The sequence below is a fragment of the Neoarius graeffei genome, chromosome 2 (genome assembly GCF_027579695.1).
Source record: "Neoarius graeffei isolate fNeoGra1 chromosome 2, fNeoGra1.pri, whole genome shotgun sequence".
In the NCBI taxonomy this organism is placed as follows: Eukaryota; Metazoa; Chordata; class Actinopteri; order Siluriformes; family Ariidae; genus Neoarius; species Neoarius graeffei.
The window spans coordinates 116,471,745-116,615,923 of record NC_083570.1 but is presented as its reverse complement, the minus strand read 5'-3'; the positions used below and the strand labels follow the sequence as shown (position 1 = coordinate 116,615,923).

The 144,179-nt window shown below is 41.7% G+C and overlaps 3 protein-coding genes and 1 long non-coding RNA gene across 4 annotated transcripts in view; 2 read left to right on the top strand and 2 right to left on the bottom strand.

Annotated features, from left to right (window-relative positions):
- Positions 1 to 25,634: 25,634 nt before the first annotated feature.
- On the bottom strand, positions 25,635 to 28,092 carry LOC132882141 (uncharacterized). Its single transcript, XR_009654112.1, has 3 exons — positions 28,036 to 28,092; positions 27,507 to 27,857; positions 25,635 to 26,338 (listed from the first exon to the last, which is right to left on the bottom strand). It is a non-coding gene; the product is annotated as an uncharacterized LOC132882141 (long non-coding RNA).
- A 23,138-nt stretch (positions 28,093 to 51,230) lies between these two features.
- LOC132875092 (butyrophilin subfamily 1 member A1-like) lies at positions 51,231 to 79,035 on the top strand. Its single transcript, XM_060911703.1, has 6 exons — positions 51,231 to 51,339; positions 67,237 to 67,320; positions 67,449 to 67,805; positions 68,784 to 69,101; positions 77,436 to 77,477; positions 77,638 to 79,035. The coding sequence occupies exons 2-6, from the start codon at positions 67,257 to 67,259 to the stop codon at positions 77,700 to 77,702; spliced, it is 846 nt and encodes a 281-aa protein (XP_060767686.1). The 5' UTR covers positions 51,231 to 51,339; positions 67,237 to 67,256; the 3' UTR covers positions 77,703 to 79,035.
- Positions 79,036 to 87,163: 8,128 nt separating this feature from the next.
- Positions 87,164 to 120,817, bottom strand: vps52 (VPS52 subunit of GARP complex). Its single transcript, XM_060915405.1, has 20 exons — positions 120,719 to 120,817; positions 110,465 to 110,549; positions 110,320 to 110,372; positions 109,166 to 109,241; positions 103,744 to 103,811; positions 101,971 to 102,146; positions 100,934 to 101,084; positions 100,044 to 100,144; positions 99,706 to 99,838; positions 94,730 to 94,785; positions 94,177 to 94,312; positions 93,791 to 93,946; positions 91,478 to 91,596; positions 91,239 to 91,362; positions 91,037 to 91,132; positions 90,765 to 90,872; positions 90,600 to 90,665; positions 90,393 to 90,504; positions 88,046 to 88,164; positions 87,164 to 87,624 (listed from the first exon to the last, which is right to left on the bottom strand). The coding sequence occupies exons 1-20, from the start codon at positions 120,809 to 120,811 to the stop codon at positions 87,478 to 87,480; spliced, it is 2,175 nt and encodes a 724-aa protein (XP_060771388.1). The 5' UTR covers positions 120,812 to 120,817; the 3' UTR covers positions 87,164 to 87,477.
- A 13,300-nt stretch (positions 120,818 to 134,117) lies between these two features.
- rps18 (ribosomal protein S18) overlaps positions 134,118 to 144,179 on the top strand; it is an 11,437-nt gene continuing 1,375 nt past the window's right edge. Inside the window, exons 1-4 of the mRNA XM_060915404.1 lie at positions 134,118 to 134,195; positions 139,125 to 139,223; positions 139,305 to 139,391; positions 139,472 to 139,573. Of these exons, the coding sequence (XP_060771387.1) occupies positions 134,193 to 134,195; positions 139,125 to 139,223; positions 139,305 to 139,391; positions 139,472 to 139,573 (291 nt within the window). The 5' untranslated portion in view covers positions 134,118 to 134,192. The remainder of the gene's footprint in view (positions 134,196 to 139,124; positions 139,224 to 139,304; positions 139,392 to 139,471; positions 139,574 to 144,179) is intronic.

Sequence of the window (144,179 nt, the reverse complement as noted above, 5' to 3'; positions counted from 1 at the left end):
ACGGGCACCCAGTATGGTTTTCTGGCCTTGACACACAGAGATTCTTCCAGATTCTCTGAATCTTTTGATGATATTATGCACTGTAGATGATATGTTCAAACTCTTTGCAATTTTACACTGTCAAACTCCTTTCTGATATTGCTTCACGATTTGTCGGCGCAGAATGAGGGGGATTGGTGATCCTCTTCCCATTTTTACTTCTGAAAGCCGCTGCCACTCCAAGATGCTCTTTTTATACCCAGTCATGTTAATGACCTATTGCCAATTGACCTAATGAGTTGCAGTTTGGTTTTCCAGCTGTTCCTTTTTTGTACCTTTAACTTTTCCAGCCTCTTATTGCCCCTGTCCCAACATTTTTGAGATGTGTTGCTGTCATGAAATTTCAAATGAGCCAATATTTGGCATGAAATTTCAAAATGTCTCACTTTCGACATTTGATATGTTGTCTATGTTCTATTGTGAATACAATATCAGTTTTTGAGATTTGTAAATGATTACATTCTGTTTTTATTTACAATTTGTACTTTGTCCCAACTTTTTTGGAATCGGGGTTGTACAATAATATTTGGTGTTGGACTAAACTCAGGCTAAACTTCTCGGTATTAAACAGCTAAGTGTGTAGTGTATGTTTTAAAGTACTGGATAATTAATTAAATAAGGGTGTTTTCACACCTGGTCCCCTTTAAAGGAACCAGACTCAGTCCTCTTTAAGTGGACCAAAAAGTGGACCAACAGAAAAAGAACTCAGTTCTTTTTGTGTTCACACTGTGAATTTATTACAAAGAGGACTGGGTTCTCTTTCTGGTCCATTTAAGCTTTGATGGGGCCTCAGTCCTCTTTCTGTTCACACCAGGTCCTCTAGAGCCCTCAGACCCCCAGTGCACAGAATTCTGGGTAATTTTCTCTTGAATCAAAATGTCTGCTGCCATGCTTGCCCTGCTGTATTCTTTGATCAAAATAGTGCGGATTAAGGAAAATAAATTTATTATATTTTATATATATATATATATATAAAATATAGTTATATTATTGTGGCCGATTCATCAGTCAGTAAGTTCAGAGAACTGTAAAGCGGCTGTGGTAAGTTCCAAAAGGAAGTTGAGTTTCCCTGCTACAGTCACGTGACCAACTACAGCAAACAAAGAAGGTTAAACTACAGTGAAAAAGGCGATTTGAACCTGGTGCGCTTTTTGTTCACAATGCGCAGATTAGGTGAACCATACCGTTGATTTTTAGCGAACCGTACTGAGACCACCTCCTGAGGTGGTCTCAGTTTGGTTCGCTTTAAAGGGGTCTGGGTACGGTTGGAGTGTTCACATATGCGCAAAAAATGCTGAATCATCGATCTGAGTTCGGTTAGATGGCTGAAAGGGACCAAGTGTGAAAACACCCTAAAAGGACAGAAAATGTGTTGTAAAATAGTTGCTTAATTGTAGTAACAGGGCGGCACGGTGGTGTAGTGGTTAGCGCTGTCGCCTCACAGCAAGAAGGTCCGGGTTCGAGCTCTGTGGCCGGTGAGGGCTTTTCTGTGCGGAGTTTGCATGTTCTCCCCGTGTCCGCGTGGGTTTCCTCCGGGTGCTCCGGTTTCCCCCACAGTCCAAAGACATGCAGGTTAGGTTAACTGGTGACTCTAAATTGACCGTAGGTGTGAGTGTGAATGGTTGTCTGTGTCTATGTGTCAGCCCTGTGATGACCTGGCGACTTGTCCAGGGTGTACCCCGCCTTTTGCCCGTAGTCAGCTGGGATTGGCTCCAGCTTGCCTGCGACCCTGTAGAAGGATAAAGCGGCTAGAGATAATGATATGAGATGAGAATTGTAGTAACATGGCAGTAAAGAAAAAGCCAACTCATTAAATTTCACAGTAGTACATTGTGTTTCAACTTCTAAAAAGTACATTTTAAAAATTCACATTACAGACAAGGAATTTTAGTGTAAAAGGCAGAACAAAAAAGACATTACGTTGCTATTTCATAAAACATTTCCAGTATATAACATTACCTTCTGCCTATCATTTATTCTTTGGTGCTAGTAACTGCAGAACTTTTCTAGATTTACAGTGTCTTGCAAAAGTATTCATCCCCCTTTGTGATTGTCCTGTTTTGTCGCATTACAAGCTGGAATTAAAATGGATTTTTGGAGAGTTACCACCATTTGATTTACACAACATGCCTACCACTTTAAAAGTGCACATTGTTGTATTGTGACACAAACAATAATGAAGATTTAAAAAAATAGAAATCTGGAGTGTGTATAGGTATTCACACCCTTTCATGTGAAACCCCTAAAAGAGCAACATTGCTCAGAACATCACGCCAAGCACTAAAGTACAGAGCGCTAGCTAGACAACCCCGATGTTAAAATGAGCAACAAGCTCACTGCAGTCCATAGCGAGGAGGAGCACAGGCATCACCCACAGCGAACCAAGGCCTGGAGGGAACCGACGCCCAAAACTGGGTCCAGAGCTACACCACCACCAGCGGACAAAAACACTCAAACAAACATCAGACTATACAAACACACACAAAAAAATTAAATAAAGTAAAAAAGAGAGAGAAAATAAAATAAAAAAGCTCCGGTAAGAAGCGGCAGCCAGAACACCCACAACGTACTCTCAACCGGAAGCGGAAAAAGAATGTCTTCTTTTTTGACTTGCAGCTATAATTGCAGCAAAAGGTGGCTCTACAAAATATTGACTTTGGGGGAGGGGTGAATACATGCACACTCCAAATTTCTGTTTTTTGTTTTTTAAATCTTAATTATTGTTTGTGTCACAATAAAACAACAATTTGTACATTTAAACTGGTAGGCATGTTGTGTAAATCAAATGGTGCTAACCCTCCAAAAATCCATTTTAATTCCAGCTTGTAATGCAACAAAACAGGACAATCACAAAGGGGTGAATCTCATCTCATCTCATTATCTCTAGCCGCTTTATCCTGTTCTACAGGGTCGCAGGCAAGCTGGAGCCTATCCCAGCTGACTACGGGTGAAAGGTGGGGTACACCCTGGACAAGTCGCCAGGTCATCACAGGGCTGACACATAGACACAGACAACCATTCACACTCACATTCAGACCTACAGTCAATTAAGAGTCACCAGTTAACCTAACCTGCATGTCTTTGGACTGTGGGGGAAACCGGAGCACCCGGAGGAAACCCACGCGGACACGGGGAGAACATGCAAGCTCTGCACAGAAAGGCCCTCGCCGGCCACGGGGCTCGAACCTGGACCTTCTTGCTGTGAGGCGACAGCGCTAACCACTACACCACCGTGCTGCCCCAGGGGGTGAATACTTTTGCAAAACACTGATTCTAGAGTTATATGTAATAAAGAGCTGTCTACATTACCATAAACCCAAAATGAACCTGGTCTTGAAAAGAACCTGATCATTCTTACTATGGCTTTGTACCCTTTCCATGTCTTTCAGAAAACTACACTGTAAAAAATGATGGGCTGATTTTACTTAAAAAATTAATGCAACATTTTTGCATCCATAATTTTATGTAGAAAATGCATAAATTTTTGTGTCATCTTTACATATAAAATTAAGCTGACTTTACTAAAAAAACAAACAAACTGAATTTCATTTCATGTCCTTACTTAAAAATATAGGTTTCTCCAGCCAGTAAAATTAAGCTGTTTCATTTAGACTTCCTTAATATTTTAAGCTGTATACAGTGGTGCTTGAAAGTTTGTGAGCCCTTTAAAATTTTCTGTATTTCTGCATAAATATGACCTAAACCATCATCAGATTTTCACACAAGTCCTAAAAGTAGATAAAGAGAACCCAGTTAAACAAATGAGACAAAATATTATACTTGGTCATTTATTTATTGAGGAAAATGATCCAATATTACATATCTGTGAGTGGCAAAAGTATGTGAACCTCTACAATTAGCAGTTAATTTGAAGGTGAAATTAGAATCAGGTGTTTTCAATCAATGGGATGACAATCAGGTGTGAGTGGGCACCCTGTTTTATTTAAAGAACAGGGATCTATCAAAGTCTGATCTTCACAACACATGTTTGTGGAAGTGCATCATGGCACGAACAAAGGAGATTTCTGAGGACCTCAGAAAAAGAATTGTTGATGCTCATCAGGCTGGAAAAGGTTACAAAACGATCTCTAAAGAGTTTGGACTCCACCAATCCACAGTCAGACAGATTGTGTACAAATGGAGGAAATTCAAGACCATTGTTACCCTCCCCAGGAGTGGTCGACCAACAAAGATCACTCCAACAGCAAGGCATGTAATAGTCGGCGAGGCCAAAAAGGACCCCAGGGTAACTTCTAAGCAACTGAAGGCCTCTCTCACATTGACTAATGTTCATTTTCAGGAGTCCACCATCAGGAGAACACTGAACAACAATGATGTGCATGGCAGGGTTGCAAGGAGAAAGCCACTGCTCTCCAAAAAGAACATTGCTGCTCATCTGCAGTTTGCTAAAGATCACGTGGACAAGCCAGAAGGCTATTGGAAAAATGTTTTGTGGACGGATGAGACCAAAATAGAACTTTTTGGTTTAAATGAGAAGCGTTATGTTTGGAGAAAGGAAAGCACTGGATTCCAGCATAAGAACCTCATCCCATCATTGAAACATGTTGGTGGTAGTATCGTGGTTTGGGCCTGTTTTGCTGCATCTGGGCCAGGACGGCTTGCCATCATTGATGGAACAATGAATTATGAATTATACCAGCAAATTCTAAAGGAAAATGTCAGAACATCTGTCCATGAACTGAATCTCAAGAGAAGGTGGGTCATGCAGCAAGACAATGACCCTAAGCATACAAGTTGTTCTACCAAAGAATGGTTAAAGAAGAATAAAGTTAATGTTTTGGAATGGCCAAGTCAAGGTCCTGACCTTAATCCAATCGAAATATTGTGAAAGGACCTGAAGCGAGCAGTTCATGTGAGGAAACCCACCAACATCCCAGAGTTGAAGCTGTTCTGTACGGAGGAATGGGCTAAAATTCCTCCAAGCCGGTGTGCAGGACTGATCAACAGTTACCGGAAACGTTTAGTTGCAGTTATTGCTGCACAAGGGGGTCACACCAGATACTGAAAGCAAAGGTTCACATACTTTTGCCACTCACAGATATGTAATACTGGATCATTTTCCTCAATAAATAAATGACCAACGATAATATTTTTGTCTCATTTGTTTAACTGGGTTCTCTTTATCTACTTTTAGGACTTGTGTGAAAATCCGATGATGTTTTAGGTCCTATTTATGCAGAAATATAGAAAATTCTAAAGGGTTCACAAACTTTCAAGCACCACTGTACATGTAATATCTTGGTTAAACATTACCACTATGAAAACTACTATTACTATTATCGCTACTTCTGCCACAGTGAAAATCTATAGCACACAGATTTTCTTATATGACAAATCAATTAACAATCATTATGTAAATAAGAGAACTTTCAAATCATCGTGTCCAGAAAACTAGATCAACTGTACTGTTAACTAGCAAAAGCACACAGGTGTAAACTTACATCAGTGACCGACTTCACGATATAAACAAATAAAATCTGAGAAGTTCTAACACGGTCGTATTTAAGAACATCTCTGCTAAAAGACTGAATTAACTATTTGAAAAACTGACCCAACTTAGACTTGCTAATTTATCAGTGCTAGCTCCACTTTGCTAGCCTAGGCCGCCTTATGTTCCCTGTCAAGCCAGCCTTGCAGTCAAAACACCTTTAGATGTACATAACACCCCATAAAACATTACATGCCAATTGTTTGAAACAAGTCAACAAAAAAACCCTCATAACTGTAAACACACAAAAATTAACAGTCTGATGTGTTCTTACCTATGCAATTCTTCCTTTCGGTGTTGTGGCAAATGGTCCAAATGCTTCGAAGTTGACAGAGTACAGTCTAATGATATGGTGTCAGAAGATCTCAATATTTAGCTTGGTGTTCCCAAATCTCCTGAACGTAGGTATTGCTAAAAATTATAGACAATGTTTATGCAAAATCTTAAAAGACACAACACCCAAAATAATGAGCTGTATCTATTCTTTTAATTGAGCCAAGTTCAGATATCAGCATTTTAGGTAAAATCTTCTCTTTTTTATGAGCAATTTTTACTGGGCTGAAGAATCATTTTTTAGAGTAAACTATAGTGTTTAGTCACAACTTTAGTGTTAATCAGGTTATGTGGGCAACCTTAGTACTGGAAATACACTGTAACTCACAGTCTACTACCAAAAGCATATAATGCAATGGTGCTATAAAAAGAAGGAACCTTCAGTACCAATGTATTACAACATTGCATGCAGAGTTAGTTACTACCCTCTGCCAATTTTGTTGGAGGAGGTTATGCTTTTGCCTTCATTTGTTTGCTTGCTGGTTTGACTGTTCTCAATATAACTCAAAAAAGCACTGAATGGATTTTGATGAAATTTTGTGGAAAAGTGAGACATGGGCCAAGGAACAATTTGAGATTTTGATGCAAATCCAAACATGTGGCTTGGCGGAGATATGCACTCTACCGAGTAACCTAGTTGGTCCTGGCTTACTAAATGAAAGCTTTTCTGAAAAATAAATCCATGCAGGATTCTACATCAAGAATAGCAAAGTGAAGAACTTGTTCAGTTATGGACCTTTTCTGTAGCAAAGCAAAGAATAAAACTCACCATACCATGCTGTTATAATAAAATAGCCCATAAGAGGGTGTGATGTGATGCAGAGTTAGTTACCACCCTGAAGTTGATTAGTTTCCCAAAACATATCCCCATGTGTATTATTCCTCTTATACTACAGCAGTATTCCAACACTTATAATTTTTATTACCTCTGCCAACTTTATTGGAGAAGGTTATATTTTTGCCTCTGTTTATTTGTCTGTTTCCAGTGTAACTCAAAAAGTAGTGAATGGATTTTGATGAAATTTTGAGGAAAGGTGGGCCGTGGGCCAAGGAAGAATTGATTAGCTTTTGATGCAAATCCAGATCCAGTATTTTTTTTGTCTGTTCCCAACACAGCTCAAAAAGTAGTGAATGGATTTTGATGAAATTTGGTGGACAGTTTGAGCATTATCCTAGGTTCAAGTGATTTAATTTTGATGTTGATATGTGGCTTGGCAGAGGTATGCATTCTACTGAGTGCCCTTCTAGTTAAAAATGTTTTTCTTTTTAGCCTGAATAACTTATTGAGAAGATTTTTTTCTTCTTTTCCTGTTTTAATATGAAAAAAGGTAGGATTTACAGTGTTTCTACTTAGCATCTGAACCAGACTATGTTTCATTTATAAAGCGCTATATGTGAAAACAAAATGAAACTACAGTATATTTTGTCTTACATTATTCAAGACATTGAAAATGTATAATATAATCTAATAATTGATAAACTAATCATATAATATGGTGTGGTTTGTCATGTTCTGCAGAATATTGGTTGCTGTAGTTAAGTAGATTATGCTGTAGTTAGTGTTTTAAAATATTGTTAAGTGCCCATTTTTAATATTTGAGGATGAGCCTCTGCAGCATACCAAGCCGACATGATCAATGATAAGTGTGAGGTTCAAACCCAGAACCTTTTTTCCTGTGAGGTGACAGTGCTATTCACTGCACCACCTTGCCACTTCCATGCTTCAAGTAGTTGCCATTTAAATATTTTACTCCTTGAGCCCACACCCTATTCCCATCCATGTACATGAAACATAGCTCCCAGAACCTATGATGGATCAACTAACTGCTCAAATTATAACACAATAAACACACACAATTTTGCTTTAAATGATTTTTGAAGTTGGTTATGAGTGCTGTTGTCCTTTGCTTCCTTTATAATAAGCTCTGAGCTTTAGGCTGAATTAGATTGTTAGCATCATAAGCTAAATGATAGGCAACTTAGCTTAAAAAGCAAATTACAACATGACAACTTTTTACAACAATTACAACTATGCTCCTGATTATTTATGATGTTCACATGTGCTATCGAAGGGAGATTATGGGGTTTAAATTAAATTTTTAAAAAATGTCCCTGAAATAAATGTGACAAGTGTGAAAACACACGAAAATCCAAGTTGAATGCAGTACAGTAAACGGGATATACAGCAAATTGCACAATAAGGTTCCACAAGAAAGAAAGAAAAAAAAAACCAAGCAGTTTTATGAAGGTTAATCACCTGAATCTCTCTGCAGGATGAAAAAATGAATAATGCCAGCGTTCAGTATAAAAGAAGGTTCAGACCATCTGCTGAGAAAAATACAGCATCAGATTTGGACAGTGTGACCTACGCAACAGTCGACTCACAGCCAGAGAGACAATGACCAGCAAAAGGTTCCATAAATTATTTATTTATTTTGAAAAATGTGTTCTCTTATGAACAATTATTTAACTGACCTTTAGCTAACTCTCTCTCATATACAGTGGTGCTTGAAAGTTTGTGAACCCTTTAGAATTTTCTATATTTCTGCATAAATATGACCTAAAACATCATCAGATTTTCACACAAGTCCTAAAAGTAGATAAAGAGAACCCAGTTAAACAAATGAGACAAAAATATTATACTTGGTTATTTATTTATTGAGGAAAATGATCCAATATTACATATCTGTGCATGGCAAAAGTACGTGAACCTTTGCTTGCAGTATCTGGTGTGACCCCCTTGTGCAGCAATAACTGCAACTAAACGTTTGCGGTAACTGTTGATCAGTCCTGCACACCGGCTTGGTGGAATTTTAGCCCATTCCTCTGTACAGAACAGCTTCAACTCTGGGATGTTTGTGGGTTTCCTCACATGAACTGCTCGCTTCAGGTCCTTCCACAACATTTCGATTGGATTAAGGTCAGGACTTTGACCTGGCCATTCCAAAACATTAACTTTATTCTTCTTTAACCATTCTTTTGTAGAACGACTTGTGTGCTTAGCGTCATTATCTTGCTGCATGACCCACCTTCTCTTGAGATTCAGTTCATGGACAGATGTCTTGACATTTTCCTTTATAATTTGCTGGTATAATTCAGAATTCATTGTTCCATCAATGATGGCAAGCCATCCTGGCCCAGATGCAGCAAAACAGGCCCAAACTATGATACTACCACCACCATGTTTCACAGATGGGATGAGGTTCTTATGCTGGAATGCAGTGTTTTCCTTTCTCCAAACATAATGCTTTTCATTTAAACCAAAAAGTTCTACTTTGGTCTCATCCGTCCACAAAACATTTTTCCAGTAGCCTTCTGGCCTGTCCACATGATCTTTAGCAAACTGGAAATGAACAGCAATGTTCTTTTTGGAGAGCAGTGGCTTTCTCCTTGCAACCCTGCCATGCACACCATTGTTGTTCAGTGTTCTCCTGATGGTGGATCCATGAACATTAACATTAGCCAATATGAGAGAGGCCTTCAATGGACCTTGTGCACCAATGTCAGAGGTCAAGTTTGTTTATCCACCATATTGGGTATCAAGCCACAGCTCACTTCACACACGGGAATTTTTGGAGTGATTAACATTATCAGTCAGAATGGCTTGTTGTGTGGCAGTAGGGTGCTCTAACAGAAAAAGCACGAAGGGTTTATCGTTTTACCGGTTCCCCGCTGATCAAGAGCGGAGGAAGAAGTGTTGCTGCTACGTGTGAGCAGACTTCTCCCAGACCTGCCATACATGTGCAGTGGCCACTCACAATAACACCATCCTGCTCGCATATGATCCACACATTGAGAGCAGGCTGAGAGGCTGCGCGAGAGCGGGCTGAGAGCGAGGCTGGCTGCGCGAGAGCGAGGCTGGCTGCACGAGAGCGGACTGAGAGACTGCGTGAGAGCGGGCTGAGAGCGAGGCTGGCTGCGCGAGAGCGGGCTGCGAGGCTGCGCGAGAGCGGGCTGAGAGCAAAGCTGGCTGTGCGAGAGCGGGCTGTGAGGCTGTGCAAGAGCGGGCTGAGAGCGAGGCTGGCTGCGCGAGAGCGGGCTGTGAGGCTGCGCGAGAGCAGGCTGCGCGAGAGCGGGCTGCGAGGCTGCGCGAGAGCAGGCTGAGAGCGAGGCTGGCTGCGTGAGAGCGGGCTGAGAGGCTGCGCAAGATCGGGCTGAGAGCGAGAGCGAAGCTGGCTACGTGAGAGCGGGCTGAGGGGCTGCAACATCGACTTTCTGTACCTCAACCCTGATGCTGGTATAGCTATAACTCTTCAACAGAAGGTCCCAGGAAGAAATAACGGTGAGTCCGTTCCAATTTAGTTAATACAAGTATACTTTCCATTTTCAATCATGCCCACTCGCGGCCAGAAAAGTCAAGCAGAGTGGTTTGTTGCTTTTCACGCATATGAACTAGCACGTTCCGTACCCATCCTGAGGAGAAATATCTGTAAGCTTCTAGTGACTTGTAGGCTTTTAGTGACTGACCACTGTAACCCCCTGGCATGTTGATTAGATAGTGATATACAGTGGTGCTTGAAAGTTTGTGAACCCTTTAGAATTTTCTATATTTCTGCATAAATATGACCTAAAACATCATCAGATTTTCATACAAGTCTTAAAAGTAGATAAAGAGAACCCAGTTAAACAAATGAGACAAAAATATTATACTTGGCTATTTATTTATTGAGGAAAATGATCCAATATTACATATCTGTGAGTGGCAAAAGTATGTGAACCTCTAGGATTAGCAGTTAATTTGAAGGTGAAATTAGAGTCAGGTGTTTTCAATCAATGGGATGACAATCAGGTGTGAGTGGGCACCGTGTTTTATTTAAAGAACAGGGATCTATCAAAGTCTGATCTTCACAACACCTGTTTGTGGAAGTGTATCATGGCACGAACAAAGGAGATTTCTGAGGACCTCAGAAAAAGCGTTGTTGATGCTCATCAGGCTGGAAAAGGTTACAAAACCATCTCTAAAGAGTTTGGACTCCACCAATCCACAGTCAGACAGATTGTGTACAAATGGAAGAAATGCAAGACCATTGTTACCCTCCCCAGGAGTGGTCAACCAACAAAGATCACTCCAAAAGCAAGGTGTGTAATAGTCAGTGAGGTCACAAAGGACCCCAGGGTAACTTCTAAGCAACTGAAGGCCTCTCTCACATTGGCTAATGTTAATGTTCATGGGTCCACCATCAGGAGAACACTGAACAACAATAGTGTGCATGGCAGGGTTGCAAGGAGAAAGCCACTGCTCTCCAAAAAGAACATTGCTGCTTGTTTGCAGTTTGCTAAAGATCTCATGGACAAGCCAGAAGGCTATTGGAAAAATTTTTTTGTACGGATGAGACCAAAATAGAACTTTTTGGTTTAAATGAGAAGCATTATGTTTGGAGAAAGGAAAACACTGCATTCCAGCATAAGAACCTTATCCCATCTGTGAAACATGGTGGTGGTAGTATCATGGTTTGGGCCTGTTTTGCTGCATATGGGCCAGGACGGCTTGCCATCATTGATGGAACAATGAATTCTGAATTATACCAGCAAATTCTAAAGGAAAATGTCAGGACATCTGTCCATGAACTGAATCTCAAGAGAAGGTGGGTCATGCAGCAAGACAACGACCCTAAGCACACAAGTCGTTCTACCAAAGAATGGTTAAAGAAGAATAAAGTTAATGTTTTGGAATGGCCAAGTCAAAGTCCTGACCTTAATCCAATGGAAATGTTGTGGAAGGACCTGAAGCGAGCAGTTCATCTGAGGAAACCCACCAACATCCCAGAGTTGAAGCTGTTCTGTACGGAGGAATGGGCTAAAATTCCTCCAAGACGGTGTGCAGGACTGATCAACAGTTACCGCAAACGTTTAGATGCAGTTATTGCTGCACAAGGGGGTCACACCAGATACTGAAAGCAGAGGTTCACATACTTTTGCCACTCACAGATAAGAAATTTTGGATCATTTTCCTCAATAAATAAATGACCAAGTGTAATATTTTTGTCTCATTTGTTTAACTGGGTTCTCTTTATCTACTTTTAGGACTTGTGTGAAAATCTGATGATGTTTTAGGTCATATTTATGCAGAAATATAGAAAATTCTAAAGGGTTCACAAACTTTCAAGCACCACTGTACATCGGGGTAACTTACGTCTGGCAGCTCATTACTTGAACAATCAAGCGCAGATTTGGTTTCACTCTTACTAATCATATATGGGTCGACCCCTAAGACAGCAATCTTATCTCTATAGCGATTTTTTTGCTGTGATATCCAGGGATTCAGTATAAGTCGAGAGGCAGACTTGAGAAGAAGACATCGCAACAGCGGGTATCACTTACAAACTTGCGAAAGCGTGATCCCCATTATGGCAGTGCAAACAGGAAATCACATGACCGTGACATCACGCGCACAAGGTCCGTTGCTTAGAAGTTACCTAGGAGTCTTTTGTGACCTAGCTGACTATTACACGCCTTGCTCTTGGAGTGATCTTTGTTGGTCGACCACTCCTGGGGAGGGTAACAATGGTCTTGAATTTCCTCCATTTTTACACACTCTGTCTGACTGTGGATTGGTGGAGTCCAAACTCTTTAGAGATGGTTTTGTAACCTTTTCCAGCCTGATGAGCATCAACAGTGCTTTTTCTGAAGTCCTCAGAAATCTCCTTTGTTTGTGCCATTATACACTTTCACAAACGTGTTGTGAAAATCAGACTTTGATGGATCCCTGTTCTTTAAATAAAACAGGGTGCCCACTCACACCTGATTGTCATCCCATTGATTGAAAACATCTGACTAATTTCACCTTCAAATTAACTGCTAATCCTAGAGGTTCACATAATTTTGCTACTCACAGATATGTAATATTGGATCATTTTCCTCAATAAATAAATGACCAAGTATAATATTTTTGTCTCATTTGTTTAACTGTGTTCTCTTTATCTACTTTTAGGACTTGTGTGAAAATCTGATGATGTTTTAGGTCATATTTATGCAGAAATATAGAAAATTCTAAAGGGTGCACAAACTTTAAAGTACCACTGTACCTTATACACACACACACACACACACACACACACACACACACACACGTATACACGCACATACACACAGTGGATATACCGTAAAACATGTACACACCCTGTTAAAATGATTGGTTTTTCTGATGTAAAAAAAAAATGAGACCACGATAAATAATTTTGAAATATTTCCCACCTTTAATGTGACCTATAACCTCTACAATTCAATTGAAAATCAAACAAATTTGTTAGGGGGGAAAAACATAAAAAATAAAAAACCTACAATAAGCTGGTTGCATAAGTGTGCACACCCTTAAACTAATAATTTGTTTAAGCACCTTTTGATTTAATTACAGCATTCAGACTTTTTGGGTTCACACCTTCCATCAATTAAAATGATAGTGATGAACCCCAAATAAAGTTCAGACATTTATTCAGTTGCATCCTCCAGCAAAAGCCATGGTTTGCAGAGAGCTTACAAAGCATTGAATGGATCTCATTGTTGAAAGGTATCAGTCATGAGAAGGGTACAAAAACATTTCCACGGCATTAGATATACCATGGAGCACAGTGAAGACAGTCATCAAGAAGTGGAGAAAATATGGGACAACAGTGACATTACTGAGAACTGGATGTCCCTCCAAAATTGATGAAAAGACAAAATGAAAACTGGTCAGGGAGGCTGCCGAGAGGCCTACAGCAACACTGAAGGAGCTGCAGGAATTTCTGCCAAGTACTGGCTGTGGATTACATGTGACAACAATCTCCCATTTTCTCCATATGTCTGGACTATGAGGTAGGGTCAAAGAAAAACATCCAGGCCCAGCTAAATTTTGCAAAAAAATACATCAACTTTCCCAAAAGCATGTGGGAAAATGTGTTATGTTCTGATAAAACCAAGATTGAACTTTTTGGCCACAATTCCAAAAGGTATGTTTGGCGCAAAAACAACACTGCGCATCACCAAAAGAACACCATACCCACGGTGAAGCATGGTGGTGGCAGCATCATGTTTTGGGGTTGTTCTTCTTCAGCTGGAACAGGGGCTTTAGTCAAGGTGGAGGAAATTATGAACAGTTCTAAATACCAGTCAGTTTTGGCCCAAAACCTTCAGGTGTCTGCTAGGAAGCTGAAGATGAAGAGTAAGTTCATCTTTCAGCATGACAATGACCCCCAAAAAAGTTTTGGAATGGCCCAGCCAGAACCCAGACCTAAATCCAATTGAAAATCTGTGGGGTGACCTGAAGAGGGCTGTGCACAAGAGATGCCCTCGCAATCTGACAGATTTGGAGTGTTTTTGCAAGGAAAAGTGGGCAAATATTGCCAAGTCTAGATGTGGCAGGCTTATCGACTCCTACCCAGAAAGACTGAATGCTGTAATTAAATCAAAAGGTGCTTCAACAAAGTATTAGTTTAAAGGTGTACACACTTATGCAACCAGCTTATTGTATGTCTTTTTTTATGTTTTTCCCCCTCAGGGATTTGTTTGTTTTTCAATTGAATTGTACAGGTCATAGGTCACATTAAAGGTGCGAAAAGTTTTGAAATTATTTGTCGTGGTCTCTTTTTTTATCAGAAAAACCTATCATTCATAGATAGATAGATTGATGTGTGTGTGTGTGTTTGAGAATTTTTTTTTATCCATATTCACTGATATGAGCAATCACGCACTGTGATTGGCTACTCTACTACTAGGATATCAGCTCATATACTGTGAGTAGACAAAAACAAAATGGCAGAGAGCATCAAGTCAGATATATCATTTTGTTATCAAGTATTTAAAAGAAACAGAAATAGCTAAAAGTATATAGTTCTCTCCCCCCCTCCCCAATGTCTCCTGTTCCACACTCCAGCCCAGTTGGTGGTGCCAAACCACCAAATACCCTAAAGAAGGAGAAAATGGCAGACTGTGTTACTGAACCAACTGCGGATGAAATAAAAACTCTACCTCGAAAACAAAACCTCAAAAAATACTAAAAAGCAACAAAATATGTAATAAAAGTATTTGATGACAAGAACGTATTTTTTATTTTTCAAGAATTATGATAGCATTTTTCACAAAATGCTACTGTTATTTTGCCTGTTTGTTGACATTCTAAGCAAAAGTGATTTTGTCAGACATTTTATATGTGTCATACCTATGCGCTGTGGCACATGTATCAGATGGACCCTCAGGCGCGCCAAGCAGACTCTCGCATTTGCGCAATTAACGATGCAGCACATCTTTGCTCCTCAAAGACTAGGCCTTTCCTGGATACTGATTTTGTACCAAATCATGATTACAGTCACCTGTTTCACATCACATCATTATTTATTTGTTTTACCTCATTACTAGCTCTAAATTGCCCCCATCCCAACATTTTTGGAATGTGTCACAGGTCTGAAATGCAGGAATGGATGTATATTAACAAATGAAATGAAGTTGATGAACAAAACATGAAATATCTTGGGTTCATTCTGTCTGCAATGGAAAACAAGTCAAAGTCAATTTAGAAATCACTGTTTTCTTTTTCTGTCCCAATCATTAGCCTGTGTTGCCAACGATCAGGACGCCTAGGCTCCTGCCTTTGCCTGCCACCCAGCTCACAATACACCCGACCCCGGTGCCTGTTCTTGTGGATGGTGAGCCCACATGGTGGCAGCTACATGTAATTTCTTCGGGCTATGCCCAGCCAGGCCCCTGGGCCAAGGCCCGGCCACTAGATGCTCACTGGTGAGCTCCCCTCCCAGATCTGACTCCAGGAGGAGGCCCCAGTTTCCCACTCCCGGGCGAGGTGCTGCAGCTGCCATTTCATCAGGGTCATGAATTGCTCTTAGTCTGGCCCCTCCCCTGGAACTAATTTGCCTTGGGAGACCCTACCAGGGGCTAACACCCCCGACAACACATCTCCCAGGATCACCGGGACACCCAAACCCCTCCACCATATTAAGGTGGCAATTTTTCAGAGGAGGGAAAACTGTGGCTGTTCTTTGTGCTTATGCACCAAATGGCAATGCAGAATATTCAGACTTCTTGGAGTCACTGGGTGGTGTCCTGGAAAGGGTGTTGACTGTGGACTCCATAGTTCTCCTGGGGGACTTCAATGCTCACATGGGCAATGATGGAGAAACGTGGAGGGGGGTGATTGGGAGGAACAGCCTGCCTGATCTAAACCCGAGTAGTGTTTTTTGTTGGACTTCTGAGCTCATCATGGATTGGCCATAACAAAGCAAAAACCCAGGTGTGGGAGGAGTTTGTGGAGGCCATGGAGAAGGACTTTTGGTTGGCCTCAAGGAATGGCAAAGCATTCAGTGACTCAGGAAAGGGAAGCAGGGCTTGCCTCAGGCTGTGTACAGCTGGAGAGAACTGCTGACCTGAACTGGGGATATTGTCGAGCAGTGGAAGGAGCACTTTGAGGAACTCCTGAACACATCCTATATGTCCTCTATGGAGGAGGTGGAGTCTGAGGACTTGGGGGAAGCTTCACCCATATCTCTGACAGAGGTCACTGAGGCAGTCAAGAAGCTCCTTGGTGGCAAAGCGGCAGGGGTGGATGAGATTTGCCCTAAGATGCTGAAAGCTCTGGACATTGTTGGGCAGTCTTGGCTGACACACCTCTTCAGTGTCACGTGGAGGTCAGGTACAGTGCCTGTGGAGTGGCAGACCAGGGTGGTGGTTCCTCTTTTCAAAAAGGGGAACTGGAGAATGTGCTCCAATTATAGGGGTATCACACTGCTCAGCCTCCCCAGGAAAGTTTATTCCAGGGTGCTGGAAAGGAGGCTCTGAATGATTGTCGAACCTCAGATCCAGGAGGAGCGATGCAGATTCCATTCTGGCTGTGGAACGGTGGACCAGCTCTTTACCTTGGCAGGGTTGTTGGAGGATTCATAGTAGTATGACCAGCCAGTCTACATGTGTTTTGTATGTAGAGGAAAAGGCTTACAACCACGTCCCCAGGGGCTCTTGTGGGGGGCACTGTGGGAGTATGGAGTATCGGGGCCATTGCTATGAGCCATCCTGTCCTTGTACAACCAAAGTGTGAGCTGTGTACAATTTCTCGGCACAAAGTCAAACATGTTTCCGGTGGGTTTTGGACTCCACCAAGGCTGCCCCTTGTCACCGATCCTATTTGTGATCTTCATGGATGGGATCTCAAGGTGCAGCTGGGGTGAGGAGGGTGTCCAGATTGGGAACCTCAGAATTGCATCTCTGCTTATTGCAGATGATGTGGTTCTACTGGTTTCTTCAGAGCATGACCTTCAGCAAGCACTGGGATGGTTTGCAGCCACGAGTGAAATAGCTGAGATGAGAGTCAGCACTTCCAAGTCTGAGGCCAAGGTTGTCTGCTGGAAAATGGTGGAGTTCTCCCTCCGGGTTAGGAGTGAGTTACTGCCCCAAGTGAAGGACTTCAAGTATTTCAGGGTCTTGTTCACAAGTGATGGTAAAATGGAGCGTAAGACGGACAAGTGGATTGGGGCAACGTCAGCAGTAATGCTGGCATTGTACCGATCCATCATGGTGAAGCGGGAGCTGAGCAGGAAGGCAAAGCTTTCAATTTACCAGACAATCTGCGTTCCAACCCTCACCTATGGTCATGAGCTTTGGGTAATGACTGAAAGAATGAGATTGCGAATACAAGTGGCTGAAATGAGCTTTCTCCGTAGAGTGGCTGGGCTCACCCTTCGAGATAGGGTGAGGACCTCAGACATCTGGAGGGATCTCAGAGTAGAGCCACTGCTCCTTCATGTCAAAAGGAGTCAGCTGAGGTGGTTCGGACATCTGAATAGGATGCCTCCTGGGTGCCCTCCTTTGAAGGTTTTCCGGGCACGTCCAACTGGGAAGAGACCTCTAGGTACACCCAGAACATGCTGGAGAGATTATATATCTCATCTGGCCTGGGAGCGCCTTGGGATCCCCCAGGAGGAACTAAAAAGCGTTGCTGGGGAGAGGGATGCCTGGAATACCCTGCTTAGCCTGCTGCCACTGCGACCTGTCCTCAGATAAGCTAAAGAAAATGGATGGATGGATGGATGGATGGATGCTTTCTTTTTTTTTTTGCATTTTCCATACTATCCCAACTTTTTCTGATTTGGGGTTGTGCCTCATTGCTTTGTTTTCTTTTATTTTTGTAACTGTCTCTAAGTCCACAACTTCTACAGCATGCAACAGTAGAGCACGTTATAAGAAAATCACGTGTCATAAAACATCTGCGGTGTGGAACTGTTTCAAAACTAGAAAACAAAAATAGCACAACAGCCACATGCACTGTACGAAATACCAACAGAGCCACTTTAAATACAACCAATATGGTCAAACATTTGAAGAAATACGGCGAGTTCACGCAGGTCACTCAAGAAAATACTTCTCCAAAGCAACAAAGACTGGAGGATATTTTCAAAGAGATGTTTCCTCAGAACAACATGGCAAGAGAAATTACAGAGACCTTAGCTGAACTTATTGCTCTGTATGACCAGCTAGTCCCTGTTGTAGAGAATGGACATTTATGTCAACTTCTGGAGCTTTTGGAGCTGCAGGACATCATCCACTTCACTGCCATACAGGACCTTTACAATAATGTTCATGACCACTTGTAAGATCCATCTTACAGATGGGACTGCAGTCAGTTTTACTGCTGACATTTTGATTTTAGATGTTCACCCAGTGTTGTTGCTTCACCTTACTGCACACTGGATAGACTCCAGATTTAAGTTAAAATGTGCAGCATTAATTTAAAATGTGCAGCCACAGGTATTTATTGGGTATTTAAAATGGCTGCCTGTGTGTGACTAATACGTGATCATTTTCCAGGAAATTCTGTTCCATTTCAGAAAAACATGATAGGAGAAAAATCGTTATGGAGGTTTTGTTTCATTTGTTTGCTTGTTTTTTTTTTTTTGTAAATGAATGATCTGTAAGCTTTTTATGAATAAATTGATTAGCTGTAACCTCACTAAATGTACTACTTATACATTTCTATTTAAATATGCATCCAAAACATAATTGTTATTTTATAATCAAACAATAGTGTTCGATCTTTTAAGTGTTATTTATTATTGTGTTTGAGGTTCACTGTCCTGGACATATTGACTCAGATCGTAAAATAGATTTAAAATGCAGGAGCGGACTGGGAGAAACACTGGACTGTATTATTTATGAGTTTCAGTGTTCTTACAGTTATGAAGTAGAAGTATTTATAACTGTAGAGGAGAGAAGAGTGAACTAGAGACTTGTCTCACATTTTTTTCCTTTTTCCTCTACAGAAAAACCTGAAGAGAGTAAAAAAGACCCACAATCTAACTCAGGTGAGTAAATATCAAGCCAAAGTTAAATAAATATAAATGATGAAGCTTGCCATTATATTTGACATCTTATCAGATCAAAGTTTATCACATTTCTACCAAGGTACCATTAAAGATTTTATTTGATAATGATGTTTAGAATAAAGTATTTCTCTGTCTCCAGGTGAAGCTGGAATAAATTGCCCTCGCCTGCTGATCCTCATCATTTCCCTCCTCGTGTGTTTTCTCTTCTCGCATTGAGGAAACATCAGTGTGATCTCTCTGAGTACAGAGACGTCTCTGAGCCCAACAGAGCCACAGTACAGAATCAACTCAGTTAGGAAAAAGGAAAAAGAAACAAGGAAGATTTCAGTGTATGTTTTCTACATTTTTAACAGCCATACCTCTGTGAGGTCCATGAGGACATTCCTGTTTGATCTCCACATAAAGCTGTGAAGCTGAAACACTACAATATCAGCACATGAGAGAGACTCAGTATGACCAAGAGCTTTATACAAATCAGAGCTCGTAACAGGTGCTGGCTTCTCCTGTCTACTTTATCTATTCTTTAATCCAGTATCTATCTTATGTGTTTTAGTGGAGGTGTCTACATTTGTTGTTGATTTGTTTTGTCTATGGTTGTTTGTCTCTGTGTGCACATGGAACAATCTGCGTGATTGGTCACATGACTTCCGGGTCTCGAGCGGAGCGCCTAAACGGCTGCATACGTTACATTTTTTTAATTTTTTATTTGAATAACTGTTTTTTGTTTGTTTTTATAGTTATTAAGGCTTTAGTAATGGCTTTGGTTTACTCGAAACCGGCTTTACTAGCCATTTTACGATTGCGATGTTCGCCAAGGAAGCCACTTAACCGACAACTATGGAAGTTACTAATTCAACTTGGGATATCGAAATACAGGCCAACGCGCCGGGGGTGCAGAGGAGGATTAAGTAAGTCTTGCAACCTTTCTCCTTGCCGAATATCTACCACGATATCGTCAATATCTACTGAAGATGGATTTTGTGATCAAGAAAATCGTGATGAAGAACGTGATTTGCATATTAGTGTGGCCACTTTATTAAATATTCAAGTTAACACCTATGCAAGCGGAAATACCAACAACTGCATTCCAGCTTCTTACTTGCTTGTGCCACGCGATGGTTCGCGTGGCTTTTTAACATCATGCGTGGCGGTCCCTGGAGGGACGTTATTGTCTGCTTCAACAATCAGTTTTTTACCGTCTGCTGATTTCGGGATCGATCCCACGAGTTTCATGGGTGTCGTAAATAAATCGCCTATATGTCGTCGCTCTAGTCAAAACCACAAGAATCTTGTTCCTCTTAAGCGTGTTCAGTTTTCACGCTTTTCACAGAGGAAAACGTCCATCATTTTTGGGAATGTCAATGCTCGATCTCTGAGAAATAAATCTGAGGTTTTTGTGGACTATGCTATTGATAAGAACATTGACGTTTGTGTTGTCATGGAAACTTGGTTACGCGACGATGATACCGCAGCTCTAGCAAGTCTAGCTCCTCCTCCTGGATATTCTTTTAGGAATGTTCCAAGAGAGAATGGTCGGCTTGGTGTTGGGACTGGAATATTTGTGCGGGACAGTTTGAATACTACTCTGATTTGAGGAAAAACGTACAATCATTTGAATCATCTGAGTGGAATATCAGCGCTTGTGGTCGCGTAACTAAGTTTGTTATTATATATCGTCCGCCGTATTCGGTGACGCACCCCATTGCTACCAGTGTATTTTTGGAAGAATTTAGCATGTTCCTCAAGGATCTAGTTCTTTGTTCTGAAGTCCTGGTTATTGCAGGTGATTTCAATTTTCATATGGATGATTCTTCAGACGCTGATGCAAGGAAATTTGCTGAACTTCTTGAGACCTTTGGTTTGACTCAGCACATTGACTTTGCGATGCACGTTTCTGGCCACTGGCTTGACCTAATTATCACCAGGTCATTCAATGATGTGGTTCTAGTCTCGCCATGCCCATCTTTGTTTCTTTCTGACCATTGTTTTACCATTACCTCACTTGCTATTCCATCAATCTTAGGGTCTGTAAAAGAGATCTCGTTTCGCAAGTGTAGGGACATTGACATTATGGCTTTTCAGAGAGATATTGCCAACTCAGAACTGCCAAATCTTGATGATAGTGAGCTTGCTGATGGTTATGATTGCATTTTGAGCTCAATTCTCGATGTGCATGGTCCTTTTCTTCGTAAGGTCATTGTCAACCACCCTAGGGTACCTTGGTTCAATAATGAGCTTAGGAAACTGAAGTCTAATCGGTGAAAGTTGGAAATTAGAATGAGGAAAAGCAACCTTGATTCTGACATCATGGCTTATCGTTTCGCTTGTAATCAATATTGTTTTCGCTTGAATGAAGCAAAAAGAAAATATTACGCTGCTCTAATCGAAGACTGTGCAGGGGACTCAAAGAAACTTTTTGGTGTAGTGGATTCTCTCTGCAATGTGCGTATTGATGCTCTTCCACCTCATGACGATCCACGCCAACTTACCGATGAATTCATGGAGTTTTTCTATCGGAAAATTGCTCTTACCAGAGAAAGTGTTGCCAGCTGTTTAGCTTCTGAACCCATCTTTTCTATTCCATCTCCTCAAGAGACTTTATCACAATTTTCGCCTGTGTCTGAAGCTGTGGTACGTAATGTAATTTCTTCATCTTCGAACACTTGCTGTGAGCTAGATCCAATTCCCACGTGGCTGTTGAAGAAATGTCTTGATGTGCTCGCCCCTATCATAACAAGGATGATAAACTCATCTCTGGCTAGCGGTCTTGTTCCTGAACGTTGAAAGATCGCACTCATTATACCATTGCTAAAGAAGCTTGGTCTCGAACTTATATATAGTAACTTCCGGCCGGTCAGCAATCTACACTTTGTATCTAAGATTGCTGAGAAGGTTGTGATTCCTCAGGTTCTTGACCATTGCTTCAAATATGCGCCCCTGCCTAGTAACCAGTCGTCTTACCGTGAGCCCACTCCACTGAAACAGCTTTGCTCAAAGTGCAGAACGATATACTTCTCAGCATGGACAGGCAGCAAGTCACTTTACTCATTTTGTTAGATCTAAGTGCAGTGTTTGACACTGTCGACCACAGGCTCTTGTCTGATCTCCTAGAGAGTGACTTTGGTATTAATGACTTTGCCCTTTCTTGGATCAAATCATTTCTTAGCAGGAGGAAGCAACGTGTGACCATCAATAAGGATCAGTCTAGGGACTTTTCTCTCCTTAGTGGAGTTCCTCAGGGAAGCTGTTTGGGTCCTATGTTATTTATTATGTATGCTTCTCGGTTGTTTCATGTTGTGAAAAATCACCTGCCTTCCATTCAAGGATATGCAGACGACACTCAGCTTTATTTTTCGTTTCATCCCACGTCGTCACTTGCCCAAGATCAAGCCATCCGGGCCATGGAGGAATGTATTGCTGACGTTTGCGATTGGATGAGCCATAACATGTTGATGCTCAATGAGGGTAAAACTGAGTTTCTTATTATTGGTTCTCATCAACAACTCGAGAAAGTTAACATAGACTTTGTGCATGTCGGTGCCTCTGAGATTAAGCCAGTCTCTTCTGTATGCAACCTCGGGGTGTGGTTTGACTCACACATGTCCATGGACGTGCACATTGGTAAAGTCTGCAGTAAAGCCTTTTTCGGGCTTTATAAGATAAGGCAGATAAGGAAGTTTCTTTCACAAGACGCCACCAAGACCCTTGTTTATGCTTTCGTGATGTCTCGTCTCAACTACTGCAATTCTCTGCTCTACAGTGTCTCTCAATACCAACTTAACCGCTTACAGCATGTCCTAAATGCTGCAGCGTGGGTGACTTGTCTTCTCCCACGGTACGCCCATATAACTCCGGCGCTCTTCCAACTCCACTGGCTCCCTGTGGTTTCACGGATCAAGTTCAAGATCGCACTGATTGTTTTCAAAGCTCTTCAAGGCTCCGCTCCATCCTACATATGTGGAATGTTGGAAAGGAAGCGCGCTATGAACTGCGGAGTGATGGACAACATCTTCTCACTGTTCCTCGAACAAAGTGTAAAATATTTGGTGATAGATCTTTTGTGCTTGCTGGCCCAAAAGTGTGGAATAGCCTTCCCCTTGATATAAGGAATTCAGGCGACGTGAACATTTGCAAATCTAAATTAAAGACTTTTTTATTGAATGAACATTATTTATTATAAACATGTAAATCGGCAGCCGGTTTCACTAAGTTAGACTATGACTTTAACTTAGACAGCGGGTATAGTCAGGCTTAGCATAGACGTCTAACAAATACTGTTGCCCAAAGCAGTTAAGACTCCGACTATCTTAAGTCGTACTATGCTGCAAAGGATTGTGGGTATTTTAAGACTCTTTTCAAAACAAAAAAAATGGCAGACAGTGGTCGTTCAGTGCCGTTTAGCCACTCGGAAAATCTGGCTATATTAGAGGAATTTAATTCCTACAAAGACATTTTATTAGGCAAATTCAGCGAAGAATGTAGCAATAAGAAAAAACATGAAGTGTGGGAAAAAATAACATCGTCTGTGAATAGCGTTAATCCATCTGCGAGAAGAGATGTTGCTGCCGTGCGTAAAAACACCCCCACTGGAGGAGGGGGTTTGAAGAAACTAAAAGTAACCACCGAAATGGTCATCAACATTTATGGTGACGAGTCGCCCTTATTCTGGGGAGTGAAAGGAGGAAAGGAGAGCAGAGTAACTGGCTTCGCCAGACCCAGCAGCAACTCCCTTAGCAACTTTGCTAGCAACGTTGAAGCTGAGGCTCCTTCACCCTCAGAGTTGTCATCACCCAGTACCTGCGCGGATGTGACACTACACGAAGAGCCTACCAAAAGGAAAGACTGCAACTTAAATTGAAGAGACTCGCGCAGATGGAGGAGTGATGTAGTAATGTGTGTGTGTGTGTGTGTGTGTGTGTGTGTGTGTGTGTGTGTGTGTGAGTGTATGAGAGAGAGAGAGAGAGAGAGAGAGAGAGAAGTGATGAGTGGTGATGTAATTATATGCATAAATGAATTGATATATTTATATTATTTATATTGTCGGCCCTGTGATGACCTGGCGACTTGTCCAGGGTGTACCCCGCCTTTCGCCCGTAGTCAGCTGGGATAGGCTCCAGCTTGCCCGCGACCCTGTAGAACAGGATAAGCAGCTACAGATAATGAGATGAGATGAGATATTATTTATATATATTTATATTATTTATATATATTTATATTATTTATAAGTAATAAAATGAATAAGCTGGCATTACACTGTTTGTTCTTTATTGAATAGTTTATAGTTAGATTATAATAGCCTAAATTTGTGTATTACATACTTGCAATGTACTTCACTGCCTTAACATTTCAAGCTTTCTTGTAGTTATTGACATTGATGGCACTTATGGCTTGACTGTTTGTTTGTTTTTTTATTAAATTTTATAGCCCTTAGACCCATATTAGACTGGGGGGAGGGTGTCTTACTTTTTAAGCCTAAAATTAGACTTAAAAAATTAGTCTTAACTTTTGTGAAACTGTCTCGCTTGCATTAGACTGGTCTATAAAGAAACTTAAGACCAATCTTAACCCATAGACCAGTCTAAACTACTTTAGTGAAACCGGACCCGGATTGTAGTTTTTTTTTTTTTAAATACTTTTATATCTTCTAAAGCACATAAGAATATTTTTATAAATTATGCGCTCTATAAATTTAATCAATTCAAAAAATTCAAAAGTCTATAAGTGTTGTTATTCCATTACTTTTGAACAGGTTGCAACTTCCTGATACCGAGCCAAATACACTCCTGTAATTTATTCCTTCAGTATAAAGAAGCTGGAAAAGTTCAGGAAGTGTGTTCACCCTGAAAGGGGACATATTGGGAAAAACTCACTTTTTCAGAGCTTGTGCTCCGATATCTTGAGCCTGCCAACCCACAATCTCTGAAATAAGACCAAGTCAGTTTCATTTTGGGCTGCATATTTCAGAAAACATGTTTCAACAAGATGTTCAGATTTGGCTCTCATTCTTTGTCACAAATGGGGCTCATTAGAATAATCCCACCCCCACATACGAGTATCTCCACTCATGGTTTGAGAACTGCCATTGTGGATGAATATTTATGAGGAAAGTGCGACCTGATTGGCTGGTGAAAGAGGGAGTGGGGTGAGCAGTGACTCATTATCATTTAAAGGAACAGGTACTCAAATCAGTCCATAGGGGAAGCTACGGGTATGATCTAATGGTTAGAGAAGCAGCTTTGGAACCAAAAGGTTGCTGGTTTGATTCCCTGGACCAGCAAGAATGGCTGAAGTGCCCTTGAGCAAGGCACTAAATCCCCAACTGCTCCCCAGGCTGCTCTGGGTATTTTGTACATAATAATGTAATACAGTAGGAAGTGTAATAAATAAACGAATGAGATCACAGATTTTTGTTTTTATTGCATTTTGAAAAATATGGAAATGGGGTTATTGCTTGCATCAGACATTTATTTCTTATTGTCCTTTACGCACAGTTCAGTTTTACATGTTACAGAGGACTAAACTTCTGCAAATGGTTTCTGGGCTGTCAGGAATCACTTGTGTAGATCACAGAGGTCAAATTAGACAGGTCCACTTCCTGCAGAGAGAAAAACATCTGATAATGTGGTATTTTCAGTCCGCTTTAATAGTGTCATGATCTCAGTGTTGACTTCGATCAACTACATTTCATTATTTTATCACTGAGTGTTTTTCTGCTACCTTCTAATTTGAGTCCCCACTGGAATAACACTGATCCGAAAATTAAGAGAATTAAAAAATATCAACAATGTCAAGCACACAGATGTAACACTGTTTCAGCATTCACACCTTTCACAATAACTAATGTTTTCATTACACACACTCATTCTGCAGTAGTGTATAAGGGCTTCTGCAGGGCCAGGCACAACAGGAAGTGTAATAAATAAAGGAAGGTGTGTGAAGTGTATGAACGTTGATCTGAAAAGCTTTTAGCTCTCACCTTGTAGCGTGGAATAGTACAGAGAGGTGGAGATGATGCTCACTGGAACAGAGTCCCCCCCCCCACACACACACACACACATATACGATAGGATTACAATAATAATCTCACAGAGTACAGGGTGTGCAGACTGCTGTGTGTCTGAAAGATCAGTCTTATGAATCAGATCATCATCATCACCTGAAACACACAGAGGAGCACAGAGACATCATCATCATCTGAAACACACTGAGAAGCACAGAGATATCATTATCATCATCATCTCGATCGTGAATTGGGAAAGTGAGTCGCTATTTGAAACACTTATCAGCCACACTGAGCTGATTTCCCCACAGCTGATTCAGGATCTTCAACACTGAAAACCACAACGATGCGCATTTTGAAATATTCTATTTTTTAAAAGTGTTGAACACACTTTACGGCGGCACGGTGGTGTAGTGGTTAGTGCTGTCGCCTCACAGCAAGAAGGTCCGGGTTCGAGCCCCGTGGCCGGCGAGGGCCTTTCTGTGTGGAGTTTGCATGTTCTCCCCGTGTCCGTGTGGGTTTCCTCCGGGTGCTCCGGTTTCCCCCACAGTCCAAAGACATGCAGGTTAGGTTAACTGGTGACTCTAAATTGACCGTAGGTGTGAATGTGAGTGTGAATGGTTGTCTGTGTCTATGTGTCAGCCCTGTGATGACCTGGCGACTTGTCCAGGGTGAACCCCGCCTTTCGCCCATAGTCAGCTGGGATAGGCTCCAGCTTGCCTGCGACCCTGTAGAACAGGATAAAGCGGCTAGAGATAATGAGATGAGATGAGACACACTTTACCAAATTGATCTGATTATCTGAGGCAATTATCTGATTACAGAACTGCAGCTGTAATAAACTGCTGCACTCTAACGCACTGCTGAGGAGAATAAAGAAACCTGGAAGAAAAAATTAATTCCTGAATTTTTATCAATAATGATATTATAAGAAATAACTGATAACACATATTAAAACAAAACTGAATAGTAAGAATCAGACTGAATAAAAATATTGGCACCCAAATATTGTCATTTAATTACATGCTCAGCTAAAACCTCCAAAATACCTGAGCTGATAAAATGAGTGAAAACAGACCCTCGTGAGCAGATATAATAAAAAGTCCAAACAATTATGACTTCTACTGTTTCATAAAATCTACACTTTTACAAAATCTGAAAAACTTTCACCTCTTTAGAAGGGTTTAAGAGATTTGCCAGATTATCCATGAAAATAGAAGTGAAAATGTTTTTTTTAATGACATAAACTGTGATGCTAAATAAGTACACAAATATCCAGTAAGACACTATTAACATTAATACTGCATAAAGTATTGGCACCCACCTGTAATGTTCAGCCTGATGGGTTTCCCAAACTCAGTGTGCGTCATTCTGTTTTTTCCTCCACAGTAATAAAATCCCAGATCTGTCTCTCTAACACCAGTAATCACTAAACTCACTGAACTGCCACTTCCTGTGAAATCAAAGTGACTCTCGTCCACGTTATAACTGAGATAAAAGTTTTTCTTCAGGTTCCCTTGTTTAGCAGATATCAGCAGCTGTTATTCAGATCTCAGTCGATATCATGATATCTCAGAATGATTAGTGACATTACAGAGCAGGGTGATGTTTTCTCCAGGATGGACAGATAAATGACCACTTGAAGCGATCTCAAAGAGACATGATGTAAAGAAACCTGAAAGAAGAGCAAGAGAGCAGATTCATCATCACTGTCCAAACCTGCCATTGTGCATAAATACATCCAGAGTTCTGAACAATACTCACACTTTCACAGCTACAGTGGCTAATAACAGTCATGCAGAGTATAACTAGTATCACTATCTGTGAATTTGTTGATGTATGTACGAACTCACCAAATAGTAATGTAAACAGGAGTCTGGCCATTTCTCACAAACAACCTCCAGGGCTGTTGCACAGTTTAAAAAAAAAAAAAAAGAGCATGTTTCAGGTCTGGTTTTAGTCACACCATGCGACATCCTGTTTTGTATTTTATCTGTCCAATGATTTTCTCACATCACAGGCACGGCATCTGCCCTGCTGGTGGTTTTAACCACACACTCTGAACAGGACATCACACAGAGCTTATTCTGAGCTAAAACCAAGTCATCTTGACCACAGCAATCTATCTAACGAAACTCATTCAAAATCATTGTACAAATGTGCTCAGATCTAGATCACAGCAGATCATCTGTGATTGTGATGAATCGTGCTGTTCAATATTTTCTGCTCCATCAGGAGATTCTGGTGTAGGTCATACAGGTCAACTCAGCAGTGTGGTGCAGGTTGTCTTCCTGCTGAGAGACAGACAGAGAGATGGCTTTAATCATGAGACAAATGTATGACTCTGTTCATTTGGATTAAGTAGGAGGGACTGTGGTACCTTCTCATGTGAGTCACTGCTGCATGAATGAATGAATGAATGAATGAATTAATTAATTAATTAATTAATTAAAAACACACTCATTAGACACACCCACCCTAGTGTTAGTGTTGCTGTGTGTGGCAGCAGGGGCATGGTCGAGTGCCAGTTTGTGAATGGAGAGGGAAGCCAGGGAAGGTGAGTGGCAAAGTGGAAACACCTGTTGTTAATTAATGTGCTGTATCTGTGTGTTTGTGTGTGTGATGGTGGGCAGATAAAAGGGGGAGAAGAGCAGACAGAAGGTTTTTTTTTACCCTGGCTGGACTTACACCTGTTCATTATGTGTTGGTTGTGCAAATCTGTCAGTTATAGACCACTGGAAAGCGTATTTTTGTTTGGTTTCTTTTGTAAATAAAACCTGAAAGTGAATCTGAACCTATTCTTTTAAGTTCGTTTCTTAAGACACGTATTTTTATGTATGTTACCTCGCTTGTTGACAGTTTTGGCGAACACTTCCGCCTTCTTCAAAACAATCAAAACAGTGAATCCGAACCTGCCTTCCTGTCTGTTCAGCATGCACCCCTGTCAGGGAACTGTTACACTTGTGCTGAAACCCGAGACGCTAAAAGGGAACCATCTCCATGGAGTCCTCCCCATTCAAGGAGATTGTCCATGCCCTTACTGCCACCCAACAAAACCAGCACTAGGTGCTGGTCACTATGTGGACTGAACAGGAGTGGCACTTCAAGGCCCTACTGCAGGCCCAGTAAGAGGACCACCAGGTGATCCTGCACCTCATCACTTCAGCAGGTGCCCTAGCCCCAGAGTCCCCCACATCACCCTTACAAAGATGGGGACACACAACAACCTGGAGGCCTTTTTAGAGCTCTTCAAGTGAGCCACAGAGGCATGGGGATGGCTGGATGAACAGCGAGAGGCCTGCCTTTTACAACTCCTGACCAGTGAAGCATAGCTCGTGGTTCAGCAAATGCATGCAGACATCTGACTGGAATATGCAAATCTAAAGTGCAAAATCCTGCAGCAAGTCGGCCACTCCCCTGAGCAACACCAACAGCATTTTCATGTGCTGACACTGGAGGAGGTCGGCTGGCCCTTCGCCTATGTTCTTGACCTGCATGCAAAACTCCACATCCTCAGTCACCTCACCCAAGAGAATTTGCAGCAGGCACAAGAGTGCCAGTCCCAGCTGTACAACAGGAGGCATGCCTTAGAGAATTCACACCTGGAGATAAGGTTCTCGTATTATTACCCACATCGAGCTCTAAAATCCTTGCTATGTGGCAAGGGCTCTTTGTGGTCACAGAACGAGTTGGGGATGTTGACCGTGAGGTGAAGTGAATGGATGGGGTGGGGCATGGCAGATATACCACCTTAATCTGCTCAAACTATAGAACAAGGTGGTCCTTGTCACATTGACAATGGTAGTTCCAGAGAGGGAGGAGCTGGGGCCAGAAATTAAAACAAAATCCACTGCTCATCCCACCCTAGTCCCCAGGGAGACCACCTCTCACTGTCCCAACTCATAGAGGTTGCCAGGTTGCAAGAGGAGTTTTTCAATGTGTTCTCACCCCTGTCCGGTCAGACCCACCTCATAGAACACCACATCGAGACGCCCCCAGGGGTGGTGGTGCATAGCCGCCCCTACCGCTTACCTGAACACAAAAAACCTGTAGTTCAGGATGAACTTAATGTCAGGCTTGAGATGGGGATAATCCAGGAGTCACATAGTGACTGGAGCAGCCGGTAGTGTTGGTTCCCAAAACTGACCGGTTGGTTCGATTCTGTGTGGACTATCACAAGGTCAATGCGGTGGCTAAATTTGATGCCTACCCAATGCCTTGCATTGATGAACTGCTCAATCGGTTATGTGTGGCTTGCTTTTATTCAACACTGGATTTAACAAAGGGATATTGGCAGATCCGCTTGACTCCCTTATCCCAAGAAAAAAACGGCCTTTTCCACTATGTTTGATTTACACCAGCTTGCCACCCTTCCGTTCGGGTTATTTGGGGCTACCACAACATTTCAGCAGCTCATGGATAAAATCCTTTATCCACACACCACTTACACCACTGCCTACCTTGACAATCTGCCTCACATCAGTTGAGTTCATCTGATACCACGATATCTCTGAATAATGAGTGATGTTACAGAGCAGAGTGATGTTTTATCCAGGGTCCACAGATATGTGATCAGCTGAAATGATCATCACCACTCTGGAAACTGAACACACAGCTGCTTTATTTAGTTCATGGAATAAAATTCAACACAATTTTAACACATGGCACTGTGGTGTAGTGGTTACCACTATCGCCTCACAGCAAGAAGGTCCTGGGTTCGAGCCCAGCGGCCGACAGGGGTCTTTCTGTGTGGAGTTGACATGTTCTCCCCGTGTCCGCGTGGGTTTCCTCCGGGTGCTCCGGTTTCCCCCACAGTCCAATGACATGCAGGTTAGGTTAATTGGTGGCTCTGTATTGACTGTAGGTGTGATTGTGAATGGTTGTTTGTCTCTGTGTGTCAGACTTGTCCAGGGTGTACCCTGCCTCTTGCCCATAGTTAGTTGGGATAGGCTCCAACTTGCCCGCGACCCTGCACAGCAGTTACAAATAATGGATGGATGGGTTGCAATGGAATTCTATGGTAACCTATGTAAGCCTCATGTATGCCTTCACAGCTGTGACAGATAAATTCATCCAGCACTTGACCCACAGCAATTTTCAACACAATGAAACTTTCCAGGGATGGAAGCCACACCCTCCCGGTTGTCAAGGTAGCTCCCTGGCTCTCATGTATTTCAACAAAAGATTGACCCCCAGAAGGTTCAAAATCATCTACTGTGAAGTGATTTTGACTATGTGAGACCTTAGCTCGAGAGTAACCTACTTCCTTTGGAGTCAAAGCTGGACACTGCAGTAAGGTTTGTACAGTTCAACATTTGATCAACCAAAACTTGTATTTTCTACTTCACCTCCTCCTCCATTCTATGATGTAATGTACACTGGAGAATTGGGGATTTGTTAGGAATTAAAGTCTGTGGCCTTGGGTCACCATATACAGGGTTAGTCAAAATTATGTCAACACTAATGGATTCTTTTTCTCCAGTAAAGAGACGTACACCATGGGTGACAGATTAAATGGTGTTGCTAGCTGTTTTTTGTGTGTTGAACACAATGGCAAACAGGTTGAGACCCTCCAATAAATCATCTTGCACATATGCTGTATGTTTTGGTTTTAAGTGTTAACATAATTTTGACTATCCCTGTATAGTACTATTGAATAAATAACACTATGTATGGTAATGCTAGGTTACATACTTCGATACCTTGATTTCGGGGGAAAAACTTTTCAGGATTTTTTAAAAATGTTCAGGTGGGGAGAGTAGGGACAGGTTATCATGTTACAGGTTTTTTCTTGTGGTTTATAAATATTAAATTGTTTTATAATGTTTGTTAAAAATGTGGGCGTGTCCCTGCATGAGGATGAAGCTTATTTCATTCCTTCGTGAGAATGGAACTGTTTTGTCAAGTCAGGTTTTGGGTAAAATGACATTTTTCTATTGCTGTACCAGCATTGTGTGTTCTTACAGTTCATATGGGACAAATTTTGACAATTTTTGCATCTGCGCCAGGATGGCAAGCTGTCCTGGCCCAGATGCAGCAAAACAGGCCCAAACCATAATACTACCAGCCAGGGGGTCAAGGGGGTCACACCAGATACTGAAAGCAAAAGTTCACATACTTTTGCCACTCACAGATATGAAATATTGGATCATTTTTCTCAATAAATAAATGACCAAGGATAATATTTTTGTCTCATTTGGTTAACTGGGTTCTCTTTATCTACTTTTAGGACTTGTGTGAAAAACTGATGATGTTTTAGGTCATATTTATGCAGAAATATAGAAAATTCTAAAGGGTTCACAAACTTTCAAGCACCACTGTAAATATACCCAAGATGTGCACTTTAATAGAATTGAGGAATGTGTGAAGGACATTAGACACTGGATACTTATTAACTTATTAACAACACCGCATCACAGGCCAAAAAAGCCCAACAGCATCTGTACTTCCTCCGCAAACTGGGAAGTGCAAGAGCCCCGGCCCCCCCATCATGCACACATTCTACAGGGACACCATTGAGAACATCCTGACCAGCTGCATCACCGTGTGGTACGGCGCCTGCACCGTGTCCTGCTGTAAGACTCTGCAGCACATCGTGAGAGCAGCTGAGAGGATCATTGGTGTCTCTCTCCCTTCTCTTATGGATATCTATAACTCCCGCCTCACCCGCAAAGCCATCAGGATTGCAGGTGACCCCACCCACCCATCTCACAGCCTCTTCAGCCTGCTGCCATCGGGGAGGAGACTGTGGAGTCTCTGGGCCAAAACCAGCAGGCTCAAGGACACTTTCTTTCACCAGGTGGTCAGGAGGCCAACTCCCACCCTGTTCTGCCCCTCCTCCCCCCTCTGCCCCCTGCCACAGATTCTGCCCACACACCCCCCTGCCCCCCTTCAACATCTGACATTATGTCACCCTCACAGTCCCCCCCAACACACACACACACACACAAACACTCTCAACATTCATTCACAGACTGAACTCAGGGACTGCACATTTCACTTTACCTCGCTCATTTGCACTATTCCACACTACCTCACCTTAACAACTATTAGTTTTTTGTTTATACTGCTTATTTCATGTTTACCTGCTATACCTCAAGTGCATTTGACTGTTTATTTTATGTCCTTTTGCTCCAATTTATATATATATATATATATATATATATATATATATATATATATATATCTGTGTGTGTGTGTGTGTGTGTGTGTGTATCAGTGGAGGCTGGTAGTCTTTCAAACAGGGGAGGCTGGTCGGTTACGATATTTCCAGATTTTAAAAGAAAAAAGAAAAAACACATAAATTTTGCCCATACTCTTGCCTCTGATCTGGCTGATTGTTGGCAGGGTCACAAACTGTGAAATAACAGGTTCTTTTTGCCCATTAGCCTACTGTCCAATATACATGATGGTGGTGTTGGGGGGGGGTATATTTTAACATTTTATATTTTAAAATTGTGGCATGTTGTTTAAAAATTAATCATTATTGAAAGCAGCTCTTTGTCAGGAACCTCAGCAGTAACAGCAGAGTGTTCTGGAATAGGCACAAGCACTGACCTTGGGGAGCCAAACATAGAGCTGGGTGCCACACATTTCATTCAATGACATTTTCCCTATATTTTACTTATTTTGACTGAGAAATGTTTTATTGACAATTTTGATAACCCTTCACTTTTAATCCAGGTCTGTAGTGTGAAATGTTCTCGGCTGTGTTTTTGTTTAAAAATGTTTTCCAAATTGTAGCTGTGTTTAATTCATATCCAGAAACATATATATATATATATATATATTCCAATATAATATGCTCAGCATAAATATTTTAAATAGATTCTATATTTTTGGTCCTTCCATGACATATTACTAAAGTAGCCTATTTACTGTTGTTGATGTGGGTCACTTGCTGTTAGCCAATTCACTTTCTCGTACCAGGAGAGCTGAAAGGAACGAGTATTATTCCCTACCTTTTTCACCAAGTCAATTTGAGGTGTTGGTCTACCCTGCTCTTTAATTTAAATTTTTTCTTCGAAAGGAAGACTGGCAAATGGCTTTGCCAAAATTAAATCAGCAATGCTTGGCATCCGTGCGCAGCTTTCTTGCTAGCTGACTAGCCCCCTCAAGTTCAAGTTCAGTCACTCAAATAAACGAAATTTCTGGAACTAAGATAGCAAACTTGACAACACTATATTTACACTTTATTTACAATGAAAATATATACAAACTAAAAAAGCTGGTAGAAACCGTATGGAATGAATGAAATCGAAATGTAAGCTGTTCTCTTACAATACACCACAGCACTTGCGAATCCACATGGGACTGAACTGAAATTCACCGCTGCCTGTCTATATTTGAAACGAGCTGTCAATCAAAGAAAATATCCGGCCGCTTTCACCAATCACCAGTCTCCTCGCGGAAAGCATTGCCATGTCCCTCCCACTGTGAGGCTGGGAGTCCGTGGGCGGGCGTTTTCGCAGTATTTGTCCAATAATCGTCTTGTATTTTGAGATTGAAAAGCGCATAGCTCCCAAATGCCATTGAAGTCCACCGAGGCTGGGCTGCATCGTGTTGTCACGAGGGGGAAAAACTCACGCACACATTAGGCGAACTGGGGAAAGTTATAACGGAATGATTTCGCACTGTAGTTGGGTTGAGCACATATATTTCTATGAGTCTGGATCTGAAATAGCAATGTTATAAGGTTGGCTATAACATAAGCTTAGCGCAATTCATCCTACACGATGTTCGTCATTTTTAGAGGAGGCTGAGCCCTCATTGTCTTAGAGCAATCGCCCGTGGTGTGTATTAAATTTATATATATATATATATATATATATATATATATATATATATATATATATTAGGGGTGGGCAAACATTAAAAATCTTAATTGGATTAACTCAATGACTTCCTGTGATTAATCATGATTAATCGCATGGTACCTGCGAAACCCAGAAATGAATTCAAAGCCGCTTACAGCACAGTTTTATTTGAAAATATAAATGAATGTTGCATACATTTGTAAATGTAAATTTCAACTGAAACAATCTAATGAAATCAAATACAAAATTGAAATATACCACCACGGGCAGGTCATTAATGTTATCCTGCTTGATACAAAAATGAGAATCTGTCAAAAAAAAAAAAAAAAACAGTAACCAGCAGAGGTGGAAAGTAACGAATTACATTACTCGCGTTACTGTACTTGAGTAGCTTTTTTGTGTACTTATATTTTTTCAAGTAATTTTTAAAGAGTGTACTTTTACTTAAGTATGTTTTCTTTTAAGTAGTGTACTTTGGTACATTTTACATCACAGCCGTTACTGAGTAAAAAAATAAATAAAAAATTTAAAAAAAGGCTAAAACGGAGAAGGGGAAATGCATGGGCGTCGCCACCATTGAAGGTGGCGGGGGCGTGTCCCCCTCACATTTCATAATTCTTTGTTTGGACCCCCCACATTTAACATAAAATATGAGTTCACCCAGCGCCGTTTCTATTGCTTCGTGAAAGAATCCATTCCACTTGATGGATAAGAGAAAACACAGAGCACTGAAAATCCACTCCGGGTTTTCCGGGCGCTCCCTACAACAACTCACCGCGCGCGAGTGAAGCGAATCTCAGCGCGAGCACAGAAATGTTGGTGCAGCTGCTGGAAAGTGGAGGAGGTGACGTCATCCCCATTGCAACCTCACAATGTCTAGCTTTTGCTAAAACCTTATTCTTTTGTTATCTGCCCTCAAAATTAACCCTAGGACACGTTAAATTAATATTCAACTAAACAGTGAAATAAGCTTAGCCTAATGGGGTATTCTTGATTGATGATGAATTGTTTGCAGTATTTGCTCCCAGACACAATGGACATAAGGACATTCTTTACAAAGAAGAGGAAAGTCAGTCAAAATTTCCCCACAGGACAGGGTTTTTTGTCCCAATGGAAATGTTAGTGCAGTTAGCTGGCTAGTCAATGTTAGGAAATGTATCAGCTAGCTTAACGTTAGCTATCATTTAATTCAAACCCAGTAGGCCTGCCTTACTGTAATGCCAAGAATGAGGTCAAGTCTGCTCTGATGATATTTATTGATTCCTTGTTTTGTCTGGTCTTTGGCAGTTTTCTGGAAAGTAAGATGGGAAATCAGTGTATGGGGAAGGAATAGTAGAGAGGAAAGCGATGGAGAGAGATGGATGTTATTCCAGGTGGATTGTGAAGGAAAGGGGGATAAAAGTTATGAAGTGGTAGAAATTGTGGTGGCACCAATATAAGAAGGAGTTATATCTATAAATCTATTTGTTATACTGATCTGTAAATGTTACTGTAGCACCACCATTGCATGTAGGTTGACAAAACTGCACTTGTTCATTGTGTAAAGTTCTCTTTTATGTGTCATTGCTTGACACAGTGTGATTTTGTGTTATGAAGACTGCATGATGCCATGCCATTTTTGTTATGAGTATCGCTAAATCGGAAAAAAGTAAAATGCACCCACTAAAGTCACTGTTGGTGGTGAACAAAATTGCACCTGTTCATTGTGTGAAGTTATTTTTTATGTGTCACCGTTGCTTGACACAGTGTGATTTTGTGTTATGAAGTTTGCATGATGCCATGTCATGCCTGTTCATTGTATGAGATTATGAATATTCTTATTTTTAAACATACAGTTGAGTGTCACTATTGCTTGGCCCAGTGGCATGTTGTGTTACATCTAAAACTAAATAGAAAACACAAAATAAAAAGTAAAATGCACCCATAAAGTCATTGTTGGTGATAAATTGTGTCACATTCATCTCATTATCTTAGGCGTAGCGGTGGGTTTAAAAACAGGCTGATGAATATATGGACTAGTTGAATGAGGACTTATTGTTGAAAATTAATTAAAATTTTTCTGGCGGAGGACCCCCCGCCAGTGTGTCCCCCCCACATTAAAAATGCTTCTGACGCCCCTGGGGAAATGCGTTCTGGAAATGAATCACGGGAAGGACAGTTGTCGCGCGCGCGAGTCTCACACAGACGATGGCGGACATGCACCAGCGCTTTAAGGGGGGGGGCTTCGGGGGCTCAAACCCCTGGGCCACAGCCAATCAGGGGCCTTGTAATATTAATAAAATAAACTGTCGGAATCGTGGGCCTACATTAATGTACGGATAGAAATAAGGTTAGAAATAAATGAGTGCACAGTAGCCTGCTGTAAGAGACATGGTGGATGTGGTTCGCGAAACGAACACCCACAACTGGACCAGAATAAAATGGAACAAAATGTAACGTCACGCACGAAAGCGCGCCAAAGACTGCAGACTACTGAGACACAAATTTAGAGACTTTGAAAGATGAAGCGTTCACATGTTAGCGGGGCACATAAAAGGAAAAAAAGAGAGAGATGCAGGTAATGATAGAATCGTTGCCTAAAGTCACAGACTTTTTTAAGGTAAGGATCACCAATCTGTTCAGAATATCAGCTACTTATCAGTTATCAGCCTACCAGCAGCTAGGCTATGTGCAGCTAGGCTAGATATGCTATGATCTGTCCAACAGTAAAATAAATCAGTTGTGATTTGAATACGTGTCGTGTGATTTGAGTTATAATCCTGTTAGTATAATAGCATATTTCGATGGGGATAATAAAATGTCTAAAACGGCATCTACTGAAGAAATTGATGAAAAGATTGTAGCCTATAATGTTCACAGTTTGGGCAGCAGACAGAGTAAGCATACTGAGGGGAATAGCAATACAAAGCTAGCGCATATCCACATTTCTCGCTAGCTGTGTTGGGTGTGTTGTTAACCCGTGTGGATTTAAGTGAAATACTTGAGAAGTTCTGTGGTCAAGACAACGTTTTAAGGTAAGGACGCTTGATTATTAATGTTTGCCCGCCGTGGCTTGTTGTTGATGAAAGGCCCACACGATTTTGCCTTATGCAGCTACTGCTAGCGTCATGCTTTGAACTAGGTTAAGCTCATTTGCGCTAAAGGATGGGTTTATTGAAGGACTTTGATGTAGCTAGTTTCTTTTTAAAAAATCGTATGCTCAAAACAGTATGCCCGTGTTCATCATGTTTAACTTTTTTCTTGATGGAGTGCGTGAAATATTGTTGCAAGTGGTATTTCGATGCAGTCATGTCAAAAAGGCAGTTGAATGCACGGTCTTATTCAAGGAGAAGGAAGACTTGCATGATGCTTGAACATAGATCGGTAAAATAGACCCTAGTAGGACTTGGTTTTGTGTATTTCGGTCTGTAGAGTTATGAGTTTGACCGCTGTCCATGGTGTTTACATTTCATGTGGCCGCCGAGCCAAGTACCTTCATCATCATCATCATGTTCCCCTGTCAAAAGTTAAACTCTCTAGGGGTGCTTCTGCTGTAGCAGTTGCTCAAAGTTTGATTTGTCCATCATCATACGTCTTATCTGTTGGGTGTCTATGCCCAGCAGATTTTCCCATTTTGTCCATTTGTAACCATTTTTGTCAAACAGGAGCTGCTTTTGCACTTGGTTATTGCCCATCCGGCAAACATGAGCAATATATTTTAGTTGTTGTACGTAGCAGGATAGTTTTATATCCTGGGTTCCTGTCAGTTTCCGGATGTCAGCATTGGACATCTTGTAGCTCCAGTCTATATCTTCATTTGTAGTGTTCTTTTGGTCAGGGGCATTCTTTCGTTTATATCCACCTTTAATCATTTTCCTTAGGAAGCCATGCCACACTACCTCAATTTTGTGAATTTCACTGGATGATAGTTGCCATGCCTGTGTGCTGTACAGGAGACGATATCGAACGCATGCCACTAGGAACTTTATACGGGTTTTTAGTAGTATTCGGTGGTCGGTTAGAACGTGTTTCAGTTCATTCCATTTCATGAATGCAGCACTTATCCTAGCATGCAGGAAGTGTGAGGATTCATCACAGTTGCTGACATTATAACCAAGATATTTAAAGGTGCGGACGTTTTTAATATTAGTGCCACCAAGAGAAATGATACTTGGTTTACATTTGATATCCTCATTGACGTTAAAAGCCATTGTTTCTGTTTTGACATATGATATTTGTAAACCAAAGTGGGTATAGGTCTTATCATACAACTGAAGAATATTCTGAAGCTCCTCGATGGATCCAGCGAGTATGGCCTGATCATCTGCGTATAGAATCTCTGTTATGCAACCCTCTCCTGATGCTCGCGCTTTCGTACGCATTTCTCTTGTGGATACCTCATTTGGAATGCAATATCTGAACTTGAAGCCCATATCTGGGTACAGTTTTGATATCTCATGCTGTGCAATCCTGACAACAAAGTCCATATAGATATTTAAAAACTGATGGCGATTCTAGGGCACCTTGTCTTGCAGGGAATGTTTGTTTTCATGCTGCCGAGCTATTTTTATGTATTTTATTTTTTAAAAGGACTTGTCTGTAGGTGTGTGTGTTTTGGGCAATTTCATGTAAATGTCAACCTCACCATGCAAAAATAAAGCAACATGCAATACATCAAAACCACTCCCAGAGATATCACCTAGGCCTGTACTAAATAAATAAACAAATAAATACCTACATAAATAAATATTTTGATCACCTAATATGTCACTGTCAGTCTTTCTTTCTTATAATGTAAAACCCAAGCTAAAATCAACTTTGATCATGTACAATTCTATATTATTGCCACAAGCCCCAGAAATGTATGCTAAAATCCACAAAACAGCAAAACAATAGCCATCCTAAATATTATTTAAGAACTTTGATAGTTTTAGCTGATATTTAGAGAGTTTTTCAAAGGGTTATGGTCATTAAATTGCTGATTTTCTAAACATATGCCATGTCTATTTCAGACGCGTCACATCCATAACGGAATTTCGTCACATCCATAACGCCGACTTTTCCTTCCGAAACTCTGCATGAAATACAAAATATTTTAAACAAAGATTTTTTAATATTCACCTTGGACCCCTCTATCAAATGGATATCTCCATTTCGACATTAGGTTTACAATTTCACAGAGTTTGATAAAAATGTACAGTCACCCAAGAAAAGTGATACTTTTTCTGTCACATCCATAACGCATCTTTTATTGGCATTTTCTGGCATGCCCTAGATGTACTATGGGAATTGTTCTTGTTCCATCACTTCTCCAGTATGGTACAGCCTTAAAATATGCAACACCTGTTTAAATACCGGGAGACAATAAAACATGCACTGGGTCATTTGTTGCCATTTTGAGTTCAAGTGTCACATCCATAACGCTGGAATTGCTCCCTTATGTTTACAACACATAGGTCTACATTAGCGCACACGCGCTTGTGTGGTTATCTCTGGCCATGCCCCTGCGTGAAAGTTACGCAGTATCACTGTCCTGTCCGTGGTAATAATCAGAACCGGCTCTGTAATGATAATGCACGCGTTCTTCTCTCCCTCTGTGGTCGGATGTGTTGAGCGATGTGAGCGTGGGCCTTGCGCAGCTACGCTGAGCCAAACGTAACCTATCGTAGGCTTCTAGGCTAATTACGCGCTTACACTGTAAATGCTTGACACGTATTGCAAATAAAATAAGAGTGTTTTCCTGGCCAACGGTAAGGGTAGGGTTGACAGGTAGCCTATGAGGGGCCTAGCCCCTGGGCCACGGGTGTTGATAAAGCGCCCCTGCGGACATGGAGGAGACCGAGGAACCTGTGGTGGACAACCCTGCAGAAAACGCAATTTCTTCCAGTAATGAAGTGCACCCCTGGCCCTACATACGTGATCACTTCAGCTTCGTAGAGAAAAGGGGTGACAGTTTCATTATGCAATGCAGATTATGTGTGCCCAAGAAGACAACCATTGCGGCATACAAAAATTCGACGTCTAATCTGCGCAAGCATGTTGAGGTAAGTATTGTCATTGGCATCATAATCACGGGCACAGATAGAGGGTGGGACGGGTGGGATTCATCCCACCCAGATTTAAATTCACCTCGTTCGGTCCCCCCCACTTATAGGGAGGAAAAAACATCTATGCTGTCTTTCTTTGCATAAGGCAAACCTCACGGAAAAATCAAAAGACTAATTACCATTCGGTTTATTGAGGTGCACAGCAGTACATACATAGTTGCAACAACTCACATAAAACAAAACAAAGACTGATATTCGGTTGGTTGAGCTGCGCAGACTGCACAGGTTTCGAGCTCGAGCTTGGTTGCTATGGTTACCCACAACAAGTTTGACAGGCATATCGGGGTTGGGGTTGGTTTGCTGGCAGCTTTGTCCCCCCCAGTTTTTTGTCCCCCCCAGTTCAAAAAACGTATCTGCGCCCCTGATCATAATGTTTCCTTTCCATAGTAAAACCGACAATAGGCTGGTTATATTCCAAAAATTTTGGATGGCATTGCTAATGTTGAAGTAGCAACCTGTTGGTACTGTAACATAACGGTAACTAGTCTGTTATTTGGTTGGCTAATCATGCAAGCAAGTTAGCTCGCCAACCTGACGTGATCAGTCCTCCTACCATTCTACATCCAACAGGCCAGAAAGGAATACTAAGCAAAACAAATAATGTTTGAATTGAATTGTTCAATAACACACAGTGCACACAGGCAAGCTACGAGATTTCGGTGCAACATTTCACTTTCATATTTCGTGTACAGTGCTTTGTGTGTGGTCAGGGCGATGTAAACGACATGACTGTGTGTATTGACCTTTTTTGTTTGTCTCAGTTTTAATGCAGCATTATCCTAAGCATTCAATTTGATACACTTCCTTTAAATAAAACATCTGGGTTGAGATGTACATATATCCTTGTTTCCTCTTCTTTTTCATTTTTGCACAACACAATGGAGGCAGAAAACACCCATTGTTAAAAGTAACGTTTTACTTTTACTCAAAGTACATTTTAAATGATCTACTTTTTACTTTTACTTGAGTAGATTTTTTGTCTGGTAACTTTACTTGTACTTAAGTAAAATTTCATCAGAGTAACAGTACTTGTACTTGAGTATAATATTTTAGTACTCTTTCCACCTCTGAAAATGAGGCAACCATTTACAGTCAATATTATTAATTAAATTTCACAATGTTTGGTATTGAGTAAATACAAATTAATTAAGACCCTTAAAATGCATCCATTTAATATGAGTAGATTCAAATAGGAAAACATAACAGAATTAATTAAAACCTAAACAAAAAAATTGATTGGATTTGAAAACTACTAACTATCCATAATATTTAAAAACTACTCATTAAAATTAATTAAATTCTACCCATAATGTTTAAATACTGCTCATGAAAATTAATTAAATTTTGCCCATCAATGATATATAATTAATAATCAATTATCTACATTAATCTGGGCATTGATTTGAATTCAATTAATGCAATGAATTAAATCCAACTACACTTTTCTTAAGAAAAACTATCCATTGCCACTTACGTCAATCAATGCAATGAATGAAAACCAAATACATTTTTCTAAAGAATACATAAATCTAAATACATTTTTCTAAACAAAAGTACAGAACACAATTGATAGTCAAATTTGTAGATACTTTATTAACCATTAACATAAGATGGACATGTTGCAGCATTGTGACCTTAACATAGGGTGACCAGACGTCCCGGTTTTACCGGGACAGTCCCGATTTGGGGTTGTGTGTCCCGAGTCCCGACAAAAGTCTGTTGGGACACGGATATGTCCCGGTTTTCGCCACTCGCGACTGAGCAGCGTGGGAATCATTAGCGGAGAAATGTCTGCATTTACTATTTTGATTAATTGACCGGTGTGGCAGCGGGGGCGTGGTCAAGCGTCGGTCTGTGACTGGAGGGCGGAGTCAGGGAAGGTAAGTGGCAGAATCACTACACCTGATGTGAATTAATGTGTTTGTGTGTCTCCCCCAGTGACCGCGCCCTATATAAGGAGAGAGAGAGAGAGCTCTCTCCCCAACCAGACGACTGGAGTGTGTGCGTTGGCTGGGAGAGTTAAAAGTTTGCTGAAAAGTGAAAATAAAAAGAGTTTTGTGAACTCAGTTCTGACCTGCCGTCCTTCTGTGCTCCACCCACCCATACAGACTGTCACAGTGGTGCTGAAACCCGGGACCGAGCACAGAAGGACGGCAGGCCAGAACTGAGTTCACAAAACTCTTTTTATTTTCACTTTTCAGCAAACTTTTAACTCTCCCAGCCAACGCACACACTCCAGTCGTCTGGTTGGGGAGAGAGCTCACTCTCTCTCCTTAAATAGGGCGCGGTCACTGGGGGAGACACACAAACACATTAATTCACATCAGGTGTAGTGATTCTGCCACTTACCTTCCCTGACTCCGCCCTCCGGTCACAGACCGATGCTTGACCACGCCCCCGCTGCCACACCGGTCAATTCATCAAAATAGTAAATGCAGACATTTCTCCGCTAATGATTCCCACGCTGCTCAGTCGCAAACGTCGCGAGTGGCGAAAACCGGGACATATCTGTGTCCTGACAGACTTTTGTCGGGACTCAGGACACACAACCCCAAATCGGGACTGTCCCGGTAAAACCGGGACGTCTGGTCACCCTACAGTTAAACAATGAAGTGAAGTGCATTTGACCGGAAGTTCTTTTCTATTCAAATTTGCCTGATTATATTAATTTGGATTCACTTAATATTCTCTCTGTTTGGAATTACATAACCATATTGCTTATGTTTTATTAAATTACAATGTGTTGATTTTATTCTGAACATTTTTATGTGAAATGTAATTATTTTATTGCCTCAAAATCGAAAACACAATTATATTGAATATATTTTACCTTACTCATTAATTAAAATCTACTTGACCACAGAATCATTTTTTACAGTGTGGCCCAAGGGAGGTCATCGGGGGGGAGAACCTCAGGCTGATGCACAAGGGAACTGTGGACACACATGAGAGAAATACAGAGATGAAAGGTGTAGACAGTCCATGTCATGGAGAACATTGGAGAAGTAAGCTATGCAGTTGACAAGTAAATCAATCAGACTACATGACATACTCCTGAGATTGTGTCTATCATAACACAACAGTAGACAGAGACTGAAATATTTTAGACCTGATTGTGGTGTGTAGCTTAGCTGGGCAAATTCACACATTTGGGTGGACCAAAAACATGACATTATAGATGAACAAGATATCCATATACTTACATAATTAAGCTCAAGTCCTGACCAGGACGTCTGTTGTCCATCAAGCAAGGCAACAGGTAGAAAACTGGAACTGATTGTTCGATGTGGACACACACGAGAGAAATACAGAGATAAAGATGTAGACAGTATATGTCATGGAGAACATTGGAGAAGTAAGCTATGCAGTTGACAAGTAAATCAATCAGACTAAAGGACATTCCTGACTTTGTGTCTGTCATAACACAACAGTAGTGAGAGACTCAAAAATGTTGGGCCTATTAGCGCCATGTTTTCTCTGAGTAATGGTAAGTTTGTTAATGTGTTTATTATTATGATTTTGCTCACATAAGTTATTTGTAATTTGGTGATTGTATATTCACCCGGTCCGTCAATAGTCCGCGCTCTCTTTTGGCCCTTTTGAATCCACGCCAACATTCGCGATGTATGGTAGGTTAATTTGCTAAATTAAACTAAATTACCTCAGACCAACCGCAGAACCAGAGACTACCACAATGACCGCCCAGTAACTCAAACTCGCACTAATGTTCAGCAGTACTCAGCGTTCGCGAGACCTAGCGACACTTCAATATCCCTCCTCCTCTCGTCTCCTCCGTCCTCTGTCCTCCTCCGCTGTCAAACACACAGACTGTATACGGTCTATGGCAGCCCTATGGTCAAACACGGTGCCAGAGGGCAGAGGACACAATTGGAGGAGAGATATTGATATGCGTGAGCATACAGGAAGAGTATGATCACAAATTGCAAGGAGAGAAATAGAACTTTCTAGACAGAGTACGATGAGCTCATGAGAAGTGCCGGTACGCCATAAAAAGTCCCGGTACGCTAGGGGCTAAAATTGATAAGTGCCGGTACTCCGTACCGGTGCGTACCGGCCCACTTAAAGCACTGACGCACAACGTATACACGTTGCTCAACGTCAAAAAATATTGGTTTAGGAAATGTTTAAGCAAATGTTTGATTAAATTACAGCATGGGTTGGGTTTAAGTTCGATTTTGTCAACATGTTTTGAGTTGAAAAACACTCGCAGGCCAACATTTTATTTATTTTTTTAATAATTTTCAAAAAGTTACCCGGGCCACGGCCCCCCTGGCCTGGGCGGTTCCGCAATCTATGCAACAGACACATTGCCAACAACATCAGACTTGTCTTAGACATTCTTGATTACTCACACCTTATTTCTGATAACAGTTTCATGCTATTTTTAGACTTTTTTAAAGCCTTTGATACTGTAGAGCATAGTTTTCTATTTCATTCATTAAGAAAATTTGGCTTTGGAGATTTCTTTTGTAATGCCATCAAAACTCTATACAATAATGCCAACTGTTCAATCAAACTCAAATATGGGTCGTCATCTAGGTTTGCCGTGAAACGTGGTGTTCGGCAAGGTTGCCCAATATCTCCATACTTATTTCTATTAGCTGCCCAACTCTTGTGTGATCATATCAAGTGTAGTAATCTGCAAGGTATTTCTATAGCTGATGGAAATGTCCTAATTAGTCAACTGGCAGACGACACGACCCTGTTTTTAAAAAACAGCTCTCAAGTACCTTTAGCTATAGAGATCATAAAACAATTTTCCAAAGCATCTGATCTTCATTTAAATCTAAAAAAATGTGAATTATTAGCTATAAAAGATTGTTGTGTTGATTCAATCTGTAATATCCCAATAAAGAGCACTGTTACTTATTTAGGTATCACTATTGATAAAAATGAATCCCAAAGGTGTCATAATAACTTCACTTTAATAATTGATAAAACCAAAAAGAAATTTAATCAGTGGCTTTTACGTGACTTGTCCTTAAGAGGTCGAATACTCCTTTCAAAGGCTGAAGGTATCTCAAGGTTAACGTATGCTGCTTTATCACTAGGAGTTGAGAGCCATGTGTGTAAAGCAATAGACAAAATTTTATTCGACTTTGTTTGGAAAAACTGTACTCACTATCTTAAAAAATCTGTGTTAATGAATGAATACAGTAAAGGCGGCCTTAATCCCTTGGACTTCACCTCGCTAAATTACACCTTCAAGATTAATTGGATTAAGCGTTACCTTAAGTGTCCCACCTCCATATGGAACTTTATTCCTCATTATGTCTTCTCTTCAGTTGGTGGGCTCCAATTTCTGTTACTATGTACTTATAATGCTGACAAACTTCCCCTTAAACTTTCTTCATTCCACAAACAAATGCTTCTAGCATGGTGTCTAATTTACAAACACAACTTCACTCCCCATAGGTTTTTTATCTGGAACAATAGATATAGCTTGTATAAAAACAAATCTATTTTCTTTCAACAGTGGTTTGATAACAATATTATTCTACTGAGCCAGTTGTTTGACCATCATGGGCGTCTTTATAGTTATGGTGAATTTATGCAACGTTATGGATTTCCTGTTACTCCCAAGGATTTTTCTATTGTTTTTGATGCTGTGCCTTCGGGCATCATCTCACTTTTTAAAAATCCTAATATACACAACAATTTGCCCATATCACTAGCAGTAACTGAAACCGCCGTTGGGAAAGCTTGTCTCACATGTAATAACAAAAATAGGAATAAATTTATTCGTCAACTATTTCAGCAGGACATTGTGAGTACACCTTCTGCCATATCCTATTGGTCTACCTTTGTCGGAGATATAAATTGGAAAAAAGTCTGGTTATTACCTCACAAGTTTTTGTTAACTAACAAGGTCAAAGAGATATCCTTCAAGATGCTCCATAGGTTTTACCCAACTAATCAGTATATGGGCAATTCCAGCGTTATGGACGTGACACTTGAACTCAAAATGGCAACAAATGACCCAGTGCATGTTTTATTGTCTCCCAGTATTTAAACAGGTGTTGCATATTTTAAGGCTGTACCATACTGGAGAAGTGATAGAACAAGAACAATTCCCATAGTACATCTAGGGCATGCCAGAAAACGCCAATAAAAGATGCGTTATGGATGTGACAGAAAAAGTATCACTTTTCTTGGGTGACTGTACGTTTTTATCAAACTCTGTGAAATCGTAAACCTAATGTCAAAATGGAGATATCCATTTGATAGAGGGGTCCAAGGTGAATATTAAAAAATCTTTGTTTAAAATATTTTGTATTTCATGCAGAGTTTCGGAAGGAAAAGTCAGCGTTATGGATGTGACGAAATTCCGTTATGGATGTGACGCGTCTGAAATAGACATGGCATATGTTTAGAAAATCAGCAATTTAACCACCATAACCCTTTGAAAAACTCTCTAAATATCAGCTAAAACTATCAAAGTTCTTAAATAATATTTAGGATGGCTATTGTTTTGCTGTTTTGTGGATTTTAGCATACATTTCTGTGGCTTGTGGCAATAATATAGAATTGTACATGATCAAAGTTGATTTTAGCTTGGGGTTTACATTATAAGAAAGAAAGACTGACAGTGACATATTAGGTTGGTTACAAATTGGTTCAACTTATTCACATCTGTAAAATACAGGCCTAGGTGATATCTCTGGGAGTGGTTTTGATGTATTACATGTTGCTTTATTTTTGCATGGTGAGGTTGACATTTACATGGAATTGCCCATATACAGAGGCTCAAGAAAGACATTGATGTGAACTGTACCCACTGTGACTCTGTTAACGAAACCTTGGTCCATTTATTTTGGCTTTGCCCACACACCAGACAACTTTGGGGCAAACTGACACGCTTCATCAGTGATCGTATTTACCCTCAGTTTAATTTATGTTGGAAAAATGTCTTGTTTGGCTACACTGAATTTGATAAGAAATTAAATTCACAGTTTTATCTGATTAATTTGCTTATTATTTTGACTAAGTTTTACATACACAAATCTAAATTCTCAGGCAAGAAACCAAATTTTCTGGAACTGTCTGCATATGTGAAACAATATGTCTCCTCAATAATATCTGACTGTGAAAATAAAAAAGCTGTTAAAACATATGATCTTTGTAAGCTTTACAATATATTCATTGAATAATTTTTTTCTTTTTTCTTTTCTGTTTTGCTGTGACCCTTGGCGTGTTTATGTTTATGATGAATGTATATTTCTGTATTAATGGTGTATACACTTATAATATGTACTTACTGTACTCATTTGTGTGTATACTCCATTTTACTAATAAAGATTGTTAAAAAAATAGTCACTGAACACGTGACCTTAAAATTGAAGAATTAGATGCAGTTATCAGAAAAATGACATCAAATAAGTCCCCAGGGTAAGACGGGCTCACAGTTAATTTTTTCAAATTCTTTTGGGAGGATGTGAGAGAAATCTTATTTAAAGCATTATTAGATTGTATGGAAAATAGAGAACTAATGACAAGTATGAAACAAGGGATAATCACCTTAATTAGTAAGCCAGGAAAAGATAAACGGCAATTAGATAACTTAAGACCCATAACACTATTAAATACAGACTACAAAATCTTCTCTAGCTCACTTGCAGCAAGAATTAAACATGGGGTGTCAGATATAATCAGTGAGACACAATCAGGTTTTTTAAAAGAAAGGAATATTCATAATAACATTAGACTTGTCTTAGATTTAATTGATTATAGTGATTTAATTGAGAGTGACAGTTTTATTCTTTTCTTAGATTTTTATAAGGCATTTGACTCTGTAGAGCATCCTTTTATTTTAGAAACTCTCACACGATTTGGATTTGGAAAAAAATTTAGAAATACAATTCGTATGCTCTATAACAATATAAATAGCTCAGTGTCTTTAGGCCACGGAACATGCAAAAGATTCAGCATCAAAAGGGGCATTCGTCAAGGTTGTGGAAGCTCACCTTTGCTGGTTATAATGGTTGCAGAGATGCTCGCCATTTTAATTAAAAACAGTAATATTGCTGGTATTGAGGTCATGGGTAAATCATTAATAATTAGTCAGTTAGCTGATGACACAGCCCTTTTTTTAAAGAATAAACATCAAATTCCCTTGGCTCAACAAATTATTGTTAAATTTTCTAAAGCCTCAGCCCTGCAACTAAACTTGAACAAATGTGAACTATTTGCTTTAAAAGACCATCCCTTGCAATTGTTGTACAATATAAAGGTGAAGAAAGAGGTGAAATACTTAGGTATAGTCATTACAAAAGATAGTAATATTCGGGATAAAGCAAATATATCTGATAATGTTGACAAATGTAAACTAATCTTAAATAGATGGTTAAAGCGAGATGTCACTGTCTTTGGCAGGATATTACTGACCAAAATGGAGAGTCTCTCTAGATTAATTCATCCTGCGTATTCCCTCCCTATTTCAAAAAGAATGATAAAAACATTTAATAGATTAAACTTTAACTTCATTTGGAAGAACAAATGTCATTATATAGGTAAAGATGATCTAATCAAACCCTATGGTGAGGGAGGGGGAAATGCAATAGATTTTGACATCATGAACGGTGTACTAAAACTAAAATGGCTAAAGTCTTTTCTAAATAATAGTCACCCTATCTGGTATTACATACCCAACCTCATTTTCAATAAGCTCGGTGGAATCGACTTCCTATTAAAATGTGATTTTGAGTTAAATAAACTTCCTCAGACACTTTCTGACTTTCATCAACAGGTCCTCCTTTATTGGAAAATAATATTTAAGCATAATTTTACCCCTCATAATAGCCCAGTGTGGAATAATAGGTATATATTGGTTAATAGAAAATCTATTTTTATTGAGGAATGGTTTTCCAAAGGTGTGTGGGCTATTGCTCACTTTATGAATGATGGACAGATTTTACAACATGGTCATTTCTGTCAGAAATTTCAGATTCAATGTACAAAAAGAAAATACAACCAAATCGTAAAGGCTATTCCTGTACCAATCCGAACTATGGTGGAACAGGATATGGTGTACTCTGACATCTCTCCTAGACTGAGACAACTTTGGATTGAAGGTGTCGAATTTTGTAATAAAAACTGCGATAAATTTTTAAGACGTTCCTTACAAAATAATTGCTTTCCTAATTCTGTCAAAAGAGATTACATATTAAAAGATTTTGAAACAGTAGAAATTAAAAAGATTAGAACTAAATATCTCTCCTTTCTAATTCCCTTCAAAGCGAAAGAAATACAGTTCAAAATTTTGAATAGAATTTACCCAACCAAAGAATTTCTTAAGAAGAAATTTAAATTTGAAACTGGTATGTGTGTTTTGTGAAACAGAGGAGGAGGATTTGGAACATCTTTTCTTTCTATGTGATTTAATACAAAGATTTTGGATTGATTTTCAGGCTTGGCTATAGTCTAGGGGGATTCAGTTTGCCCCTTTATCTATTAAAGAAATTAAATTTGGAGTGTTTTTAAATAATAATAAAATTGAATATGGTATTAATAATTTACTACTTTTAGGTAAACACTTTATTCACAAATGTCGGGTTTTTTTAAACTAAACCTAATGTTACACACTGGAAGAATGACCTCAAGCTTTTTGCCAAATCTTTAAAGTTAGTTGAAAATAAGGATGTTGGTTATTTTATATCCTTTTTGGATGACTTTGATTTACTCGATTAACATATGTAAAGATAGTTAAGTAGCCCCTTTCTTGTTCATATTTTTTACTTTATTGCTGTGTGTTTTACTACTTTGATGTTTTTGGATCTGTATATATATGGTGCTCTATTTGTTTGTATTTTGAATGTTTTTGGAAATAAAAGAGAAAAAAAAAGTTAAACTAAAAAAAAAAAAAAAAGTCACTGAACACGTGACTCCATGATGACACCTAAAATGGCCAACTTCGTGTTCCAGGTTAAAATGCATGTCACATTAAAAGTCCATGAAATATTTGCTTTTGAATCAAAAACATAAAAATAAACTCTAGGTCGGTATTAGGGGGAATGAGATATTCAGCCGTCTCAAATACACAGTGAAAATTCTCTTCCAAACCCAACAGTATGCAGGACCTGTATGTCCTTCCATAAACACATGAGAAAGAGAAAGCGAAACCTTGGCCTACGGTACAGCCGCTGTTCTGATAACAGCGGCTGACAGCAGAAGCTCCTAAACGCAAACATTTATTTAACTCGTTCTGAATCACAAGAAATCATCTTCCATCACCAGGGTAAGGCTCAGTTTTGAATTCTTATTGATGTTTGTTTATTTAAATCTATGGACTGTCTTTTCGATAGTTTAAATGACCAGTGACTGTCCTTCAGTGTGTGTGTTTTCCCCCCGACAGTAGAATGTGAATCCTACTGGAGGGAACTCCCTCTAAGAGCAGATAATTCATTTCTGAGTCAGAATTACTTTTACAGAGGGAGAAATTCATCATTAAGGTTACAAACATCCACCTAATAGTGAATAAATATCAAGTATTCAAGGAGAAAAATCACCAGTAAACTCTGACTCGTGTATAAAAGCTGACTTCTTCCTGATTCCTCCGTGAATTATTCTTTACAGGGAAAAACCCAGAGTCACGGATCCAGATGTGCACTGAAAGATGTATTTCTGTAGCAGGCCCGGCGCCAGGAACAGTTTACTAAGGGGGCAAATATTTTTTCATATAGTGTGTAGTAGTGATGGCGGTCTGACAACGTGTTTCAAACAATTAACTGCGCCAACCACAAAACCACCACGGCCCCGAAGGTTGCTTTAGTCCGGGAAAATCATGTGGCATATTACCAGGGCAGCTGCGCTTTATCAGCACCCGTGCCCACCTGTTAACCCTCCCCTCCGATTTTCTCACAGACACGCGGTACAACCGGAAAGATGCCAAACATAAAACAACACACACAAACCTACAGGCAAGTCCTTTAAATTTAAAATACATACAAATAGCTCCGCGGCATGAAAACAAAACGCCAATGCAAGTCTAAGGTACTTGGCTCGGCGGCCAAAATCATCTCATCTCATTATCTGTAGCCGCTTTATCCTGTCCTACAGGGTCGCAGGCAAGCTGGAGCCTATCCCAGCTGACTACGGGCGAGAGGCGGGGTACACCCTGGACAAGTCGCCAGGTCATCACAGGGCTGACACATAGACACAGACAACCATTCACACTCACATTCACACCTACGGTCAATTTAGAGTCACCAGTTAACCTAACCTGCATGTCTTTGGACTGTGGGGGAAACCGGAGCACCCGGAGGAAACCCACGCGGACACGGGGAGAACATGCAAACTCCGCACAGAAAGGCCCTCACCAGCCCCGGGGCTCGAACCCAGACCTTCTTGCTGTGAGACGACAGTGATAACCACTACACCACCGTGCCGCCGGCCAAAATCATAATTTTAAAAAAAAATCAACAGACCCCGCGGCTGCACCAGTAATAGCCTTCCTGACTCGCACCGAGTCAACGCTAACCACTTAATCCGCGATCCCAGTTTAGGCGTGTAGGGGACTAAACACTCTGAAGTGATGAATTTTCACCCCCGCTGCATGGGGGGTGACGTCAACGACACATATTCTTACGCTATTTGCGCACAAAGCGGACCATATATGAACACATACACCGACATAAACGGAGATAAACTTAGCCTACAAAGAAAGAAAATGGATTCACAATATTGTGATTGAATTCATTTAATTCGGTGGGGGAAAGACTACTCCCGTAAACATTACAGGATATTGCAGAGACAGTGCACTTGTAAGTGTGCATGTAAAACCCCCGCCCGCCCGCATGACCCCGCCCCTTGTCCTTATCACAGGTCTGTGTGTGCGCGGCTGTGTCAGCATTTCACACACACACCCACAATAACTAGTCCCCAGTAGTTAGGATTGATACATATGTCTAAAACAGGGTTAACATTAAATTAAGGCTTTTTGAAATAATCCTACCTTAATACAGTTGAATTCTACGATTGCAACGTAAGAATCATAACAACCAATCAGATTTGTTCTACCGTGCCAGTTTTAGTAGTGATTTATGTGAAATGTATTTTTGTGCAATGCGCAACCACTTAATATTTCGTATTTGAAAATGCAAATTATTAATACGTCTATAATACATTATATTTTCCTAAGAAAACAATTAAGTGATCTGAGTCTCCGTTGAGGGGGCGGGGCTGTAGCCACGAGGGGGCAACGCCCCCTTTCAGCCCCCCATGGCGCCGGGCCTGTTCTGTAGCCTCTTCTCTTTACTAAAATAATCGAAAATGATGTAATTTAGTGACAGAGCAGGATTTTAGCTCCTGGCATTGTTTCATGAAAGCGAGTTGGATTTTGTTTATTCATGACTTCATGGCCAAACAGTACTGGGGTGGGTTTCCCGATAATCAGTCCCCCCAGGATTTCGCGGGCCTTTTTTGTGATTGTTGTGGGCTAAAATGTCTGATGTTGTGGGGTTTTTTTCCAAAAAATTGCGATGAAAGTTGCGGTGTTTTTTAGGTTTTTGTTGTGATTACATTGCAGGAGGAAGTGAAAGTTGCGAGAAATTGTTGCGATTTTCTCTTTTTGTGATTAAAATTGAGTGATATGTTAAATATTAAGTTATTACTGAAAAACTATTGATTAAAAAAACAAAGACACTGAGAAATGGTCCTATAAACAACTTTACCAATATAAAAGATTACCAGGACTACAAAAATGCAGAAAAATAGGCTTTACTTATCCAAATGCACCTGTTGGTTCAAAAGTTAAAGTGCAGAGAACCTCACAGCACAACATGAAGTTACCTTAAAATATAATATAAATGCCTCAGCTTTCATGTAAGAAAAAAAACTATTAATACTAGTACTGTGTGCAGGCAGTCTCTCCTGAAGACTAAATTAAACAATAATTATAAACTAATAAAATAAATGGCTCAGGCTTCATAGAAGAAAAAAAAACAATTTGAACAGAATCTAATGCTGAAGCTGCCTACCCTGGCGAAAAAAAAGTACTTTATTGTATTTAAAGTATATTCATATTTTCAATAGTATATTGAATATGTACTTACACAAATTGTACTTTTTGTAAATATATAAAAAGTATACTAACATCACGCTTTCACGCTAACACTTTTAACACACTTTAAAATAATTATACTATATTACACTTTATAGAAATATACTATACTAAAATATACTTTAAGTGAAAGTTATGAGCAATTTCTAAAGTGTACTTAGTGTACTAATTTCTAAAGTGTAGTATAATACAAACAAAGTACACTTTAATTTGACTAATTAAGCATATATTAGTACATATAAAGTCATATACTTAAAGTATACAAAATATACTTTAAGTTGTTCCATTTTAGCACATAAAAGTACTAGGGCTGTAACGATACACCCAACTCCCGATTCGAGTCGTATCACGATTTTTGACCCACGATTCGATACACCCACGATTTTTTTTAAATATGTTTTTTTAAAGTAGTAAATTTGACTCATTAACATTTACTTACTTACATGAACTATTTAATAACAAATAATTCAGACCACTGCAGAGAATTAGTATGTATGCAAAAATGAACAAATGTATCTATATCCAAAGATTGTTTTATTTCTCAAAATAATACTGTTGAGCCGGAAGCTCTGGTTTTTTCGGTTCAAAAAGTCATTTTTCCAAATCGTGTAAATCCATTAAGATTTTTTTTTTTTTGGGGGGGGGTATAGGGGTGGCTCTCTCACTGTCTCACTCTCATAGGGCCAATGAGTTTCTGTGATCATGGAAAACAGATGGAAATTACAGAATTTTTATAGTGAAACATTGCTCGCGTGTCAAAGTGTAACTGCCGCAGAAGGCTTCTGCGTAACTGCCGCTAACGCCCAAGCAGACATGCCTTCAGTGTTGCCAGATACTGCTGATGTTTTTCACCCCAAAATATGTTCAAAACCCGCCAAAAAGCACCTAAAACCGCCCAATCTGGCAACACTGCATGCCTTTCCGGTCAAGGCAGCTTTGTCGATGATTGTGATTGGCTTGTGGCACACCTAGCCAGCCAGTGAGCTGCTTGTTTACAGATTCACTCCCCGCGTCGCAACCAGAATGGCGACCGCTTAAAAGAAATGAATGCTCTGGTGGCCAAGGACGTCATATGGTTGCCAGTGGCGAGTGTGGACGTTGCGTGACTCACAGAAGATTGTCGCAGGTCGGCGAAAAAACGACTTACTAATAGATATAAAAAATAAAAGTAATTTAAGTAAGTTTAAAATGTAATTTAAATAAAAAGTAAAGTATTCATAAATTGAAGTTTGGAAGCACCTCTGTTTTTGGGCTGAGGAGAAGTTTGAAAGGGTGTACCGTGATTCTGCCTTCTTGTATCTCGACACGGATCGTGGCTCTGCGTATCGCGATTTCGATACGCATATTGTTACAGCCCTAAAAAGTACACTAAATACACTTCAAGTTGCACTTTTCTACAATTTAATTACAATTAAAATATATTTAGTACAAAATTAGTTATTCCAAAATAGCATGCCTCAAGTTAACTAATCATAAACACACTTGAAGTATATTGATGATTAGTGTGGCTTCAAGTACACAAAAGTATGCTAAATTTTAGTACACTTAGCACATTTATTTTTCACCAGGGTAAACAATGGAAAATAAAATACCAATGTCACCAACGATTGGTCAAATTTGCGGGAAAGTTGTGGTGATTGGATATAATTGCAACACCGCCCTGAATTCGCGGGGATTGGTTGAATTTGCGTTGAAGTTGCAAATCGTGAAATCCTGGAGGGTCTGGATAATGTTACACTTTCGGGCTAAAAGAACAAGTTTAAAGATGCTCTTAAGCAACAAACTTTGTCTCTGTACTTGGTTTTTCCAAACACACTTGGAGGAAGGACTCTTCGTAAGAGCTCTGCAACATGCGTGCTCATGAAAAGCATTCGTAATGTAGTTTCTAATCGCATTAGTAGTGGCTAAATCCAGTCGATGATGTCACATGGACTTCCTATTACGCACTTCCTGTTTCCTGAGTTGTTCGCGCCGAGTCTTTTTTCCCGCGAGTGCCGGCGTTAATTACTAATCCTTTTTTAACTTTTTTTCTATAAATAAATTTCCAGTATCGTCTTCATTTTTATCATACTGTCGCTTTCATTTTTGTACTTTTCACTTTCGCTTTCCTTTTTCCGTTTTTTTTCCCCGGTTTTTTCTCTTTCTTTTTTCGGAAGAACCCCGAGACCGGAAGCTTTCTTTTTTTCTCCTCCACAAGCGGAGGCCATCTGATCTGCTTTAATATCAACAGATCTTCATTTAAGGTACGTGAATCTTTTCATCATGGCACACCTTCAGCCTGTTCAGTGTGCTGAGTGCAGGATGTTTAGTCATTCTTCCTCCGTCACTAGCGATAGCTCTATTAGCTTTACTTGTGATAAGTGCAGATTAGTTAGCTCTCTGACGGAGAAGATTTCAGTGCTAGAAGCGCGTGTCCAGGCTTTAGAGCAGGTTAGTGAGCGTCAGAACAGTGTAGTTTCTGTTAGGGAAAGTCTGGACGCCCTAGGTGGAGTTAGCAATCCCCCAACTCCGGCATTAGAGCCCTTACAGCGGGGCGAATGGGTGACGGCTCGGCGGCATAAGCGTAGAGCCAAAGCTACCGCAGAGGCTCGCCCACGGGAGCACCACTCCTCTCCGCGTCACGTGCCGAACAGGTTTGCTCTCCTTAGTGATGCACCCACTGAGAAACCTGAAAGAGCTCTGGTTATAGGGGACTCTATCATACGGCACGTGAAATTAGCTCAGCCTTTAGGGGCACCAGCAGCTTTAGTCAGGTGTATACCGGGAGCCAGGGCGCTGGACATAGCAGGTAATCTTAGGGTCCTAGGCAAGCACAGGTTCTCAAAGATAGTTATCCATGCAGGAGCTAATGATATACGCCTTCGTCAGTCTGAGGTTACTAAGAGTAACTTTGTAGAGGTGTTTAAATTAGCGAAGGCGATGTCCGATGCTGTAGTATGCTCTGGCCCCATCCCAATGCGGCGTGGCGATGTAGCTTACAGCAGGTTATGGTCGCTGAACTGCTGGCTGTCCAGGTGGTGCTCTGAAAACAGTGTGGGCTTTATAGATAATTGGGCTAATTTTGAGGGCACTGCTGGCCTGTTAGGGCGGGACGGTATCCATCCCACTCGGGAAGGTGCTGCTCTCATTTCCTGCAGCATAGGTCATAGTCTCAGAACAGGCCTAGTTAATTTCTGACAATCCAGAGCCAAGGCCAGGGAGCAGACGAACAGGCTAAACCGACTGTCTGCTAGCTGCACAGAGTCGTCACTCAGGGCCCACTACATCGAGACTGTGTCTGTTCCCCGAGCTCAACAAAAAGGTAGAAATTTTCAGAGAGTTTGTTCCAGTAACCTAATCAATATAAAATTAGATCAGACTGACTGTACAGCTGCTGCCAGCACCTTTGATCTAAAGGTGGGGCTATTAAATATTAGATCTCTTACATCTAAAGCGCTAATGGTTAATGAACTCATTACTGATCAGGAGTTTAATGTACTGTGTTTAACAGAAACATGGATTAAGCCAAATGAATATATAGCATTAAATGAAGCGAGTCCTCCTGGATACAGTTATATACACCAGCCTCGTCTAACTGGCAGAGGAGGAGGCGTCGCGGTTATTTATAACGATTATCTAGGTGTAACACACATACCTGGTTATAAATTTAATACATTTGAAGTTCTTCATACTCATATAATGTATGTAGCCTCAAAAAATAAGTCTACCCAGTTAATTCCATTGCTTATTATTTACAGGCCCCCGGGGCCATATTCTGAGTTTCTTTCTGAATTTGCAGATTTTATCTCAGATTTGGTTATTTCCTTAGACAAAGCTTTAGTTGTCGGAGATTTTAATATTCACTTTGATAACCCAGAAGACCCTTTAAAAACAGCGTTTGTGTCCATCTTAGATTCAGTCGGGATTAAGCAGAATGTCATAGGACCGACCCATAATGGTGGTCACACCCTTGATCTAATACTAACATTCAGATTAAACGTAGACAATATAGTCATACTTCCACAGTCTGAAGTTATCTCAGATCATTGTCTCATCTCATTCAAAATATGTCTGAGTAATAATATATGCACCTCACCACGCTACTGTATTAAACGTACTTTCACGTCAACTACTGCACAGAGCTTTATAAATGATCTCCCAGAGCTGTCAACTTTGCTTGGGTCACTGTCAGCCCCTGCAGAACTCGATCAGGCAACTGAATGCTTAGAGTCAACATTCCGCCATACTTTAGATAATGTAGCTCCTCTAAAAAGGAAAATGGTCAGAGACAAAAAATTAGCACCCTGGTATAATGATGACACTCGCACATTAAAACAGACCACTCGAAAATTGGAACGTAAATGGCGTCAAACAAAATTGGTAGTGTTCAAATTAGCTTGGAAGGAGAGCTTCCTGAAGTATAGAAAAGCTCTTAGTGCTGCGAGATCAACATATCTCTCCTCCCTAATAGAAGATAACAAAAATAATCCTAGATTCCTATTTAATACTGTAGCAAAATTAACCAGGAATAAGTCCACTATCAACACATGCACACCTGCAGTATGTAGTAGCAACGACTTCATGAATTTTTTTAATGACAAAATTGAGAATATCCGACAAAAAATTCAAACTACTAATTTAAGGTTAGACAATGAAAGTGACCTTGTAGTTAACAATATAACTGTATCAGATCATCAGTTAGAATGTTTTACTCCCCTAAAAGAAACTGAATTACTCTCATTAATCTCTACATCAAAAGCCTCAACTTGCGTACTAGATCCCTTACCGACACATCCATTCAAACAGATAATGCCTGGAGTAATTGAACCGCTTCTAAAAATAATAAATTCTTCTCTTATGATTGGCTATGTACCCAAATCCTTTAAACTAGCAGTTATCAAACCCCTGATTAAAAAACCTGACCTTGATCCCTGTCGGCTGTCCAATTATCGGCCAATATCAAACCTCCCCTTTATCTCCAAGATCCTTGAAAAAGCTGTGGCACAGCAGTTATGCTCATATTTACATAGGAATAACATCCATGAAATGTATCAGTCAGGATTTAGACCTCATCATAGCACAGAGACAGCACTGGTTAAAGTAGTAAACGACCTACTGTTGGCGTCTGATCAGGGCTGTGTCTCGCTACTTGTGTTGCTTGACCTTAGTGCAGCATTTGATACCATTGATCATTCCATTCTTCTGGATAGACTAGAAAATGTTGTGGGAGTTAAGGGAATGGCCCTCTCCTGGCTCAGGTCTTATCTAACTGATCGTTATCAGTATGTCGATATAAATGGTGATATTTCTAGACGTACCGAGGTAAAGTTTGGTGTTCCACAAGGTTCTGTCTTGGGTCCACTGCTTTTTTCTCTATATATGTTACCTCTGGGCGATATTATTCGTAAACATTGTATTAGTTTCCACTGTTATGCTGATGACACACAGTTGTATGTCTCTGCAAAACCTGATGAGAGACACCAGCTTAATAGAATTGAGGAATGTGTTAAGGACATTAGACACTGGATGCTCGTTAATTTCCTTCTGCTTAACTCTGACAAGACTGAAGTACTTGTGCTAGGACCACATACAGCTAGAAGTAAGTTTTCTGATTACACAGTAACTCTGGATGGCCTTTCTGTTTCTTCACGTGCAGCAGTAAAAGACCTCGGAGTGATTATTGACCCCAGTCTTTCATTCGAAACTCACATTGATAACATCACCCGGATAGCTTTCTTTCATCTCAGAAATATTGCAAAGATAAGAAATTTAATGTCATTGCATGATGCAGAAAAACTAGTTCATGCTTTCGTTACCTCCAGGTTGGATTATTGTAATGCCTTACTGTCTGGATGTTCCAATAAGTGCATACCGTAAATCCTCTAATATAGGCCGGGGCCTTTATTTCACTCAAGTGCATCTTGGTCCAGGCCATTATTGGAAGGAGGCCAGAATTAGAGGCAGGCCTCTATTTCTATTTGAAGTCTCACGTTCGAGTCAAGTTGATGCTTGGTTGCCTGGTTACCACCAGACCTACCGGTAATCACAATCAGGGGCGCCTGCAGGGTTGAACTGTAAGGTACGCACTAGCGGTGTAATCCCCCCCCCCAAAAAAAAAAAAACGCTTGCGTGCTGCAGTTTCTATGAAGAGTCGATCTATAGGCTTATACACAAAACAACGATAGAACTTTAACTTGAAATTGAACAATAGCCTTCCATGAACACAGGCTGATATTTGAACAACATATGTGAACTACACACGACAATAAACAATAAACTCTTTATAGCCTCGATTAGAATCTAGTGAACTTGCTCAGCACTACCGCACGCACGACTCTGACACACACTGTAGCGCAACGTGGGGTACAGAGACTCGCTGAAAAACTCCTCGGGTATTTTTCTGAGTTTACCGAAAATCAGAGTAGAAGGAGCCACCCACCCTCTGTCTGGTTTGAAGCGGTTCTGTAGGACATTGAGCTTTACAGAGTCCGGTGCACATTTTAAGGCATCTGGTTGAAGTTTACCTATGTCTGATAAATCTGATGTCAGTGATAGCGGGCTGACTCGTGGCTCATTAGTAAAGCTATCTGATGGCTCATTTGTCAGCAAGGTGGAGCAACCATCTACTTCTGATCGTAAGGGACATGGGGGAGATGTAGGTGTTCTTATATGAAATTCACTGGATGTATGGCTAGTTTCAAACTCAGAGGTAGATGAAGGCAGTTCCCTCAAAGGAACTGAGCTAGCATCCAGCTGCAGCGTACTGCCGCTCGGTTGCGGAGGAGTGGAAGCTGCCGGTGCCGTGTTACTAGCTGATACTGGAGAGGACTGGCAAGCAGATGACACCCCTGGATCACTGCTTTTGGACTTTTTCGTAAAAGTCTGAAACAAGCTCGTTTGTTTCAGGGTTCGTTTACTCATTTTTGACTCGCTTCTCAATAAATTCTCGCACAAGCTCTGACTGCTGACGATTGTCTGTCTCCGTTTCTCAAAACTGGAGAGAATCTCAGTGGTGCAAGAAAAGTATATCTGCATTGACCAATGAGCTTTCTTGGTCACGCACACCCCGCCCACTCCTGAAGCACACAAATGCGCCGGCACACACACGTCTCTCTCTCTCTCTCTCTCTCTCTCTTTCTCAAATTATGTTGCATTGCCAAAGCATTCAGGTAACAATTATAATTTAAAAAAAAATCTCTCTCTCCCCAAGGTACGCCTAGTGCGTACGGCCATACGCCTGGCGGCGCCACTGATCACAATTGTCTTTCAGATCGGAACGATTGTGTAAGGCCACTATGATCTCAGAAACATCGTTGGTTATAGCCCCGGCCTGTATTAGAGTCCGGCCATTATTTACCTCCTCCGACAGCGAGACCGGCCAATATTAGAGTCCCAGCCAGTAATGGAATACAGGCCAGTATTAGAGGATTTACTGTAAACAAGCTCCAGTTAGTTCAAAATGCCGCAGCAAGAGTCCTTACTAGAACTAGAAAATATGACCACATCACGCCTGTCTTATCCACACTGCATTGGCTCCCAATCAAATTTCGTATTGATTATAAAATACTACTATTGACCTTTAAAGCACTAAATGGTCTCGCACCACAGTACCTGAGTGAACTTCTGCTCCTCTATGACCCGCCACGCCTACTTAGATCAAAAGGTGCAGGCTATCTGCTGGTACCTCGTATAGTGAAGGCTACATCAGGGGGCAGAGCCTTTTCTTACAAAGCCCCACTGTTATGGAACAGCCTTCCAAGTAATGTTCGGGAATCAGACACAGTCTCAGCATTTAAGTCTAGGCTGAAAACATATCTGTTTAGTCAAGCCTTTTGTTAATGGTGTTTATGAGGTAAAGGAGTAGATCTGGAGGGTCCTCAGACATAGAGTGTTTTGGTAAACTGGGATGTATGGATGCTGTCAGTCCCCACTCGCTTGCTCACTCGAGTTTGTTGACGGTGCAGTGGCTGGCTGCTTTATGTCCCGGGGCTCCCTCATGCCTGTGTTACCTTCTGGCTCTCTCCTTTTAGTTATGCTGTCATAGTTAGTTGCCGGAGTCCCTGCTTGTACTCGGTGCAATATGTATACTGTTCCTACTTATTCAGGTGACATTGGGCATACCTAACCACCTGTGTTTTCTTTCTCTCCCCCCCCCCCAAATCTGTCCCTCTGAGTTACATGGAGTCAACAGGAAATCTTTTGGTGGAGACGGTGGGGACCTCGACTGGCTATCGTAGCCTGCAGGGAATCGGCCGTCAGACATTCTGTCGCATGTCCCAGACCCGGTGAAATGTAACTGAATTGTCTTGGCCAGGCCTAAGAGTCCCATCTGCATCTCATCATTGCTGAGGAGTGTGCTCCCATCACCCAATCAAGCATCCAGCCAGAGCAGGTCATGATATATTTTTTACCATATTAACATGCCATTGTGCGTCATGCCTGATGTAAAGACTCTCGTCTCTGCGAGCCTACCACACAGATTTAATACTTGTCATTTTTAGGGCATACCTAACAACGTGTTTTCTTTCTCTCTCCCCCCCCCCCCCATCTGTCCCTCTGAGTTACATGTTGATCCTGGGATTGAGATGCTGGCCTCTTCTGCCCCTTGGACCTGCTTGATCCATCCTGGTGCCCTGTGTCTGGTCGGAGTTTTATCGCCCCACTCCTGTGAAGGACGGCCCCATGAGGACAGTTGAGGGTTATACCTGTTAAAACTGTTAATATTATAGTCAGGCTGTCTGTTGTTGCCCAAATGAGGATGGGTTCCCTTTTGAGTCTGGTTCCTCTCGAGGTTTCTTCCTCATGTCGTCTGAGGGAGTTTTTCCTTGCCACCGTCGCCACAGGCTTGCTCATTGGGGATAGATTAGGGATAAAATTAGCTCATGTTTTAAGTCGTTCAAATTCTGTAAAGCTGCTTTGCGACAATGTTTATTGTTAAAAGCGCTGTACAAATAAACTTGAAACGGCATTTGTTTTTCACCAAAAAGCAATGAAATATAAAGTGCTTAAAACATGATAATATATTGTATCGTTATTACATATATTACTATAGGCGGCATGGTGGTGCAGTGGTTAGCACTGTCACCTCACAGCAAGAAGGTTGTGGGTTCGAGTCCAGTGGCTGACGAGGACCTTTCTGTGTGGAGTTTGCATGTTCTAACCGTGTCTGTGTGGGTTTCCTCTGGGTGCGCTGGTTTCCCCCACAGTCCAAATATGTGCAGGTTAGGCTAATTGGTGGCTCTAAATTGACCATAGGTGTGTGAGTGTGAATGGTTGTTTGTCTGTATGTGTCAGCCCTGTGATGACCTGGCGACTTGTCCAGGGTGAACCCCGCCTCTCGCCCACAGTCAGCTGGGATAGGCTCCAGCTTGCCTGCAACCCTGTACAGGATAAGCGGTTATGGATAATGGATGAGCATATAAAATATAATAACTAATTTTTCCATTTTTGGACAATAATATATTTTTTCCCAAGTGTATTTGTTTAATTAAATGAACAAACGTTCGCATGAAAGAATGAGCAAATAATAAGCTAAATACCATGTACCCGCGCATTTCACTACCACCAAATCAAGAGCTTAATCAAGAGTGCAGAAGAAGTAAGGAAAAAGTGGCAGGACTTCTCCAGCCAATCAAAGAGGAGGGGAGCAGAAGTGAGGAGAGAGGGATAGGGTGACCAGTGGTGGCGTGTCCACTGTGGCTCCCCTGACCCAAGAGGATGAACGGGTCCTTGCAATACTGGGGAAAACAGCCACAGAGGGCAGATCTGGAGGCATCGATGTCTATTGGAAGGAGGAATCTAAACATCATCTGCCTCCCCAGACCACAGTGACTCCCCACCCACATGGCCCCACTGCCTCCTCATCTCCTGAACCCTCTCGGCTGCCAGTCTACAGGCAGTCAGAGTCCTGCTGGCCAAGAGCTGGACCAGTCAGTCCAGCTGAGAGCTGGTCAACACTGAAAAGGAGCCACTCCAGTTACTCCAAGACCTGCATGACCAAAGGGAGCAGCACCATCAGGAGCAGAAGGGCCTTAAATGGGCAAAACTAGACCTGCTGGTCAGACAAGTGGAGTTTCAGAGTGGATTTGCTGGAGTGCAGCCATCGTTATTTCAACTGTTCTCCACAATGCCAAGTTGGCAATATTTTGCCCTTATAGTTTTAGTACAATGTTAGAGGCACAGAAATTTGTTTCATTTCTGACACTAAATGAGATAATCACTCACCTAATGGAGTTAAATTTGATTAAAATATGGCAATATCAATGTGACATCATGATATCCATATGTAATTCCATAACATAGAAATATCTTCATAATGTTCTGCATATATTTATTTCCTAATTAACTCGATATACTTGCAATGTACAAGAAACATAATTGAATACAGACAGCAGATTCAACAACAGTCTCTGCCTGTTGACTGTGAGAGTCCCTCGGAGGCATATGCGCATTCTCTGTATTCGTCTGTGAGTGAGATCTTAGAGATTCTTTCTCGTGAAAGAGTGATCCAGGTCCATTGTAACCAGAGTGAACTAAGGCTACATCCACACGACAACGGCAACGAGATTTTAAAAAAAATATCGCGTCCACATGGGCAACAGATCAGTAAAATATCAAGTACATATGGCAACGCAACGCTTGCTGAAAACGATGCAATACACATGCCACACCTCTATGTGCGCTGTAAGACGGTCCCATCGGAGACACCAGAACAATAGAAGAAGTAAGGACGCATGCGCATAAACCCCTTCTTCTACCCGGCGTCATAGACATATAAACATAGACGCCACATTGAGCTGGTGGCCCGTTGCTGGGATACGTCAGAGTGTCCGCCATATTGGATGCGGCAAATCTTCCCTGTAAACCAATGCAAGTAAATGGACTGAACTTCATAAAGCCCCTTTCTACAATAATATTTAACTCCATGCCTTTTATTCACCCATTAAGACACACACGTATATATTTGGGAAACAAACAGGCATCAAAACAACACATATAACTTTTAATGTGATGGTTATAAATAGTGTGCGAAATACCCGTCAATATTCCGTGGGAGGTGTGACCTAAACTTTTTTTTTTTATTCCGCTGCTACTATCGTAGGCTACTAATGATATCTACACATCAAGGCATGTTTTGGAGCTCAGCGGGGATCGTGTAGAATAATGTGCTGTGCTTACGCTGCTGAAGCCGTGCCGTCTCCGCATCACTTTCATTAAATGCCGTGCAGATAGGCTATAAAATGTCTCCAAAAACAATTTTTGCAATATACAGTGCTATACTATATGGAAAAAAAATTCAATTAAACCATATTACAATGGGATTGCTCCATGTGATTGCTTCACAGTCTAACATGCTTCCAATCTCTTCTATTTTTAAGTGTGTCATCACCATCTGACAGCTGGTGGTGAAATTGGTTGGGTGGGCTATGAAATGAATTATAAATTTATTTATAAATTATAAATTGTTTGGAGACAGGTTTCACCGAGCAGCTATTATGCGCGAGACTTCATATTAGCCACAAAGTCAGAAAAATCTGTTCATAAAATTACGTTATAATGACCAAATACAATGAAAAGTATTTTTCCAGTCTCACCTGTGAAAGGTAATCCCATGTGATCTCGTTTGGACGGTAAACCTGTTGGTACAGTTAAACGCAGCACATGAATGAGGCATCTTTATTCTCTGCTTTGCCCCATCCAATATGGCGGCGAGGATGACGTATGATTCTACGCGGAAGGCAGCGTCTGTGTTTATATGTCTATGCCTGGCGTGAAGCATTCACAGTCATGTGGTTGTGACGTCATCGTAAACAAATCCGTTCTACTCATCTAGACGACTTTGCAACGGTGCCGTTGCCAGATCTTCCACTCTGGAACCCGTTCTCAAAAGATTTTGTTTTGGGGCACCCAAAACGCCGGTGCCGTGTGGACGCCAGGCCGAAACGATAAACAATTTTATCAGATTCACCTGAATCCATTGCCATGTGGACAGGGCCTAAAGGACTAGTTTGGCACCAGTGGTGTTCTGGAAAACCATGTTAGCTTAACGATGGATCTTAAGAGGCAGTTAAAGAGGCTCTTGGTGTTAAAAGGCTTTTAGGAAACCCAACCCTGTACACTTCTGTTTAATTTTCCCCTCTTTTCTAATATTCATTTCTGACTGACATGTTGTGGGAGGAATATGTGGCTTTTTAGAAGATTGAGCACAAACATCTTGCACTGGTTAATCTATAGTTAAAATGACACATTTACTCAATAAATAATTACAAATCTGTATTCTGCACAACTCCACACTGCAGTTTTAAGCAATTTTACTGTTGGTTTTGACCTAATTTATGTTTATTTAATGAAATGAAAAATGTTTATTCGATTAAATGAGTTGATTTTAGTGAAAGTATCTCCCAAATAAAACAAAGCATCAGGTAGAAAAACATTTGTTAAAGCAGCTTTACACTCGGTGATCTCACTTGTTCTCACCACATCACATTCGTTCCACTGAGACTAAAGTCAATCCACAGCAAAGTTCTCTCTGTATGTGGAAGTTCATAAGCGCTGCTCTGACACTCGTCTGAACTCCACCCAGAGGAGGACGGCGAACTGATGGAACAGATTCAGAGCTGATTGTGAGACACATAGAAACATGTGGGATTGTAAATAAAAGGGATCTGATGTTTTTTTCAGGGCATAAAATCGCCACTATGACACCGAGCACTAGTTTGTATTTATATGAGTCTGTTTTCTGCACGAGCTAATTTCCTTATCGCTATGATCTAAGAAGAATGTAGTAACTTTCTTTAATCACAGGCCTATTGCTTGAGGATCTTCATCAGATAATCTGACGTGCAGAACACACACTCTCACACAGTCTGCTGTAGATTTCAGAGCAGAGTTTATTGGGATCTTGTGCAGTGTGATGAGGAATAATTTTATAAGAGCGCTGAAATCACTGGGTTTAGGTGAACATGCTCTGAAATTAAATCATGACTCGTGTAGTAAATGTGTAATATCACTACAGCTGTGTGTGAAATCAGGCAGATGTAATGACACTTTTGTTTATAACCTGCTTTTGCTTGTTTGTTTGTTTGTTTGTTTCAGAAACTCTGTAAACACTCCACATGAGTCTTACAGGCATCATGGCTCTCCTTTATATTTCCATCTTATGTTTCGCTGCCTGTGTGGGTGAGTGAGCAGGTTCTATAGGACCAACAGCACATCATTTCTGAACATTAAATAAAAAATATATATATATGCTACAAATAAAAAATAAATGCTACAAATCATGTAGATTGTAATGTTTCCCTCCACAGGCTCCATCAGTGCAGATGATCACGTTACTGTATCAGCTAAAGTGGGTTCCACAGTCGTCCTGCCATGTAACCTGAAGAATGTGTTCACAGAAACATCACTGATTCGGTGGAAGATCGGTGAAGCGTTTGTGTTTGAGCGAAGCAGTGAGGGTACAGCAGAAGGTCCAGGATATGAGGGACGTGTGGATGTTCCTGAGGATGAGCTGCTGAAACGAAACTGTTCTCTGGTGTTGAAGAACGTCAGAATCACTGATGATGGTGCCACTGATAATAGTGTCTACAAATCTTTTGTGATGGAACACGTGGACAGAAATAAAACACCCCCACAAGTACTCAGCAGGGTTAAACTCTCAATTTGTAAGTAAATCCCGCAGTGTAAAATATTAACTAATTACAGAAGTCACAGCGAATCAGATCACACAGCTGGAAATAAGGAACAGCAGCACCATCTACTGCAGGGACGCATTAATACATTATTTAGAATGAACAGATGATGTGTTAGAAAAACACACAAACACAGACATCAGTAAGAGGTGCAGGGTTTTATTTTCGATAAAGCTTGTCAGAAAGTTTCAGAGGGATCTGGTTGAGATTAGAGGTGAGCATCAGGACTGAGATCCTGCAGGACGCAACAATTTAAACTCCTGAGCGAGAGGTTTTTACTTTCAGGTGGGCGGAGCAAGCGGTCGATCAAAGACACAAAGCCTGTTAGAGCCATAAAGAGGTTTTATCAGGAGTTGAGGAAGATGCTGTAGTTCCACTCCAGATTTCTGGGGTTTTTTTTATCTTAATTATTATTTTTGTCACAATAAAAAAAAAAACAAGTTGCACCTTTAAAGTGGTAGGCATGTTGTGTAAATCAAATGGTTCTAACCCCAAAAAATCCATTTTAATTCCAGCTTGTAATGCAACAAAATAGGACAAAGACCAAGGGGAATGAATACTTTTGCAAGACACCGTATCTAAAGACATTCTTTACTGTAAAACTGCTTTGTTGTATATTCAAAAAATTAACATCTAAAATTCTGAGTTAATCCACAACATTACTACTGCATTATACTACGACTCTTGTATTATCCTACTGCATTACAGTACTACATTATACAACTACATTATTTTACTGTGTTATATTACTGCATTATACTACATTATACTCACATCTTTCATTTTGCATGAAAAAAGAAGAATCATGAAAAATTCCTCAGGTTATATTTGTTGCCTTTATATCTTATGGTTCAGCAGCTGTGTGTTTGAGCATTTAGTTTCATTAAACAAATAAAAGCACAATGTTCTTCACATCAGATAATTTCCTAAAAGGTTTTCTCATCTCTACAGACATGCAGATCATATCAGCTCAAGTGGGTTCCACAGTTGTCCTGCCGTGTGAATGGAGAGATCCGTCCATCCAAACACCTTATGTTGAGTGGTATATCGATTCTGAGGTTGTGTTTGAGCGAAAGGGTAAAGAGTCATTTCCAGGTGAAGGATATGAGGGTCGTGTGGACGTTCCTGAGGACGAGCTGCTTAAAGGAAACTGTTCTCTGGTGCTGAGGAACGTCAGTGTTACTGATGAAGCCATCTATAAAAGCTCCATGCTCGTGGAACACACAACGGAACAGGTCTTGGTCCAGAAAGTTAAACTCTCAGTCTTTGGTAAGTGGATTAGTCTCAGATGATCCTGAGTATGACACACATCAGGACACAAAGTTTAAAGTTCATAGGCAACGATTTTAATTTTATGCACATTTGAAACTTTATATGTTAAAAAACCCTCTGTAATTTTTTTTCTGGTCCCAAGAAGTATTGTTAATAAGTAATAATTAAAATAAGTTAGTGTGGCTCATGGTGAATTTCTGTTCGGCTATTTTTGTGACCACTCGGCGCGTGACGTCATTGAAGCCAAACAAACCGCTTGAGTTGAGTCCACTTCCGGTTACTGACATTGTTGTCCGGCTTGAGTGCAGACGTGCGTTCAGGAATTTCCAAAAAAAAAACATGCCTTACTGTTGTGCAGTGAACTGTAACAACGGGACCGGTTCAGGGAGAAGTTTTTACCTTTTCCGAGAGAGGAGGAGCGAGTGGGTTGGCTTTTTCCAAAAAGGGAGAAGAGGCGGAGTGAGTGGGTTGGCTTTTTCTGAAAAAGGAGAAGAGGCGGAGCGAGTGGGTTGGCTTTTTCCAAAAAAGGAGAAGAGGCGGAGCGAGTGGGTTGGCTTTTTCCGAAAAAGGAGAAGAGGCTGAGCGAGTGGGTTGGCTTTTTCCAAAAAAGGAGAAGAGGCGGAGCGAGTTGATTGGCTTTTTCCGAAAAAGGAGAAGAGGCGGAGCGAGTGGGTTGGCTTTTTCCGAAAAAGGAGAAGAGGCGGAGCGAGTGGGTTGGCTTTTTCCGAAAAAGGAGAAGAGGCGGAGCGAGTGGGTTGGCTTTTTCCAAAAAAGGAGAAGAGGCGGAGTGAGTGGGTTTTCCTGAAAAAGGAGAAGAACCGGAGCGAGTGGGTTGCCTTTTTCCGAAAAAGGAGAAGAGGCGGAGCGAGTGGGTTTTTCCTAAAAATGAGAAGAGGCGGAGCGAGTGGGTTGGCTTTTTCCTAAAAAGGAGAAGAGGCGGAGCGAGTGGGTTTTTCCTAAAAATGAGAAGAGGCGGAGCGAGTGGGTTGTCTTTTTCCTAAAAAGGAGAAGAGGCGGAGCGAGTGGGTTGGCTTTTTCTGAAAAAGGAGAAGAGGCGGAGCGAGTGGGTTGTTTTTTTCCGAAAAAGGAGAAGAGGTGGAGCGAGTGAGTTTTTCCTAAAAACAAGAAGAGGCGGAGCGAGTGGGTTGGCTTTTTCCGAAAAAGGAGAAGAGGCGGAGTGAGTGGGTTTTTCCTAAAAAGGAGAAGAGGTGGAGCGAGTGGGTTGGCTTTTTCCGAAAGAGGAGAAGAGGCGGCGCCTGAGGGTTGTTTTTTTCCGAAAGAGGAGAAGAGGCGGAGCGAGTGGGTTGGCTTTTTCTGAAAAAGGAGAAGAGGCGGAGTGAGAGGGTTGGCTTTTTCCAAAAGAGGAGAAGAGGCGGCGCCAGAGGGTTGTTTTTTTTCCAAAAGAGGAGGAGAGGCGGAGCGAGTGGGTTGGCTTTTTCCGAAAAAGGAGAAGAGGCGGAGCAACAGAGTTGTTTTTTTTCCGGAAGAGGAGACGAGGCAGAGAGATTGGATTATGTGCGTGAAACAAAATCAAGCAGTCAAAGAAGAAACGGAGCAGCAACGCTCAAGCAAAAAGGAGAAGGTTGGAGGGAAACATTTTTACTTTTGCTTGCAATTGACAAGTCAAGAATCCTGAGGGATCCTGTACAGTCATTGTGGAAATGAGACAAAGGGATATTTCCTCGCTTAGAGTCGGCTATAAATAGTATAATGCCGCGGATGGCAGGCTAATGTGGCCGACCGGCGCGCTGTCCAGTAATCGTTCCCTATATCCACTAGGGAGGGCGGTTTAATTATTCTTCAAAAGGGCTCTTATTTAGTATTATGATGAATGTAGGAATTTATCATAACTACCAGGATAAATCGTTTGGGCGCGAGTCTTGTTGAGGTCCGGGGTCACCGCGATCAGAGTCGGCCGAGTCGCTGTCCGATTCCGAGGCCTCACGGTCAAACCAGTGAGCCACATTCACCGATTGCTTTGCAACGGCCATAGGTTCATACATATATGGTTTCACCTCTCGTTATTCAATTTGGAGAGTTCCTGCTTCAAAATTGCTATCGCTTTCAGACATTTTATACAACCTCTCACGACCAAAGTCCATACACATGTGCTTGGTTCGCAAGTAAACACAGAGCTGCTCCCAGTCTGTTTGGCTTAAATGACCTCACGACGACGCCCCCTGGCGGTGAAAGTGCGCATAAGTGAGATGTAAACAAACCTTCGGAAATTGGTCAAAACAGTATATTTTTAACCGTTTTATTCAATTTTAGGGTGCAAATTAGACACTAGAAAGATTGAATTCGCTTTTTGGGTCATTCTTCTAGACAATAAGGTTGATATTCTACGTTTCACCTCCGACCCTTGCCTATGACCTTTAAAATGCCTGGCGAGGGTCTTTCTGTGTGGAGTTTGCATGTTCTCCCCATGTCTGTGTGGGTTTCCCCCACAGTACAAAGACATGCAGGTTAAGTTAATTGGTGGCTCTAAATTGACCATAGATGTGAATGGTTGTTTGTCTCTGTATCAGCCCTGTGATGACCTGATGACTTGTCCAGGGTGTGTCTCGCCCATAGTCAGCTGAGATGGGCCCAGCTTGCCTGCGACCCTGTAGAACAGGATAAGTGGCTACAGATAATGGATGGATGTTATTTGTGTCACACAAAGGATTTTTTTTTTTAACTTTTGAAGTGTTAGCGTGATGTCAATTCAATCCTCATCTAAAAGCCACATGAGCTGATTAAGTATTAAAATGGTTCTTAATCCGATCACTCTGTTATAAATTTGAGATATATTAGGGATGTCCTGATATGAGTCGAAGGGTTTTGTGACGTTTTGGTATCAAAGTTGATCCAGCCACATTCAGATGGATTGAGATGGTTTGTTTGTTTGTTTGTTTGTTTGTTTGTTTGTTTAAGTCTAATCCATATCTGTTATTTCCAACCACAAATCAGAAAAAGTTGGGACAGTATGTTGAAATTGAAGTTAAAAATGAAAATGATTTGTAAATAATATTTGATCTGTATTGCATTCGAAACAACACAACAGCACATTATTTAATGTTTTGCCTCGTGATTTTTATTTCCAAAAAAAACACTTTTCTTACATTAATAGCATTTAGCAGGTGCTCTTATCCAGAGCAACATACCGTACAATATGCCCAGGGAGCAGGTGGGGGTTCTGTGCCTTGCTCACAGGTACTTTATCCATTTCTGCAGGCCCAGGGAATTGAACCAGCAACCTTTTGGTCCCAAAGCTGCTTCTTTAACTATTGGGCCATGGCTTCTTGTAACATGACTCAAAGAAAGTTGGACAGTAAAGCATTTACCACTTTATAATGTTTCTGTTCCTTCTCACAACACTTAAAGAATGTTTATGGACAGAAGATACCAAGTGATGAAGTGTTTCAGGTGATATTTTTGTCCCATTCTTCCTGCAAACAGGTGTGCAACAGTACAGAGTTGTCATTGTCATATTTTTAATTTCTAAATTTTCCACACATTCTCTGCTGGGAACAGAGAGGACATGCCCTTTTCTTCCACAGCCAGGCCTTTGTAATGTGTGCAGAATGTGGTTTTGCATTGTCTCATTGAAATCTTCCTGGAAAAGATGTCGTCTTGAAGGCAGCATATGTTGCTCCAAAATCTCAGTGTACTTTTCTGCATTAATGCTCCATCCCAGAAGAGTAAGTTACCTTTACCAAGGGCACTGACCCAACCCCATACCATGACACACCCTGGCTTTTGAACTTGTTCCTGGTAACAGTCTGGATGGTCCTTTTAGTCTTCAGAGCACACGGTGTCCATTTTTTCAGAAAAGACCTGGAATACTGATTCTTCTGACCACAATACACATTTCCACTGTGTGATAGTCCATCCGAGATGCTTCCATGCTCAGAGAATTTGACAGCACTTCTGGACACAGTTAGCATAAGGCTTCCTTTTTGCACAGTAAAGATTTCACTGGTGTTTGTGGATGTAACACCGTATTGTAGCTTGATAAAGGTTTACCAGAGTAATCCTGAGACCATGTGGTTCTATCAGCCACAGATGAATGACGGTTCTTGATGCAGTGCTGTCTGAGGGATTGGAGATCACAGGTGCTCAGATTAGACTTGAGCCCTTGCCCTTTATTTACTGAAATTCCTCCAGGTTCCTTGAATGGTTTAATGATATTATGCATCATAGAGGGTGAAATATCCAAATCCCTTCCTATCTTTCTTTGAGGAACATTGTTTTTGAGGAACACATTGTTTTGAGGAACACTTCAATAATTTTCTCATGCATTTGTTGACAAACTGGAGCTCTTCAGCACATCTTTGCTCCTCAAAGACTGGGCCTTTCCTGGATACTGATTTTGTACCAAATCATGATTACAGTCACCTGTTTCACATCACATCATTATTTGTTTGTTTTACCTCATTACTAGCTCTAAATTGCCCCCATCCCAACTTTTTTGGAATGTGTCACAGGTCTGAAATGCAGGAATGGATGTATATTAACAAATGAAATGAAGTTGACCAACAAAACATGAAATATCTTGGGTTCATTCTGTCTGCAATGGAAAACAAGTCAAAGTCAATTTAGAAATCACTACTTTCTCTTTCTGTCCCAATCACTATTCTGTGCTGCCAACAATCAGCATGCCTAGGCTCCTGCCTTTGCCTGCCACCCAGCTCACAATACACCCGACCCAGTGCCTATTCTTGCAGATGGTGAACCCACATGGTGGCAGCTACATGTAATTTCTTCGGGCTATGCCCAGCCAGGCCCATGGGCCAAGGCCCGGCCACCAGATGCTCACTGGTGAGCTCCCCTCCCAGGTCTGACTCCAGGAGGAGGCCCCAGTTTCCCACTCCCAGGCAAGGTGCTGCAGCTGCCATTTCATCAGGCTCAAGAATTGCTCTTCATCTGGCCCCTCCCCTGGAACTAATATGCCTTGGGAGACCCTACCAGGGGCTAACACCCCCGACAACACATCTCCCAGGCTCACCAGGACACCAAAACCCCTCCACCATATTAAGGGGGCAATTTTTCAGAGGGGGTAAAACTGTGGCTGTTCTTTGTGCTTACGCACCAAACAGCAATGCAGAATATTCAGCCTTCTTGGAGTGTCTGGGTGGTGTCCTGGAAAGGGTGTTGACTGTGGATGCCATAGTTCTCCTGGGGGACTTCAATGCTCACATGGGCAATGATGGAGAAATCTGGAGGGGGGTGATTGGGAGGAACGGCCTGCCTGATGTAAACCCAAGTGGTGTTTTGTTGTTGGACTTCTGAGCTCGTCATGGATTGGCCATAACAAAGCAAAAACCCAGGTGTGGGAGGAGTTTGGGGAGGCCATGGAGAAGGACTTTCGGTTGGCCTGAAGGAATGGCAAAGCATTCAGTGACTCAGGAAAGGGAAGCAGGGCTTGCCTCAGGCTGTGTACAGCTGGGGAGAACTGCTGACCCGGACTGGGGATATTGTTGAACAGTGGAAGGAGCACTTTGAGGAACTCCTGAACACATCCTATATGTCCTCCCTGGAGGAGGTGGAGTCTGAGGACTCGTGAGAAGCTTCACCCATATCTCTGACAGAGGTCACTGAGGCAGTCAAGAAGCTCCTTGGTGGCAAAGCGCCAGGGGTGGATGAGATTTGCCCTGAGATGCTGAAAGCTCTGGACATTGTTGGGCAGTCTTGGCTGATACACCTCTTCAGTGTCACGTGGAGGTCAGGTACAGTGCCTGTGGAGTGGCAGACCAGGGTGGTGGTTCCTCTTTTCAAAAAGGGGGACTGGAGAATGTGCTCCAATTATAGGGGTATCACACTGCTCAGCCTCCCCAGGAAAGTTTATTCCAGGGTGCTGGAAAGGAGGCTCTGAATGATTGTCGAACCTCAGATCCAGGAAGAGCAATGCAGATTCAGTCCTGGCCGTGGAACGGTGGACCAGCTCTTTACCTTGGCAGGGTTGTTGGAGGATTCATGGTAGTATCACCAGCCAGTCTACATGTGTTTTGTAGATTTGGAAAAGGCTTACAACCATGTCCCCAGGGGCTCTTGTGGGGGGCACTGTGGGAGTATGGTGTATCGGGACCATTGCTATGAGCCATCCGGTCCTTGTACAACCAAAGTGTGAGCTGTGTACAATTTCTTGGCACAAAGTCAAACATGTTTCCAGTGTGTGTTGGACTCCACCAAGGCTGCCCCTTGTCACTGATCCTATTTGTGATATTCATGGATGGGATCTCAAGGTGCAGCTGGGGTGAGGAGGGTGTCCAGTTTGGGAACCGCAGAATTGCATCTTTGCTTATTGCAGATGATGTGGTTCTACTGGTTTCTTCAGAGCGTGACCTTCAGCAAGCACTGGGATGGTTTGCAGCCACGAGTGAAACAGCTGGGATGAGAGTCAGCACTTCCAAATCTGAGCCCATGGTTCTCTGCTGGAAAATGGTAGAGTGCTCCCTCCAGGTTAGGAGTGAGTTACTGCCCCAAGTGAAAGACTTCAAGTATCTCAGGGTCTTGTTCACAAGTGATGGTAAAATGGAGAGTAAGATGGACAAGTGGATTAGGGCAACGTCAGCAGTAATGCTGGCGTTGTAGCGATCCATCGTGGTGAAGCGGGAGCTGAGCAGGAAGGCAAAGCTTTCAATTTACCAGACAAGCTACGTTCCACCCCTCACCTATAGTCATGAGCTTTGGGTAATGACTGAAAGAATGAGATCGCAAATACAAGCAGCTGAAATGAGCTTTCTCCGTAGAGTGGCTGGGCTCACCCTTCGAGATAGGGTAAGGAGCTCAGACATCTGGAGGGATCTCAGAGTAGAGCCACTGCTCCTTCATGTCAAAAGGAGTCAGCTGAGGTGGTTCAGACATCTGAATAGGATGCCTCCTGGGTGCCCTCCTTTGGAGGTTTTCCGGGGACGTCCAACTGGGAAGAGACCTCTAGGTAGACCCAGAACATGCTGGAGAGATTATATATCTCATCTGGCCTGGGAGCGCCTTGGGATCCCCCAGGAGGAACTAGAAAGCATTGCTGGGGAGAGGGATGCCTGGAATACCTTGCTTAGCCTGCTGCCACTGCGACCTGTCCTCAGATAAGCTGAAGAAAATGGATGGATGGATGGATGGATGGATGGATGGATGGATGCTTTCTTTTCTTTTCTTTTTTTTTGCATTTTCCATACTATCCCAACTTTTTCTGATTTGGGGTTGTACCTCATTGCTTTGTTTTCTTTTATTTGTGTAACTGTCTCTAAGTCCACAACTTCTACAGCATGCAACAGTAGAGCATGTTATAAGAAGCTCACCTGTCATAAAACATCTGCGTTGTGGAACTGTTTCAAAACTAGAAAACAAAAATAGCACAACAGCCACATGCACTGTACGAAATACCAACAGAGCCACTTTAAATACAACCAATGTAGTCAAACATTTGAAGAAATACGGCGAGTTCACTCAGGTCACTCAAGAAAATACTTCTCCAAAGCAACAAAGACTGGAGGATATTTTCAAAGAGATGTTTCCTCAGAACAACATGGCAAGAGAAATTACAGAGACATTAGCTGAACTTATTGCTCTGTATGACCAGCTAGTCCCTGTTGTAGAGAATGGACATTTATGTCAACTTCTGGAGCTTTTGGAGCTGCAGGACATCATCCACTTCACTGCCATACAGGACCTTTACAATAATGTTCATGACCACTTGTAAGATCCATCTTACAGATGGGACTGCAGTCAGTTTTACTGCTGACATTTTGATTTTAGATGTTCACCCAGTGTTGTTGCTTCACCTTACTGCACACTGGATAGACTCCAGATTTAATTTAAAATGTGCAGCCACAGGTATTTATTGGGTATTTAAAATGGCTACCTGTGTGTGACTAATACGTGATCATTTTCCAGGAAAGTCTGTTCCATTTCAGAAAAACATGATAGGAGAAAAATCGTTATGGAGGTTTTGTTTCATTTGTTTGCTTGTTTTTTTTTTTTTGTAAATGAATGATGTGTAAGCTTTTTATGAATAAATTGATTAGCTGTAACCTCACTAAATTTACTACTTATACATTTCTATTTAAATATGCAGACAAAACATAATTGTTATTTTATAATCAAACAATAGTGTTCGATCTTTTAAGTGTTATTTATTATTGTGTTTGAGGTTCACTGTCCTGGACATATTGACTCAGATCTTAAAATAGATTTAAAATGCAGGAGCGGACTGGGAGAAACACCGGGCTGTATTATTTATGAGTTTCAGTGTTCTTACAGTTATGAAGTAGAAATATTTATAACTGTAGAGGAGAGAAGAGTGAACGAGAGACTTGTCTCACATTTTTTTTCCTTTTTCCTCTACAGAAAAACCTGAAGAGAGTAAAGAAGACCCACCATCTAACTCGGGTGAGTAAATATCAAACCAAAGTTAAATAAATATAAATGATGAGGATTGCCATTATATTTGAAATTTTATCAGATCAAAGTTTATCACATTTCTACCAAGGTACCATTTAAGATTTTATTTGATAATGATGTTTAGAATAAAGTATTTCTCTGTCTCCAGGTGAAGCTGGAATAAACTGCCCTTGCCTGCTGATCCTCCTCGTGTGTTTTCTTTTCTCGCATTGAGGAAACATCAGTGTGATCTGTCTGAGTACAGAGACATCTCTGAGCCCAACAGAGCCACAGTACAGAATCGACTCAGTTAGGAAAAAGGAAAAAGAAACAAGGAAGATTTCAGTGTATGTTTTCTACATTTTTAACAGCCATACCTCTGTGAGGTCCATCAGCACATTCCTGATTGATCTCCACATAAAGCTGTGAAGCTGAAACACGACAATATCAGCACATGAGAGAGACTCAGTATGACCAAGAGCTTTATACAAATCAGAGCTCGTAACAGGTGCTAGATTCTCCTGTCTATTTTATCTATTCTTTAATCCAGTATCTATCTCATGTGTTTTTAGTGGAGGTGTCTACATTTGTTGTTGATTTGTTTTGTCTATAGTAGTTCTTATTCCATTACTTTTGAACAGGTTGCAACTTCCTGATAATGAGCCACATACACACTCTAATTTATTCCTTCAGTATAAAGAAGCTGGAAAAGTTCAGGAAGTGTGTTCACCCTGTAAGGGGACATATTGGGAAAAACTCACTTTCTCAGAGCTTGTGCTCCGATATCTTGAGCCTGCCAACCTACAAACTCTGAAATAAGACCAAGTCCATTTCTTTTTGGGCTGCATATTTCAGAAAACGGGTTTCAACAAGATGTTCAGATTTGGCTCTCTTTTTTTGTCACAAATAGAGCTCATTAGAATAATCCCACCCCCACATAATGAGTATCTCCACTCATGGTTTGAGAACTGCCATTGTGTATGAATATTTATGATGAAAGTGCGAGCTGATTGGCTGGTGGAAGAGGGGGTGGGGTGAGCAGTGACTCATTATCATTTAAAGGAACAGGTACTCAAATTAGCCCATGGGGGAAGCTATGATCTAATGGTTAGAGAAGCAGCTTTGGAACCAAAAGGTTGCTGGTTTGATTCCCTGGACCAGCAAGAATGGCTGAAGTGCCCTTGAGCAAGGCACTGAATCCCCAACTGCTCCCTAGGCTGCTCTGGGTATTTTGTATGTAATAATGTAAAAAAGCACAACTTTATTCATCACACACTTGTGAAATTCCTCTCTGCATTTAACCCATCTGAAGCAGTGAACACACACATGCACACATACCTAGAGCAGTGGGCAGCCATGCCAACAGCACTCAGGGAGCAGTTGGGAGTTAGGTGCCTTACTCAAGGGCACCTCAGCCCAAGGCCTTCCCATATTAAACTAGCCACATGTCTTTGAACTGACCAATCTGACCAATCAGGATCCAGAATTCAACAGTGCTGTGATACAAATAAGAATAATAATACAGTCGTACTTGAAAGTTTGTGAACCCTTTAGAATTTTCTATATTTCTGCATAAGTATGATCTAAAACATCATCAGATTTTCACACAAGTCCTAAAAGTAGATAAAGAGAACACAGTTAAAAAAATGAGACAAAAATATTATACTTGGTCATTTATTTATTGAGGAAAATATTACATACCTGTGAGTGGCAAAAGTATGTGAACCTCTAGGATTAGCAGTTAATTTGAAGGTGAAATCAGAGTCAGGTGTTATTAATCAATGGGATGACAATCAGGTGTGAGTGGGCACTCTGTTTTATTTAAAGAACAGGGATCTATCAAAGTCTGATCTTCACAACACATGCTTGTGGAAGTGTATTATGGCATGAACAAAGGAGATTTCTGAGGACCTCAGAAAAAGTGTTGTTGATGCTCATCAGGCTGGAAAAGGTGACAAAACCATCTCTAAAGAGTTTGGACTCCACCAATCCACAGTCAGACAGATTGTGTACAAATGGAGGAAATTCAAGACCATTGTTACCCTCCCCAGGAGTGGTCGACCAACAAAGATCACTCCAAGAGCAAGGTGTGTAATAGTCAGCGAGGTCACAAAGGACCCCAGGGTAACTTCTAAGCAACTGAAGGCCTATCTCACATTGGCTAATGTTAATGTTCATGAGTCCACCATCAGGAGAACACTGAACAACAATGGTATGCATGGCAGGGTTGCAAGGAGAAAGCCACTGCTCTCCAAAAAGAACATTGCTGCTCGTCTGCAGTTTGCTAAAGATCACATGGACAAGCCAGAAGGCTATTGGAAAAATGTTTTGTGGACAGATGAGATCAAAATAGAACTTTTTGGTTTCAATGCGTTATGTTTGGAGAAAGGAAAACACTGCATTCCAGCATAAGAACCTTATCCCATCTGTGAAACATGGTGGCGGTAGTATCATGGTTTGGGCCTGTTTTGCTGCATCTGGGCCAGGACGGCTTGCCATCATTGATGGAACAATGAATTCTGAATTATAGCAGCGAATTATAAAGGAAAATATCAGGACATCTGTCCATGAACTGAATCTCAAGAGAAGATGGATCATGCAGCAAGACGAAGACCCTAAGCACACAAGTCGTTCTACCAATGAATGGTTAAAGAAGAATAAAGTTAATGTTTCGGAATGGCCAAGTCAAAGTCCTGACCTTAATCCAATCAAAATGTTGTGGAAGGACCTGAAGCAAGCAGTTCATGTGAGGAAACCCACCAACATCCCAGAGTTGAAGCTGTTCTGTATGGAGGAATGGGCTAAAATTCCTCCAAGCCGGTGTGCAGGACTGATCAACAGTTACCGCAAACGTTTAGTTGCAGTTATTGCTGCACAAGGGGGTCACACCAGATACTGAAAGCAAAGGTTCACATACTTTTGCCACTCACAGATATGTAATATTGGGTCATTTTCCTCAATAAATAAATGACCAAGTATAATATTTTTGTCTATTTTGTTTAACTGGGTTCTCTTTATCTACTTTTAGGACTTGTGTGAAAATCTGATGATGTTTTAGGTCATATTTATGCAGAAATATAGAAAATTCTAAAGGGTTCACTAACTTTCAAGCACCATTGTACATCTTAAATAGTCTTAATATAATTATCATTGCAGTATGTAAATAGAGACAAAAAACAAAACAAAGCATAGCATTAATAATGAGTATAAATAAAGTATTTTTACTGACCTGTAAAGTTCAGTCTGATGGGTTTCTCAAACTCAGTGTAGTGCTGTTTTTTCCTCCGCAGTCATAAAATCCCAGATCTGTCTCTCTAACACCAATAATCACTTAACTCACTGAACTCCTGATTTCTGTTATATCAAAGTGACCCTTCTGCACATTATCGTCAACATAAAAGTCTTTGTCCAGTCTCCATTGTCCGATCGATATTATCTGCCTCACATCAGTCGAGTTCATCTGATACCATGATATCTCTGAATAATGAGTGATGTTACAGAGCAGAGTGATGTTTTGTCCAGGGTCCACAGATATGCGATCAGCTGAAATGATCTGAAGGAGACTCGGTGTCATGACACCTGAAAGAACAAAACCACATTCAGAGAGAAGATTCATCATCACTCTGGAAACCGAACACACAGCTGCTTTATTTAGTTCATGGAATAAAATTCAACACAAATTTAACACGTAGCACAGTGGTGTCGTGGTTAGCACTGTCGTCTCACAGCAAGAAGGTCCTGGGTTCGAGCCCAGTGCCTGACAAAAGCCTTTCTCTGTGGAGTTTGCATGTTCTCCCCATGTCTGCGTGGGTTTCCTCCGGGTGCTCCGGTTTCCCCCACAGTCCAAAGACATACAGGTTAGGTTAACTGGTGACTCTAAATTGACCGTATGTGTAAATGTGAGTGTGAATGGTTGTGTGTCTCTATGTGTCAGCCCTGCGATGACCTGGTGACTTGTCCAGGGTGAACCCTGCCTCTCGCCCATAGTCAGCTGGGATAGGATCCAGCTTGCCCGTGACTCTGCACAGGATAAGCGGTTACGGATGATGGATGGGTTGTGATGGAATTCTGTGGTAACCTCCGGTAGCCCACATAAATGTCACGTATGCCTCAAGGATGCTAACAGATGCCTTCACAGTTGTGACAGATGAATTCATCCAACACTTGACCCACGGCAATTTACAACACAATGAAACTTTCCAGCGAGGGAAGCCATGCCCTCCCAGTTGTTAAGGTAGCTCCCTGGCTCTCATGTATTCCAACAGAAGGTTGACCCCTGGAAGGTTCAAAATCATCTACCGGCATCTACCATAAAGTGATTTTGGCTATGTGAGACCTTAGCTTGAGAGTAACCTACTGTTCTTCCTTTGGAGCCAAAGCTGGACACTGCAGTAAGGTTCATGCAGTTCACTATTTTATCAACCAAAACTTGTATTTTCTACTTCACCCCCTCCTTCATTCTATGGTGTAATGTACGCTGGAGAATTGGGGATTTGTTAGGAATTAAAGTCTGTAGCTTCAAGTCATCATATATAGTATTATTGAATAAATAACACTATGTATGGTAACGCTAGGCCATATACATCAATAATTTAATTTCGGGGAAAAAACTTTTCAGGATTTTTTTTAAATGTTCAGATGGGGAAAGTTGGGACAGTTCATCATGTTACAGGTTTTTTCTTGTGGTTTATAAATATAAAATTGTTTAATAATGCTTGTTAAAAATGTGGGCGTGTCCCTGCATGAGGATGAAGCTTATTTCATTCCTTCGTGAGAATGGAACTGTTTTGTCGAGTCAAGTTTTGGGTAAACTGACATTTTTCTATTGCTGTACCAGCATTGTGTGTTCATACAGTTCATATAATAATAATAATAATAATAATAATAATAATAATAATAATAATAAATTTTATTTCTAATATACTTTTCATGAAAACAATCTCAAAGTGCTACAGAGTAAAATCAACATATAAAATCAACAATCATAAGCTTTTTTAAAAAGGTGGGTTTTCAGGCCACATTTAAAAGCATCAATAGTTTGTGGTGCCCTCAGATGGTCTGGGAGGGCATTCCAAAGGCGGGGGGCAGCAGAGCAAAAAGCCCGATCTCCCATTGTGCACAGCTTAGTCCTTGGTACTTTAAGGAGATGGGTGGAGGAGGAACGGAGGGAACGTGTGGATGTCTGAGGAGTGAGGAGATCCTTGAGGTATGTGGGGGCAGTTCCATGGAGACACTGGTGGGTGAGGAGGGAGACCTTATATTCAATGCGGAATGAGACAGGGAGCCAGTGGAGTGTTTTGAGAATGTGAGTGATGTGATTGAATTTTCGCACCCTCATCAGGATCCTAGCAGCACTGTTCTGAATGTATTGGAGCTTTTGAATGCACTTGCTAGGGATCCCGATGAGGAGTGCATTGCAATAGTCCAGCCTGGAGGAGACAAAGGCGTGGACCAGCTTTTCTGCATCTGCCAGGGTGAGAAACGAATGGAGTTTAGCGATGTTCTTGAGGTGGTAGAATGAGGTTTTGCAGAGTTGTTGGATGTGGGTGTCATAGGTAAGGTAGGGGTCCGTTTTTACACCAAGATTGGTGACGACTGGGGATAGTGGAATGTCCTATGTCATATGGGACAAGTTTTGATAATAAATAAAAATTAAACATGGAGGATTAAGCTAGGTATTTTATTTTTGTCTCCTCACTATGTCCCAAGTCTCCCGACATAATGTCTCGTGTCTCCTTGCAAAAAATACTGACAGTAAAAGTGAAGTCTGAAGGTCAGTATATGTGACAAGCTGAGAAACTAATGTCGTGGTAAGAGGGTATAGTAAATACTCTCTGTGATACAACCTGCAAAGAATTTCACATGATCTACAAAAATGAAAACGTGTCCCGAGTCTCCCTGCTCTCTCTCTCTCTCTCTCTCCCTAAACTATCATCCTGTTATAGGATCTTAAACACTATTTGCATAAATATAAATCTATAAACTCACCGAACAGGAGCTGGAGAATAACCAGGAGCTTGGCCATGTCTCACACATCCACTATTGACCTGTGCATTAATAAACATCCTGTAGATTTCTGTGTTCCTGTCATTCACTGGATCTACATGCACTAACCATTCCAGTTTTTGTCCTTATTCTGAAAGAGACAATATTCCTACTAAGCTGTTTCCATGAGTAATGGAAATGAATATTCCAGAATTATTATCCATACAGGACACTTTTTGGATGGAATAAAAATGTGTTCTATTCCCTTCTAGCAGGTTTCATTCATTTGGTTTGATAGCATGCAACATTGTTAGCATATCGCTTATCCTACACGTATTACATCACTCTACCCAATGGAGAATGAGCGTTGAATGTAGTTTACAATATTGCATGGTTGTCAAGACAACATGACATCACACGTCGGAGCTGATGTGAATATCGAATGAGAAAGTTTTCCGCTGGACATGCGTACAATCATTTCTTTGTTTGCCGGGAAAGAGAAAGATGTGCTGAACACCCAAAAGGTTCCCAAAACTTCATTAGATATTCTTCATGCATATTTACAAGAGAAAAATATCCCAACAGACATCAAAAAACAGGAAAAGAGACATGTCAGAGATGTAAAACTTCCGCACTAGCAAGCCACTGTGACAATTTGTAAAAAAAAAAAGCATGGCCGTGAGGTTTGCGTCGTTAAGTACCGAAGATTCTGAGAGAATTTTGGCTGCCAGGTTGCTCCGTTGCATGTAGCTGTCGATGTTGATTTTAAAAATAACTCAGTAAATTACACAGGGAAATACAATTGTGGTCAAAAGTTTACATACAGTAACATGAATGTCATCTTGGATATGAATGTCTTGGCAATATTTGGGCTTTCAGTAATTGCTTTGAACTGTTCTTTTTCTGTGGCAGAATGATTGTACAGCATACATCTTTAATTTAAAAAAAAACACTAGAATTTGGTGCACAAGTTTTAATTTTCTTTGGGTTTTCTAGAATCAACACAGGGTCAAAATTATACATACAGGGTCAAAAATTTACATATGCTCACTTAGATTATTAATTCAGAGGTGCTGAAACTTCCAAAATATCTCTTATCTTGCCAAGGCCAAAGTCTCTTAACTTCCTGTTAGTGATCATGATTGACTACAGCTGGTAGCTTCTCTGTGCCTTCATAAAAAGGGTTTGTTTACAGCACTCACTGGATTGACCAACACACAGTAAAATGGGAAAGTCCAAGGAGCTCAGTGCAGATCTGAGAAAGAGGAATGTCTCTTGGAGCCATTTCTAAACAACTGCAAATTCCAAGATCAATTCAAACAATTGTATCCAAGTTACTATGAGGTGTAGTCACTTTGCCAAGCCACTTTGCTTCAAGAAAACCCAAACTGTCACCCTCAGCTGAAAGGAAATTGGTTTGGATGGTCAGGAACAACCTGGGAACCACCATGGTACAGCCCTGCCATGAACTGGAAGCTGATGGATCACTGTCTACAGTTCAGATCACCATGGACTAAGAGGCTGCTATCCAAGAAATAACCCCCTGCTCCAAAATAACCCCCTGCTCCAAAACCCTGGAGAACCCAAGCACCCTTTTCTTCTTTGGAAAATTATGAACTATGCATTAAATGACAAATTTGACCCCGTGGGTTCTCCAGGGTTAAGCTTAAAGTTTGAAGCTGACCACACGGACAAAGAAAAAAGCCTTCTGGAGGAAAGCTGTATGGTCAGATGAGACAAAGATTGAGTTGTTTTGGCCACAGTGACCACCATGTACAGAGGGATACTGTACCAGCTGGTGGTGGTAGGATCATCTTGGGCATTTTTGCTGTCAGTGGAACTGGTTAATTGCACAAAGTGGATGGAATAATGAAGAAGGAGGACTACCTCAGAATTCTTCAACATAAAGCATCAGAAACTTGAACATGACTTGGGAGTTAGAACAGGACAACGAACCCAAACATGCATCAGAGCTGGTTGTGGAGGATAAAGCAGGCTAACATTAAACTTAAAACAAGTCCTAACTTCAACCCTATTGAAAATATATGGACTGTGTTTATAAGTTGAATCTATGCAAAGAAAATTTTTTTAATTGAAATCTACCAATTCTACTATGAAGGATTGTGAAATATCCGACCAGAATGCTGCCAGAAGCTTGTTCATAGTAAACAAAAAAATTTGGTCAAGGTGAATCTTGCAAAGAGATATTTTACCCAAATATTAGGTGTGCTGTATGTATAATTTTGACCTTGTATGTATATTTTTGAGGCGGCACGGTGGTGTAGGGGTTAGCGCTGTCGCCTCACAGCAAGAAGGTCCGGGTTCGAGCCCCGTAGCCGGCGAGGGCCTTTCTGTGTGGAGTTTGCATGTTGTCCGCGTGGGTTTTCTCCAGGTGCTCCGGTTTCCCCCACAGTCCAAAGACATGCAGGTTAGGCTAACTGGTGACTCTAAATTGACCGTAGGTGTGAATGTGAGTGTGAATGGTTGTCTATGTGTCAGCCCTGTGATGACCTGGCAACTTGTCCAGGGTGTACCCTGCCTTTCGCCCGTAGTCAGCTGGGATAGGCTCCAGCTTGCCTGCGACCCTGTAGAACAGGATAAAGCGGCTAGAGATAATGAGATGAGATGTATATTTTTGACCCTGTGTTGATTTCAAAAAACCCAAAGAAAATTAAAACTTGTGCACCAAATTCTAATGTTTTTTTTTAATTTAAGATGTATGCTCTACAATCATTCTGCCACAGAAAAAGAACAGTTCAAAGAAACTACTGAAAGCCCAAATATTGCCATGACATTCATATCCAAGAGGACATTCATGTCACTGTATGTAAACTTCTGACCACAACTGTAAATACTTAAGTCTGAGTGAAAAATACTGTGGTGAGCGAGCAGTGTGGAAGAAGAGTCTGGAAACAGAAATCTTAGTTTCTTGGTCGTTAGTCTGTGCTACTTGCTCTTGAAAGCACTGCTTTATTAGCATTCGCTAACACTACTGATGAACACTACACCGGCTGGAAGGTGACTTCACTGCTGCGCTAACAGCACTGAATCACAGGTAAGCTCGCGTTGGACTTCGAGAATGGTGATATGAAGAGTGTGTATGTATAATAATAATGGCTTTTTTCATGGGTTCTCAGATATAATCCATTCAGCTACTCTTCTTCGACTTGTTCAATATCATACTCGCTGAATGGAATATCTCTGATAAACCATGAAAAAAAGCCAGCCAATATTATTTAAATATTCCTGTTTACATGTAGCTGTGCAAACTCTGATTAACAGGTAAGAGGTCATGTCTGCCGTACACACCATTGTAAAATCCCCATGAGATGCATATTCCGAATGCTCTATATACACGTCCAAAAAAAAAAAAAAACCCACTCCTAAAACCTGAATAATATCGGAATATTATTCCGATCATCATCATCATCATCGGAAAATGCAAATTTTGGAATAAAGACAAATTTGGAATATGCAGTTTACGTGTTAACCCTATATTAAATTCCAAATATTGTCGTATTCGGAGTAACAGTGGAATATTAGCCTGCATGTAAACGTACTGACTGAATCCCGGAAATGCAGATTATTTCGACCATCAATCTTGTCCAATAATATCAACATTCTTACGCTGAAACTTTACATTTAAAAATGAATTAAATGCCAAATTTCATGAAATCAAACATCTCTAAAGAACAGTAAGATGCAACAGCTTTAGTGTCGTATTCAGGACTGGTTTTATTTGATCACTCATGAAATTGGTACCAGTTTATAATCTGTTCAAACACCACAGGTGTGAATCATGAAGACGCCACAGCAGTTCATCACTTCATCTGTGCAGATAAATTAAATATTCACAACGTGGTCCCTCTTCCATTAACGTAACACATCAACAACTGTGTTCATATACGACAGAATATCTTATTTACATTCTCCACAACACCAGTGTTAGAACAAAAAGGACAGTGTTCGATCCGCTCAGCTCCGGCGGTCTTCCTGTCGCTCTTCGCTCCTGCACGTTTGTGCGTTAAAAGTTCGGTTTGTGTTTCTTCACCTCCACCATGAGGTGGTGCAGGTTGATGAGCTCGGAGCGCACGGCCAGGCTGCGGAACGTCGGCTGGGACAGGATCTTATGGAAGCCGTGGTAGTACTGGATGAGCTGCGTCAGCGCCCCCTGGTGGACACATAATTATAATTATTTTAAGTCTGTGTGGTGACAAACGGAAGAAGTGAAGACAAGCAGGCTGGTTAGAGTACGGTCCCACTACAGCTCGCGATGAAAATGAGGTGTTTCGTGGCGATGCTTCTTGAAGCTCAGGGAAGTTTTCCCAAACCCATCTGTGAGTATTCACCTCTAAGTTTAGCAACAAAAACATACATCACCACCAAATTGAGATTCATTGAGATTTCTTGCGACCTTTTTGGCCACTCGCAAGGCACAGACGCACCAAAAAACAACTCGCAAAGCTCGGAGAACATTCGCTGTATATTGCACGATTGGTGGTGATGCTACTGATTTTTCATTGCCACGTATTCACAAATTAAACCCATCGTGAGCTGTAGTGTGAGCAGGGCCTTAAGGAAAGTGGGCATGCCTGGATGATGCTGGTGCCGTTTTTAAAGTTGGTGAAGGAGCGCATGACGTCCTGACTCAGAGCCTCCACAGACTGCTTCCACGTGCTGGAGAAACCACGCACCAGCTGAGTGATACGAACTAACACACACACACACACAACAGTTATTTACAAATATATACACTACCATTCAAAAGTTTGGGGTCACCCAGACAATTTTGTGTTTTCCATGAAAAGTCACACTTTTATTTACCACCATAAGTTGTAAAATGAATAGAAAATATAGTCGAGACATTTTTCTGGCCATTTTGAGCATTTAATCGACCCCACAAATGTGATGCTCCAGAAACTCGGGCTACGTTTACATTACGTCGAATCAGCGGATCATCAGATTAATGTTCTTAAAACGATTCGCGTTTACACTAAAACCGTTAGCCGTGCACACAGCAACACCAATACGCGGATACGCTCGGCTCCGCAGGCATCCTGCGCTCCAAATCACTCCGCCCTGAACAGCGAGTGCCCTCTGGAGGGTGCGCACTCCGGCCCTGCGCAGCTCACACAGCGCGCGAGTGAAGTGAACAAGCCACGATTCGGGACTGAGCCGCTGTGTGTGTGATCCCAGCGCACATCACTTACTACTTGCAAGTGGAAGGATGGCAAGCCTAAAGACAATCATAACTACACAATGGGCAGTATTTGCATCAGTATTTGCAGTATTTTCATACTTTTATACTCTTTAATGAAAGGTGATACAAGGCGGAAGTCCGCGCCGTTTTTCAGCAGTCGCGTCACATGACCAACGCCAGCGAATCAGGAAGGTGGATGTCACAGTGACGTTGTCCAATGAGACGCCAGCTAGAACTCAGCACAGCGTATTCGCGTATTCTGAATGTTTACACAGCACCGGAGCTGACACGATCTGGATTGAATACGTGGACGCTGGCGGATTCCCGTTTCCTGGCTTTTCCAGGGGGTTTAATGTAAACGGACAGTGCGTCCGCGAAGAAAACGAGACAGATACGGTCTAATATAAACGTAGCCTCAATCTGCTCAAAGGAAGGTCAGTTTTATAGCTTCTCTAAAGAGCTAAACTGTTTTCAGCTGTGCTAACATGATTGTACAAGGGTTTTCTAATCATCCATTAGCCTTCTGAGGCAATGAGCAAACACATTGTACCATTAGAACACTGGAGTGAGAGTTGCTGGAAATGGGCCTCTATACACCTATGGAGATATTGCACCAAAAACCAGACATTTGCAGCTAGAATAGTCATTTAGCACATTAGCAATGTATAGAGTGGATTTCTGATTAGTTTAAAGTGATCTTCATTGAAAAGAACAGTGCTTTTCTTTCAAAAATAAGGACATTTCAAAGTGACCCCAAACTTTTGAACGGTAGTATACATTAGTAGTATACATAATAAGCACATTTACTGCTGAAACATTTTTTATAATATACAGGGGGCTGCAAAAGTAGGTATACAGTAAGGCTTATTCTATTATTATAAGAGTGGTGCTAGGTTTCATTTAATACTAACATTTTGTGCGAACATTTTATTTTTCATTACTGTATACCTACTTTTGCAGCCCCCTGTATTGAAATCACATCAGTGCAAATAAATATGAACAGTGAAGGAACATATTGGAAAATACAGAAATGACGATTTGGACTAGATTAGATCATTTTGATTTAGTATGTAAAACAAAATTCCATTTAATTCCAATGACTAGAGGAGAAAAAAAAATCATCATTAATTAATTGTGGAATTTGAATTTCTGGCTTTAATTTCAGTAAACAGTACATATACATGTACATGAACTAACTCACTAATTAATTCACATAATTAATCCAGAGGGTTCTGGGTTCAAATACCAAATACTAGACATCTCATCTCATCTCATTATCTCTAGCCGCTTTATCTTTCTACAGGGTCGCAGGCAAGCTGGAGCCTATCCCAGCTGACTACGGGTGAAAGGCGGGGTACACCCTGGACAAGTCGCCAGGTCATCACAGGGCTGACACATAGACACAGACAACCATTCACACTCACATTCACACCTACGCTCAATTTAGAGTCACCAGTTAACCTAACCTGCATGTCTTTGGACTGTGGGGGAAACCGGAGCACCCGGAGGAAACCCACGCGGACACGGGGAGAACATGCAAACTCCACACAGAAAGGCCCTCACCAGCCCCGGGGCTCGAACCCAGGACCTTCTTGCTGTGAGGCGACAGTGCTAACCACTACACCACCGTGCCACCCCAAATACTAGACATTCTACAGAAAATTTAAAAAATAATAATAAAAGCAGAAATACTTTTACATGCAATACGAAACAGAGAGATTCCAGCTTCAGCTCTTTACCTTCATCGTTCTTCAGCTTGTCCAGCTGCCCTTTCTCCATCAGTGCCTCGCTCTCCTTCACAAACGTGATCATCCCACCGAACGGTGGCGCCAGGATCTCCTCGATGAATTCCTGACACACACACACACACACAGCTCTTATTTGGACCAGCATGGGTGTTAATTACAGTTACATGCTAATACCAGCTAATGATGCTAACATTATACCTGTGTCCTGGCCAGGAGGAGCTGCTGAAACCCTTCCACCTCTTTACTGTCATCAGCTGCTCTCTCCTGCAACACACACACACCTTTTTACAGACTTATAGTGGATAAATTTCTCTAATTACATAACAAGGAGTTTGATGATACTGTGTGTGTGTGCGTGTGTACCATAAGAACCCCCAGCATCATATCGTAGTTGTTGATGAGGAAGATGAGCTGATCTCGTCTGGAGGGAAATTCAGCAGCCATCTTCAATACAAAATTCTCCACTTCAATCTGCAACACACACCGGGTTGTGCCTGAGCTCAATTTCTATTTTAGATTCAGAGGGTGTGAATACTTATGCCAAAGTAATATAGTGTTGTAATGTTGAGTGAAGGGGTATAAATATTTTTTACACCTCTGATGTATTTTTATTCGTATATGTAATGTACAAGTACCTGTAGTTGTCCCAGCAGGGCATTGGTTCTCTCGTTAGGGAATGTCTGGTTTATGCTCACTATGGCAGAGGAGAACTCAGCATAACGCCGGGTGATCTACACACACGCACACACACACACACACACTTAATTTGAAACATGTCTACTTGTCACACACACTTAATCTGAATGGCTGCAGTATTCTCAGTGTGTGTGTCCATACATAATGTGGTCTGGTGTCCAGCACTCCAAGTTTCTGAGGATCTGTATCCCGGATGCTCTGGATGTTCATCTCCAGGATGAGCTCAAACCTTGGCCATAACATCTCTAACACGGCCTCCCAGTACCTACACACACATACACACATACACACTAGGTAATCTTGGGTCATAATTCTTATCAGACATCTTTTACTGTATCCATGTGTGTGTGTGTGTCTATCTGTCTGTGTGTGTGTGTTACTTGTCCAGGGCGGGGATGTTCCTCTTGGCCGTGATGTTTTTGAAGCGGAGGATGATGTGGATACACAGAAACACAGCAATGCTGTCATAGCAGTCCGACACGTATGTAGAGATGTTCTTCTACACTCACACAGAGAGAGACAGAGAGAGAGAGAGAGAGAAAGAAAGAAAGGTGTAGTAGTCCATTTATCAATGACGTCAAAATGTACAGAAATAACGTACAGAACAAGTCAAAGACGAGTCTAGCTGAATGGAATATATCTGATAGACCATAAAAAAAGCCAGCCATTATGTTCGTTGGTACGTTTTTCTCATGTAAACAGAGGGGAAGCGTCAGGGCCTTCTAGGTGTTCAGAGAAGCCCAAACAGATCAGCATTTCAAAATGTGATATTTAATTTCTTTCATAATTTCATGATCATTATCCTCTTCTAATTTGGCCTCATTTTTCATCAAATTTGCTTCAGAAATGAAAGGGTTACTGTCCTGGAAACATTAAAATCGAGTTATCCAGTGCGATTGTTTTGTTTGTTGTCTCGAGGCTGAGAAGGGTTTACAGCTGCTCACTCACTGGTTAGGACTTCATTGCCGGGACAGAAAGCCATGGCAGTGTATGTTTATGTAGGAAGTGACAGATTAATTAATTAACCAATCAGAGTTTGATTTATAGTGGGAGGGGCCAAAAATTTATCGCCCTTGGCCTTCTCAAAGGCCAACGCGAGTTTAACTGCAACCATCAGCACAGCAGTGAAGTCACCTTCCAGCCGGTGTAGTGTTCATCAGTAGTGTTAGAAACTAAGATTTCTGTCTCCAGACTCTTCTTCCACGCTGCACGCTTACTATAGTATTTTTCACTCAGACTTCTCATTCATCTCAAGCCGCTTTATCCTTCTACAGGGTCGCAGGCGAGCTGGAGCCTATCCCAGCTGACTACGGGCGAAAGGCGGGGTACACCCTGGACAAGTCGCCAGGTCATCACAGGGCTGACACATAGACACAGACAACCATTCACACTCACATTCACACCTACGGTCAATTTAGAGTCACCAGTTAACCTAACCTGCATGTCTTTGGACTGTGGGGGAAACCGGAGCACCCGGAGGAAACCCACGCGGACACGGGGAGAACATGCAAACTCCACACAGAAAGGCCCTCGCCGGCCCCGGGGCTCGAACCCAGGACCTTCTTGCTGTGAGGCGACAGCGCTAACCACTACACCACCGTGCCGCCCTCACTCAGACTTAAGTATTCATTTCCCTCTTAGTGTAATTTACTGAGTTACTTTTAAAATCAACCTCGACAGCTACACACAATGGAGCGACCTGGCAGCCAATGCTAATCTCTTACAAAATCCTTTACCCTGTTGCTTTTTTTGGTGTCTGGCTAAGTTTTGGTTGAGCTCAAGTCCCAGCTCTAATAGTAACACTTTGCCACTGCTTGTAAATATGTGTGAAGAATATCTAATGAAGCTTTGGGAGCCTTTTGGGTGTTCAGCGGATCTTTCTCTTTCCTGGCGAACAAAGAAATGCTTCTGCGCGTGCACAGCAGAAAACTCTCTCATTGGATATTCGCATCAGCTCCAATGTGTGGTGTCATGTCGTCTTGACAACCATGCAATATCGTAAACCATATTCAACACTCATTCTCCGTTGGGTAGAGTGATGTATTGCACGTGGGATAAGTGATATGCTAACAATACTGCATGCTATCGAACCAAATGAATGAATGAAACCCACTAGAAGGGAACAGAACACATTTTTATTCCATCGAAAAAGTGTCCTGTATGGATAACAATTTATTATCGTGCAATTTCTTGTATTTATCTCATCTCATCTCATTATCTCTAGCCGCTTTATCCTTCTACAGGGTCGCAGGCAAGCTGGAGCCTATCCCAGCTGACTACGGGCGAAAGGCGGGGTACACCCTGGACAAGTCGCCAGGTCATCACAGGGCTGACACATAGACACAGACAACCATTCACACTCACATTCACACCTACGGTCAATTTAGAGTCACCAGTTAACCTAACCTGCATGTCTTTGGACTGTGGGGGAAACCGGAGCACCCGGAGGAAACCCACGCGGACACGGGGAGAACATGCAAACTCCACACAGAAAGGCCCTCGCCGGCCCCGGCGCTCGAACCCAGGACCTTCTTGCTGTGAGGCGACAGCGCTAACCACTACACCACCGTGCCGCCTCTTGTATTTATATTCAGCATAAAATATTGATCAATGCAATTATTAATTCTCTGTGTATCAGTGACATTAAATGTCATACAGCTGATGCGTCTGTGTGTGTGTAATGATGACTGTACCAGGAACATGGTGAGAGTTTTGCCCATGACGCAGTTGAACAGATCCAGAGCTGAGTTTCCCGTCACCATGAAGAAATCGGACAGGAAGAGGAACTCACGGCAGCCATTATCCAACAGAGCGTAGTGCTGACTGCGGAACAGTGTCTCGTACGGGTACTGACACACACACACACACACACACACACACACACACACACACTATTATAAATGTATATGAGCTTCCTTTCTCTCTCCAGGTCTGTGTACTTACAATTATGTCATATTATAGACGTAAAAAATATCTGATCCATTTAATGTACCAAGAAGAGACATGATGGAGAGGAAGAATGGACAGATGTGTGTTAGATAGAGGATGAGGATGAGGGTGTGTGTGTTTCCTCCCTCACCCTGGAGTCTGCACGCTGAACAGTGTGTGGGATCAAGATGGGACCCTCGAGCTCAGCCGGGCTCAGCACCGCCCCCCTCTGACCCAGAGTGAAGATGGTGTTCCTGCTCTTCAGAGACGGTTTGGAGAAAAACCCTGCACTGATGTTAAAGAGTCAGCTCCACAGTGTGTTACATTTATCCGTCAGATACAGAAATCGACATCAGCAGTGTACGCAACAATTTACTCATTAGGGAAACAGCCGTAGCTCTTTCTAATGACTTTCAGTCAGCTCTAAAAGTATTGGCACTCTTGGTAATGATGGGTAAAGGTTATGGGGAAAAAAATGTCTTGATGCAAAATATAATCAGATCTTTGGATCTCCAGGAACCAGGGGAAGAGACAGAAATGTGTATCAGTGGTAAAACTGTACATGTTTATGAATAACAGTAACAGATGTAGTGTGTATATATATATATAAAAGATAAAAAAGCAGCCAGCTTATAGAGCCTTATAGAACCTCAAGCTCTGATCTCGATCAGTCAGATAAGATCTGACTGTGACAAAGGATATCTTTCTTGGCTGTATCCTCCACACCCATCAGATCGTCCTTATCTGCAACATCTTCATACTGAGGAAGAGACCCAACACACTGATTAAACAGCTAAATGAGAGCTCTGGATGAGCTATTAATTATTCATTATTGATGCAGTCTGTGGTCATCTTTGGTTAGTTTATGACAGATCCTTACAGCCCACCCACATTATATATACACAGTCTAAAAGCAAAACTTGGCGGCCACTTTAATAGGAACTTCTTGTTGATTCTAAGATCCCTGTTCTTGGCTGCAGGAGTGGAACCCAATGTGCTCTCCTGCTGTTGCATGCTGAGATGCTTTTCTGCTCACCACGGTTGTAAAGAGTGATTATATGAGGTACTATATCCTTCCGGGCAAAAAAGAAATCTCGAACCAGTCTGCCATTTCCGTCTGACCTCTCTTATCAACAAGGCGTTTGTTTCCACCCACAGAACTGTCGCTCGCTCACTCACTCACTCGACTCAGTGTTTTTTGTTTTTGGCACCATTCTGTGTAAACTCTGGAGACTGTTGTGTGCGAAACCCCCAGGAGATCAGCAGTTTCTGAAATACTCAAACCAGTCCATCTGGCTCCAAGTGAAAGTCACACTTTGTGATCACAGTTTTTCCCATTCTGACGTTTGAACACAGTGAATATTAACTGAAGCTCTTGATTTGTATCTGCGTGATTTCATGCATTGTGCTGCTGATGAGAAAACAGCAGGTGGATGGATGGGTGTTCCTAATAAAGTGGCTGGTGTGTGTGTGTGTGTATGTATATATATATATATATATATATATATATATATATATATATATATATATATATATATAGCCATTCCACTGAATCGGTGCCATTTCCATCCCTAGAAAATTATATGTATAAATGCACATAAAAATGTACTTTAAAATACATTTCCTTATTACGCAGAATGTCCTGCACATTGATCTGATTTCAAATTTAAGATATATAATTGTAAGGATTAATAAAAACTACCTAAAACACTGAAAAATAGCATGTGTTACCTGTCCCCGCACTCTAACTTTAGACTTAACTATGAAATAATATGATTAAGATCCGAACAGAAACAGTATTTCTTTTGCACTGTTGTGACTCCAAATCCTATCCATGGTTTAAATATATTTTTTTTTCATAAGAAATCCACAATATCTTAGTTAAAATACACATTTTAGTCGTGTCCCTGGGTTTTCACTCAGTCCTGTTACCCCATCTGACAAATTTGGAACATTCCATAAATCACATGCTCAACAGGAAGTTACATCAGTTGTGTCTTCTGAAGGCCATGGGAAGACCAAAAGTTAGTGCTCTCATTTACTTTTCTGTATATCTGATGATTTTTTAACTTTGACTGATAAGGTCAATGTCAACATACTGTCCTGTTACTTAAATTATTTCTTAGATGATATTTGTTTATTTTAAAAATACAGATTTTTGGTAAATCACTAGAATGTGCTAAGTGTGGTCGTGCTATTAGCGATGACGCCATGTGGCTTACTGTAATTCCATGTATTAGCTAATCCTAGGCTAAAAACTCAGTCCTGTTACTTTCAGATGTCACTTGAGTTTTGGTAACAGGACTGGAAAAAAATGCAGCCATCTTTGACTTCCAAACCTTGTAAAAAATAAATAACGTAGCCTGAGGTTGACCAATACACATTTTGAATAGTTAAATGTGTGTGTTATTATAATCAGTGTTGAAAAGATATAACAAATTAAGTTTAATTTGGGAGTGGTACAACAAGCAAATGGCACCCATTCGGTGGAATGTCCCATATATACACACACACAGTAATATATAATTATAATTTATATAAAATAGTGTCCAAAAGTATCATCATAAAGTATTAATTTACTACTTTTTCAGTTCAGGATTATTTGACGTTCTGCCTACTTTGACGTTGCTTTATCCTGAACAGTCACACTCGAGTACACTTTAACTTCACACGACAGTCGCTTTCAGACGAACCACTTCCAGGGAATTACTGAGAGCAAGTACCCCCTGGGGATCTCCCCCAAAAACTACATCCCTTCTTTGGTTTGCATTCGTACCACCAGTAGGAATGCTGGAGTGACGAAAGCTGGATTGCTCGTGAGACGTTCACAGGAAATGTTAGCAAAGATTTTTATATTTTGTTTCAACGCGTCAAAAGTCTCTGTATCTCCTCCGTCACATATAAGCTCAATAAAGCCTGGACTAAACTGTCGGTCCATTTATCTGTTTTTTTCCCTCATTTGTTTAAGAGCTGTTGTTTACACGGCTAACGTTTTACACAGTTTTAACAAATAGTGGTTGCCGGTGCTACATTGGTTCATGTTCGACCAATCAGCACACACCTCAAGGATTAGAGGTATACAAATAGCTCTACAAATAAACTGACTTGACCTACATCGCTCACGGTTCCTCTTATGCTAGGAAAGAATCTACCCTGAAATAGGAGCTTAAAAAGGCCCTCAAAATGGTGTTCTAAGAACTACAATCGTCCTCAGTTCATGCAGTGCCGACACGCAAAAAAGGAGGAACTTCCTCCAACAGTTCTGAGAACTATGAAAAGGTTCCTCTGGTCCGAAAATACCTACTGACACGTGCGTCAGTGTTAAACTTGAAAAAGAAGTTATTGTTCACACATTACATTACAGGTGTTTAGCAAACGCTTTTATCCAGAGTGATGTACAACACATCCATAGCAGCCTGGGGAGCAGCTGGGGGTTAGGGGCCTTGCTCAAGGGCACTTCAGCCATTCCTGCTGGTCCAGGAAATCAAACTGGTGACCTTTTGGTCCCAAAGCTGCTTCTCTAACCATTAGGCCATGGCTTCCACACATTTTATTGCTTATTTTACGCTTAATCTGATTGGTTTATTTAACTTAACAACGGGGTCATTCCATGCCAAATCAACAAGAGGTTATGGTCGACCATCTCAGATTTCAATGAAATTTGGAGGGCTCAGAGATACTATTAAAAGAAGTTAATCCCCAAAACTTGAGCTTCCTATCACCAATAGTTTCAGAGGTACAGGCATTTGAATTTTTCGATTTTTTTGTTTTTTGCTCAAAACATACATATTTCAAAGTGCAATATAATCTTTATTATGCAAGATAGAAACCTAAAATTTTGCACAGAGAGACTCAATGTCTTGTACTACAAGCTTCAACTTAGAATTTCAATGGTCATTGTATATTAGATGGTGATTTTAACAAGGAAATTAAAAAGACAAATTTGCATTTTTTGCATTTTTAACTCATTCTGGAAGCTTGCCTGGGGCAGTAATGCTTAAACTAAGAATGTTATTCAAATCTACACAGAAATATCTACCAATTTCAGTTTTACCAAGTCTCCACTATTTCTAGTTTGTCTGTAATAGGGTTTTGAAATTCGCCGATTTCTAAAACATGCCATTTTCAGTAGCAAGAAATCCAATGTGGGATAGCAGTTAGGCACTTGTAAATTTTTTTCAGTAATCCCCAAGATTTTACAAGTAGCAAAGTTTTACTGAGTGTATTTAACTTACAATTTCTGTTGTATGTTAGTCAGAATCTTCCTTTAGTCCCATTCCTATAGAACAGGGAGGAAGTTCAGCCATTTCTAGATGTCTAAGAACAAACTCATTTATACTGATCTCAAACTGAAAGCAACTACAATTAAATTCCCTAGTCAACTATTCAAAATATCCAATCCTTGCAAAGAAACACATTCAGTTAATAACATTGGTAAATTTTCTCAGTGCTCTGTATTACAATGTATTTAATATAATCCAATCAATATAATGTTATCTGAACAAGTATGCAGTTTACAGACTCTAAAACTATAAGATATGAGCCACCTGTTCTGGTATCAAAGGTCACCTATTGTGCTGTGTTGATATTGATAAGGCTGGCTGTTGACTGGTACACAATAGCTGGTCATTGATTGCTAATGTTACACAGTCTTAGATTAAAATCAATTTACAAATAATTAATACTGAGCATTAATTGAAATTTTATTTAAAATTGAGGAAGAAACATGTCTCCTAACCTACTTGAGCCTTATTGAAGCATTTATTAACCCTCAAATATCAGTTATATGAAAATATATCAAAAATTCAAATTTGGTGAAAATGGATTTTTTAAACCCCTGCAGTTTAAAAATACTTGAGAGACACAGAACAAAAATTTGGAAATATAAAATATGGGTCTTGGGGATTACTGAAAAAATTTACAAGTGCCTAACTGCTATCCCACATTGGATTTCTTGCTACTGAAAATGGCATGTTTTAGAAATCGACGAATTTCAAAACCCTATTACAGACAAACTAGGAATAGTGGAGACTTGGTAAAACTGAAATTGGTAGATATTTCTGTGTAGATTTGAATAACATTCTTAGTTTAAGCATTACTGCCACAGGCAAGCTTCGAGAATGAGTTAAAAATGCAAAAAATGCAAATTTGTCTTTTTAATTTCCTTGTTAAAATCACCATCTAATATACAATGACCATTGAAATTCTAAGTTGAAGCTTGTAGTACAAGACATTGAGTCTCTCTGTGCAAAATTTTAGGTTTCTATCTTGCATAATAAAGATTATATTGCACTTTGAAATATGTATGTTTTGAGCAAAATGCAAAAAAATAAAAAAAAATTCAAATGCCTGTATCTCTGAAACCGTTGGAGATAGGAAGCTCAAATTTTGGGGATTAACTTCTTTTAATAGTATCTCTGAGCCCTCCAAATTTCATTGAAATCTGAGATGGTTGAGCATAAATTTGTCAGATATTTGTTGATTTGGCATGGAATGACCCAACGTTGGACACAATGCAAACCTCGGACTAATAACGAGAAGGGGAATGTATAGTAGCTCTCTCCAGAATGAGCATGCTGAGCTATGTCAGAGAGAGAGAGAGAGAGAGAGAGAGAGAGAGAGCCCATGTTGTGAACTCAGCATGTAGATTAATTTCTGAATCTTCCTCGCTATTCCTCACCTGCACTTTGAGCAGTCGGCTGCTGTAGGACTTGAAGTAGCTGTAGTAGATCTTGCTCATGGTGTCCACGTACTCATCCCGGATTTCTTTCGCTACCGTCCTCTCATTGGCCAACAGGAACTGGTAAAAGAACCTGCAGGGGAACAGACGAAAGGGGAGAACCTCAGATACTACACGAGCAGCATGAGCAAACTGACCGGCTGTGATGTCACTAGAGCTGAGGCCTGAAACCAAACCATGACATGTTGGTCGTGTTGGTAAACAGCATGGACGTGTGTAAAAATCAAATAAAATGTTATTATAAAAGGAAGTTTCATGAAAATATCACGTGTGTGTACCTGTGCTTGAGGAGTGTGTTCTGAGGGATCTGGTAGTTGGTCATGGGCTTCCTGAATGAATAGATCTTCTGCAGGATGAACTCACGGATCTTGCTGACCGCCTGAGGATCAAACATCACATCACACCACACAAATTTATAAACTATAACATACACACATGTGTACACACACACACAAAGCTGTAGACAATCACAGTAAGGTATAATATTCTATCAGCAAGTTCATTAATTATGCAATGAATGATACATGGGACGGCATGGTGGTGTAGTGGTTAGCGCTGTCGCCTCACAGCAAGAAGGTCCGGGTTCGAGCCCCGTGGCCGGTGAGGGCCTTTCTGTGCGGAGTTTGCATGTTCTCCCCGTGTCCGCGTGGGTTTCCTCCGGGTGCTCCGGTTTCCCCCACAGTCCAAAGACATGCAGGTTAGGTTAACTGGTGACTCTAAATTGAGCGTAGGTGTGAATGTGAGTGTGAATGGTTGTCTGTGTCTATGTGTCAGCCCTGTGATGACCTGGCGACTTGTCCAGGGTGTACCCCGCCCGTAGCCAGCTGGGATAAGCTCCAGCTTGCCTGCAACCCTGTAGAAGGATAAAGCGGCTAGAGATAATGAGATGAGACATTTTTACTTTGTGTTATTATTTAGAATGTCAATCATTTATCCTTTTATCTCAGAAATGTACATGTGTGACAGTAATACACTTCAACTCCACAATAAAAAGAACAATAAAGGTAAAATAAACTCATATATACACAACATAATAATCAAATAACAGTAAAATCAGTTAAACATGTAAACAGGTAAAAAAAAAAAAATGAATGAATAGAAATATTGTGAATTTCCATCAGAGCTGTGAAGAGGAGGGGCATGATGACATCATCAATCACACACAGACCTTGATCTTGAGGCGATCGACGATGTCCTGGATGTCTGCGCAGGCGAGCGTCTCTCTGAAACTCAGCTCTTTAGCGAAGTTGATCTTATTGTTGAGTTCATGAAGCTGCTCGAGGAACTGCTGCTCCGTCACAGGGCTCTCCAGAATCACACTGCAGAGACAGAGAGAGAGAGAGAGAGAGAGAGAGAGAGAGAGAGATAGAAATGGGTAGAGAGAGGGAGACAGGTAGAGAGAGAGATATGCAGAGAGAGAGAGGGAGACACGTAGAGAGAGAGAGATGCAGAGAGCGAGAGATGGGTAGAGAGAGGGAGACAGGTAGAGAGAGAGATATGCAGAGAGAGAGAGAGAGAGATGGGTAGAGAGAGGGAGACAGGTAGAAAGAGATGGGTAGAGAGAGGGAGACAGGTAGAGAGAGATGGGTAGAGAGAGGGAGACAGGTAGAGAGAGATGGGTAGAGAGAGGGAGACAGGTAGAGAGAGATGGGTAGAGAGAGGGAGACAGGTAGAGAGAGATGGGTAGAGAGAGGGAGACAGGTAGAGAGAGATGGGTAGAGAGAGGGAGACAGGTAGAGAGAGATGGGTAGAGAGAGGGAGACAGGTAGAGAGAGATGGGTAGAGAGAGGGAGACAGGTAGAGAGAGATGGGTAGAGAGAGGGAGACAGGTAGAGAGAGATGGGTAGAGAGAGGGAGACAGGTAGAGAGAGATGGGTAGAGAGAGATATGCAGAGAGATAGAGAGAGAGCGAAAGAGACAGGTAGAGAGAGAGATATGTAGAGAGAGATATAGAGACAGACAGACGGGTAGAGAGAGACATGTAGAAAGAGAGAGATAGAGATAGAAAGAGAGAGAGAGATGTGGAGAGAGAGAGAGAGAGAGAGAGAGAGAGAGAGAGAGAGAGCGCATGTTGTGAACTCAGCATATAAATTCATTTTGAGAGAGACAGACAGATATGATGGACTGAGACGTAGTCTGAGCACTAAGCAAACAGATAACAACATGAATTATATCACTACACACACACACGGAGCGAGAGCGTACTTGATCATGGTGCCGGGTACGAGCAGCTCGTCCACTAGCTGGCTGAGGTGACTGCGTACAGCCTGTCTGTTCTTCAGCCTCACACTCATACTGACTGACTGCTGCTGCAGAGTCTCGATCTCACTGCTGATGGACGACAGATCCGCCTGGAAACCACTCAGCATGCCCTCCATCCTCTACACACACACACATAATGCTGATGTACACACCCACAACCACGCCTCCTGATTCACTGGAGGCATCCTTGAGCCAAAATGGGCGGAGCTTCAATTTAACATGCTCAGCCAATCAGAAACTCGATCACACAACTTAAAGGGATAGTTCGGGATTTTTGACATGAATCTGTATGGCATCCCCATCAATAGTGTCGTGCAAACACACTGACTTACCCCTGACAGCATCCTGTGAGTCCAGTTCTTGTCCAGTTTTGGTCCAGACGAAAGTAGTCCGGCAAGTTTGTTGGGGTCACGAAAGTAAAACGTTTTTCGTCTCAAAACAGTACGTGTTCAAAAGAGTGATATATTTGCATCACAAAACCGTTGTCAAATAAAAAGTCAGACCTCGAAATCGCTTGGCACTATTTTCTCTCCCTTCTTATCACTGCGCGCTGCCGGCTTCATCCAGCTGCGGCTCCAGCTTCAAGGATAAGCTGGAGCCGTATAAGTAGGAGTCCCGGCGGGTGGTTTGTATTCGATTCGTTTATATCCCGACCTTGTTAGCTGTCAGATTTATGTTCATGGACCCGGTAAGCTGGTAAATAATATTTATTATTATTTTTTTTCTTTACCAAATTCTAACAGAAAACGAGAGCGCCCGAAAGGGAAAACCGAGCCGAGCCGCCTCAGGGCTGTAATGCAAATTGCTTTCCTCCTCAGTATACAAGTGCGCTTCCATGTCAGGGAAAAAGAAACTACCACTGCTGCCTATGTAGTGCCCTATTTATACAAATAGGAGTCATTCAGGATTCAGCCATGTTTTTGCTCCGTGTCATGGCTGAATCCTGAATGACTCCTATTTGTATAAATAGGGCACTACATAGGCAGCAGTGGTAGTTTCTTTTTCCCTGACATGGAAGTGCACTTGTATACTGAGGAGGAAAGCAATTTGCATTACAGCCGTTAGGCGGCTCGGCTTTCCCTTTCGGGCGCTCTCGTTTTCTGTTAGAATTTGGTAAAGAAAAAAAATATATATATTATTTACCAGCTTACCGGGTCCATGAACATAAATCTGACAGCTGACAAGGTCGGGATATAAACGAATCGAATACAAACCACCCGCCGGGACTCCTACTTATACGGCTCCAGCTTATCCTTGAAGCTGGAGCCGCAGCTGGATGAAGCCGGCAGCGCGCAGTGATAAGAAGGGAGAGAAAATAGTGCCAAGCGATTTCGAGGTCTGACTTTTTATTTGCCAACGGTTTTGTGATGCAAATATATCACTCTTTTGAACACATACTGTTTTGAGACGAAAAACGTTTTACTTTCGTGACCCCAACAAACTTGCCGGACTACTTTCGTCTGGACCAAAACTGGACAAGAACTGGACTCACAGGATGCTGTCAGGGGTAAGTCAGTGTGTTTGCACGACACTATCGATGGGGATGACATACAGATTCATGTCAAAAATCCCGAACTATCCCTTTAAAGCAGTAGGAGTTCAGGAGCTGCGCAGGTTCTCCAGGATGATGGTGCACTGTAGTTACCGGTAAAACTACGGTGGTGATGTCACTTGATTGTGATTGGTTGATCAAAGCGTTTGATCACATGATCTCACCTCCAGTATGGAGTCACAGGCGGTGATCTGGTTGTGCAGCGACGCAATGTTCTGACTCTCCTTAATGTCTGTATATACACAGGTCAAGGAGTTATCATCAATGTCTATTTGAAACCTTTTAGATTAGTAAACAGGAAGTAGCAATAAGTAAAAGCACCCCTTTCACACGTCATATTCAACCAAGTCATACATGGAAACATGGTGTAAACTGTTTTAAACTAAAATCTTACACTAAATGTTACTTTTTTTCCCTTTTCCTGTATTTCTGCCAAACAAATAAAAGCTCAATAAGCTCGTTTTCAGCCCCACCCCTTTTCCTATACGCCACTCTGCCGTGTTGTTATGTTGGGTTTTTTTGCCTGTTTGTTTCTTTTAATTATCAAACCCAACAGAAAACCATCAATTCCACTTTAATTCAGACTAACAGGTATGACGAAATGGTGTTACTGTTACCATCACGAAACTTGATCATTTTCCTATAACAGCATGACCCTACAGCACAGTGCTTTGCCAAGCTAAAGCTATCATTTTTAATTTATTGTACTTTTTATCCATTTGTCATTACATTTAATGTCCATGAATCACGTTTGGTCCATTTCTCACTTAAGTTATAGCAGCTATTGTGAGAATTTTGTCTCTAGCTGGTGGTTTAGAGCTTCAGAATATGTTTGGATTTCTGTAGACTTTGTCTCTGGAGGCACCAAAAGGTGTGAAGATCTCTGTCTCTGTAGCCACAGTTATCTTTTTGATCCATTGTTGACTAGTTTAGAAAGACTGCTCACCCATTTCAATGTTTTATGGGCCTCAAACCTCCAGTCACACACTGGAGACAAACACACATGCGCACAGCTGTTTTACCTTGCCACAATACATTTTTTAAGAGCAGCGTGAAATTGTTGTATTATTTAGCATGAATTTAAGATTACATTATACTTAAGAGGTATTTTAACAGGCCTGGAATTTCGTCATTTTAGGGGCAAGGCCACTTGGCCTTTTGTGCTGTCAGTTTTTTGAGGGCATGAAGGCCAAAAGCCAGGGCACCGAGGCCATAAAATAAAACAATGATTTTAAGTTCACGTCTATAATGAATTTAATTTAAGGACTAATGACTCTTCTGAGGAAGATTGGAGTCTCAGTCGAAACTATCAAGCAGGTAAAGAAACATCTACACTATTATGTCTAAACTTATCAATCCATCACTCACTTCAAAAATTGCAAAACTTATTAAACCTATATCCTCCCATAATTTTTGTTCAATTGACACCGAATGTGCGAGAGCATCTTCAGACTGTACTACTAAGCAGATTTTTGATGAATCAAAACTGAGCCTGGAGCACATCAAAATGTTTGACTGTAAATGGAACATATACTAGCATGCAGGCTACTGATTAACCCATAAGAGCCCACACCGATTTCTCAATCAAGGAAAATTATTGAGGAAATAAAATGAACTAAATAGACGACAAAGAAAACATTTCTGACCTTTTATTTTTTAAAACAGCACTTTCATGTCTCAAGATCTGAAATATTAAATTGCAAATTTGCAGAACACTGCAACACTATTACACTGTTAACCCCAAAGTTCATTCTATGCAAACAGTTTGAGTAAATTCCACTTTTAAAGATTAGTTTTATTGCATTACTTACACAGTATGAGTATATGAAGAGTATATCACTACGTTCAGACTGCAACCTGAAACGACCCATATCCGATTTGTTGTGAAATCCGATTTTTTTGTTAGGCCGTTCACATTACCAATTATATGAGACTTGTATGCGATCTCCAATATGAACGGAAAACGACCCAAAAGTGTCCCGCATGCGCAAATTGACACATAATAAGCACATCTACGTAATATGTAAACAAAAAAAAGCGCACTCTGCAAGTTTAATGATTTCTTTTTTTGTTTGTTTGTTTAATTATCTGGTTAGTGTTAAAGTGTGAGGTCTCGTGTGTGTTTTTGTTTCTGAACTGAAATGAAAACGTGTAGCCTGGTAACGAGGGTTGACTCCTAAATGTCTCTCTAATTTCTATATAAGTGCACTACATGTTACTAGGAAGTAATGGATTTTTAAACTCTATATAGTGCACTCGGGCTTCAGTAGGCAGTCATTTGGGATACGGCCGCTGTATTACCAAACTCTTAATTCAGGCTTAATAATTTGCACATATTTATTTCGTCATATTAATAAACTTTTTCTACATTTTTATAAATATTTATTTAGATTGTTTATAGCCAGCTGAATTCTGCAGCTTCTCTCAGCGCTGGCTCAAGGTGCATAAACACCAGTGCAGTTTGCGATGGAGATGAGGCGAGACCTGGCGATGTGGTTTTTGTGGCGGCGGCGGAACTCTCACAATAATCTGATTAATGTGGGCAGCAGAGTAATGAGACCGAAGGTGTCAAATTACTGGAAATTTCCAGAACAATCTTATAATCTTGTAATACAGGATGGTTGAAGTTATAAATCAGTTATAGAAACTGTTTTATTTAATCAGGCTAACAGATCAACATCCAGGTCCCTACCAAATCCACCATTAGCTTGATCAATTCTATAAAAGTCTATTTAAATTCTGAAAACTGTACAAATGTTGTTGTTTTCCACCAAAGAGGCGGGATTAGCCAACGCAGAATAGTGACGTTTGTCTCTTGTTGATGACGTGTAGGTCGCATGAATGCGACCTGTCCGGTCAGACTGCAGTCGCATGTGAAAATAACGGATATGCATCGGATTTAGGACCACATATCCAAGCGGCCTGGGTCACGTGAAAAAATCAGATCCGTGTCGTTCAGATTGTCAATAACAAATCGGATACAGGTCGCATATGGGCAAAAAAATCGGATATGGGTCGTTTCAGGGTGCAGTCTGAACATGGTCTATGAGACAGTCATTGGGTGTGCTCATTTTTGTAATTTAAACAAACTTAAACTATCATGTTTTACCTCAGTCCACAGTGCTGCCCTGTTGTGATTGGCTCAAAACTCAAGACAAGTCTGTGCTTGTCCGTTGACGGCTACAGAGGAAGTTGCGCCATTTTCTAATTTAAGGTCTTTGCACTTTTGACAGCAAGCTAATTAGCATTTGTTAGCGGCTACAGTTGGTACTCGGCATGTTAAAAGTGGGTCAGCGTTGTAACGACATAACGTTACTGTACAAGCAATGCTTATTTAACGGTAACAAACTTAAGCCCTCTATGCTGAAATTCCTCTCTTATTTGTTCGTTAATTTATCACACAGTCTTACCTCAGTCAACTTCTTCCCTCCTTCCGTGAAAATTCAACGTCTCAGACGCGGACACAAGTGGGCGGGGGATGTGTTTGATTAAGTCTCCTGGTTGGCTGGTGATAGATTGGTGTCATTATAGCACGTCGGAGCGGTTCATGCCAGGCTCGAGTCCGATCCACCACTGATGAGTTGCCCAATAAGAATCCAGAATGTCATCAAAAGACGCATTTTTTTTCTCAATAGACGCAGGTGATGTTTTAATACTTGTCATTTTTAGGGCATACCTAACAACATGTTTTCTTTCTCTCTCCCCCCCCCCATCTGTCCCTCTGAGTTACATGTTGATCCTGGGATTGAGATGCTGGCCTCTTCTGCCCCTCGGACCTGCTTGATCCATCCTGGTGCCCTGTGTCTGGTCGGAGTTTTATCGCCCCACTCCTGTGAAGGACGGCCCCATGAGGACAGTTGAGGGTTATACCTGTTAAAACTGTTAATATTATAGTCAGGCTGTCTATTGTTGCCCAAATGAGGATGGGTTCCCTTTTGAGTCTGGTTCCTCTCGAGGTTTCTTCCTCATGTCGTCTGAGGGAGTTTTTCCTTGCCATCGTCGCCACAGGCTTGCTCATTGGGGATAGATTAGGGATAAAATTAGCTCATGTTTTAAGTCGTTCAAATTCTGTAAAGCTGCTTTGCGACAATGTTTATTGTTAAAAGCGCTGTACAAATAAACTTGATTTGATTTGATTTGTGATGTTAAAGCCTATTGGCAGTCACGAGGCAGACTACAAAACCGCAGGGCATCAAGGCCACTGCGGCCTTATGGCAGATATTTTTTTCCAAGGGCACAAGGCCAAATTGAGAGGGCACGAGGGCCATGGCCCTTGTGAAATTCCTGCCCTGTATTTTAACATTAAGCTCCTTTAAGCTGAGCCTAAGTACACTCTGAGTTGAAATGTTTAGAGAACCTTGTGTGTATGTGATCATCTTGTGTTCTCCACCACTGATTATCATTGTAAAGGCATTTCACATGACAAACACGGACTCGTCATTCAGTAGTAAAACCTCAGAATGCCATATAGTAAATGCGAGTAAGTCTGTTTTCTTTTGAAAAATAGTGGAAAATATGTTTTGGCCAGTGAGAAGCCCCATACTGGGCAGGCAATCAGAAGTTTTTCAAAGTGTTTCAAACAAAGAAAGTCCTTTTACAATAATTTTAACAGGAGCCGCTATTTTGTTTTGGGGGCGGTCCTAGGGTGGGTCTCCCAAAAAGGGACCGGACTTAAAAACTGTTAACAGAAGCTCAGAGGTCAGTGTTTTTCCGGGAATCACTCACGCTTGCATTTTCTTTGTGCAATTAAAGCGTTTAAGGCAATTTCTCTCATGTAAGTATATTTTTTGGATACTTTTGAGATGTAGACTTCCACGACACTATAAAGAGTCGTTCCCTCAGACTGTTACAGAGCGCTGGTACTGATACTGGAGACTCCTTCCATCAATGAACACATCTTTCCTTACAGAAAACTGTACTAACACCCGTTTCTGTGCAGCGCCTGCTGTACGAGTCCCTGTGAATGAGCTGTGACTATACAAATGATAGCAGAGCTGTATGCATTACTATTATTTAACAATTATTCGCAGAAGGCGAGGTGAATATCTGTTAATAATAATCAAGATGAAGTTGAGGTTATTATTCACCAATATTCACTGAGCCTGGGGCAGATAATTGTTTTAGTATAAATACACAGGGGATTAGTAAAAATCATATTAAAAAATTATTTCAATCTTCAAAATCTTCATGCAAATGTACGGTAATAACAGCACGGTGCAGACTTGTGTCACTTATCTACGCCGAGTCACATAAAATATTTTGTTCTGAAATCGGTAAAATAAATCCCAACTCCACTTTACCTTTGAACGGTTTTAGACCAAACTTCAAAGCATCTTTAGTGCTTTTAGGAACAGCGTTTTCTTTCATCATGTATAGTTCTTCCTCACTTACGGTGACGAGGTGATTGGCCGCCATTTCGCCGAGTCGCTCGAGGTGATTCTCGAGAAATAGTCCGAATCTCTCGACCAATCAGTGCGCTCGATTTTCTACCATCACCTCAGTATTTCTACTAAAGAAAATTAATCAGCACCAGAATCCAGAGTTCAGGAGCACTGTGCTGGAATGAAACGTGATCAGTGAGGATACAGTCTTTGATTGAGGCCTGTTCAATGCGCTGTAGCTCTGCCTCCACCTGCTTAGAGTACTGACGCAGATCCACGCCCTAAAGGAGGAAAAATAAACGCATTATGCTGCTGTAACTGATATCAGACTGATGGAATATACAGTACACGCTTTGGAAATATTTCTGATGGTAAAGTGTTGATTTGTAGACAATTCCATGTAAATGTCAACCTCACCATGCAAAAATAAAGCAACATGTAATACATCAAAACCACTCCCAGAGATCTCACCTAGGCCTGTATTTTACAGATGTGAATAAGTTGAACCAATTTGTAACCAACCTAATATGTCACTGTCAGTCTTTCTTTCTTATAATGTAAACCCCAAGCTAAAATCAACTTTGATCATGTACAATTCTATATTATTGCCACAAGCCACAGAAATGTATGCTAAAATCCACAAAACAGCAAAACAATAGCCATCCTAAATATTATTTAAGAACTCTGATAGTTTTAGCTGATAGAGAGTTTTTCAAAGGGTTATGGTGGTTAAATTGCTGATTTTCTAAACATATGCCATGTCTATTTCAGACGCGTCACATCCATAACGGAATTTCGTCACATCCATAACGCTGACTTTTCCTTCCGAAACTCTGCATGAAATACAAAATATTTTAAACAAAGATTTTTTAATATTCACCTTGGACCCCTCTATCAAATGGATATCTCCATTTCGACATTAGGTTTACAATTTCACAGAGTTTGATAAAAATGTACAGTCACCCAAGAAAAGTGATACTTTTTCTGTCACATCCATAACGCATCTTTTATTGGCGTTTTCTGGCATGCCCTAGATGTACTATGGGGATTGTTCTTGTTCTATCACTTCTCCAGTATGGTACAGCCTTAAAATATGCAACACCTGTTTAAATACTGGGAGACAATAAAACATGCACTGGGTCATTTGTTGCCATTTTGAGTTCAAGTGTCACGTCCATAACGCTGGAATTGCTCCTTAAGAGTATTTAGCTGGAGGGAAAAAAACTATCACTGATCAATGGTGACTTTTTTGTGTGTTTTCGTTTTACTCACTGATCAGACTCGGTCAGAACTGTTATAAATAGATCAGGAGGCTGTTCAGTTCTGTAAAGAGAAGTGTGTGTGTGTTTTTCCTCTCACCGTTCTGAGAGCTTCCTGCACCAGCTCGTCCTCCAGATTTGCCTGAATGTGGACTGGCGAGAGAGAGAGAGAGAAAGAGAGAGAGATCATTAAACTCACTCTCTAGCCTACACAGTCTCTCTGTGTGTGTGTGTAGTGAACTTACTGTCCACCTCATCCAGAATAAACTCGTCTGAGGACAGGTCCAGATCCCCCAGGTTCAGCGTGGGCACCATATCAGCGTCTGACTTCTGTTCACAAAACCACATTGTGAAGAAGAGAAATACTGGAACATGACCCTGCACCGATACTCACAAAGTCATCAGAGCTATGCTGTGGGTGTGGCCTGTTCAACAGGTGCCCAGATTAGCAAAGCCAGCTAGCTGCACTAGCTATGTACACTCAACAGAAGCACCAGCGAGCTCTGTGACTTATTTCCAAGCTTTATTTTTCATCATAACGTTTCTATACACATTTAATGCCAGGACAAGATAAGCCACGGTTATAATAATAAATATAGCCACAAGTGCCGATGAGGGGCCCTTGCACCTCTGGGTCCGTGACCCGTCCCATGCTTTCATCGTACAATGCACACGCATCCGAGATGTGAGACAAAGACTTGGGTATCTGATGTGTGCGCCACCAGTGATGAGTTTTTAGGCAATGGAGTCATTACTGTCCAGGTCCAAATGGTGGTGCTATACCAGAGGGTCACTTTGGGCATGTGGACATCATCAGAACCATCATATCCTAGAACCTGTGAAGTTTGAGCCATCTTAGGCAAGGCTTGGTGAATTTATGGCACACTTCCTGTTTGCATGGCGTAACATATAAATTTATTGTTTCACCATTTCAACATCATGCAAAATATCACAAATCCCTTTGCAATTCAAAGTCAGCAACATCACGTATACCAAATCTGGCATGAATCCAACAAACTGCCTCAGAGGAATACGTCAAAATGTAATGTGTCAAAATGCACAGAACCAAAAATAACTCACTTCCTGTTGAGGATGACTAACAGAATTCATCTTACAATTTTGTTCATCTTGGGGCACCTCACGCACCTACCAAATTTGACACGGATAGGTGAAACTACATACAGAACACACACAAAAAAGTTGGTAAAGAGTGGTAAGTTTATGCGGTGGTGGTGGAGAAGTGTTCATGGAACAGAAAGGTTTTGAGATGTGATTTGAAGAAAGGAAGGGAAGCGCAGTCACGGAGGGGTTGAGGAAGGGAATTCCAGAGCTTGGGGCCATGGTGCTTAAGGATCTGCCACCCAGGGTAGAGAATCTGGTGCGGGGGGCAGCAAGGAGATCATGGCTAAAGGATCTGAGAGAGCAGGATGGCGTGTAAGGGGTCAGAAGGTCACGGATGTAAGGAAGAACAAGGTTATGGAGGGCTTTGAAGGGGAGTAGTAGGATTTTATGCTTAATTCGGGACAGAACAGGTAGCCAATGAAACTGACAATGAGTTAGGAGCAGATCGTTTGGTATGAGTGATGAGTCTCGCTGCAGAGTTCTGAATGCATTGTAGCCTTTGAAGGGATTTAGTAAGGAGGCCAATGAGAAGGGAGCTGCAATAATCTAGGCAGGACATAATGAAGGAGTGGACCAAAGTTTGAGCATCGCTATTGGAAAGGAAGGGGCGAAGGTGGGCAATGTTCTGGAGGTGGAAGAAAGCAGTCTTGGTGAGGGATTTAATGTGGGGATCAAAGTTGAGTGAAGGGTCAAGCAGTATTCCAAGGTTTCTGACAACAGGTGAAGATTTAACAAGTGCACCATCAATGTTAAGACTGAAACTGGAGGATTTGGACAACTGAAATTTAGGGCCGATAAGCATGATTTCTGTTTTATCTCTGTTAAGTTTTAGAAAATTATTATGCATCCACAACTTTAGGTCTAATAGACAGTCATTGAGGGAATTGGGAGAGGGGTCAGTGTGGGAGGATGTAGTGAGATATAATTGAATGTCATCAGCATAGCAATGGAAGTGAAGACCATGGTTACAAATAATTTGGTCAAGGGGCAGGATGTATTTAAGGAAGAGAAGGAGCCCAAGAACAGAACCCTGGGGAACACCACAAGTAATAGGGGACATGGAGGACCTGTGTGGACCTAGTGTGACAAGTTGTCATCTGTTGGTGAAGTAGGACCAGAACCATTGGAGGACTATGTCTGTGATACCAATATCTGACAGAAGGGAGATGAGTGCGTCATGATTGACGGTGTCAAATGCAACAGATAAGCCAAGGAGAATAAGAATGTTAAGTGAACCACTATCAACAGGCAAGAGGAGGTCATTTACCACTCGCAGGAGAGCAGTCTCTGTACTGTGATGTGTGTGGAAACCAGACTGAAAGGGCTCATACAGATAGTTTTCAGTGAGAAAGGAATGAAGTTGTGAAGCAACCACTCTTTCCAGTATTTTTGCTAAAAAAGGGAGGTTGGAGATTGGTCGATAGTTAGACAGAGAGGTTGGCTCTAAATCAGGCTTCTTTAAAATGGGGGTAACTGCAGCTGTTTTGAGGGCAGTGGGAACAACACCAGAGCTAAGGCATGAATTAACCAACAATGCAATTGGTTCACAGATGGTCGTGGAGCATGCCTTGAGTACGGGAGGGGTTTTTTTGGGCCGGGCACCGCCCGAACTGATAATCACATCATCAGTTTTTCTTTGGCTAATCAGACACAAGGTAAGCCACCACTCTTGCCAGAGCAATTGGGGGTTAGGTGCCTTGCTCAAGGGCACTTCAGCCAGTCCTGCTGGTCCAGGGAATCAAACCAGCGATATTTTGGTCCCAAAGCTGATTGTCTAACCTTTAGGCCATGGCTTCCTCAAACAGGAGTACAGGAATAGGAGCAGGGTCAAGCTGACATGATGAGGAGTTGGACTTACTGATGATATTAGACATAGAAAGGGAGTCAACAGTTGTGAAGTGGGTGAGTTTAGGGCCCAGAGAAGGAGAATAGGGGGAGAGAAATAGAGCAGTAGGTTGAAAGCACTGGTATCTCATCATCTCTAGCCGCTTTATCCTTCTACAGGGTCGCAGGCAAGCTGGAGCCCATCCCAGCTGACTGTGGGCGAAAGGCGGGGTACACCCTGGACAAGTCGCCAGGTCATCACAGGGCTGACACATAGACACAGACAACCATTCACACTCACATGCACACCTACGGTCAATTTAGAGTCACCAGTTAACCTAACCTGCATGTCTTTGGACTGTGGGGGAAACCAGAGCACCCGGAGGAAACCCACGCGGACACGGGGAGAACATGCAAACTCCACACAGAAAGGCCCTCGCCGGCCCCGGGGCTCGAACCCAGGACCTTCTTGCTGTGAGGCGACAGCGCTAACCACTACACCACCGTGCCGCCCTGAAAGCACTGGTAAATTTGGTTAATTTGTCTTCAAAGAAATTTAAGAAAGCTTGACACTGTTCAGCTGTCTTGGGGCAAGCTGCCACAGGAGGTTTGAGAAGTTTATCAACAGTCCTAAAGAGTGTTTAGACTTAGAACCACTTATGATTGATGAGTGATAGTTAGAACAGGCAGCATTTAAGGCATCCCTATACTTATGAATGTGCTCAGTGTAGAGCAATGAGTGGACAGTAAGACCGGTTTTCTTAAGCAGGCACTCAAGATGCTGGCTAGTGGCCTTCATTACTCTGAGCTCAGGGGTGAACCAGGGACAGGTGCAGGTGGCAGGGACAAGCCTATTCTTTACAGGGGCTAAGTCATCCAGCAATCTAGAAAGAGTGTCATTGTAAATGGCAACCAGATTGTCAGGGGAGGAGAGCTCATCACGTAGGTCAGACAGGGGTGATACCTGCATAGAAGCAGCAAAGAGGTTGTGGCTAATAGACCTAATATTCCGGTAAGTGACAGATGTTTTCTCAGAGGAGGAGGGAAGAATGGTAGTATGGAAGCTGCATATAATGAGCTGATGATCTGAGATACCAGAGAAAGAGACAGAGATGTCATTTAGACCAGTGGAACAAAGCAGGTCAAGAGTGTGACCTTGATTGTAGGTAGGGAAGTCAACATGTTGCATCAGGTTAAAACAATCCAATACAGTGATGAACTTAGAGGTGTAAGAACATTTGGTATTAACATGGATGTTAAAGTCACCAAGCATAATTACAGCAGAACAAAGAGGTGAGATAACTGTGAGGAGTTCATTCAATTCAAACAAAAAAATTGGCAGATGGTTTAGGGGGCCGATAAACTAACAACAGCATTAGGGGAGGGGTTGAAACAATCTTTACAGCAATATATTCCAAAGATGTCACATTGAATCATGCAAGTTCTTTAACTGTCAGATCTGAGCGATACGCCACAGCCAACCCACCCTCTCTCCACACTGATATGGGTTTAGATAAGCAGCAATAACCAAGGGGAGTCAGCATGTTTAAGTGTATGCATTCATCAGGTTGTCGCCAGGTTTCTGAGAGACAAAACATGATGTCCATTTTCTTCTGGAGGATGAGGTCGTTATACCAGTGCATCTCAAACAATTAGAATCTCAATTAGAAGTTCAATATTTTCCATCATTCATTTAAGAAAGCGAAAATGTAATATATTCTAAACTCACTGCACGTAAACTAAAATTTCAGTTCGAGTTTCAGTAAAACAGTATAATTCCCGTGTATCTCTCTGTCTAGTTCAGCACATGGAACCACAATCATGGGGAAGACTGCTGACTTGACAGTTACCCAGAAGATGATCATCGACACCCTCCACAAGGAGGGGAAGCCACAGAAGGTCATTGCTGAAAAGGCTGGCTGGAGAAGGTGCACAAGCAACAGGGATGACCGCAGCCTTGAGAGGATTGTCAAGAAAAGTCGATTCAAGAATTTGGGAGAGCTTCACAAGGAGTGGACTGAGGCTGATGTCAGTGCATCAAGAGCCACCACGCACAGATGTCCTCAGGAAAGGGGCTACAACTGTCACGTTCAGAATATCAAGCCACTGCTGAACCAGAGACAGCGTCAGAAGCGTCTTACCTGGGCTAAGGAGAGAAAGAACTGGACTGTTACTCAGTGGTCCAAAGTCCTCTTTTCAGTAAGTTTTGCATTTCATTTGGAAATCAAGGTCCTGGAGTCTGGAGGAAGAGTGGAGAGGCACAGAACCCAAGGTGTTTGAAATCCAACATGAAGTTTCTGAAGTCTGTGATCATTTGGGGTACCATGTCATCTGCTGGTGTTGGAACACTGTGCTTTATCAAGTCCAGCGTCAACGCAGCATCTACCAGGAGATTTTAGAGCACTTGTACTTAATAGAGGTAGTGAGGGGGAGCTGAAGAAACATCACACAACACCCTGTACAGGATCAGACAGAACAATCACTCAAGCAGTCGTTTGGATTCATTGCTTCTTTACACTGTCACACGTCATTTAAATGAAGTTAAGAAAATGTCAGCAGCTAGAGCAGGACTGAGGGACATGTGACATGTAGGGGAGGAGCCAAACATAGCCCAGGTCACTGATTGATCACAGACTTGACCTGATGATGTCTCATGTGACTGTTCTTCACTTACCCACAGTAATGTTACTCAGTGCTCAGACTGACTGAACTCAACCCCCTGATTTTCAGCTTCCTGTTTCTTGTTCACTCCACATGTTCACTACAGAGGGGACAACAGTGGCACACTTCCTACTAGGGGTGGGCGATATGGCAAAAATGTCATATCACGATTTTTTAACATAAAATCTCGATTTCGATTTTTTTATCACGATCTTCCATCGAAAAAGAAACAAAAACAGGCATTTTGGGGCTACAAACCTTTCTGAACAGATTTTAATGAATAGTAGCAATTTTGCATGTGCAAACAAAAATCTCGATTTCGATTTTTTTATCACGATCTTCCATTGAAAAAGAAACAAAAACAGGCATTTTGGGGCTACAAACCTTTCTGAACAGATTTTAATGAATAGTAGCAATTTTGCATGTGCAAACACTGTAAACACACTGATAACACTGATAAAGTGCACTATTGGTTGTGAAGACAACACCACTAAGTAAACATCACTCTGATAAAGTGAACATCCTCACTCTGATAAAGTGCATTCTTAGAATATAAAAAAAGAAAAGTAAAATATGAAAATGTTGAATAACACACAGTCTTCGGTTATTTTGAAATTATTTAAGTATCAAAACACCAAATAGCTTTTTGAAAATGGTCCAGACTGGTGGTGGGGAGGCTTCTGCATAGCTTTATTGTGGCTGTTTGAATGTTGCTAGCACCAGCCTCTTGTGCTCGAAATGTAGTTTATATTTAAAGAAGCTTCCCCAAACTTGACAGCCCTCTGCCCTCTCCCCAAAGAACCAGCGCAGGCATGGAGCGGCAGCCGTGGGACGCAATTCACCACGAGGCGCGCCGCAGGGCTCCGCTTAGGTTTCGTTCAGTGTTCGAACTACGGGGGTACTCGGGGGATCCGCGATCCCCTGAAACAGACATGAGATCCCTTGAAAACATGATTTGGGAAATGTTGGGGGGTCTCTAAAATATTGGCAAAATGATGTTTATTGACATAGCAATCGTGTGTAACGGGAAGCATTTGCATATCCGAAGTGTTGTGTTTACATCAAAGATAAAATAAACCGATATGACAACGACTGCTGCTGCCAGGTTGGTTGTTGAGTAGCCTGACTGTTTTTTTTTCTTGCGTGTGGTATCATTGTTGACGCGAGGTTGTTTTTTGAACATGCCAATGTGGACACGATTTCCCCTGATGAGTTATGACTTCAGACGCGATGCGTGTGGAGGTGTGGAGTCCACGTGATATGTGCGTAAGATAGGCTTCTCATGTGTTTGGAGATCCGCGCTCTGAGACAAGCGCAAGCACCCCCCCCAAAGGGAAAAAAGGGACCCCCCGAAAATATCGGCATAGTTCGAACACTGGTTTCATTTCTATCCCGGGCTCCAGCCCGACTTTACAGCGCCTCGGGATGAAGAGCCACGGTGCTCGGCTTTAGTTTCGTTTTCCCATCGGTGGACGCGTAGCTCGGGCAGGGGAGGTCCCAGCCTCCCCAAGCTTAGAATGTGTAGATTCCATTTCTGACAATAAATTCCGTTTCAGATGCATAATTCCGCGACTTCTGTCCGTTTTCCGCGATCGCGGATTTTCAGTCCCTCTACAGGTTAAGGACGTCTTACGTCTGCCGCGTCGGCGGGAACCAGCATAGAACGTCAAGTTATTGTACCCAAAGGGAAAAAAAAAGTTATTGCGCTCATTGGCCAAGGCGATCTATACGATTTCTCCACTTTGGCAGATCGTCTGCGATCTTCTACTCGTTCTTATTCTTAATGATTTTATATCGTCAGATCGCACACACCTACTTCCTACCAAGGGCACTTAGAACTAGGATGAAGCGTTATTGCTGGGTTTCAGTCACGTGACTTTTCTTAGTGGTTTTACCGGAAGTGAAATAGCTGGTGGTCTAAACGGCTGCCATAGTGCAAACAACTAGTGATGACTTATCAGAGTACGCTCGTAATCTAGAAGCCACTGCTCGACAAATTCCGAAGATTGCTATGTGCAATGGAATAGAGCCCTACAGTCTGGGAAAGAAGGATTTGTCATACAATCTCGAAAACTACCCTTCAGTCGAGTTCCCTGATATCTCGAACTATCTGGTGTTGCAGACGTCCTTCTACACCGCAAAACAGATGAAAGCGTGGAAGAGTATGGAGGCTTACGACTTTTTTGTATGCGGCCGGGTAAAGGACCTCGGGATCAAATCGCTGCCCAATGAATCCTGTATTGTTTTTGCTCATATAAGTCTGGGGTTTTTTTTTAAGCTTTTCGTTTGCGTCTTTATAACGAAGCACTGCAAGTTGAAGTGTGAACAAACAATAGTTTGCTTGATTCTCACTTGTGTTGGCTCTTATCTCTCAGATAAATCATTCACAAAGATCATCAGAAATCCCTTTAAAGACCTGGATCTTAGTTAAACAAGACGGAAAAGTGATCACGGTGCATTGTAACTGTACGGCTGGGAAAGAATTTTTCGCAACCTTCATGCATATGGATTTTGTGAAGAGTGAGGAGTAAACAAACAAACAGTTGGGGACTTAAAGTACTGTAAAATAATGACACATAGCAAGAAAAGTACTTGGAAAACACTAAGGACAGAGCTGAGAGGGAAATACAAACCTTTCACCAAGTGATCATTGCAAACCCCAGCATGCTTCGACTCGACTCCCTTCGATTTCAGTCAGATGTTCGAAAGCCATCTTTCTCTGCGTCTTTTTGTCAAATCCTGTGTTCGTTCACCCTTTTTTTATTAGTTCACAAGGAACCCTGAAGAAACTTTTATCAGTTTCATGGTCTGATCAATTCGAACAACTTAAACAACACAAGCGTAAGGCATTTTTCATGCGAGCAATGCACCTTCTCTGTACAAACGCTTTGTCAACTGAGCTTTGGTAGACCACCAGCTAAAGTTTTGAATAACTAATGGGGCAGATGTGATGTCATATAAAACCCAGCAATAGGAGACTCAGGCTTCCCCAGACTAAGTCTGTTCAAAGCATCTCAAGATTTTAAAAAGTATAGGCACCCCCTGTGCATGATTACTCCAAGAACAAGGCGTGTAATAGTCAGCAAGGTCACAAAGGAACCCAAGGTAACTTCTAAGCAACTGAAGGCCTCTCTCACATCGGCTAATGTTAATGTTCATAAGTCCACCATCAGGAGAACACTGAACAACAATGGTGTACATGGCAGGGTTGCAAGGAGAAAGCCACTGCTCTCCAAAAAGAACATTGCTGCTCATCTGCAATTTCCTAAAGATCACGTGGACAAACCAGAAGGCTATTGGAAAAATGTTTTGTGGACAGATGAGACCAAAATAGAACTTTTTGGTTTAAATGAGAAGCGTTATGTTTGGAGAAAGAAAAACACTGCATTCCAGCATAAGAACCTTATCCCATCTGTGAAACATGGTGGTGGTAGTATCATGGTTTGGGCCTGTTTTGCTGCATCTGGGCCAGGACGGCTTGTCTTCATTGATGGAACAATGAATTCTGAATTATACCAGCGAATTCTGGCGGCACGGTGGTGTAGTGGTTAGCGCTGTCGCCTCACAGCAAGAAGGTCCTGGGTTCGAGCCCCGGGGCCGGCGAGGGCCTTTCTGTGCGGAGTTTGCATGTTCTCCCCGTGTCCGCGTGGGTTTCCTCCGGGTGCTCCGGTTTCCCCCACAGTCCAAAGTCATGCAGGTTAGGTTAACTGGTGACTCTAAATTGACCGTAGGTGTGAATGTGAGTGTGAATGGTTGTCTGTGTCTATGTGTCAGCCCTGTGATGACCTGGCGACTTGTCCAGGGTGTACCCCGCCTTTCGCCCGTAGTCAGCTGGGATAGGCTCCAGCTTGCCTGCGACCCTGTAGAAGGATAAAGCGGCGAGAGATAATGAGAATGAGACCAGCGAATTCTAAAGGAGAATGTCAGGACATCTGTCCATGAACTGAATCTCAAGAGAAGGTGGGTCATGCAGCAAGACAACGACCCTAAGCACACAAGTCGTTCTACCAAAGAATGGTTAAAGAAGAATAAAGTTAATGTTAATCCAATCGAAATGTCGTGGAAGGATCTGAAGCGAGCAGTTCATGTGAGGAAACCTACCAACATCCCAGAGTTGAAGCTGTTCTGTACAGAGGAATGGGCTAAAATTCCTCCAAGCCGGTGTGCAGGACTGATCAACAGTTACCACAAACGTTTAGTTGCAGTTATTGCTGCACAAGGGGGTCACACCAGATACTGAAAGCAAAGGTTCACATACTTTTGCCACTCACAGATATGTAATACTGGATCATTTTCCTCAATAAATAAATGACCAAGTGTAATATTTTTGTCTCATTTGTTTAACTGGGTTCTCTTTATCTACTTTGAGAACTTGTGTGAAAATCTGATGATGTTTTAGGTCATATTTATGCAGGAATATAGAAAATTCTAAAGGGTTCACAAACTTTCAAGCACCACTGTACACACTCAAACACACATGTACACACTGTGTTCAGTGATTCTGAACCTTACACCAGCAAACAAAACAGTACATTATGTAAAATATCCCATAAGGCGCGTGACAGTGAGTGTGTGAGCGTTAATAAACCCGTTATAAGCGCTGCTTCTCCATTTATTTATTCTATTTATTACATATTTGCCATTCATTTATATTTATTATGCACAGCGTTCATGTAAATAAGTGTCAGCTTTTGAAACCCTGTGCCTAATAAAGATGATTTCTTCTTCTTTCTATTATTATTATTATTATTATTATTATTATTCCGGAAGTGCTAAGCTAATCAGCTGCCTCGCTCTCTGTAACCTAGCAACTGTGTCTCAGTGAACGCGCCAGGAGTCCAAAAATATATATTTCTGAAATAATTTTATTCTTTAATAAATCTCATTCATACCTCGTCCTGTAAGTAATCCATTGCGCTGGTATTCGAGCCAACAGCTGTGTTTCCCTCAGCAGGAGCCTCAGCGGGCACAACATCATCCGCCATTGTGGTCGGAACTACAAACCAAAACTACAAAACCGGTCCCTCTTCGTTTCCGGTCCGGTGGAAACTGAGCGCGTGGTTAAAACTTGTCATCGTTGAAAATTAACCTTATTATTGAGACATACTAGAGCATCTCAAAGAATTAGAATATTGTGAAAAAGTTCAATATTTTCCATCAGTTATTTAAGAAAGTGAAAATGTTATATATTATAGACTCATTACACATAAGGGTGATTCTTAGGCCGAATCCCATTTCACCCCTTGGACCAACCCCTTGGCCCTTCCCCTCCATTTTGCGCGTTCACGTGAAGGGGTAGGGGTATCCCAATCCCAGTTAACGCGGAGGGGTAGGGGAAGGGGTAGGGCTTCTGTACCCCTCCAAACGGAGATTTTCCTGGCGCTGACTCCGAACGAAGGGGTTTGAGTGATTTCCCACAATGCCATGCGGATTTCAGCGAGATTTCATGCGGATTTCATAAAGATGGCGGTTCCCGCGGCGAAAGATTGTCATAAATGTATTTTCTCCATAATTTACGTGTTTTAAGTTGTTATCCAGAGGAAACACGCCGCTTGATTCGCTTTCGAGCTGAGAATGAGCAGCGATTTCTGAAATCCAAGCTGCTGCTAAAAAGCTTTGGGAGTGAGTATTGTTTTCGGTTGCTTGACTGCGTACGTTTTGTTCTGTTATTCTCGCTTTTATTGTTTACATGAGTGTTCTGACACCTCATTCTGTCGGATGTGGTGCACGAAGCGCCAAAGATATCCCATTCAGTGGTGTTAGTTAACAAATCACACCCTGCCAGCAGAGATTTCTGGTTCTGGCTCTGACTGTAGCGGCTGGTCGCAGCCAATGACGCATTTGGTTGCGTTTTGCTAATGTAAACGCTGACGGAGGTACGCGATGACGTATGCGATCGTTGAAGGGCTATCCCAATACGTAAGGGTTGAATTTCAAGCCCTATCCCTTGTAGCTCAGTTTCAAGGGGAAGGGCCAAGGGGAAGGTGGAGGGGAAGGGGGAGGGGTAGGGGTAGAAATTAGAATTGGGATTGGGCCTTAGACTACGGGTACGTTTATGTTATTTGGTCATATTTTAAAAAATACTTATAATTTTGGACAAATTCCACTTTCTTTGTCACACTACCAATGAAACCCACTTAAAAAAAAATTACTAGCTTTCTATTATGATTTTTTCATACTTTTCAACCTCCTGGAAGGTGTCAAAATCACTGTTTTCTCCTTGTCGCACACCCAGACTTTTAAACTAAAAGACTGAAAATAAAGTTTAAGAATATGACTTAGCTGGTAATTATTAATGTACCTGTATTAAATAATAGTCACATAAATACAATGTCATATAATATTTCATTTGAGTCCATCATTAATATATTTTTTTATCCAAAATATACCTGTCGCACAGTATTGGCGTCATTTCCACCACAACACTGTAATGTCCCTTTAAAAAGTTTGTGAGAAAGATTGTTTGTGTGGTTACCATGGAAATCTACACTGACATCAGAGCACATGTCGAACATGGAGGGTATTTACATTTTCATTAAAAACTACTGAAGAAAAATCAAGGTAAATATTGCTTGATCAGTAAATACATTTATTGTACGTCATTTCCAAACATGCTGTACTGTCATGGGTGTTTTTAAAGAGATGAAAATTTTAAGTTAAATAAGAGTATCTTGCATACATGAAATGCTAAGTATTAATTCAAAGCCAATCAGTGAAGCCATCTTCCATTTTTTCACAAAAAAGTGTAGAAATGTCATTTCCACCACGGTCATTTCCACCACACTGCTCTCTGTGGTGGAAAAGACAGCATGTGGTGGAAATGACATTTAGGATGATAACGTTCAGGTGACATGGATTGTGAAAGAAGATATATGTAATACTTAATATAATAGAACATGTTACATAATATTAGAATAGAAATTTTTAAATATTATACAATATTAATATATTTATTTCATTTAATCTTTTTTTAAGATGCCGCCTAAAACAACAAAACAAAGGTCACAAGCCTATAGGGACAAGATAAAAGCTGACCCTCTCTCTCTCATACACTCAGTCACTCTCTCTTTCATACAGTACACTCACTCACTCTCTCATACACACTCTCTCTCATACGCTCATACACTCACTCATACACTCACTCACTCTCTCTCATACACTCTCACACACACACTTATAGGCCTAGACTGTTACACCCATCTAAGCCCCCTTCAGGTTCAGCATTGTGGGCGTTGATACCCTGTTTTTAAGACCCTCTGTTAGGTCATCTTTCTATTAGTAGGCAGTTCCATGATGTTCCATGATACAAATCATACAATTTCAGGAGTTAGTTACAGTTTCAAGTACAGAGTGTTCATTTAAGAGACCAATTAGAAATTTTCAGAATCCACTTTTTAATATTTCTGCCTTAAGCCATAGGTTTAATGAGTTATTTGCAGCCTATGAACTGTACTCATTCATGTTTGAGACATCAAGTCAAACTGTTTGATGAAATTCAGATATTGGCTTGGCACTAAACTAAAAACAGGTGTGTTTAATTATTTTGTGAACTGTGAAATGAGTTTTATAATTTTTCTAATAAATATACTTTTATGTCAATTCATTGTCTTTTCCACAACGCCTGGTCATTTCCACCACCACATGTCATTTCCATCACCACACATATATTTTTTGAAAATATTCAAACAGTTCTCATCACACATTAAAACTATATGCACAGTTTCTGAGATCTTGTGTTATTTAACATAAAAAATGCTATTTATTTTCTAACAAGGTCCTACCCAAACCAACGTTAAGTTTCCCACTGTGACAGGTGTTCAATACAGCATTTGGTCCATAGGACAGTTAATTTATCTCATTTAAAAATGCATGGTTGTTTTATATCATGGACAAATGGGTAAAGTTACTTACAAACATGATCCTAAACAATTATTAAATGGTGTAATTTATTCTACTTTTACTTTACAGTTGTAGATTGAGATGTGGTGGAAATGACGTTTCTTCACTGCGGGTCAGATAAAATGTCAAAAATAACAATTTGTCTTGTAATCTAAGTTTGAACTCTTACATATCTTAAAACTAGGTATGTTATTTAAATGTATGATACTGAATTAGGTAAATTTTGAAAAAGTTTTTTTTCATCAACTTCACAATGGTAAAAGTGCCCCTAGTTGAAGAAACGCCCATAAACTAAAATGTTTCAAGCATTTTTCTATTTTAATTTTAATCAGTATGGCATACAGTACAAAAACATAAAAAACCACCCATCTCAAAATATTAGAATATTTCATTTCGAGTTTGAGTAAAACAGTATGAACACAGTGTATCTCTCGGTCTAGTTCAGTACACACAACCACAATCATGGGGAAGACTGCTGACTTGACTGTTGTCCAGAAGATGATCACTGATGCCCTCCACAAGGAGGGTAAGCCACAAAAGGTCATTGCTGAAAAGGGTGGCTGGAAAAGGTGCACAAGCAACAGGGATGGCCGCAGTCTTGAGAGGATTGTCAAGAAAAGTTGATTCAAGAACTTGGGAGAGCTTCACAAGGAGTGGACTGAGGCTGGTGTCAGCTGGGGCTTTTCCACTACCAACGCGGCTGAGTTGGGCTGAGCCGTGCCGTGCTGAGTTGGGCTGAGTCGAGCTGAGTGGGGCTGTTGGCGTTGCATTTCGACTACAGCCGCGCTGAACCGTGCTGGCTGGAAGTGGGTGGACACATTAGGTGGAGTTAGCGAAAGTGGGTGGACGTCACGTGATGTTGTTAGGCGGCGCAAACAGTGACATCAGTGACCTTTTAAGCGGTAGTCTCACGACCCAGATAGTAAACAATAAACATGGAGGACATGGAGTCGTTAGCATTGCTGCTCTTGGTGCTGTGGCTTGTTGTCACCGACAACGCCAACAGATACTGGCAAGAGCATATAGATGAGGCGAGGCGCATAATTTGTCGTAATTCTTCTTCTTCCGGGTTTACAGATGGTGGTTCCCAGCGTGCTCGCGGGGCGTGTGTGGGCATGTGAGCACACTCCTCCTCACCAATCAGTGCACAGGGGAGTGTCTCCTCATGCCCCTAGCCCCACTTGGCACGGTTTGGCTCACTTCAGCCTCACTGCAAAAGTGTGCGAGTTTTGGGTGCTGAGTAAGGCTGAAGTGAGCTCAGTCGTGCTGCTCTGGGGTAGTCGAAACGCGAGCTGTGTTGGGCTGAAGTGAGCTGAAAAAGGGTAGTGGAAAAGGCCCAAGTGTATCAAGACCCATCACGAACAGACATCTTCAAGAAAGGGGATACAACTTTCACATTCCTAATATCAAGCTACTCCTGAGCCAGAGACAATGTCAGAAGTGTCTTATCTGGGCTAAGGAGAGAAAGAAATGGACTGTTGCTCAGTGGTCCAAAATCCTCTTTTCAGATGAAAGTACATTTTGCATTTAATTTGGAAATCACGGTTCTAGAGTCTGGAGGAAGAGTGGAGGGGCACAGAATCCAAGGTGTTTGAAGCCCAGTGTGAAGTTTCCACAGTCTGTGATGATTTGGGGTGCCATGTCATCTGCTGGTGTTGGTCCACTGTATTTTATCAAGTCCAAAGTCAACACAGCCATCTACCAGGAGATTTTAGAGCACTTCATGCTTCCATCTGCTGACGAGCTTTTTGGAGATGCTGACTTCCTTTTCCAGCAGGACTTAGCACCTACCCACAGTGCCAAAACTACTACCAAATGGTTTGCTGACCATGATATTACTGTGTTTGATTGGCCAGCCAACTTGCCTGACCTGAACCCCATAGAGAATCTATGGGGTATTGTCAAGAGGAAGATGAGAAACACCCGACCCAAAAATACAGATACGCTGAAGGCCACTATCAAAGCAACCTGGGCTTCAATAACACCTCAGCAGTGCCACAGACTGATCACCTCCATGCCACACCGCATTGATACAGTAATTCATGGTAAAGGAGCCCCAACCAAGTATTGAGTGTATAAATGAATATACTTTTCAGAAGTTGGACATTTCTGTATTGTAAATCCTTTTTTTGATTGATCTTAGGGAGTATTCTAATAATTTGAGATACTGGATTTCTGATTTTCATGAGCTATAAGCCATAATCATCAAAATTAAAACAAAAAAGGCTTTAAATATTTCACTTTACATGTAATGAATATAGAATATATGAAAGTTTACCTTTTTGAATTAAATTATGAAAAAAAGAACTTTTTCATGGTATTCTAATTTTTTGAGATGCACTAGTATTTGTATGATTTGTCTCGTTGGAAAATACTCCAGGTTATAAAAATGTCAATCCCTCTACTTGGAGATCATGTTTTAAAATGTGAAAATTTATTTAATTATTTATTTAAAATAATATTACATCACTTTTTTAATGAACAACAACAAAGAACACAAGGGACACATACACAGGGTTAGTTAATTATGTTAAAGGGCACATCTTGGGTATATTTAGGAGCAAGGTCAATGTAATTCTCTTATTTTATATTAAACTTTGGTCAAATATCTGTCACATTTTGCATTTTGTGCAATTTTTTTTTTTTACCTTGCGCAATACCAGAAAAATTCAGTTGAAATCGAGCCATTTGAGGCGAATTGGTCCGCCTCTGAAAAAACTTGGCATTTGGATTTCCCAGCAAACATTGATTTCCATGACGTCACGTGCGGGACACCTCCTTCTGAATCCTACGTCAGCGCTGGTTTGTTTATGAGAAAACGACCTGGTGGTTTTACGTTATCACGTAATTATTAAAATGGTTAACAGATGTATCATGGGGCGGCACGGTGGTGTAGTGGTTAGCGCTGTCACCTCACAGCAAGAAGGTCCGGGTTCGAGCCCCAGAAAGGCCGGCGAGGGCCTTTCTGTGTGGAGTTTGCATGTTCTCCCCGTGTCCGCGTGGGTTTCCTCCGGGTGCTCCGGTTTCCCCCACAGTCCAAAGACATGCAGGTTAGGTTAACTGGTGACTCTAAATTGACCGTAGGTGTGAATGTGAGTGTGAATGGTTGTCTGTGTCTATGTGTCGGCCCTGTGATGACCTGGCGACTTGTCCAGGGTGTACCCCGCCTTTCGCCCGTAGTCAGCTGGGATAGGCTCCAGCTTGCCTGCGACCCTGGAGAACAGGATAAAGCGGCTACAGATAATGAGATGAGATGAGAGGTTGGAACGCATCCAGTAGGGGGCGATGAGATTACAACCCCGATTCCAAAAAAGTTGGGACAAAGTCTCATCTCATCTCATTATCTCTAGCCGCTTTATCCTTCTACAGGGTCGCAGGCAAGCTGGAGCCTATCCCAGCTGACTACGGGCGAAAGGCGGGGTTCACCCTGGACAAGTCGCCAGGTCATCACAGGGCTGACACATAGACACAGACAACCATTCACACTCACATTCACACCTACGGTCAATTTAGAGTCACCAGTTAACCTAACCTGCATGTCTTTGGACTGTGGGGGAAACCGGAGCACCCGGAGGAAACCCACGCGGACACGGGGAGAACATGCGAACTCCACACAGAAAGGCCCTCGCCGGCCCCGGGGCTCGAACCCAGGACCTTCTTGCTGTGAGGCGACAGCGCTAACCACTACACCACCGTGCCGGTTGGGACAAAGTACAAATTGCAAATAAAAACGGAATGCAATGATGTGGAAGTTTCAAAATTCCATATTTTATTCAGGGCGGCACGGTGGCGTAGTGGTTAGCGCTGTCGCCTCACAGCAAGAAGGTCCTGGGTTCGAGCCCTGGGGCCGGTGAGGGCCTTTCTGTGTGGAGTTTGCATGTTCTCCCCGTGTCCGCGTGGGTTTCCTCCGGGTGCTCCGGTTTCCCCCACAGTCCAAAGACATGCAGGTTAGGTTAACTGGTGACTCTAAATTGACCGTAGGTGTGAATGTGAGTGTGAATGGTTGTCTGTGTCTATGTGTCAGCCCTGTGATGACCTGGCGACTTGTCCAGGGTGTACCCCGCCTTTCGCCCGTAGTCAGCTGGGATAGGCTCCAGCTTGCCTGCGACCCTGTAGAAGGATAAAGCGGCTAGAGATAATGAGATGAGATGAGATGAGATATTTTATTCAGAATAGAACATAGATGACATATCAAATATTTAAACTGAGAAAATGTATCATTTAATGAGAAAAATTAGGTGATTTTAAATTTCATGACAACAACACATCTCAAAAAAGTTGGGACAAGGCCATGTTTACCGCTGTGAGACATCCCCTTTTCTCTTTACAACAGTCTGTAAACGTCTGGGGACTGAGGAGACAAGTTGCTCAAGTTTAGGGATAGGAATGTTAACCCATTCTTGTCTAATGTAGGATTCTAGTTGCTCAACTGTCTTAGGTCTTTTTTGTCGTATCTTCCGTTTTATGATGCGCCAAATGTTTTCTATGGGTGAAAGATCTGGACTGCAGGCTGGCCAGTTCAGTACCCAGACCCTTCTTCTACGCAGCCATGATGCTGTAATTGGTGCAGTATGTGGTTTGGCATTGTCATGTTGGAAAATTCAAGGTCTTCCCTGAAAGAGACGTCGTCTGGATGGGAGCATATGTTGCTCTAGAACCTGGATATACCTTTCAGCATTGATGGTGTCTTTCCAGATGTGTAAGCTGCCCATGCCACACGCACTAATGCAACCCCATATCATCAGAGACGCAGGCTTCTGAACTAAGCGCTGATAAGAACTTGGGTCGTCCTTCTCCTCTTTAGTCCGAATGACACGGCGTCCCTGATTTCCATAAAGAACTTCAAATTTTGATTCGTCTGACCACAGAACAGTTTTCCACTTTGCCACAGTCCATTTTAAATGAGCCTTGGCCCAGAGAAGACGTCTGCGCTTCTGGATCATGTTTAGATACGGCTTCTTCTTTGAACTATAGAGTTTTAGCTGGCAACGGCGGATGGCACGGTGAATTGTGTTCACAGATAATGTTCTCTGGAAATATTCCTGAGCCCATTTTGTGATTTCCAATACAGAAGCATGCCTGTATGTGATGCAGTGCCGTCTAAGGGCCCGAAGATCATGGGCACCCAGTATGGTTTTCCGGCCTTGACCCTTACGCACAGAGATTCTTCCAGATTCTCTGAATCTTTTGATGATATTATGCACTGTAGATGATGATATGTTCAAACTCTTTGCAATTTTACTCTGTCGAACTCCTTTCTGATATTGCTCCACTATTTGTCGGCGCAGAATTAGGGGGATTGGTGATCCTCTTCCCATCTTTACTTCTGAGAGCTGCTGCCACTCCAAGATGCTCTTTTTATACCCAGTCATGTTAATGACCTATTGCCAGTTGACCTAATGAGTTGCAATTTGGTCCTCCAGCTGTTCCTTTTTTGTACCTTTAACTTTTCCAGCCTCTTATTGCCCCTGTCCCAACTTTTTTGAGATGTGTTGCTGTCATGAAATTTCAAATGAGCCAATATTTGGCATGAAATTTCAAAATGTCTCACTTTCGACATTTGATATGTTGTCTATGTTCTATTGTGAATACAATATCAGTTTTTGAGATTTGTAAATTATTGCATTCTGTTTTTATTTACAATTTGTATTTTGTCCCAACTTTTTTGGAATCGGGGTTGTACTTTCCCTCCCTATGGGAGCACTTTGTGTGAGGCACCCTGAAACACTGGCAACATGCAACAGACCACAGCATCATATGCGGGGCTCACTTCATAAAGCCTGACGACTTTGAGAACTATTTGCAGTGGGAAATGGGCTTCAAGAAGCAACTTGATCTGAAAAAAGACGCAGTTCCATCTGTTAGAATGCCCAAAGCAACACCGTCTCCATTTGTGTCAGCGTCACAAAAGGACCCAGCCGTGTTCGTCTCCCCTGACAGAAGGTGAAGTGCCGCATCCACTGAGGCCCTCAAAGCTGAGGACCAAGCAGAGCCGAGAAAAAGACCAAGAAAATCTGCAATTTACAAGTTGACTGTCGCCAGGGTAAGAAACAAGAGAGACTATACTCTAAATTAGGTGTTCCTGTGTTTGTCTCTCAGCCTGCTGGCAGATCCGCACATGACGTCACGAATCTGGCTCCAGACTCCCTTGGGATTTTTCCAGACGCGTTTTGTTATTTTATTTTTTTCTGCTGTAGACAGATGGCCTCGTGCAAAATTACCCTTCTGGATGAGTGTGTAAAGGGACATACTTTCATATAAAAAAAACACTAATCTGGTCCAGGATATGCACTTTAACACTTAAATAGTAGAAACCATTTATTCACATCAAGACAGGGGTTTTGCAGGGCGACACATTGGCACCCTATTTGTTTATCATCGCTTTTGACTTCGCACTATGCCAGGCAATAGACGATCAGGAAGAGGAACTTGGATTCACTATATACCCAAGATGTAGTAGACACGTGGGTCTGTGTGTCATAACTGACCTGGATTTCGCAGACGATATTGCGCTTTGTAGCAATACAGCTGCTCAAGCACAAGTGCTTCTTCACAGGGTGGAGTCACAGTGTAGGAAAATTGGCCTTACAATAAATGCCAAGAAAACTGAGGTGATGGCATTCAACATCCCTACCCAAGTTAAACTTTCGACTCTCACTGGGAAAGAACTTGAAGTAAAAGATAACTTCAAATACTTGGGTTCACATATAAGCTCCATGGAAAAAGACATCAAGGTTCGTAAAGCGCAGGCGTGGCAAGCGCTTCACAAGACGAACAACATTTGGCGATCTGGGATGTCGGACAGCTTAAAAAGACGTCCATTTGTTGCGACAGTAGAGGCAGTTCTTCTCTACGGTTGCGAGACATGGACCCTTACAGTTCAGGAGGAGGCGAGGCTGGATGGATGCTATACTCGCATGATTAGAAAGATCCTGGGTGTCTCCTGGCAAGATCGTGTCCCAAATAAGATCCTTTATGGGGCCCTACCTCCAATATCTTGCAAGTTAAGAGCGAGAAGACTCAAGCTGGCTGGGCACTGTGTGCGCCACAAAGATCTAATGGCACACAACCTAGTACTCTGGGAACCCAATCATGGTCGGGCTCCTCGGGGTGGGCAAAGGCTCAACCAGGAGAGACACCAACATACAGACGGCCGAAGAAATAAGCTCTCTAATGCTCCACAGACCATCGTGGCAAGCCATATCAACTTGCTCCCGAGGAGACTCGACCTGATGATGATGATTTATTCACAAAACGTACATCATATGCACAAGATGATTTACAGGACAGCCTCAACCTGTTCACCATTGTGTTCGACACTCAAAAACCAGCACCATTTAAACAATAATTTAAAAAATAAAATAAAAATAAGAATAATAATAGGGGCGGCACGGTGGTGTAGTGGTTAGCGCTGTCACCTCACAGCAAGAAGGTCTGGGTTCGAGCCCCGTGGCCGGCGAGGGCCTTTCTGTGTGGAGTTTGCATGTTCTCCCCGTGTCCGCGTGGGTTTCCTCTGGGTGCTCCGGTTTCCCCCACAGTCCAAAGACAAGCAGGTTAGGTTAACTGGTGACTCTAATACCCTGTCCACACTAGGGATTTTGTACCGATACGAAACTACTTTCGTACCGCAACACCTGTCCACACTAGCAACTATACCAGTACTGTAGCGGTATAACTGTATCGGTACGAAACCCACAAATGTATGGGTTTCGTACCGGTACAGTATCGGTACTGTAGCGCTTCGCTGTAGTGTGGACAGATGAAGCGGCTCTGTATCGATACAAATATAATGCACATGCGCAAAGTCACACACCTCAATCGATGTCTTCGCTGAATAAAATAGTGAAGAACGGAGATTCATTTGTTTCTTTCTCAACTGCCTCGCGCGTTTTATACGATTCGACTGAATAAATGACCACCAGGAATACAGACTGTACACTGACAACAAAAAGCACACACACGTTGTTTCATCCGTACGGAAGCCGAGAGAGGCCCTTCATATAATCCTTTTTTTTTAATTCACCTTGTTAGCCCAAGATAACGACATAATTAATTCAGGATCTCGAGAAAACAACACAACTAATTCGAGATCTCGAGAAAACAAAACAATTATTTCATGATCTCGAGTAAACAGCTGAGAAATGGTTCATTCAGGTGCGCCAAGAGACTTGTGATATGCTGACTTTGGGGCTATTTCTCATTCTGTATAGACGCAACTTTGGTCATTAGAATGTCTGGAATAATCGATCACCTAATAAGGCAATATTTTGATCAGGGGTTGACACAGGGAGAGATTGCTTTAAGTTTTTTAATAAGGGATAATTTCAAAATTAGTCCGCGGCACATCCGCAGAAGACTGGCCCGGCTTCATCTCTACCGACGGAGATACAGTGATCCAGCTGAGATCATGAAATAATTGCTTTGTTTTCTCGAGATCACGGAATAACGGATGCGATATATTCTCGGAAGGAAGTTACTCAGTAACCACGGAAACATTTCGCGCACTTCAACTACTGTGAAAGAAAACCGCAAACATTTCTCGCTAGTGTGGACAGATGCACTAAACTGGACCGGTATACTTTGTATCGGTACAGTTATACCACTATCGTACCGGTATAAGTGTGAACACAGCATAAATTGACCGTAGGTGTGAATGTGAGTGTGAATGGTTGTCTGTGTCTATGTGTCAGCCCTGTGATGACCTGGCAACTTGTCCAGGGTGTACCCCGCCTTTCGCCCGTAGTCAGCTGGGATAGGCTCCAGCTTGCCTGCGACCCTGTAGAACAGGATAAAGCGGCTACAGATAATGAGATGAGATGAGATCCATTAGTGTTAACATAATTTTGACTAACCCTGTATTATCGATAGAGTAGAGTGGGGGAAAAAGCCCCCGTGGGGTAATAAGCCCCCGGCCTGTTTTACCCAAAATAACCACCAGATGGCGCAAAGTTACATTTCTATTGTTGATATGGACTGGCTTGACAACGGGGATATACAAATATCCACTGTGGATCGCATATCAGCAACGCAGCGGAGAGAAATCAAATTTCATGGTAAGTGATATAATTTTCAGATATCAGTAAAACTGTATTTAGATAGCTGCTATTTCGTCAGATATCACAGCTGTGTATGTGGTATGAGTAGACAAGTCAGTACGTTAAAAAAATACATTAGGTATAAAAAGTTGAATCACATTTTGAAAGGGGCGGCATGGTGGTGTAGTGGTTAGCGCTGTCGCCTCACAGCAAGAAGGTCCTGGGTTCGAGCCCCGGGGCCGGCAAGGGCCTTTCTGTGTGGAGTTTGCATGTTCTCCCCGTGTCCGCGTGGGTTTCCTCCGGGTGCTCCGGTTTCCCCCACAGTCCAAAGACATGCAGGTTAGGTTAACTGGTGACTCTAAATTGAGCGTAGGTGTGAATGTGAGTGTGAATGGTTGTCTGTGTCTATGTGTCAGCCCTGTGATGATCTGGCGACTTGTCCAGGGTGTACCCCGCCTTTCGCCCGTAGTCAGCTGGGATAGGCTCCAGCTCGCCTGCGACCCTGTAGAAGGATAAAGCTGCTAGAGATAATGAGAGATGAGACATTTTGTAAGTAAGACCCTTTTTTGTAAAAGTGTGGGGTAAAACACCCCCTTAATGGCGGGGTAAATGGCCCCCAGGGGGCATCGTTTCCTTTTATCATAATTACTGTATTTCATACATTTCTGAATAGCAGATACATAGTTTTTAATAACATCTCGCTTACCTGATTGAGTAATTAATTTGAACTTAATATTAAAAAAAATATTAATATTAGCATTATTCATTGATGCACTTGTTCTTTGTTAATTCATGTTCAATCCACACAAAATTATATTGAAATTAAAATGCAAAATATAATAAAATAATGCATCTATTCATTAATTCAGGGATATTTTCTTGTTTCTTTCACATTATAGGCTTAAGTAAACACTTTTGCTATCCAAACAGCTTTTTTTGAGTGAGGGGGCCTATTGCCCCACCTCAGGGGGCCTTTTACCCCACTGGGGGGGGGGGTAAAAGGCCCCCTTGGCACAATGTTTTGTTTTTGTTAAAAAAAAATTAAGTATTAACTTTAGGCAAACTTTAGGTGGCGTTATTGTTCATGTCACTGTTGTCAAAAACTATGATAAAACTAAACACACGGTTCATTTCAACTTGGAGAAAAACTGAATTTTCCTTAAGGGGGGCTTTTTCCCCACTCTACTCTACTCTACGTTTGAGAACAGGAGACAATTTATCGCAATAAAGAAACATTTTTTTCAAACAAATTAAATTATTTTTAAAACTCCCAAAGTTTTAACAGATTTAACATCTTCAGGATCTGGATGGGGATTAGTTGGTCGTTCAGAGTCGGACATTTTCCCTGTGACGGACCAACTTCCGGGACCGACGGCGTGATAGTCTCGCGAGATCTCCTGCACTTCCTCTTCGCGCGGAACCAGCTTCCAAGATGGTGAGTGCGAGTTTGGTCTTAGAGCCGTTTGTCGGGGAAATCATTAAACATCGCTTTTTCAGGGCCTCGTATACAAACATGGAGTTTATATTTCATTCATAAACAGGATGTAGTTTAGTTATTGTGGTGTATTTTGTAGTAGTGATGAGATAAAGGTGGCTGAAGTGATGGTGGTTATGGCGGATCAGAGCTGGGCTGAACAGCGAGCTTTATAGTGCAGTTTAGTCCAGGCTGGATCTCTTTACTAATGTCTTGTCAGAAAGTAGATTAGTAAATGTGTGTGTGCTATGTATGGAGATATATGTAGCTAACTAGCTAGTGTTATGAATGTTAATGATCATAAATAACTCCAGTTTGCTCTGATCGATTTAAAAAAAAAAAAACAATACTTTTTTTTTTAAATCCTGAAAGTAAATTCTTAAGTATTCACACATGGTCACTGTTTTAGCTAATAATAACTCAAACTGGTCTGTGAAGGCTCCAGCTTGATGGTGTCCTAAGCCCTATTCTGGTGGGATTAGTTTCTCCTGCACATTTTCTGAAGTATAAAGATGCTCCAGAAAGCGTTTACGCTTTTCCTGCTCAGATTTTATAAAACTATCTGTGTAATACCAGCATCAGACACAAAGGCCGAATCCCATTTCACCCCTTGGACCAACCCCTTGGCCCTTCCCCTCCATTTTGCGCGTTCACGTGAAGGGGTAGGGGTATCCCAATCCCAGTTAACGCGGAGGGGTAGGGCTTCTGTACCCCTCCAAACGGAGATTTTCCTGGCGCTGACTCCGAACGAAGGGGTTTGAGTGATTTCCCACAATGCCATGCGGATTTCAGCGAGATTTCATGCGGATTTCATAAAGATGGCGGTTCCCGCGGCGAAAGATTGTCATAAATGTATTTTCTCCATTATTTACGTGTTTTAAGTTGTTATCCAGAGGAAACACGCCGCTTGATTCGCTTTCGAGCTGAGAATGAGCAGCGATTTCTGAAATCCAAGCTGCTGCTAAAAAGCTTTGGGAGTGAGTATTGTTTTCGGTTGCTTGACTGCGTACGTTTTGTTCTGTTATTCTCACTTTTATTGTTTACATGAGTGTTCTGACACCTCATTCTGTCGGATGTGGTGCACGAAGCGCCAAAGATATCCCATTCAGTGGTGTTAGTTAACAAATCACACCCTGCCAACAGAGAGTTCTGGCTCTGACTGTAGCGGCTGGCCAATGACGCATTTGGTCGCGTTTTGCTAACGTAAACGCTGACGGAGGTACGCGATGACGTATGCGATTGTTGAAGGGCTATCCCAATACGTAGGGGTTGAATTTCAAGCCCTATCCCTTGTAGCTCAGTTTCAAGGGGTAGGGGGAGGGGTAGAAATTAGAATTGGGATTGGGCCAAATTCAGCCTGATTTTGACGTAGTGTGATGAACTCGAAGAACAGCAATGTGGCACTTCAAGTTGAAAATATTTTAAACTTCATATCTTCGTACCACTGTGTGATATCCTTGAAGTATTTTCTCGCCTAGTTGGACAACTTCGTGGTCCTTCTACAGCAGGGGTGGGCAATTATTTTTTCCATGGGGCCACATGAGAAACAGAGAATTTTGTGGAGGGCCAGACCAAAAGGCTGAACTAATGGCCCTTTTCCACTACCCTTTTTCAGCTCACTTCAGCCCGACACGGCTCGCGTTTCGACTATCTAAGAACAGCATGACTCAGCTCGCTTCAGCCCTGCTCAGCCCCCAAAACTTGCACGGTTTTGGAGTGGGGCTGAAGCGAGCCGAGCCGAGTGGGGCTAGGGGCATGAGGAGACACTCCCCTGTGCACTGATTGGTGAGGAGGCATGTCCTCACATGCCCACACACGCCCCGCGAGCACGCTGGGATCTGTAAACACCGTAAACTCGGAAGAAGGAGAATTACGAGAATTATGAAGCCTTATGTGCCTCGCCTCATCTATACGCTCTTGCCAGTATCTGTTGGCGTTGTCGGTGACAACAAGCCACAGCACCAAGACCAGCAACACTAACGACTCCATGTCCTCCATGTTTATTGTTTACTATTCGGGTCGTGAGACTACCGCTCAAAAGCTCACTGATGTCACTGTTTGCGCTGCTTAACGACATCACGTGACGTCCACCCACTTTTGCTAACTCCACCCAATGTGTCCACCCACTTCCAGCCAGCACGGTTCAGCGCGGTTGTAGTCGAAATGCAACTCCAACAGCCCAACTCAGCCGCGTTGGTAGTGGAAAAGCGGCATAAATTCTGCATAATATTAATTGTATTTCTTTATATAAAGCAATAAGTAACATTGTTTTTACAAGCTGCTAAGACTGGTAAGAGTATGGAAAAAAACGAGGTTGCATTACAAAAATGTCAATTATTCAATCAAATTTCCCAAAACAATGGTTAACAAAATGTGAACGTTTGTACCTTTTTTTTTCAGTCACATTCACCCCAAAACACAATAAAGACATCACAATATTGTCTTTCTACTCCAAATAGCAAGTAAGATACATCATATTATAATAACGATAAATAAATACGTAGCAGTCCATGTTTTATTGAAAGCCCTGCATTCGGCATCTACCTTTCTTCTTTTTGCGGACATTTTGGGTAGGGGTGTGCAAAAATATCGATACGGCGATATATCACGATACTTTGTCTTCCGATTCAATATCGATACTCAATTTGAATATCGATATTTTTTTTCAAATAATAAATCATGTTTCAGACGGGTTGTAAATCCAGTACGACTTCCGCACCTCCGCTCCGCGAGGTGTCGCTGTGCCGCTCCCTCACTGCAAGGCACTCTTCATCTTCTCTTTTCCCCGGCGGTTGCAGTGAGGGGAAAAAAAACAAGCAAGCATGGCTGTTAACGTAAACCTAGAGACGCCGCCGAACTTTAAGGCAGATGTTTGGAGGCACTTTGGATTCCAAAGGAAAAGAGAAAAAACAGTGAGCCGGACAAAGAGTACGCACTTTGCAAAACCTGTTTCGCTCCAATTGGATATTCAGGTAACACAACAAACTTGCGAACTTACTTAGCACGACACCACCCCGACATATTAGCTCAGCCGGAGCCACCGAAACCCGACCCGAAGCAAACTACACTGGACAGCGCCAAAGTCCTCCCATCTACTTCAGTGATGTGTGACTTACTGTAACTGTGAACTTAATTTTGTCATTTAAGGATTTATGTTCATGGACCCGGTAAGCTGGTAAATAATATTTATTTATTTTTTTCTTTACCAAATTCTAACAGAAAACGAGAGCGCCCGAAAGGGAAAACCGAGCCGAGCCGCTTCACGCATGCGCAGTAGGCTTGGTAGGACAAATCCAAATAGGAGTCATTCAGGATTCAGCCATGTTTTTGCTCCGTGTTTTTACTCAACCAAAGTTATACAGTATTATGAGCTTTAAGTTGCATAAATAAAACCATTTGGTGAAACTTTGAAGAAGCGATTGTACTGGTTTTTTACCTTATTACCATGAAGCACTGAAGAGTTCTTTTCAGTGGTGGGCCGCATGACGTCACGCAGTAGATCAATATGGCGGAACGTATCTTCACTGAGCTCAGCACAAGCCCATATTATTAAAAGTTAAAATACTGTTATGCGGTCTGTTCTTTCTCTATAAATTCCATGATCGATTACTTTATCCATTTGTGGTGATTTTGTACAAAAGTTGCCTTTTCCTTTAAACTTGTTTTTGTGCAATGTTTCGTTTGGAAAACAGTTTTCAAAATGGCAGCGCTAACACTTCATGTTTCGAAGTCTCGTGAAGCTCGTGCAGACAAGCAATGCCTGCCATGGACCAAACAAACTCAATTCAACATGGCTAAAAACCGAATAGGCCGATTAAGTATATTATTTAATAGCGGTTAGTTGCCAATACGGGTCACGATATAAGGTTACTAAAACCGAAAACGTAATTGAATAACGCGTTAATTAAGAAATAAAGCATGTTTAAAAATGACTTCAGTTCCCCTTCAAATAGACTCGTGTCAGGAAAATTGATCTTGTTAAAATATTACATTTTTCTGTAACATGATGGGGGTTTTAATGTTAAATCGAATCTGCTGTAGAGCAATTCCAGCGTTATGGACGTGACACTTGAACTCAAAATGGCAACAAATGACCCAGTGCATGTTTTATTGTCTCCCAGTATTTAAACAGGTGTTGCATATTTTAAGGCTGTACCATACTGGAGAAGTGATAGAACAAGAACAATTCCCATAGTACATCTAGGGCATGCCAGAAAATGCCAATAAAAGATGCGTTATGGATGTGACAGAAAAAGTATCACTTTTCTTGGGTGACTGTACATTTTTATCAAACTCTGTGAAATCGTAAACCTAATGTCGAAATGGAGATATCCATTTGATAGAGGGGTCCAAGGTGAATATTAAAAAATCTTTGTTTAAAATATTTTGTATTTCATGCAGAGTTTCGGAAGGAAAAGTCAGCGTTATGGATGTGACGAAATTCCGTTATGGATGTGACGTGTCTGAAAGACATTGCATATGTTTAGAAAATCAGCAATTTAACCACCATAACCCTTTGAAAAACTCTCTAAATATCAGCTAAAACTATCAAAGTTCTTAAATAATATTTAGGATGGCTATTGTTTTTGCTGTTTTGTGGATTTTAGCATACATTTCTGTGGCTTGTGGCAATAATATAGAATTGTACATGATCAAAGTTGATTTTAGCTTGGGTTTTACATTATAAGAAAGAAAGACTGGCAGTGACATATTAGGTTGGTTACAAATTGGTTCAGCTTATTCACATCTGTAAAATACAGGCCTAGGTGATATCTCTGGGAGTGGTTTTGATGTATTACATGTTGCTTTATTTTTGCATGGTGAGGTTGACATTTACATGGAATTGCCCTGTACTGAGTATGAACGATTTGCTAAACGTTTCCTCTGCAGTCTCTCGTCATTCCTGAGAAGTTCCAGCACATCCTTCGTGTCCTCAACACGAACATTGACGGTAGGAGGAAGATCGCCTTCGCCATCACCGCCATCAAGGTGAGCTGAGACGCTCGCTTCTGTTTAAATATCGTGTTTCAGGGAGACCTTAGTGATGCTGACGCGTGTGTGTGTGTATAGGGTGTTGGTAGACGATACGCCCACGTCGTCCTGAGGAAGGCCGACATCGATCTCAGTAAGAGAGCTGGAGAACTTACTGAAGATGAGGTACAACATTGTTAGCATGTGTGAGAAAATATGATCCTGAGTGAGTGTGTGTGTTGACGTGTTAATGTTTTTCGTTGCAGGTCGAGAGGGTGGTGACAATCATGCAGAATCCTCGCCAGTACAAAATCCCAGACTGGTTCCTCAACAGGCAGAAGGACATTAAGGACGGCAAGTACAGCCAGGTACGAGACAGACGGAGAGAGCTGTGTCCTGCACTGCTGTGTTTTGGTCTCTGTGTGATAAACCGGGGATTTAACACCATAAGTGTGTGGATCCTTTGTTGTGTGTCGTGGTCTCAGGACTCCTACACAGCTCTGTGTACAGTGTTGAGTCTAATTGAACAGAACGTTAGCGATGGCGTTCAGCTCTGAGACGGTCTCGGTCCCCACCCGCTCCGAACTGAGACGCTGTTTGCAGGAAGTGGGTTAGATGTTAGGTCTTTGGTGCTGGTGTTTGGGGTGTGAACCTCCTCAGTCCTGCGCTGGTGTCTGATATTTTAAAGGAACAGTCCACCGTACTTCCATAATGAAATATGCTCTTATCTGAATTGAGACGAGCTGCTCCGTACCTCTCCAAGCTTTGCGCGACCTCCCAGTCAGTCAGACGCAGTCAGACGCGCTGTCACTCCTGTTAGCAATGTAGCTAGGCTCAGTATGGCCAATGGTATTTTTTGGGGCTGTAGTTAGATGCGACCAAACTCCTCCGCGTTTTTCCTGTTTACATAGGTTTATATGACCAGTGATATGAAACAAGTTCAGTTACACAAATTGAAACGTAGTGATTTTCTATGCTATGGAAAGTCCGCACTATAATGACAGGCGTACTAACACCTTCTGCGCGCTTCGACAGCGCATTGATACGGAGCTCAGACATCAATGCGCTGTCGAAGCGCGCAGAAGGTGTTAGTACGCCTGTCATTATAGTGTGGACTTTCCATAGCATAGAAAATCGCTACGTTTCAATTTGTGTAACTGAACTCGTTTCATATCACTGGTCATATAAACCTATGTAAACAGGAAAAACGCGGAGGAGTTTGGTCGCATCTAACTACAGCCCCAAAAAATACCATTGGCCATGCTGAGCCTAGCTACATTGCTAACAGGAGTGACAGTGCGTCTGACTGACTGGGAGGTCGCGCAAAGCTCGGAGAGGTACGGAGCAGCTCGTCTCAATTCAGATAAGAGCATATTTCATTATGGAAGTACGGTGGACTGTTCCTTTAAGGAAGTGGTAGACTGACTGGGACAAGTGTCTTGAGAACAGATGGTACGAAATCAACCCTGCCATCAGTCAGACACTTTACTCTCATTTCAGCCCAGATATGACCGAGCGGTGTGTCCCAGGTGTGGAATTGGGCTCTCAACCCAAAGGCTCTCCCATGGTTGGGATTACAGGGTGAAGATCAGTGTTGGAAATTTAATACACGCTACCTGCCAAATGGGGGGTGAATTTGCTCAACCCGTCAGTCACAGTGGCGGGTAAATAAAATTCACGGATACGAAGAAATGTAATTTGTAACAGAGGTGTTTGTGACGTTCCACCATGTAGATGGAGTCACAAGGCTGCTTGTTCCACTCAGATGCTTCTAAAGAGGAGACAGTCGTGTGAAGGTGTGGTCTAAAGGTTAGAGAAGCAGCTTTGGGACCAAAAGGTTGCTGGCTTGATTCCCTGGACCAGCAGGAATGGCTGAAGTGCCCTTGAGTAAGACTCCAAACCCCCAGCTGCTCTCCAGGCTTCTCTGGATAAGAGCGTCTGCTTAATGCCGGTCATGTAATGTAATTCAGAGTGTCCGAGTGGAATAAGAAGACTCTGATTCAACGTGGCAGCTTGAGCACAGGGCCCAAACTAATGACTGACGGTTGAAGAGAATTACCTCTGGGTTGGCACTGCAGCAAACAAAAAAAGGTTACATAGTAGAGGTTATGAGGTCCGCAGAGAAAACCTCCCAGGAGACACAGGGTAAAGAAGGGAAGGTCGAAAAAAAATTTTCCTCTCTCTCTCAGATCTGCCGAACTCATCAAATGCAGCTTCCCTCAGTTCGGAGGTGTGCGTGTGTCAGGGCTTTCCACTAAGGCTCATACTAGCCAGCCATGACAAATAAGTAGCCAGCCGGGGGGGGAGTAAACACAAAATAAACTCCTGTGCACGCAGTTCCCAGGATTAAATGCATTTTCCACAGACCATTTATTTATTCACTTTACTCAAATACAAAGTAAAATGGCAGTAAATCTTCTTTCTTTTCTTGCGTATTGCGTCATGAGGCGTTCCTGGCTTGTAAATCTCTTATTTTCAGTGCATGACACATTCACGCAGCTGAGCATGCTATGAATTAACAACGACAACGGTCTGCAGTGGGGCGACACAATTACACACTCAGCGAACATTTCTCCATTTGTGTATGAAAATACACTCCAACCACTCAGTTTGGTTTCATTTACAACCAACGGTGTCTTTTGATGCCAGCACGTAATTGAACGAGAGAAGACTGGTTTACCGGAGACAAAATAAGCGTTATCTCTGCTTCTGTTCCCTCCGACACACTACTGCCTCCGCCGAGTGTGCGCGCACACACCGCATGTCGGGGCCGCGGATGAGTTACTCTCCCTTGATCAACGAAGTCGGCGGGGAATTTGTGGTTATTATCGGTACAAACAGCGCGAATCACAACTTAAATGAGTGCGGTTCAGTTTGACATTGTCAATCCATTAGATAAACATTTAATTTTATTAAAATTGAAAATATTTAGAGCCTGTGGGCTACAAAAATAATAGTCATTAAAGTAGCCGGCTGGACTTAATTGTGTAGACGGCTGTATGGCCGGCAGCCGGCGCTTGTGGAAAGCCCTGGGGTGTGTGTGTGTTTGGTGTGCGAGAGAGAGAGAGAGAGAGAGAGAAAAATGTCAGTATCCAAGTTTAAATATTTAACCTGTGAAATAAACTTGCTGGTTTCCCTCAGTAGTCATGCTTGAATATTGTTGCTTTTACTGTATTAATTTTCACATGCAGTTACACACTTGATTTAAAACGAGTGGCTGGTAAAAAAGAAAAAAAAATTGTCTGGTAGATTTTGGACTCCAGCAGCCACAGTGGCAGGGGGGATTAAAAAAAGTTAAAGGAATACTCCGGAGTGAAATGCTTTTTAGGGCTATTTTCGCATGATTGGGAGTTCACACGTTGAGTTGGTAGCACAATCACATCAATCAGTTGTGTTTTGAGAAAGTTGTTTTTTTGTGATTTAAACTGAAAGTGCTAACATGGCAGTGTGAGGGGCATGCCATTTCGCCGATACAAAACGCTGTTTTTAAAACCATTGCCAAGGTCCAAACAACATTACAGTTCAGTGGAAGTGAGTACAGGGTTCCTACACACAAACCGAAGTGTCCCTGGCTCTGTAAGTGTACGGACAGATCGTCTAGAAGACTGAATACAAAACGTACCTTCCCGAAAGTAGTTGCTCTCCAGACGCCATCTTCAGGGGACAGTCCGTAAGTGCCGAGTGCAGAGCTAAATCCTCTGGAAATGCACAATTTCATAGCATCACATGACCTCCCATTCAAGATTCTAACCCACTTGGACTATCATGTTGTTGCGTGCAGTTTCCTTTTAATTTAGAACTAAACACTAGACTGTGTTTCCATAAAATGCTACGAAATTGTGCATTTCCAGAGGATTTAGCTCTGCACTCGGCACTCTGCTTTTACGGACTGTCCCCTGAAGATGGCGTCTGGAGAGCAACTACTTTCGGGAAGGTACATGTTTTGTATTCAGTCTTCTAGACGATCTGTCCGTACACTTACAGACCCAGGGACACTTCGGTTTGTGTGTAGGAACCCTGTACTCACTTCCACTGAACTGTAATGTTGTTTGGACCTTGGCAATGGTTTTAAAAACAGCGTTTTGTATCGGCGAAGTGGCATGCCCCTCGCACTGCCGTGTTGGCGCTTTCGGTTTAAATCACAAAACAACTTTCTCAAAACACAACCGATTGACGTGATTGCTACCAACTCAACGTGTGAACTCCCAATCATGCGAAAATAGCCCTAAAAAGCATTTCACTCCGGAGTATTCCTTTAATGTCCAACCTGGTGAAAATTCATTATTTATTTTTTTTTTTAAAGACATCTTTGACAATCAAACATACTTTACCAGAGATGTCCGCAAGCACCCGCTGGTGACCGGCGTTTTTCTCTGCCTACACGGGCGGTCTGCACCGGCTACTCAATCCCGGGGGGGCGGCTTGTCTTTCGATGTTTGAACAATCTAGATCATCTCCGCTGCCCATAATCTGCTGCAAATCCAATTATTTCACCATGAAATTGTTTTCGATTCGGGTCTAGCATAACCAGGTGCGGCGCCATGTTTGTTGATTGATTCTCACACTCTGATTGGCTGAGCCAGACCACGTGACCACACCGTAGCATATGTAGTTGTTACAGAGCCAGGCAGCATACTACAGAGGGGAACTGAGAGAGCCAAGCACACACCCAAAGACATCTGGAGGAAAGTTTCATACATATTTTGCAAGTATTTTACAGGGAAATGGTGAGCAAGTAATTTATTAATTGAGAATGCACCAGAAGGCATGTAACTTTCAAAATGTCCTGGGGGGGGCATGCCCCCAGACCCCCGGAGCATTAGCTCAAATTCCAGAACCTCCTACTACTTTTTTTAAAGCTGGTTACTTCATATTTTTCTGGAGAACCCTGCTTTACTTTGCTGTCCAGATCTAAACGCCACAACTCTCAAACTGCTTTTGGATGGTGTTGAAGGTGCTGCAATCAAAAGATTT

Coding starts and splice junctions, on each gene's coding strand:
- vps52 (XM_060915405.1), bottom strand. CDS start 120,811: ATGGCGGATGATGTTGTGCCCGCTGAGGCTCCTGCTGAGGGAAACACA. Junction 103,812..109,165: donor ACAGGCCTCAATCAAAGACT/GTATCCTCACTG, acceptor GTGTATATACAG/ACATTAAGGAGAGTCAGAAC. Junction 101,085..101,970: donor GTACCCGGCACCATGATCAA/GTACGCTCTCGC, acceptor CTGTCTCTGCAG/TGTGATTCTGGAGAGCCCTG.
- LOC132875092 (XM_060911703.1), top strand. CDS start 67,257: ATGAGTCTTACAGGCATCATGGCTCTCCTTTATATTTCCATCTTATGT. Junction 67,806..68,783: donor CAGGGTTAAACTCTCAATTT/GTAAGTAAATCC, acceptor TCATCTCTACAG/ACATGCAGATCATATCAGCT. Junction 69,102..77,435: donor AGTTAAACTCTCAGTCTTTG/GTAAGTGGATTA, acceptor TTTCCTCTACAG/AAAAACCTGAAGAGAGTAAA.